A 144,179-nucleotide genomic window follows, 5' to 3' on the forward strand; every position below is an offset into this window, starting at 1 on the left:
GACTGACCCAAAACCTCCTGATCACAGGAAACATCCCATGGAATTCAGGATAGACCATTCAACCAAGAGATGAAGCAACCCCTACAATCCTCAGCTAGGCATTCAAGCCTCTCCTTAGTCTGCTTCCAACCTACCTTTCCTGTTGTATGTTACAGGACTTAGTCTGATTCCCAAGATTGTGTTCCTTCCACTATACCACCCTGCCTTGGAGAGTCACATGCCATCCCTGAAATGACACGATGTATGTGGTTCTCTGCTTCCAAAGATGCCACTCCTGACCCACCACTGGCTGGTCTGACCTGCACTCTGTACCCTGGTAATGGAGAAGGTCTATACCGAACTATCCACACACTGTTCCTTACCCCTTGTGAATAAGAGCCTGCATTTGTAAGGCTCCAGAGCAGGAAGTGAAGAGAGGGGCAGTCTGTGAACATCTGTGTGCAGCAGATCCAGTCTAGGGAGTGGGAAGGGGAGAACTATAGCCTAGTTGCCCCATTAGCTTCTTTGCTGCTTATTACCTTAAACATATACTGCCATTACAACCATTCCTAATACTGGACAGTCCAGGGGTGGGGGGAGTGTGGGAGCTGGAGCCAGCTGTACCAGCCCTCAAGAGGCACGTGTTAAACCTTCAGTGTGATCACTTAAAAGTCAGAAATCAGCAAATGCTACAAAGCAGGTCTTAGTTTTCTCTTTTGTTGGTAGTTAAGGAAGAGATGGAAAAAACTGTTAATAAGACATATTAAACTTAGAAGCATGTGGTGCTTTGGGGAGAGCCAACTGATAAACATTTGCCAGTACCCACCTGACCAGACCTCTCCTCACCTCGAGCCCTGCCACAATCACCTCCATCCTTTCCCATCCCTGATCCAGAGCTTGATGCAGGCTGGGGGCTTCTGCTCCAGCTGTCTGAGTCTCCTGACAATGAGCCTGTTCCTGACCCCACTCAGATAGGGCTTCCATGTGTTGGCACTCTACAAAGATCATCAGGATCCCATGTGGTTTTCATCACATTCACAGGACTGTCTATATTGCCTTCAACTCTCTGGGCCTTCTGATCTCACATCCTATTATTACTTTGGCCTAGGATTGGAGGATATTGTTAACAAGTTGTGGATTTCCTACTTTGGGCCTCAATTTTCTTATGTGGAGAAGGAGGGGGTTAAACCATCTTTAAATCACCTTCCAGCTCAAAATGTCTTCTGTTTTTTGCTGGTTGCTTCAAAAAGTTTCTTTCAGTGGTTCTCTATTGACTTCCCCTTTCCCTGACAGTGAGAGTCCTCCAGGGTTTCATAGACAGTTTGACTTTTTCTTTGATTTTTATCACTGTACACCATCCATAAGTGTTCATGGATTTAGCCATCTGGTATCAATCGATGACACACCAATACACCGGCCTTGCCTTTGGTTCACTTTTCTTTGTCCTGCTTAGCCTATAAGACACCTCTGATTAATGAACCCTAATCGATTCAAACTGAACATGGGTAGCATGGAACAGCTGCTCTCCATTCATCTTCCATTTAGCTATGACAAGGGAAGCTTTCATATCTGTCATATTTGGGAAACCTCTGGGCTAGGAAATGGGTCCAAGATCCCCACAGGACCCAATTCCCTTCAAGGAATCCCAGCATATCCAAACAACTGTCTTAGTCAAGTTAATTCCTCTCAGGGAGGCTTGTAACCCTCAGGTAAATCACTCTGGGAAGGCCCCTCAATTGGGACCTCACTCAGTGACCAAAAACAGACCCAGGAAATGACCATAGCTATTTCTGTGCCTAAAAAAGAGTTTGGAGATTCCTGGATCAGTTTTTGCTTATGTTTTCCCTCTTCTTTCTCTTTTGAAGAATTCTTATTTTGTAGGATGGCTCCCTGGGAGAGAAGGAAGGGAGGAATACAGGGGGAAATTAGGTATTATGACAACAAAAGATATCAATAATTTTTTAAAAAGAAATTCTTATGGAGGGGTAAGGTACCTGAAGGCTAATCCAAGAAAACAGTCTGCTCTTTCCTCGGATCCTATTAAATCACAGATTTTGAGTTGGAAGGGATCTTAGAGGTCATCTGTCTTGGATAAAGTCAAGCTGCTACAATAGAGAAACAGCCAGTGGCACATACGTCTGTAGCTGAAATGTTGGCTATGAGCCCCCAGACACAGCAGTTGGCTTTTGTGGGCCTGGGGGGACTTGAAGGAAGGGGGAAATTGTTCATTTTCTTATATATTACTTATCTCCTGGCACTCTGGGGTCCCTGACCTACTTGCTGTTTTTCACACACGATGCTCCATGTCCCATCTCCAAGTCTTTGCACTGGCTGTGCCCCCTACCTGGAATGTTCTCCCTCCTCACTTCTGCTGTTTGGAATCCCCATCTTCCTTTAAGATTCAGCTCTACTATCCACTTTCAAAGGGAGGAGGCCTTTCCTGTCTCCAACCCCATACCCTAGTCTATATGTATTCGTTACTTTGGATATAAATTAACTTCATCCCCACCTCCTTCCTGCTCCCAGTCACCCCCATCAAACCCTGCTTAACAGAGCCCCGGGAGTGAAGGGGACAATGAACCCAAAACATAGTCTCCGTTAGTATGATCGATCCCTTGCTTCTCTGGTATTTGGCCCCCCTGTGGAGTGACTGCAGCCTCTGCATTAGCAGCGCCTGAGTCGGGCTCTGCCAGCTGTCCACTGCTCTGACATACCAGACCAAGACAGAGGCCACTTGAACTGACCCTGAGGCTTGGGGATATGGGCTGACCTATCCCTGGCCCTCCTTGGTGGACAGAGTGCCAGGCCTGGAGTCAAGAAGACTCTTCTTCCTGAGTTCAAATCCAGCCTCAGAACCCGGGCAAGTCATTTAATGATGTTTGCTTCAGTTTCTTCATCTATTTAAAAAAAATGAGCTGGAGAAAAAAATGGCAAACCCTCCCAGAATCTTTGCCAAGAAAACCCCCAGTGGGGTCACAAAGAGTTGGACAGGACTAAAGCGACTCAACAACAATAATTCCTGGGTCTCCAGCCTCCTTCGTTCAGAGGCCATGGGGGTGGAAGGGTGGGGGGTCAACAGGAGAGAGTTATACTTCTTCGTGGGAATTAGTCCTAAGAATTAGGTGGTAATGGTGACTCTCACTTTATCTCACCCCTGTACTCCTGCAGGTGGCCAGCTTTGGCTTTACAGAAATCAGAGACCCAGACTTGTTTAAAAGTAGTCACAGAATGGGCTGGAGGGGCTCAGAGAGGCACTTGAGTCCAGAATTCTAGGGGCAGTACGGTACAACGGATAGTGCGCTGCTCTTGGGGTCAGGAAAAGCCTGGTTCAGATACTGCTCCTGACACTTACTAGGCGTTTGATTGCCATATTGAGCAAGAACCTGCTTCTCAGCCTTCTAGGGGCCGTCTAATCCTCTGAACAAGAAAGCTTTCCTGTAATACACCTGTATAGATGTTGTTTGAAGACCTTTAGTGAAGGAGGCTGTTCCATCTGGAGGCAGCTCTTTTTACTTTCTACAATTGTTAGGAAGCTTTTTTTTCTTTTCATCAAGCCTAAACCTGCTTTCTTCAAAGGGTGTGGGTTCTAAACCCTGACATCAGATGATGTAAAAATTCACTAATTCTAGTAAACACTCAGTGCTTACTAAATGCTCATCATTGACTGACTCTTCCTCTAGGTCCTCCACCTTGAAATCACACTGGATTGCTTGCTGTTCTTTCATCCAGCAGGCTCAAACACTCCATCCCCCCCTGCTGTAATTCTCTTATTCCTTCAAGCCTAGCACAGGTGCTACCTCCTAACGCACTAAATAAATGTCAGTTAACGTGACTATGTCATCCATACAGAGACAAGGTCAGAAAGCTAGACTTTGCCCCAAGCTCTGGGGACTCCATCCCTTGATCCCACCTGACCATTAGCCTCTTTTAAAGCTAGTCTTGATGCTACTGGACCTCTATCTCATCACTAGCAGGGCTGAAAAACTTGTCCACAGATAGCCTTCTTCCCCCTCCTCTTTTTCTCCCCTCAAAGTGGGACTGGGCTGGGCTTGGATTTTTGTTGGACAAAGCTGATGAGCAGGTTTAGCTGGTCTCATACTTCCAGGAAGTGACGGAAACCCATCTAGTGTGGAGGCAGAGAAGGAAACAGAATTCTATCTTAGCACCTTCCTTCTGAGATTGCATCATTTTTTTCAATCATGTCTGGCTTTTTGTGACCCCATTTGGAATTTTCTTTGCAGAGATACTGGGGTAGTTTGCCAGTTCCTTCTCCAGCTCATTTTACAGATAAGGAAACTGAGGCAAACCCGGGGCCAAATCTGAACTCAGGCCTTCCCGATTCCAGGCCCAGTACTCTACCCACTATGCCACCTAGCTGCTCCTCCTTCTATCTTGCCTCTCTGTTTGATAGTTTTTCACATGTTGTCTTCCCCATTAGACTATGAGCTCCTGCAAACAGGGACTGGCTTTTTGCTTTTCACTGTAGCTCCAATGCCTAGCACAGAGTAGGGCATTTAATAAACTTTATTAAACTTACTAAAATAAAAATAATAGCAAGACAGAGCATTCTTAAAAATTGCATTGGGTAATGGTCCACTCTGCTTGCTCTCTGAGCCCCTTAATAGTACTCAACCCTTGTCCCAAAGTATTATTATCTCCAGAGTTGCTCCAAGGAAGGCTCATCTTTCACAAGCTCAGCCCTAGCATGGGATCTTGCATATAATAGGCTCTTAATAGGTGTTTGCTAGAATTAGTGAATTTGTGCTACACTTGTAACAGATTAATTTAAAGTGGGAATAATGGAATTCCTTTATAACAGCTGGGGTCAGGATTTAGAACTGTGAAAGTGGATCTGCTAACTACCTTGACTTGTTTGAGCTCCCCAATTATCCAGGTAACTGAGAAGAGCTGTATGAGGGCTGGCTGTATAAGCTAAGATACAGGGCTGCTTGATATACCAACAATCCTTTGCAGTGACCAAGAATAAACCCAGATAGAGGTGCAGAAAATCAGCAACTCTGAAGCCAATTAAGCTCATACCAGCTTTGAAGAAGACCCTGAGCCATTTGGCGGTTTCAAGAGACATCCTTATCTTCAGACACTCCCCTAACTTTTGGTTATGGGCTTCTCGGTCACATGCCATTTTATGGTTTTTGGAGACATCCCCTTATCTTATTATTTATGCTTAAGCCTTGAACTGCCAAGACTGTTCATCACCAAGGCTGCTTTCTGATTTGTGTATCAAAGGGCCACAGCTCTCACACCTGGAATTCTTCACCATTTCTCAGATCTCTCCCTTCCCTGGGGATGGGGCTCCCTGACTCATTCCTTTCCAGGACCTGTGCAATTCCCACCTTTCTCTGAAGTTCCCTCCCTTCCTTTGTTTGAAAAATGTAAATACTTCACCCTTTCTAAATCGCATTCAAACAGATGAAAACACTATCTCACTGCTGCAGCTTGCAAGCTCCTTCTCAGGTAACAAATGCATTTATAATCTTTGTAATCTGTGATCAGACTCTGGCTCATTCCAGGTCCCCGTTTTTGGATCTGGGGTTTCTTCCACTTTAACAGTCCAGATGGTCTTTTTTTTTTTTTTAACAGAACCCACCCCCTTTCAAGAAAGCAGATTTAGACTTGATGAAAAGAAAGCCTCCTAACAATTAGAGCCATCCAAAAGTGAAAAGAGCTGCCTCCGGAAGGTACAGGTTCCTTCACTAAAGGTCTTCAAACAGCATCAGCTGCCTGTCAGAGGTACATTGTAGAGAGACTTTCTTGTTCCAAGAATATTTAGCTGGTTTCTAAAGTGACTTCCTTTGATGAGAGGTCAGGAGTATTATCATCAGAAACAGAGAACACAATTTCTTGTGTCATGTTCCAGGGATGGTATTTGACTCTCCAAGGTAGGGTGGGATAGTGGAAAGAGCTCTAGCTCATGAGTCACACCACCTGGGTCTCAACCCGGAATCCACCACTAACATAAAAGCTATGGGATCAAGTTAAGTTGCTTAACCTTCATGGGTCCCACAGAGCTGTCTACCCCACAGGGTTAAGGATTAAGGGAGATAATGCATATTGAAAATACTTTTAAGTGTATTACATGAGGACTCTTAAGACTATCCAGAACCACATAATAACAAATACATCCTTCTCAAGAGCATAAGCCTTCTTCTCTGATTCTGTGGCCAGGGGAGAATATTCTGGATGGGCAGGTAAGGACACCCCCAACATACTTGTTCTGGGGGTCCAATGTCTGAGCACCCTTCCCCAGGTTCAGAGTCCCCTGCTGCCAACCAACACAGGGGCAGCTGCATGGCTAGGAGATGGGTAGGGAAGAGCTTCTCGGTGGCTGCAACATAAGTGAATGCTGCACAATATTTTCCAGAAGGATTTGGCTTCTTCAGACATTGCAGAGGAGAAACAAGATTATAAAGAGGGGGGTGGGGGAATATTGTATGGGTTGAGAGGAATTTTATGTTTAAAACACTCTGGTCTCTCCCCCACAAACCAAGGAACACTATTTTTATGTTTTAGCAAGAGGGGAAAAAAATTCTCTCCAGGAAGATACGAAGTCAAAAATAGCCTTTGCTTTTGTTGTCTCCACAGATTTTAGAACCTTTGGGTGGATGGGTGGGGAGAAAGGGGTTGGAATTAAGCCACAGCAGTCCGTAACTGCTGCCAGCCCAGATCAGAGACTACACCCCTCTCCACCAAAGGTTTCATGGTGTCTCAGGTCTTGGTCCAGGTCCATGGTAACTTCTTCTCTAACCCTAATGACTCTTTTGGAGGTTCAGTGCTAATGACAGAGCATAGCATCAGTGGACCTACAGTTTATACCTATCTAAAACTTTAAGATTTGCAAAGCATTTTCCTCACAACCCTGTTAATGCACGTTCACCTCCAAGACGAAGAAACAGCCTCAGAAAGGTTAAATTACTTGCCTGGGTTTTCTGGTACAAGTCCAGCGTCCTTTCTACTCCATGATGGCTGCAGTGGAAAGGGAATGGCAGAAGAGTTGGGGAGGCAAAGAATGGGCAGGAACATAAAGAATCCTAAGCTATAATTTGGGAAGCCTAAAATTCTTCCCAACCAGGACTTCGGGGGGAGGGGCAGGGTGGGGAGAGAGGAATAGCAAAAGGGGCTCTTCATTCCATTGGTACAGATCTCGACCTCTTCTTACACTCTCCTCACCATTCACAAAGCCACTTCTCTAATTCAGGCCCTCAGAGAATCTTGCCTCAACTCTTGCAGTAGCTAATTGGTCTCCTTGCTCCTCTCATTGTCAAAATAGTCTTTGTAAAGCACCGGCATGTCACTGAAAAATATTGGGAGGGGGAGAGGTTTCTCAATTACTTCTATGATAAATACAGATGCCTCATTTCAACATTTAAAGCCCTTCATAATTGGGCTAGTTAACCTTTCCAGATAGAACTCACAGCATTCCTCTTTATGCACATGCAAGTCAAGCTGGCCTGGACTGTTCTCTGAACTCGGAGTGCTCCATCTTCTGCTTCCTTGGCTCAGGTTGCCCCTAGTGCCTGGACTGCACTCCCTTCTCTCCTCCCCTTGGTTTCCTTCCCCCTGAATTAATACTCTCTTTCTCTCTCTATTATCTTACACTTAGCCACTTGTGTAAATGCCAAATCCTCCCAGCAGAATATAAGGTCTTTGAAGGCAAGACCTTGCACTGCACTTTGCACATATTTGATTGCTGTCCTCCTATCCCCACCCATTCAATCAACTCTGGTGACTCCCCATTAATGCCAGGATCATTTGAGTCTCTGGCTTTTAAGACTCCATAAATGGGGTCCCTTCCTAACTTTCCAGGCTTCTTATAATTCAGTCACCTCCACGAGTGCTATGATTTGGTGACACTGGCCTCTGTGCTGTTCCTTGTCCAAGTTGCTCTCTCCCCACTCCATGCATTTTCGGCAGCTGTTCTCCATGCCTGGAATGCTTTCCCTCCTCTTCTCTACCTTCTGGCTTTCCTCAGGTCTCAGTTAAAATACCACCTCTGTAAGAGGCTTTTATCAGTCCCCTTTGGTGCTAGTTCTTTCCCTCTGAGATTACCTATCTAAAAAGCCCGATAGATATAGTGTTGTTTACAGGCAGTCTCCCCCATTAGACGGTCAGCTCCTCTAGGGCAGGGACCTTTTTTCAGGCCTTTCTTTGTAAACCCAGTGCTTAGCAACGTGCCTAGCACACAGTAGGCATTCAATACTTGTTTACTTGATCTGTAGAATGTAGGAAAAAAGGAGACAGGGCAAGGTGTGTTTGTATGGGGAGAGAGACTGCCAGGACCTACCTAGACCTAGAAGTTAAATGGTACTTCTTTCTGAGAAAGGTTGGTCCTCTTTATTCCCCACCCATCTATCCCCAATTCTCCTGGCAGGGCTCTTAGCCCCAAGAACCAAGAATCTAAAGACCAACCCAGTCCTATCTTCAGCAATGGGACAGGCTAGCTCCCAGCCAAGCACATTTCTGGCTGTCTCAGTCGATTCCTTAGCCTAGCCATTGCCCTCACCCCCAACCACTGAAAATGGGAGGAGAGAATGTTAGAAATTACAATATTGTCATTTACACCCAGATTGAAAGTTTGCAAAGTGTGACCTCATTTCTGGAAATTTTAGGTCCTCCAAGTCATCCTTTTCAGGCAATACAGCGCTGTGATTGCTATCCTGCCCATGGTCGTTAGCTAGGGAGCAGCAGCATAGCTACTTTATAGAAGGGGGAGAGAGAATAGCTAGTCTGAGATCAACCTGGGGCTAGGGGCAGAATTAAGAATCTTGTCCCAGCCCCAAAGTCGCTACCCACTTTACTGAAAGAAGACCCTCAGAACTGTATGATTTTACTTAGGAAGGGAAAAAAAAAAGGTGAGGGAGAGAAAATATTAGCTAGAATTTAGGTAATGTTTTAAGGTTTGCAAAGCATTTTATACATTATCCCGTTTGGTCCTCACAACAACCCTTCCAGGTGGGTGGTGGTATTATCCCCATTTTACAGATGAGGAAACGGAGGCAGACAACGTTTAAGAGACTTGCCCAGAGTCACACACCTAGTGTCTGTGGCTGACATTTGAACTTGGGTCTTCCTGACTCTGGGTCCAGCGCTCTATGCACTATGGCACCCGTGTTGAAATTCCCCAGATAGCTCCCAGTGGGAGTCAGAAGGGACTTGGAATTTAACGTTTCAGAAGCCTCAATGGCTGCCAAGACTAATACCCCTGCCAGCCTGAAATCTACCTACCCGCCTACCTATACATACACACACACAGACACACACACTCCCTTGTCCATGCTGGGAATGCTCTTCTCCTTTCAGTCTAGCCAAATCTTACCCCTCCTCCACGAAGTCATCCTGGATTGCTCCAGCACCTATTTATCCCCTCCTCTAAAATTTCACAGCCTTAAGCACGATGCACTGGAAATGGCAGGGGGTTTGGAAACACTCTGTCACTTACTACTTCTGATTTCCTTCCTCTGGACCTCATCGTCCTCATCTGCAAAGTGAGAAGATTAGTCTAATCTCTGAGGTTGCATCCGGCTCTAAATCCTATGATCTTACTCTGTTCATTCTACTCTCTCTGGTATTTAATCATGGCCTTGCATTGTTCTTAACCATTTAACGTAAGATGTCTTACCTCCCCAACTGCAAAGCTCTGTAAGACAACAGACAGTAGGGGTGAGGACCCTCAGTACCTTGCACAAGGCTGGGTAAACAGTGGGAACTCTACTATTTACTGAGTTGAATTTCAGAATTAAGCTCTGTCCTTATTTAAATGTAGGATCCTTTAAGGTACGGCTTGTTCTATTTTTGTCTTTGTCTTTCATATGGAGAACAGTGTCCCAAACATAAAGAGGCTTTAATAAATGCTTGTTAATCCACTAATTTTTCACCAAGTTAATAATCCAAGCATTTGTCATTTTTTTACGTCATGTTTCAAAAATTTGAAGGACTTGCCGAATGTCTACTTATTTGTTTTTGGCTTTAACCTGCTTGTGCAAATTTGCAAAGTACTGCACGCATCAGAAATATATCTATTTCATATACATCCCTATCTAGATGGAGTGTTTGAGGAGATTTCTTTAGAAAAGAGGTGGGGCAACGAAGACATAAGAGTTTACCTTCAACCCTACAATGGTTTCTCCTTGGCCATGTGGCTACATGGTATCTGTGTGGGTATCAGGAAATGCTTTCACCCTTTCTGAGCCCAGGTGTGACTTTTCTCTCAGAGGATGATGAATAGAAATCTACAGAACTCTTAAAAAAAAGGAGCAATAGATCTTGGATTGGTTTTTATTTGGGCATCTCACAGTGGTAGGAGCCACTCTGTCTTCAAAACAATCACATCACAGGAAAAGTGTCAGTAAGGCTGCCCAGAGAAGTCTGACCAGCTGAATCTTATTGCTTAAAATACACATATTCACAACACCCAACAAGTGGCAATTCGCCAAACACACTTATACACATGCAAACACACAGGAATGTGTCAGCATTTGGCTAATCTTCTAACTGTAGCACCAAACCCAACTCACACCCATTGTCCTCATTCACCAGGAAAACCAAGATCTCTACCTACGGGAGGTAAGAGGAAGCAGGTTAAGTTTACTAAGTCCAACCTACTCACCTCTTCCCTCCCAGCTCCCACTCTATCATCAACCAGCTCACCCTTCAGGATGGACATGGCTTTGAAGCCTTGACCATAATCTGGTTACTGTTGATTAATCAAGCCCAGTTTCACCATTCGATTTTTTTCTTACATCTGGGGTAGGAGACATCAACTGTAAACTCTTGCTCTAGCTCCCTACTCCAATCTGAGGAGAAAAACCCAAGGAGACCACAGTGCATCCCAATGTCCTGTTTGATTGAAACAGGATTCACTTTGGTAAAACTTGCTCGCTGTTCAGACATTTTAGTGAGTTGCTTTGGGGAAAAAAAGATGAAAAGGCAATCGAGGACCTGTCATGGCTCTTTCATCTATACACTTGCTCAATTGCGATCAAGCCTCATCCAAGGGTGACAGGAGCTCCACACAGGGGATTCTGCCAACTCTCCTGGCAGTTCCAGGTAAAGTCAGATGTCTGGGCAACAACCAGGCCAAGCTTGCTGCTGACAATCCAATTTTGACTTCAGCTTGTGACTCAAGGCCTGCTTTCTGTCCCTCGTAGTCATCAGCACCACACCCTGGGGCCTGTGAGCCGAGGACCAAGAGCAGCAGGGGGAGCACAGGGAGGTAACAGGAGCTCGGCAAACAATGCTCATGCAGACACATCTAGAGCAGGATTCCACTTACTGGAAACAGAACACAGACCTCCGGGGTTTAATGCAGTGATGTGCAAATTGCAACCGTGGGTAGAGTAAAACCTCTACATCCAGCAAAGTTTCTCTGGCAAAAACAGTGGGCTGCCATTGAGGGCTCTGCTGAACACCCCCAGGCATACAAGAATTGCCTAGGGCTTTTGCTCAGTAAACAGATAAATGCTTAAAGTAAGTTCCCTTGGGAGAGCCAAAATTTGCTCCAAACATTTTGGTTAAGATGCGCACAATGGCTGCTTCAAAGTATATTCACAGAAACACGGGGCTTTGGTACCCGTGGCTCACACACAATGAGACAGACACACACAGGTTATTCAAAAAGTCAGTGTATTTTGATTTTCACCTTGTTCAAGATGGATTTTGGTTTTATCAAATACAGTAAGGGGTGCTTGATCACCCCCACAGCCTTCCCCTCTTTTCTTCCCATAATGTCAGTGATCTAATCTGAACACCATTTGAGAGCTGGGGTGAAAAAAGGCAAACCTTCTTTATACGGACAGGACTGGGTCAGGGAATGTTAATTTCAGCTTTTGGTTTGCCTTCTCTGCTCAGACTATTCTTAACAAAACTCCTCAGTTTGCCTGATGCCAAACTTCAGCAGTCATGATCTGAGAGGGCAGTAGGCCCCCACTTGTTGAGAAGCCAACCACTCAGACCTGAGCGGGGCACCTGGCCATACATACATAGGTGATGCTAGCAAAGTACCACCATTTAATAAGGAAAGAGGGGAAAAACAAACCCAAACAATTCAGTTATTTCTTCCAAGTGGTCAATATAAAAAAAAAGTGGATCTTGGGATCCAAGGGAAAATACTGCCTAAGGAACAAGCTGAGGGGCTGGGGTTGACCCTTCCCAGGGCCCGCTCAGCCTGCTTTGTCCGTTTCTTCGGCATACTGGTGAAGTGTGAAGGCACAAAGGCCATGGGCTGGAGGAAAGTGAAGAAGATGCAAAGATGGGATTGGAGGGAGGGATATTAATCATCACTTTAGTAAGGGTGCTTACTAAAAATGAAGGCAAGGCCCTACTCTTCCTAGAGCAGAAGCATCCCCCCCCACCCCATCATAGCACCCTCCACATGTAACAGTTTGCAGCCCCCTCCACACCCTCCCCAATAATCCAGAAGTAACTTCTCCCTGCACGTTCCAATCTCCCTGATGGAACAGCTTCTCTCTAGCTCAGGTGCAGCCATGGTCCTCAGAGACGTGAACCAGAAAGGGCCTCCACCCAACCTGCCCCTAATTAAAAACTAACTCTTCTGCTGCCCACTCAGGTACATTCATATTTTTTAGCTTAGTTCATATGTGGTTTTGTTTTGAAGAAAGAACACTAGCAGAACCCTTTTAAGCTAATCTAGTTTGAGAACAGCAGAACCTCCTAGGAAAGAGGCTTCAACTTCTTGCCCCAAAAGAACACCTGGCACTGATCATTCATTTAAGAAAGTTTGATCAAACCCCACATACATCCCAGACAACTGTTTTCCCCATTCCACCCCCCAATAACACGACTTTTACAAGCAGGGATCAAATTCCAACTCTGTAACTACTGAGAACCCAGGCCTAGGGTCCACAGGGGACCCAGGCCAGGGTTTTTTTCTTTTTAATTTTCCCAGTGGTAGAACCCTGTTGCCTATTTACTAACTGGGACGTAGTGGGTCTCTATACCTAAATCAAAGAGCAGATCCCACTCCATTCAAAGAACAAGGGCAGGGTCCCATCCTGGCCCCTTGAACAAACTTTTCTAAATGCACACCACCTGACATGGACAGGCAGGTGAGATGTGATTAAAAAAAGAAGCTCAGAAGGGAGGAGGAGGGGGAAGTGGAGCAGGGAAGAATACAGTGAAAGGATCAACGCCTTCTCCCTCTATCCACACCTGGGCTTCTGCAGGAGAGGGGCAACCCTATCTCCAATTACATCTTGGGAAGGAAGGGCAGAAGTACAGACAGAAGAAAAAGCAGCAGCACTTTCTTTACCAATCAATGGAAGGCTCCCCTCTGGGCTCAGCCTCCCCTGCCCTCCCCCTGTTGCTTTTCTAAGAAGGCTGGCTTGCTCTAGCTGGGAGAGCTGTTGCTCTGGGAGTTAGGGGAGTCCTGCTCATTGATAGTATTCAACAAGATGCACGCCGGCTGGCGGGGCAGGTGGTGGTGGCCATGCTCCCGAGCTTGCTCCTCAGAAAGATGGTAGAGCCCCTCTTCCTCATCCCCAGGAGGCCTCGCTTGGCAACTATCACAGAAGTCCAGGGTGCTGTCCAGGGCATCATCAAGGAGCCCGCTGAGTTCTTTGAGGTCGTCCTCATGGTGGCCTCGGTTGCAGACACACACCTCGATGCCAGAGTCTCCAGTGAAGCGTCGGTGCCTTCCAGGTGTCTTGTCTTTGCTATCAGGAAAGGCGCTGCTGTGCTCCAAGCTCTCAGAGCTGTAATCTTTCAGCAGCTCCTCCTTACACTCTGAGTCTTTATCTAGGAAAGACCCCGGGTCACCCAGCTCCCCCAGACAGGCCCCAGAGCTGCCTGGCTCCATGCCTGAGGCTTTGGTAGCCTCTTGGTCCACCAGCAGTGTGGAGGGCTCAGGGTCCTCAGGGCTTGATCTGGTGCTATTCCTGCTGCTGCCAGGCACGGACAGTGGGCTGGTTTGTGCCTCCTGAAGGCTCCTGATGGGGTCAGGGCCTGAGGGGCTATTGCAGACAGGGACCACCTGCTGTTGCTGCTGCTGCTGTTGCTGCTGCTGCTGCTGCTGTAGCTGTAAGGCACTGTATGGTGGGGGAGGGGTTGGAGGTCGGTTCACCACTTCCTCATAAGGAGGTAGTAAATAGTTTGGCAAAAACCCTAAAACGGGGAGGCAGGGAGGAGAAATTACTGCATGGGCAATGGTTCCAGGACAGAGCTCAACACGCAAAGAGCATGTGTACCACTTCCCACCCCTAATTGATGTCTACAATGCTCAGCTGTGTGAGTGTGAGTGTGTGTGTGTGTGTGTGTGTGTGTGTGTGTGTCAGAGAAAATGAGAGTATGTATGTATATGTGTGAGAGAGAATGAGTGTGGGGGGGGGAGGGAAGCAGGAAGGGAGGTAGGAAGGGAGGTAGGGAGGGAGGGAGGGAGGGAGGGGGAGGGGGGGGGAGAGGGAGAGAGAGAGAGAGAGAGAGAGAGAGAGAGAGTGAGTGTGTGAGGGAGACGGGGAGAAAAGGGGAGAGAGGGAAGAGAAGGCCAAAGGCAGCCAGGTAAAGAGGGAGAAAATTGGAGGTGGAGGGTGGGAAGAGATTTGGTTTTTCAAGGTCTGAAAGGCCCTGCCTGACACAGCTCTGGGGGACTGAGAAGAGGATAAAAGAAATCCCTTCGCCCTTTCATTTGACCCACCCTACCCCAAATGTCCTCACGGTGATAAGAAGGAAGCATTCAGTAAGTGCACAATACCAGTGGATTTAAATGGAGCCATTTCCATGTAGGCATCAGTCAGGTGATCCTCAACCAGGTCTATGTCCTTGAGCCAAGACCCCTTTTAAGCCTGAAGCTTGGAGTAGGAACTCCAACATAAGGCTCTCAGACCACTCCCTTTCTATTCTCTGCCTTGTCCCTAAATATAGAAGGAGACCACGATCTGGGAAGAAGTCAGCCACAGGGGACACAGGGCTCAGAAATTCAAACTGTTCCCTTCTCTCTGATGCTGAGAGAAGTGGTTGGGAAACAGATAGTTATCTTTCAAGGATGGTAAGGGCAAGAGCCTGGACTAGATGAGCTTTATCCAAACTTGAGATTCAAACAATTATCTTTTGTTTCTTTTTTAAAGCACTGTAAGGTAGCTGGGAGCAAGCTGGTCAGCCATCCTCATTTGTCACAGGAGAAGCCTCAGCTAAATTAGGTGCATCCTCTTAGAAAAGAGTCACCAAATGTCTTTGTTCTAGGAGGCTCAAATGCCACCTAGTCCACAGTGTCCTGAACCCTGATTTACCCGTGGAACAAGGGCCACAGAGACATGATGATCCTTGGGGCTAGAGCAGAGGGCCAGGCTGATAACTGGACAAGATAGCATTGGGTTCTAAATTCCAGTTTACCCAAATCATGGTTCAGATGACCTCCTTTCTCAGTGAAAATTGCCCCCAAAATGTGGTAAAGGAGTAGAGGTCTAACGAGAAACCGCTCCTCAGCAGTATCAGTCACTGTTAGCTTTAGGATGACCCTGGGATTTCTGAGAGCTGTGTCCAAGGCACTTGCTCCTCTCTGTGGGGAAGGAACACGCCCCCCTCCCTGATGCAGATCCCTGCTGCTGTTGTGCATTGAGTCTTTCCCCACTACCCCCACAATCCCCTTGTTCCCAGACACCACATCCTTTGAGCTGGGCTCCTGGAGACCCCAGGCGGCGATGTGAAATCGATTTTCGGTGTACGTACTGAAATAAAATGGCAGCGCTGAGTAGTTATGGGCTTCCCGGTAGGCAATCAAGTTAATTTCATGTTGCCGCTGCTGTGCCTGCAGGCGATGCTTGGCCCGGCGGTGGTGGCAAACGCAGCAGCAGCTCAGGATGATTATAATAGTCCACACCAGCCAGAACCCTGGGAGCAAAGGTAGGAAAGAGAGAAAGAGGGAGAGAGAGGCAAACAGCCACACATACAATGAATATTGGCAAGAGGTAGGCAACTTTCAAAACAACATATGTCATAGCTACAAACCCCTTCTGGAAGGGAAAACAGAGCCCAAGATCAACCAGAAGAAAACTGACTCTATAGCCCACCTGGTGAATCTATAGTCAGAATACAAAGACATACCTCATAAACTCTTGCCATGTTGATCAGAGTAGCAGAGGGGCATAAAAACCCCCATTAGCTTTGGGGGACCAAAAAAACATCAGTCACTCCAAATAGTTTTTTGGGATAAGGAGGATTGGCCAAGTTCACCATGGCCTCTGGAATAAGGGAAGTATGTTAAGCTAGCTCATTTAATATTCCCACCCTTGATGCAATGCTTTGGAGCATTAACTCCATGAGCAGTTAACACTGGTCATCTTCTTAATTCTGTAGCCTATTATTCACTCTATCAAGACGGGTGGGGAGGATGGGGTGTTGGGAAAGTTCTTAAGACTTCTCCAAACCTCCTCATCCCTATTCTGAATTATGAAGAAAGCAAACCCACTCCCCTACAGCTAAAGTGAAGACCCAGGTTTTTAATTATTTTTGGTACCATAACTCCATTAGCAGTCTGATGAAGCTATGGACCCCTTCTAGAATAATGTTTTAAATGTACAAAATATGTAGGAACACAAAAGAAACCAATTATTTTGCAACACGTATCAAAATACAAGATGTACCAAAAGTCTTTGTGCAGTTTTAAGCTTTGATAGCTCAAAACGGCAACAGTTCATGGATATGTGATACAGAGGATGTTCATTAAAAATGAAAAATAAAACCTAAAACCCACAGCACAGCTAACCTTTCAGAGTCTTAGTTCCCTCCCAATTTAAGAACTCCACCTAGCTATTCCAAAGTCTCCAAAAATCAAGAGCTTTTCTTAATGATGTACCTCATCGAACCAGCATTCAGTACAACTCTTTCTTTCTTTATTTTCAGTACAATTCTTTCAATTTTTGAAATGAAAAAAAAAAAAAAACCAAGGTCCAGTGAGATTAAACACCCTGCCCAAGGTCACACAACTTGCTAGTGGCAAAAATGGAGCTGGAGAGTCTGATATTTCATCTGATCCACCAAGCATCTGTCAGTACCTTCCAGAGCAGACTCCCAAAAGTTAAAAACAAAAAGTTCTAACTTGCCTCAGGCCCAACTACTCCCCAGATATATCCTTTTTACTGATACATTCTAGTACAATAAAATTGTCCATGTCTTCCTCCTTTCTTGCCGATCCACCCAACATCCACCTTCTCTCTTCTCCCTCTCCACTTCAGAGAGAATTCTCACAGGAGACTGGGCTCTTGGAGCCTAGCAGCATGCCTACGACAGCCCTTCTGGGGCTTTCCTTAAAAATTCCTGGATGGGCAACTCATTTCCTGTTGTTGTTCCTATTTTCAGATTTTACCCAATAAAGTCTGAGCTACTCAAACAAAAATTCAGAGTGTCCTGGCTAAGACCCCAAATCAGAGGTGATTAACTATGTTTGCGTCATGAACCCTCCCTTAGTGCTCTGGTGAACCCTTCTCAGAACACTGTTTTTAAAGGTATCAAATACACAGGGTTATAAAGGAAATGAATTATATTGAAATAGTTATCAAAATATTTAAAAAACAAGTTCATGGATCCCAGGTTCAGAATCCTTGCCCTAAGTCAAGAAATACTATCTTATTTGTTTTGCTTGACAATACACATTTGTAACAGGTTTTGTTTTTCTTGCCTTCTCAACAGGTTGGGGACAGGAAGGTGGAAGAGAGAGAATTTGGAACTGAAAATAAAATATAATTGAATTTTTTTAAAAAAGAAAAATATCCTTAGTTTCCCCAAAAGAGGCAAACAGCCATTCTCTGAAGGAGAGACCCTAAAAAGGATCTGTCTCTGCCCTGTTACTAGATTATATCTCTCCAGAAAATGTCTATTCACACTAAAATACTTGCCAAAGCTCTTTAGGGAGGAGCTGCTGGCAGAGCCTTTTCTCTCTGTCTCCTCTGCAAGCCTCTTTCTGAAGCTGCCCATCTGCAAACCCAAAGATGACAGCTATGAATGGGTAGCTGTCAGCGGGCCCTGGGGAAGAAGCCTGTCTGGGCACTTGAATCATCAGCAGGTGTCAGTGTATGACCAAATTTTCTCTGCCTTGTATCACCAGAGTGGGGAGAGGGTTTCTACTCACAAACAGTTGGACTCCCTTCCTTGATATTGAAAAGGTAAGCCTAGGGATATTGCTTCAGTCTCCAGTCTTTGCCCAATGCAGCACCATGTGAGAGCTGGCATGGCAGCAAGGCCACTAGGGGGGAGTCAAAAGACCTGGGTTCCATTTCCAGTTCTAAAATTGACATGCTGGGTGACCAGGTAACTTCTCTCAGTCTCAGTCCCCTTCTTTGTTAGATGGAAATAATGTTAGCTAGCACCCAGGGTATTCTAGGGAAAAGCTTTTTGTAAACTTTCAAAGTGTTGCATGTATGTGAAATATAATTAGCTTCTACCTTTTGAGTCTTGGGAGAGGCTTAGCTAAAACATCCCTAAAGATTATTTCCTGCAGGTCAAAGTGCAGCCACAATTTTAAAGAGAAAAATATAAATCATTAATCATCATATGCTCAAATTATCCAATAATCAGAGAAATGCAGGTTAAGAAAAACTTAGGAAACCATCTTATACCTACTAGAATGGCAAAAATAGCCCATCCTCCTAAAAAAGAAAATTTAGGGTTGACAATTGTTAGTGGAACTATAAACTGGCATGACTATTTTGGGAACCAATATAGTAATATATAAGAAGGGTCACAAAACTGATCATACCTTTTGAAACAGCAATTCCATTGCTAAGACTTATGTGAAAGAAAGAACCTATCAGCATCAACATATTCCTAGCTCTACAAGAATATTAATAGAATCATAGGTCAAGGGCAGCTAGGTGGCACAGTGGATAGAGCACGAGCCCTGGAATCAAGAGGTCCTGAGTTCAAATCTAGCCTCAGACATTTGACACTCACTAGCTGTGTGACCCTGGGCAAGTCATTTAACTCTGATTACTTCACCAAAACAAAACATCGGTCCAGAGCTGGAAAGGACCTCAGAGGCCACCTGTTAAGTCACACAGATCATACTGTTTGTCCTGCTTATTTGTAATACCCCCAAAAACCCAAACCAAACCAAACAGAAAACATCCTCCATGTCTAATGACAAGACGTTGGCTGAAGAAATTATGGTGTCATAAAAAAACAAAGAAATATGAAAGGACCTTTATCATGTGGCCAAAGTGACATGTGAAGACCAGAGCTGACTACAACTACATACTAAAAAAAGGCTTCAGAGGGGCTAAGAAAGGGACACCAAGGGGCAGCTAGGTGGCAGAGTGAGTAGAGCACCAGCCCTGGAGTCAGAAGGATCTGAGTTCAAATCCAGCCCCAGACACTTGACACACTTACTAGCTGTGTGACCGTGGGCAAGTCACTTAACCCCAATTGCCCTGCCTTCCCACCTGGATAAAAAAAAAAAGAAAGGGACACCAGGTAAACACTCCTTTTTAACTTGCTAGGTTCTATTTTGTTAAATACTGGGGTTTTTACTCTGTTTTGTAGGATTTTGTACTCTGTTCTACATTTGTCTTTGTTGGTGGTTATTAAGTTTGTGAATAAAAACTTTAAACTTTTTTAAAAAATTGTTCCCTGTCAAATACTATCTGTGACTGTAATGAGGGGAGGGAAGGAGGGAATGCATGCTTACAAAGCACCTACTATGTGCCAGGCACTGTGCCAGGTGCTCCACAAATATTATCTCATTGGATCCTTTTAACAACCCTGAAGGTAGGTACTATAAATCATTATCCCAATTTTACAGCTGAGGAGAGTGAGGCAAACAAAGTTAAGTGACTGTCCAGAATCACAACAGTAGTAAATGTGTGAATTTGAACTCAGGTCTTCCTCACTTCAAACCCGGCACTTTATCCACTGTCTAGATGACTCAGTGAATGAAAGGGAATACCATCATCTCTCAGGTCCTGGAAAGGATTCCAAAGAATCCTGTAACACCATCTCCCTGCCTCGGTCCTGCCAGGTCACCCAGCCCCAACCAGTGGGGTTGGACTGGGAAATAAATAACACTGCTGCAGAACTTATGAGTGTCCCTAGAACAGGATTTTTTTTTTTTTTTGCAGGGGAGAAGGCAGGGCAATTGGGGTTAAGTGACTTGCCCAAGGTCACACAGCTAGTACACGTGTCAAGTGTCTGAGGCCGGATTTGAACTCACGTACTCCTGACTCCAGGGCCGGTGCTCTACTCACTGCACCACCTAGCTGCCCCCTAAAGTCTGTGAACTTGGCTCCCCCCGACCACTGTATTTTGATAATTGTTCTTCAACATTAGAGGTTTCCTTTGTAATCCTATGGATTTTACTTTTTATGCATTTGAATGGATTTTTCCGAGAAAGGGTCCATTAGCTTTGCCAAAATGACACAACCAAGGTGAAGAAGCCCTGGTCTCATAGAATCACAGAGTCTCCGAGTTGGAAGGCACCTCGGGGGTCATCTAGGCTAACCAATACCTAACCAAAAGAAGCCTCTACAATATCCCTGACAAGTAGTCATTCAGCCTTCCCATGGAGAGCTCTACTGAGGCAGCCCACATGACTTTTGAATAGCTACAGTTGTTAGGGTGTTCTCCTTTATATCAAGCCTATACATCTCTGAAAATTCTGCCTTGGCTCCTAGTTCTGCCCCACGGAGCCAAGCAGAACAAATCTGAAAGTCTAACCTCAATTCCATGTAGCAGCCCTCCTCAAGACAACCCTCATCCCTTCCTTCCCTCCCTCCCCACTCCCAGATCTTCTCCAGGCTAAATATCTACAGCTCCTTAATGGATTCTCATGTGGCATGAACTTGAGGCCTATCACCATCTTGGTCACCTTCCTTTAGCTTATCCATGTTCTTCCTAAAATGTGGTACTCAAAACTCAATGTGATCAGATCAGGGCAGAGCACAATGCCACTATCAGTTGGTGCTTTCTGGACATGAGGCTTCTCCTAATGCAGCCTAAGCTGCACTGGCCTGGAAGAAAATACAAAGGAGTCTGGGTTTTCGATAACTTGGTACAATCTCCATTTCTCCATATAAAATGAAATTAAGAGCCTACCCTCATTGAAAGACTTAATGCATACATGTAACTACATTAAATTTAAGAAGACATCACTGTTAGTAAGGGAGGAGGGATTAGTCAGGAGAAAAGCTACACAGACTTGACACTTGAGGACACTGACACAGATAGAGGTGGTTTTGATTTTGACTATGTTTGATCAAAGACACAGAGATAAAGGGAGGACCAAATGAAAATGATGAACACTGGGTAGTCCAGTCTGGCTAGAATGTAGAGTTCATGAAGGAGAGTAACTCAGAAGATGATAGCGCCATCAAAAGAAAAAGGCAGATTCAGGGAAGGGCAGTTTAATCGAGGCAAATCAGTTCAGTTTTGAACACGACAAAGTTGAAGTGCAGCAGAGCATCTGGATAGATTCTACAGAGGGCATACAGGAGTAGGGATACAGATTCAGAAGTCTCAAATGAACAGTGACAGCTGGATGGTATTTTAAGGGTCGAGAGGAAGATAGGGAGACGGAAGAGGGCTCTAAGAGACAGAACCACAAGTACAGACCTATATTTTCATCATCAAAGAATCAATGGTACAAATGGTATCATCTCCCAAGCCACACACTTCTATATCCTTTTATAACAAAATTTGACAAGTTGATCCTGAAGATAATTCTACCTCTCATTGTTAGCCTTACCATAAATACTAAGCATAATGGAGTCTAAGTCAGAAGACATGGGTTTGACTCTCCAATTTAACACTTCCTAGCTACGTAATATGGCCAAATCACTTAACCTGAGTCCATACTATCTACATCTATAATACATAAAATATATATTTGTAAAGATAATAATAAATACATTATGATGTCTATAATATAATAACCTGAGCCTACATTTTAACCTTATCTCTAAAATGGGGGTAATACTTCTTACCTACCGCATAAGGATTGAAGAAAATGCTTTAAAACCTTAAAGTACTACACAAATATAAGCTACTGGGCCAAAGCCTTAAATATATGCCCCATCCAAGCTGCAAGGCAGACTAGTGAAGAAAAGGAAAAAAAGATCCTTACCAGCCTGACGCTCTAGGGCAGAAACGAAGGAAGACGGTGCTTGAGGAAGACATGTCAGAGGAACTGGCAAAGTTAACCCAGCCTTGCTTGGTAAAACCGGTCGCCCAAGGTCATTTCCCTACAGGAATTGTTTTGAATTGATCTGTCTTCTTAGGAGGTAGCACTGGTAGTTAAAGCATGCAAGAAGCCAGCATCCCTCTCCAGTTACGTAACATATGTCACTGCTGGCCGTGAGTGAGCTAGCAGATGCCTGTTTGCAAGGATGAGTTAAGCCAACTAAAAATGTTTCTCAGAGACTTGGGGGGGAGGGGGAGAAACTTTGCCAAAAGTAAAGGCATGACTGGGCACTAATCTATGTGCAGAAACAGAACAGAAGAACAGGTTCTCCTTAACTAGAACCACGTGGGAAGTAGGGTAGAAGGCATTCTGATATTGCCTATATAAAACTAACTAGACCGACCCATCCAAGGCAAGTTGGCATCACTGTCCTTCCTACTGAAGGAGAAATGTCTGGACCGATTCCTGTGGAGTTGTGCAAACTTCTCACGACATTCCCTTTTCTAGTAGGATTTCACAAACAAGGGAAAAAAAAGAAAAGTTTAAAAAAGAAAACTAAAACTAAACAAACAAAAAACCCACTAAAAAGATCCAGAAACTACATTCTTCAAAGACTGCTTTAGAAGTTGTGACCTCATTGTGGGGAATACTGTCATCTTTGGGAAAATGGAAAACATATTTTTTTAAAGCATAATCCAACGTAAAGGACCAGGTCATGCACCTCAGAGTTCATCATAAGCTTGGGAAAACGTCACTGTTCTGTTGGTGGGAAATTCTCCAGCAATAAGCCGAAGTATGCCTCCTTGATAGCCTTGGGGGCTAACATCTGGCATCTAGAGAAGGCAATGGGTATGCAAAGGGCCACAGAGATGCAGCAGAAATGAAATGTTACCACTGACAGTAGGGGGACTTCCTGACAATGCTGACTGGGCAATGCACCTCAAACTGTCACAAAGGGTAGACAGCTGTAAGCCTCCACTACACCTTTTCCCCTCCAAAGGTTAGTTCTCGGGAAGTTTAGACTATTAGAGGAGGCTGATTACTTCCCTTAAATCATTAGACAACTTGCCAGTAGAAATGAAATTATAGAAATGACAACAGATCAAAGAGATAAAGTCTCTCTTAATGCTTTTAAACCTAAAACTCTAACACACAACTCATCACCTATGACAAAAAAATTAGGTCAAGAACAATTTCTAATTTCTGTCTATGTCTCTTGGAAAACCAATCAAATGTCTGTCACAGCTGAAATAGGCTACAGAATGATATACACGAGTGACCCAGAAAGAATATTCTAATTTTGAGGTAAACACTACTGACCTACTGACATACTTAAGACAAACTGATGATAAATATAATGGGGCTACAGTCATTAAATGAATGTAGTAATACCATGCTTCATGTAATCTTTTGAAAATTCCCTGGGAACATTCTCTCCTCTGCCCTCCCCCTACCATAAAGTGCAAATCAGGGTAAAATCATCTATAAGTAAGGTTTATCTGTGATTATTCAGGTAGAGTTCCTATCTACTTCTCCACAGATTTGAATCACTGGATCATAAGATCACAGATTTAGAAATGGAGCAGATCTCAGAAAGTCATCCAGTCTAACCTCATTTTACAGGAAACTGAGGCAGCAGAGAGAGGTTTAAGAGCCTTGCCCAAAGTCATGCAAGTAGTAAGTGACAGAATTTGCTTTTGAAAAACAAATCTTTAAAAGCAAATCTATGTGTGTCCTTGGGTAAAGTTTTCATCTTTGTATTCCCAGCACCTAGCCCAAAATAAGCACTTAAATATTTATGAGTTATTTCCTCTTCCTGGGTCTTGGTTTACTCACTTATGTAAGACTGGGCATAAGAAGACATATACCATCCCAACCAAAGACACGAGGGAGTCCTACCCCACACTGCCTAACACTGCTTTATTAGAGCCAGACCTATAGCTATCTCCAGGACTGATGATGCCCCCTTTTCTTGTTGTCAACAAGGAGAATTAAAAGAGCAAGAGAAAAGGATAATGGAATGAGGCCCCGGTCATGCCCTTTGGGAGGGGGCAAGGGAGGAAGGGAGTTAACTATTCCCAGTTAACACGAATGAACTGATGGCAGAAGATAGGAAGTAGCAAGATTTCTGGGGTTTACTGTTGTTCAAAATTTAATGGCAGTTATGAAGAATTAGAAATACACTCTAAGAGGAAATCTGCCAAGGACTTCCTGGCTGAATCTTCCTTATCCCCTCCCCCACCTTCATCAGAATGGAAAAAATCCTTACCACTTCTTTGATGTCTGTTAAAATCTAGAAGGTACTAGTGAAAGTAGGTTCAAGATGGCAAAGGTCATAAAGGGTTGATATGAGTACTAGGGGCTCTATTCCAAATTCAATGTTCCTTCCATGGGGTCGGGCTTGTGTACAAAATTTTCTTCATCAGGTGAAGCCAACAACATTAAAGAGGAAAAACACTGGAGGAGGTGAAATACCAGGAATCTGGTGATCGATGGAGAAATCATCTTTAGTAGAAAAGACTCACTTATGGAATCTCGCCACTGCTAGAGTTACAAATTATTTCTGCTTTTCCTGCCCTGGTTCTCTTCTTGTCCTGCTCTTTTGTTCGCCTCACAGACAACTTGTTGAAGAGAAGATTCAATTCAATAAACATTTATGTAACTCCTACTATGTGCAGAACAGGGCTGGGTAGGGATAGAATCTGTGACTTGATTAGTATAAGAACTACTTCTACTAACGCAAGTTGGCACCATCTCTGCAGCTTATAGTCTTAGAGAGTTGTTGAGGGCAGAGAGAGGTTAAAAGACTTTCCCAGCATCACAAAGCCATCCATGTTGGAGGGATGACTTGAACCCAGGTCTCCCTGGCTCCCTAGCCACTACATCATGCTCTGTTCTCTTGCTTGACCAATACAAAGATGAATGAGACATGGTCCTTGCCCTCAGGCTTACAGCCTAGCTGAGGAGAGATAGGACAGGTATACCTAAACATCATCTAAAACCAAATATAATAAGTACATAGGAGAGGTGCAAGCTGCTAAGGGATGTTAAAGGAAGGGGAAAGCACCACTGGCTGTGTGTGGAGAGAGTATACCAAGAAAAGCTTCTATCCTTAAATCTCCCCCAGAGCCGAAAACAAAATGCCAGACAGCTGTGACCCTCTGTTTCCATATTCTCCACCTACCTGGCTCTACTAGCTGAATTCTGGGCACAAGGGACTCCTTCTGCTTGGCAGCCAATGCTCCTGGAAGGTATGTCTATCTGAAAGGAAGCATCGGCTTCATTTGCTCCTTTCAGGGCCCACTATTCCCTGGGCATAGACACCCAGAAAACAAATCAAGCTGAAAAAAGGCCTCTGTTTTATGCCAGGATAGAAGAACATGAACCCAGAAAGGGAGCTGCACTTCAAACATCTAAATACAATTTGCCTAACCTACTTCATATATTACATTTACTAGTCCATAAGCCTTTCAAAATAATAGTTTCCTCCTTTCCAGCTTCCTATTTGTAAGATTAGTAGGGATTGTCCTGGCACCTGTCCCCTCTTGGCTTCTGGTGGTCCATTCACATACCTTATTAACTACCAAATTCTCCTGGAAATTCCAGGCATTCTCTCCCACCAATTCTTAAACGGGAAGAGGAAAAGGTCCTGCTGGCAGGAACCACTCCCATAGGCTACAAGATGAGGGTTGAGTGTCAGAGGGAGATACATCCCAGCCAAGAGCTTAATTTTTTTTCCATTCCAAACAACTGACCTTTCAAGCCACCCTGTCTCCAGCCCACTGAGAGGGAAAGAGAAAGGAAGAAGTGGGGAGTAATGCTTTTGTGTGCTAGGTACAGACAAACAAATCCCCCCAAAACAGCCTAGAGGATTGTTTCCAAGTGGAAGGAAGAAATGAAGGCACAGAGTTATCTAGGAAGGTGGTCTACAATTTCACTCCAAACAGCTAGCCACAATAACAGCCTAGAACACACCTCATTACTTGTAACCTCCCTGGGCAAAATGTTTTCTACCTCTCCCTCTGATCCCAAGAGGTTTTCTCTATTCTTTATGTGGGCTAATCTAAAGTAAAAATTAAAATTTCTATTTAAATACTAGCATCTGGAATTACTTCATCTAAGTTGTGAAAGGCCAGCATGTTAGAAACATTAAAGAATTTTTCAGTACTAATCCACCCCTGAAATACCATAGCAACTTGTCTCCCAGTAACTCTTAAGGACTCAAAACAGCTTGTTACCACCAAAAACACAGTGGCATGGTGAGGATTGATTTCTCATTACCTGCTTATTGGGATACCCTGATATTCATTCACCCACAGCTTAGGGATTTGCTGATAACCCAAGGGCAAAGCAAGGTATCACTTTGCTTTAAAAACTGAAGAGGAAAGAAGAGAACACTAAATTATATGAGCTTGCTGAATAAGCAATGGAAAAACCACTAAAAGTCCTGGAGAAGCAATAATGAAAGACAGCTCCCCATCTCCCAATCCAGACCCAGGGGAGGTTACCAGGTCAGAATATTTTATACACCAGTCACACTACACTGTAAGTCTGCTTAACAGTTTTCCCTTGTCACTAGGGTAGGTTCAATCTGGAAGGAATGAGTAGGAAAGGACTGCGAAATCTAGACAGAAGGTGTCAGTCAACAGCCAATCAGCATTTATTAAGCACTTACTGAGTGCAAGGGATAGAAAGAAGAAAAAAAAAGCCAAATAGCCCCTGCCCTCAAAGAGCTTACAATTTTAGTAAGGGAGACAACAAGTGGCTAGGCTTAATTAGTTCAAATAATGAATCCCCTGATGTGGTGGCATTATTCAAATTTGCAGGGAATATTTCCATTGGGCTAGAATCCCCATATTTTACATAATTACAATTTGGAATAGTATGAATTGGAATATATTCTTCTACTTTAAAGGAGTCCTCATCTATATTAATCAGCACCTAGCTGATACAAAGTAGGTAGGGCAACTAGATTCTCAATTAACTAAGACAACTACTCTTCTTTGATAAGATCACACAAGCAATTAACTTATGGCTAGCTAAGTGGAGAAGTAAATAAAGCACTGGGCTTGGAATCAGGAACACTCATCTTCTCGAGTTCAAATCTGGCCTCAGACACTTACTAGCTGTGTGACCCTGGGCAAGTCATTTCACCCTGTTTGCCTCGGTTTCCTCATCTCTAAAATGAGCTGGAGAAAGAAATGAGAAAGTATTTCAATATCTCTACCAAGAAAACTCCACATGGAGTCACAAAGTCTAGAACGACTGAACAAGGACAGAAAGTCACTCTGGAGGGGAGAGGGGGGTAGTGGCTCCGGTGATTGGGCAGGCGGAGGGGAAAAAACACTAAAAGCCTCCTATGGAATGTCCTTCAGCCAGACAGAACTCATTCTAATGAAGGAGACAAAATGTGTACTTACACACAAATAACTGTGTACTTACAAGATATAAATCATGTAAATGGGAGGTAATCTAAAAGGGAAGGCACTACCAGATACGACTGGGAAAGGCCTCCCACAGAAAGTGATATTTGAGCTGAGTCTTATAGGAAGCCAGTCAAGCCAGGAGCTGGAGGGGACAAGGGACAGCACGGGGGACAATTCATGCAAAGGCACAGAGTCAGGAGGTAGAGGGTCATGTGTGAGCAACAGCAAGAAGGGCAATGAAGCTGGACCAAGGAGAGCATGTGGAGAGGTGTCATGTGTACGAAGAATGGAATGGTAGAAGTGAGGAAGCCAGAAGAAAGATGGCCAATAAAGGAATCTGTTATGCTTGACTATACATATTTGCAATGGGTTTTGTTTTTCTTGCTTTCTTAATAGGTGAAGGTGAGCTGGGAGGGACAGAATGTTGACCTAAAATAAAATAAAATTGAACAGATTTTTGAAAAAACTGAGAATTTTTACATTTGATCCTGGAGGTAATAAGGAATTACTGGAGTTAATTGATCAAAGCAGGTGAATATGATCAGATTTACTTTAGGAAAATTACCGGCAGCTGTGTAAAGGATAGATTGAAATGGGTACAGGCCTGAAGCAGGGAGACCAATTAGAAAGCTATGGCTCTACAATCGAAGTCCAGTTGAAAGGTGAGGGCCTGAACCAGAGAGGTTATTGTGTGAGTGGAGAGATACTGCAGACATAGAAGTAACAAGATTCACCCACTGATTGGATGTGTAGGGTGAAAATGAGGAGTTGAGGATGACACTGAAATTGTGAGCCTGAGGACTGGAAGGATTGGGGTGTCCTTGACTGTAATGGGGAAGTTTGGGACAAGCATGAGTTTAAGGTAAAAGATAATGAGCTGTTTTGGACATGTTGAAACTGAGTTGCCTACAGGACATCCAGATCAGAATGTCCAACAGGCAGTTTATGGTACATGCCTAGAGGTCAGGAGACAGACTAGGGATGGATTTAAGATCTCTGAGTCATCTGCATCAAGATGGCATGTGGGACCGTGGGAGCTGATGAGGTCACCAAACAAGAGGGTGTAGAGGAAAAAAAAGAAGAGAAGAGCTTGGGCATACACCAACAATTAGAACATGGATAATGAACCAGAAAAGGAGCTGAAAAAGAAGGCAGAACAGCAGGAGGTAAACCAAGGAAGAAGGGTCACATAAACCTAAAGGGAGCATCTGGGAAGAAAGGGTGGTCAATAGTCATACAGACAAGTCAAGAAAGATAAGAATTGAGAAAAGGCCACTAAATTTGGCCTTTAAGAGACCAGTGGCAACTGGAAAGAGAAGGTCTGCTTGAGATATGAAGCTGCAAACCAGATTACAGAGGGTCTTGAGAATGAGAGGAGACAAAGCAGAGGCAGCAAATGTAGACAACTTTTTAAAGGAGACTATAGAGAAAATGGTTTCCCTAAGAAAGGGAGAGATATAGGAGAATCAATAGCAAGTATGATCAGATCAAGTGAGATTTTTGAAGATAGGGAAGACCTTGAAATATCTATAGGCATCAGGAAAAGAACCAGTAGATAGGAAGAGACTGAAGATTAGAGCATGGGGATGATAAAGGCAGGGGTTGGGGGTGGGATGGAATCTGATGGAGAAAATGGGAGGGTATGAAATCAAGGGTACACATAGAAGCACTGGCCTTGGGGAGAAAAGACCACCTCCTCATCAAAGACTAAAGGAGGAGATAATGGCATCAATAAAACATTGAATTAAAAAAAAAAACAACAAATGTGAGATTCCTGGGTAAGTGATGACAATCACCTTGAGATAAGGTCTCTGGGACAAGGGAAGCAAGGGAAGGGTTCCAACATGACATAGACATGAGACCTCTGGGCCACTGAAAGACTGTTGGGCATAGTGCTAATGCAGCCAGGTGATCCATCAGCTCCAAACTCAGCTGGGGTTCTTCACAGGCCTCTCTATTTCAGGGGATGGGAGAGTGAAATTACTCACCCTCTGAAGGAACATTCTGCAAAACCTATATAATGTTTCCAGTTCAAGCACTAGTAGAGTTCAGAGTCGAGTAGAATTTCAGGCTAGATACTCTTAGCAGATGGCCTTTCAAAATTAGGTAAGTGGTAAATATGGCACTGACGTAACCACCCCAAGGGTCAAGCCAACTCCTCTTCTTTCTACCTATCCACAACATACACAACCTCACAGATGGTCCTGGAGAAAAAAGCCTTAACTAGTACTGCCAAATGTATGTTTAAGCTAGTAATTCAAATTCTCAAGACCAAATGAATGTAACTCCCTTTAATTAAAATGTATGCAAATTTCTACTTACATATAAATTAGAACTGGAAAGAATCAAGATCATCTAGTCCAAGTCCTTCATTTTACAGATGAAAACAGTGATGCCAGCAAGGTGGTAATCAAGTAGAACCAGTGTCAGAAACAAGATTTTTCTGACTCCCAGGACTGTACTTACTTTTTCTACTGCACCAACTGAAAAAGGGCTGGAAACCACAGATGGCCATAACAATGACTGACAGTTATGTAGTTCTTTAAGGTTTGCAAAGCAGTTCACGTACATCACCCCATTAGATCCCCAAAGTGTAAGGCAGATGTTACTGTTACCCCCATTCTATAGATGAGGGAAATGAAGGCCAGAGAAGTTAAGTAATTTACCCATAGTCACGCAGTGAGTGTCAGAAAAGGAATTCCAAGCTAGGTCTCCCCTAACTCCTTGTCCAGCATTTTCCCCACTAAACATTGGTTCTACACTGATCTTATCTCTTTAGTAGAGGGAAGATCTCTACTAGTCACTATTTAAGATTTCAGATGTGTACACCAAAGCGTTAATACTCTTACCTGTTAGCAACATCTATTTAAAAGGGCCCCAAAATCTAAAGATTGCAACCAAGGTGTTCAATCAAGGTAGTCAAGACATTAGGAGACACCCTGTTTTCCAGCGCTAAGGCCCAGCAAGCAAGCTGTGCCCTGAGCTTGGCATAACAACAATCCTCTACACTTACCCTCTGGCAAAACCACACAATTACTGTATTGCTTTGACCAGCACCAGGTGCTCTCTGAGCTCAGAAAAGCTGGGGCAAGTTCTGATCATGAAGCCCTGCTAGGAATCAAACTTGTCACTTGTTGCTGTTAGCCCTCAATGTCAGGGCTACAACTCACTGCACAACCACTGATAAGTATTGAGACCAGCCCATGCTGCCTAGGGTCCTGCCACTAGAAGTGGGGCCCCAGCACATGTGTCTAGATCCTCTCCTTGCTTGAAAACTGTTTCCCTCACTTTGAAATTAAACTTCTGTTTGATTCCTGACTCTCCTGTCTTTAGCCTGCTGTTTGGCTCCAGCCATTCACAAATCAGAGGCCAGTTCAACCCCCAGTTGACAGGAGTAAGCTCTTTCCAACCTAACTCATGACACAGATGAATTCAGTGAACTATATAATACATTTTCTACTTTGCTAATCAGCCAAAATAGTATTATCAGCTATTGCACTAACAAAAACCTCAATTTTCACTTCTCAAGTAAGGTAGGGAAATCTTAGATGTATAGTCCACACGAGCCCTGAGGTTCCTTACCTGGAGCTGAGAGAAAGAGTAAGAGAGAGAAAGGGGTGTGGGGGTGTGGGGCAGGCCTCCCTTACTCAATGAGAGAAGGTGAAGGTGAGCACTTGGAGATGAAGACAGGGCAATTACAAGGAGGAAATTCTGCCTTTGGGCCTCTCCAGTCTTCTGTACACGTCAGTAGTTCCATTCTTCAGAACAGAAGCCATTAAACCATGACCACCCTCCATCCCACCTCAAGAGACTAGGAAGCTCAGGACATCAGACATAACTAACATAACATAACATAACATAACATAACATAACATAACATAACATAACATAACATAACATAACACAATATAACTAGCAGCAGTTCCCAGCCAGGTAGGGCTCTGGTCTGTGCAGCTCAAGCCAACAAGACATCAAAGTAAGATTCCAAGGCAAAGCACTGTCTCCTAAGACAAGCTTCCTCCTTTACTCCCTCAGCTTTCTGATCACAGTGTCAGGAAGTAGTCATGGTATCTTCTCAATGTGACAAAGGGATTCTACAACCCCTATTTACACAGCCTAAAGACACCCCCCCCCCCCAAGCTGTATGGAACACCCCACTGGGACTGTGCAGACAACCCCTCTCCCCTTCCACGCTCATCAAGAGCAATCTATAAAGAGCCCAGCAGCCCCCACAACATCGGAGCCAGTCTATACAGACTACAAGAAACCAAAGACCCCCAAAGCATGAACTTACACCAGAGTTCATAGTAGTAGTTGCAGCACTGAGACTGTCCACAGCAGTGTCCTGTGTCACATATGTAGCTCTGGTTGTTGATCCCCACACAGGTTTCCTTATCCTAAGATCAAAAATATTGGAATGTATTACATTACAGCTCTTAATAAGTTTCTCTTCTCATCTGAATCCTCCAGGTAACAAAAGCAGCACAACCCTCTTATCCCAACATGTGGTTCATCCCAGAAGTGAAATTACAGAAAATGAAGCACAGATTTGGCTTATTAAGGTAAGAAGCCTAGGGCACAAAGCACATCTGTAAACAGCAACATGGGGCAAGGGGAAGAGATAATATAATTAACTTAAGCATAAGTAAAAATCTCGCATTTTTCATTGTTAAACAGAATGGTAGTATAGGGATAGAATAAACAGGGCTTAAAACAAAACTTTTCCCCCTGTAAAACTTCCTGGAATATTCACTTAAGTGTTTATTCCAGGATTAAGGTCTAGTCAGACAGGAAGGATGCTAGGTATAAAACTTGATCACTTGGGTTACATTGCAGATTACATTGCAATCTGCTTCAAAAAAGGCCAAAAACCTTGCTGCCACTGGAATTCTTCACACTTAAGGACCTGGCCCAATTCCAATCTGAACTTTCCTCATCAAAATACCCCGTTAAGTCTATATTGGTCCCAGGATTCATGTCCGTCGATTGCCTGGAATTGTTGTGAAGGAAAGGTTGCTAAGCAGCAGTCCAACAGCTGCCATATTCCATTTCAATGCACTAGTGGGTGGAGGGAGGAAAAAAAAAATCACACCTCCATTAGGATGCAAGAGCTTTCTTAAACTGATCTTGACTGCAAAGTGTTTTGAGCATGATGCATTCCACAGAGTCATCTAATACCTCCAGCTCTGCCTACTTCACTAATCCTAAAGAAAATAGCTCTCTTTGGAAGGGAAAACAAAATGACAGCACTGGGTTTGCGACTCCTTCCCGAGCTGACCTTGCACTTAGCACACATCCACACAGAAGGCTGCCAATGGAAACTTAAGTCACATGATGGGTTTCTCAGCTCCAGCCCTTATTTTATTGTACTACACTTTTCCACCTGGCCAACAGTATATACAAAAACCATAAGAATTACTGTTTTTAGGGCTTGGGGCTATAGTGCAGGTGGTGACTCTACTTCCTCTGAAATTAAATGAAGAGGACTAGAGAACAAGCCCCATGTTAGGATTTGGACCAATAATTGTACCGTCTGCTGGATTCCCTGCCACCCTTACTGGTCCAGGACATTCCTCAGCTTGAGATCTCTCACAAGTCCAAGGATGGATGTGTTTGAAAAGGGGGGATAGAGATGAGAAGAATTTGTGAAAATTTGTAAAGCATTTGTACAAGAATAAACAATCAAAACAGTAACCATGACCACCACCTCCTCACATTTGTATGGCACTTCAAAGCACATTCCTTTACAACCCTGTGAAATAGACAACGTGAGGATTATCGTTGACCCCATTTTACTTAAGAGGATACTAAGACCACAAGAGCTTAAGTTCCCTCCTCACGATCACACAGCTAGTAACTGTGTCCAGTGAAATATTGCAAACACCATGACCAGAATGTTTTGGTATACTCAAACATAAACAACCATCAACAGCACACATAAGCAAGAGAAATAAATAGTCACTTCCACTAGACTTCCATCCAGGGAAACTGGGCTACAATAAGCCGTAACTAGGGAGTGGGAGGCACAGCTGGACTGAGAGAATACACCAAAGCTGAAGTATTAGGCTCAGGATCCTAAAACCCCAAATCCGAGATGAGAAGAATTGAAACTTGAAGGTCAGCCAGAAATTCTTGTGCCTATCACAGGTCCATAGACTTAAAGCTGGAAGGTTAAAAAGTCACAGTCTCCTCACAAAAGTCTCCTCATTTTGCTGATGAGGAAATCAAGGCCAAGAGGCATAATGAGAACTAGTAGACCCAACATTACACACAACACACAAGGTCTACCAAAGGTAACCTGGGGTTGTTGTCATTAGTTGGCCCCAAGCGTAAAAATCTGAAGCTCTTCCATGAGATGCCTCCTTTAAGGCTGAGTCACTTTCTTGTTATATTTAGGGAAAGCAAATCCATGATTGCTGGTTTTGCTAGGACACACAAACTCTAATTTCAGATCAAAACATTCAGGTTTCAAGGAGCATCAACATTCCTGTTAGGCCCAGCATCCTCTCCAAATGCCATCCTTTTGGCACCAATTCATAATAGCCCAGTTCAACGTGGCCAGACAAATTCTAATAGAGGTCACATCCTGTGACACATGAAAGAATCTTGTGACACTGCTTCCCCAGAAAAATTACATGAACAAAGATACAGGCTAGCCAACTGCTCCTGAGTGTGTGCAGACTAGCATGAACCAGAACAAACCTGAAATCTCAACAAATCACATCCTTCTAACAGCTCTGTCAGCTGCTCCCTTTGCCCTCCCTCCTTCTCCTAAGACAGTAGGGTCTTACTTTTCTCTGCTTTACCTCTTCCTTCTCAGAAATATCAGGATTATAATCATCAGGATCCTCTAAATCTAGCACTTTTCAAAACTTTCCAGTGGAGCAAAAGGAGAGTTAACCTACCAGTTTATCACTGTAGTATCTCTCTCTCTCTCTATCCACACACACACACACACACACACACACACACACACACTCTCCCCAAAATCCCCAAAGTGCCCAAGGAGCATGTGTCCTTCTCCACTTTTCTTCCTTCTCTGGCATTTACAGAGTACCTGCATCCAAAGAGAAAGAGGGCAAAGTATAACTACATTCTTTCATATTCAAGCTGTCAGCCACCGCAGTACGATAATTCTGTAAAAATGCTCTCAAACTGATTGGTGAGTTTCTAACAAAGTTACTCTGTGAATAGTCCCCTTCTGTCTAGTTTCCCTATGCTGGTGGGAACCTCACCCACACACCATTATATTCTACACTTGTACTGGGGCCAACTTGTAGATTATCTAAGACAGGACATAAGGACCACCAAGAGCCAGCAGTAGTCAAAGGTCCACTGCTGACCTTTTGATGAAACTAACAGCCCATGCAAACAGCACCTCATACCTCCAGTTAGAAGACACCTGCTCCTATTTAGTAACCCCTACGGGAGTGTGAACTGTTTAAGCACAGGGAGTGGTGAGAGAAAGACGCAGTAGGAATGGAAGGAGAGACTGTAGCTTAATAAAACAGAATATTTGGGTATTTATAGTTAGATATGCCCTTTAAATTACTCCCATGTCTTTTCCTTTTGTTTCTTAAACTTTCTTCTTGAAAACTTGAACACAAATATTCTAATATACAAAAGAACAAAAAAGAGGATTGCGCACATAATTTTGCTAGGAGGCTTGTTTTGAATAAGTGAATCTGTATTAGGGATATATTAGGGAACGTGCTGAGCATAATTCAAACTTTGGTTTGCTTATGCATTATTTCTTCTGCCACATCATAATATGGAGCTCACAATCTGCAACCCTTCCAATGCCCATTTCCACAGGCAAACTTCAGGTCTTTTTCAAGGCAAAATGCCGTATTCATTGTGTAGTTTCTGCAGAAGGAACTACAGGCAAAAGAGGGCTGCTATACCCTATCCCCATATACCTATCTTTTCTTTTTTAATGTGTCACTGACAGAATGTTTGAACATTGTGTCTGTCCCTCTTTTCCCCCAAAAGCCCTGTGGGTTTTGATGCACCATTTCGTGGTGCTTTTGGGGAATGCATATGTCAAGTTACAGCAGAACTGACTGTATATGAAATTGTGAACTTCTAGGTAGTTTGTTTTTAACCTTATGCATATAAAACTTTTTTTACATGTTACATTTAATAAAGTGGTAACAAAACTGCCTTTGGATGCATAATGCAGCTGGAAAGACAGAATGAGACCAGGTTGTAAAGGGCTTTAAAATGCAGACGGAAGAGTTTATCATGTATCATAGGGGCAAAAGGGCCATCCGACACGCAGGAGGCACACATTTAATCATTCGCAGCAGAAACGCAAATAGTTATTATGTCCCATTACAATTAATACCATTTCAAAGAAGCCACCCCCTAAAATAAAGCAATGTATAGGTCCCATAGTAACAGTAACTTGGGTGGATCTAGTTACAATGAATTCACTACATCCAAACAGTCCCATACAAGAGTTTTCTTGATCTCTAGCAAATTAACATTCACAGTCTTCAATAAAAGAACTTTTTAGTGTGCAATCTGAATTGAAGGTGGTAGAGCAGACGCAACCTGAAACAAATCAATTCCACAAACACTGAACATATATTGTGCAAGGCACTAATGCTAAGTGCTGAAGGTAAAGACCAAAAAAAAAGAGGAAAAAAAGAAATTCCTTGGCATCAGGGATCTTACTGGAAGAACACAACATGTACAGACAATTATAACGTAAACCAAGGAAAGAAAGAACACTAGTAAATGGAAGATTGAAAGAAGACCTCCAAGAATGGGCACCTGAACTGAGTCCTGAAGGAAGACAAGGCAAAGGTCACAAAGGAGTTTCTCTTCCCCAGCCGTGGGGATAGCTTGTTAATTTTTGGAGGAATGGATAGAGTTCAGGGAACAGCTTGTAGTCCAATTTGGCTTAAATACAGACTGTGTAAAAGGGAAGGGGATAGAGACTGGACCTATGTGATTTCAGTGGTAAAGGCCTCCTGATCCGAGTGAAAAATTCTCTTTACCAGTGCACAAAGGAGGCACTAAATAAATGCCAGCTGAACTGAAAATGAGATGTGCAGAAAGATCCAGAAGGCTGGAGGGGGTGGTGTGGACATGAGACCTAATTTCTTCTTTTCATGTGCTAATTTACCTAGAAAGCTTATACCTCAACTTTCTAGAAGCCAGAAGTATGGAAATATGATTGGTTTCTAGCAATGAATTTCAGTTTAATAAAATTCCATTACCAAAAAACATGTTAAGGACTTGTGGAATTTATTGTAAAGACAACATAGGACAGGTGAACAACTACTGGGTTTGGCGCCAGAAGACTTGGATTCAAATAGACTTTATGACACAGCTAATGTGTAAGGCTAGATATGAACTCAAGAAGATGGGTCTTCCTGAGCCCAGGCCTGGTACTCTACTGTGCGTGCACTATGTATGGCTGCTTTAGTTGTTAGCACTCTTTAGATTCATAGGATCATAAATTTAGAGCTACAAAGGACCTTAAAGATCAGGCCTCTCCAACTTTGGTTATTTCATGATACTTTATACTTCCTTTTGTATTTGTCACATCTGCACAGCAGAAGGTAAGTGCTTGGAGGGTAAACACGTTTCACTTGTGTCCTTGTAGTTCCAGCACCTGCAATACAGTACCTTGAATATTGTGGGGCACACTATACATGTTTCTTCAATCGTATGGAACTGGGTGAGGAGAAGGACTGAGAAACCAAGATGAGGGGCTTGTCTTAAAGGAAAACAGTTTTCCTTTTAAAGTTCCACAAATGTTTCCAAAGTGAACTCAAAGCTATTAAATATTTAAAAATTAATTTAGATTTCCTACTTAAATGTATGCTTTGAATTTTAAAACTGGGAAACTGGAGGCTGCCATTTTAGCCTAAGCATGTTTCTCTTACTTTTAATATCTCTTCTTACTTCCTACCCTAAGGGAGAACCAGAGATGTTTCTTTAAATATTAACTATATTAATCTACCAGGAAGCTGATCTCATGATTCTGCTTCCTTCTTCCCTTCCTCCCTTCCAATAAACAAAAAAACTCAAAAATCCAAACCCAGGAGTCAGGAGTCAGGAAGACTCATCTTTCTGAGTTCAAATCTAGCCTCAGACTCTAGCTGTTTGACCCCAGGCAAACCATTTAACTTTGTTTGCCTCAGTTTCCTCATCTGTGAAATGAGATGGACAAAGAAATGGCAAACCACTCCAGTTTCTTTGCCAAGAAAACCCCAAATGGGGTCACAAAGAGTTGGACATGACTGAAAAAAACAACTGAAGAACAACCAGGAAATCAGGAAAGGAATTTTTGCAGAAGATAGCACCTGAGTTGTGTTCTCGAGAAAGCTAGGGATTCTACAAGGGGAGGAAGTGTGGGATGGGGAAAACTTGTGCCAAGACACACAGGTGAGAGTTACAATGTCCTATATAGTAAATAGCTACCAGGCCAGTCTGACTGAAATGGAGAGTTCTGGGGAGGGAGGTGATAAGAAATAAAACTGGAAAGGTGGTTAGACCCAAGACTACAGAGGGCTTTAAATGCCAAGCTGAGTTTTTAAAAAATATATATTATTTTATCCTAGAGGCAAGGGGAAGAAATAAAAGGGAGGAAGAGGGACAAGAGAGAAGGCACTATTATCTTGGGACACAAGACCTTGAAAGTGAAGGAGTTGGCAAAGAAGAGAAGCAAGAGACTAAAGAAAGCTGCTGAGCAGAAATATTGATCAGGAAAGGTAGCATATAACAGTGGAAAGCACCATGACCTAGAAGTCAGGAGACAGGACTTTTAGTCTTGGTTCCACATTTAACTGGTCATGTGATCTTTGGAGAGTGCTAGTACGGTACATGGAGATAGCACTGGATTTGGAATCAGAGGACAAAGATTTTAACCCTGGCTCTGTCACTTACAACCTGGGCGATGCTGGGCAAATGAATTTTCCTCTCTAGCCCTTGGTTTCCTCACCTTTAAAATGAAGTGGCAGAACTAGATTATCTATAAGGTTGATTCTATATGGATTCTGCTTTTTCCCCTTCATCAACCTCTGACAACTCTATTGTTCTAGAACTCCACAACAACCAGTTTGTCTCTGGACTACTTGTGCCACTGTTACACTTTGGCAAATCAGAGTGCATCCCAATGTGGGACAAAGATGAGGAGGAGAAACAGAGACTGACATACCAAGACTGGCTGGAAGAAACGAGAAGGTTTAACCTAGAGAAGACTTAAAGAGTGGACATAATAGCAGTCTACTAAGTATTGATTAAAAAAAAAGTCTTAATCAATGCCTTATGACACAACAAATTCCAAATAGATCTAAATATAAAACATTATGCCATCTTAAAAAATCTAGGAAACTGAAAGATTATATCTTTCATAATTATGAATGGGGGAAAATTCATAACATGGAATAGAAGATCACAAAATCCAAGAGAATGTCATGATTATATAATATCAAAAACCTTTTACAAAATAGAATCAAAAGAAAAGATACAGATCGGGGAAAAATATCTCTGCTTTACTATGTCTTATAAAAGCCTTCTGTTCAAAATTTATAGAGAATTGATATGAATTGTAAGATTTAGAGCTCTTTCCCACTTAACAAATGGTCAAAAGATCAAAGAATATGAACAGCATGATAAGAATTTAAAAGCTTAACAACAGTAATAGAAATAACCAATAATTACTTTAAAGAATGTTCAGAATAAAATATCAGAGGAATGCAATTTAAAATCCTTGAATATTGGGGGCAGAGCCAAGATGGTAGCTGGAAAGCAGGGACTTGTGTGAGCTCCCCGACAAGGTCCCTCCAAAAACCTATAAAAAATGGCTCTGAACAAATTCTAGAGCGGAAGAACCCATGAAATAACAGAGGGAAGCAGGGCTCCAGCCCAGGAAAGCCTGGATGGCCTTGGGGAAGGGTCTACCACATGGAGCTGGGAGTGGAGCAGAGCAAAGCCCAGCATGGGCTGCGCCAGGAGGAACAGGCCCTAGCACCCTGAATCAGTGAGCTGTGGCAGTTACCCACAAACAACCCACAAACACCAAAGACAACAGAGAAGGTTAGAGGGAAAAGAAGCAGGGACAGAGTGAAAAAGAATTCTTGGTTTGGCCACCACCCCAGGGGCAGTGGAGGTGGTGCAGTTCTGAGGACACAACTACAACTGCAGTTGCTTCTGGCCCCAGGGCCACCTGGTGGGAGGAATTAAGTGGCAGATCAGAGCAGGAGTGCAGAGCCTGCTTAAGATCTGAGTGAGTCAGGTCCAGATTGGCAGTTCTTGGGGGAGGAGGAGAGCGGGTGTGGCAGAGCTTGCTGTGTAGGAATAGCTCTGAAAACAGCGCAGCCCCTCAAGCTTGGGACAAAGTACTCTATACTCTACAAACAGTCATACCCTGATAAAAAACTCAAGGGTCAAGTAGTTGGCTGGGAACATGGCCAGGCAGCAAAAACTGACTCAGATTCAGACTCCGACTTTGGAATCTTTCTTTGGTGACAAAGAAGACCAAAACATACAGCCAGAAGACGTCAACAAAATCAAAGAGCCTACATCAAAAGTCTCCAAGAAAAACATGAACTGGTCTCAGGCCATGGAAGAGCTCAAAAAGGATTTGGAAAAGCAAGTTAGAGAAGTAGAGGAAAAATTGGGAAGAGAAATGAGGGTGATGCAAGAAAACCATGAAAAACAAGTCAATGACTGGCTAAAGGAGACCCAAAAAAAGACTGAAGAAAATAACACCTTAAAAAATAGACTAACTCAAATGGCAAAAAAGCTCCAAAAAGCCAATGAGGAGAAGAATACCTTTAAAGGCAGAATTAGCCAAATGGAAAAGGAGGTCCAAAAGACCACTGAAGAAAATACTACCTTAAAAATTAGATTGGAGCAAGTGGAAATCAAGATATTATAAAACAGAACCAAAGGAAGGAAAAGTAGAAGATAGTGTGAAATATCTCATTGGGAAAACCAATGACCTGGAAAATAGATCCAGGATAATTTAAAAATTATTGGACTACCTGAAAGCCATGATCAAAAAAAGAGCCTAGATATCATCTTTCAAGAAATTATCAAGGAGAACTGTTCTGATATTCTAGAGCCAGAGGTTAAAATAGAAATTGAAATAATCCACCAATAGCCTCCTGAAAAAGATCCCCAAAAGAAAACTCCTAGGAATACTGTCGCCAAATTCCAGAGTTTCCAGATCAAGGAGAAAATACTGCAAGCAGTCAGAAAGAAACAATTTGAGTATTGTGGAAAAACAATCAGGATAACACAAGATCTAGTAGCTTCTACATTAAGGGATCGAAGGGCTTGGAATACGATATTCCAGAGGTCAATGGAGCTAGGATTAAAACCAAGAATCACCTACCTAGCAAAACTGAGTATCATGCTCCAAGGCAAAATATGGATTTTCAATAAAACAGAGGACTTTCAAGCTTTCTCAGTGAAAAGACCAGAGCTGAATAGAAAATTTGACTTTCAAACACAAGAATCAAGAGAAGCATGAAAAGGTAAACAAGAAAGAGAAAATCATAAGGACTTACTAAAGTTGAACTGTTTTGTTTACATTCCTACATGGAAAGATGATGTGTATAATTCATGAGACCTCAGTATTAGGGTAGCTGAAGTGAATATACATATATAGAGACAGAGGGCACAGGGTGAGTTGAATATGAAGGGATGATATCTAAAAAAATAAAAACAAATTAAGGGATGAGAAAGAAATATATTGAGAGAGGGAGAAAGGGAGAGATAGAATGGGGTAAATTATCTCGCATAAAAGTGGCAAGAAATAGCAGTTCTGTTGGGAGGGAAGAGGGGGCAGGTAAGGGGGAATGAGTAAATCTTGCTCTCATCGATTTGACCTGAGGAGGGAATACCATACACACTCAATTGGGTATCTTACCCCACAGGAAAGAAGGAGAAAGGAGATAAAAAAGGGGGGATGATAAAAGGAAGGGCAGATAGGGGAAGGAGGTAATCAAAAGCAAACACCTGTGAAAAGGGACAGGGTCAAGGGAGAAAATTGGATAAAGGGGGATAGGTGAGGAAGAAGCAAAATATAGTTAGTCTTTCACAATGTGAGTATTGTGGAAGGGTTATACATAATGATACGCATGTGGCCTATGTTGAATTGCTTGCCTTCTTAGGGAGGGTAGGTGGGGAGGGAAGAGAGGAGAGAATTTGGAACTCAAAGTTTTAAAAGCAGATGTTCAAATAAAAGTTGTTTTTGCATGCAACTGGGAAATAAGATATACAGGCAATGGGGCATAGAAATTTATCTTGCCCTACAAGAAAGTAAGGGAAAAGGGTATGGGGGGAGTGGGGTGACAGAGGGGAGGGCTGACTGGGGAACGGGGCCATCAGAATATATGCCATCTTGGAGTGGGGGGGAGGGTAGAAATGGGGAGAAAATTTGTAATTCAAACTCTTGTGAAAATTAGTGCTGAAAAATATTAAATAAATAAATGATTTAAAAATAATAATAATAATAATAAAAACCTTGAATATTACTTCACATCTAAACCAACAGAGATGCTAAGACATGGGAAAACTCATTGTTGGAGGGGAGGCTATAGGAAGGCAGGAAAACTAATCCATTGCTGAGAGTTGGTTTGATTGTCCAGGAAAATTATTTGTAATTCTGCAAAAAATTTTACTAAATTGTTCTACCTTTTTGACACAGGGATTTTAATACTAAGATGATATGCCAAAGAGATTACTGACAGCAAGAAAATACATACATACATGTATACATACACACATAATGTTCATAGCAGCATTATTTATAACAACAAAAAGATGAAAACAAAATATGTTGCCAATGACTGGAGAATGGTCAAATTGTAGCACATGAAGGTAAACTGAATATTACTACACTATAGATAGTGAATATGAGGATTCAGAAGAAACCTGGAAAGACTTGTCTGAATGTTGAGAGTCAAGAAAACAATACAGAACCAATCAACACACATTTATGGGGAAAGGATCCATAGATATAAAAATGTTTATAGTAGCCCTCTGTAATGGCAAACAACTAGAAACTAAAGAAGTGGCCATCACTTAGAGAATGACTGAACAAATTATGGTAGCTGAATGTAATGGAATACTGCTGTATTGGACAAAATGAAGAAATGGATGTGTCTAGGGAAAGTTGAGAACGTTTACATGAACTCATGCGGAGTTAAGTGAGCAAAATCAAGAGAACAATATATACAATAACAATGACATTATAAAGAAAACTGCTTTGAGAAACTTTAAAATTCTCATTAATGCAATGACCAAACATGGTTGCAGAGGACTAGTAATGATCTATACTACCCACCTCCCAACATAAACATGATAGATTCAAGATGCATAATGAGACATACATTTTTGGACACAGATAATGTGTGAATGTTTTGCTTAACTATGCATATTTGTTATGAGGGTTTTCTTCATCTTTTTTTTTTCGTCTAATTTAGGAAGCAAGAGGGAAAGAAAACTTGTATCTTAATTATAAAATATTTTTTTTAAAAAATAAGATTTTATTAAGCATATATTATGTACTAGGCATAAGGGATAAAAAAAAAACCAAAGTTAACATGGAAAAACAACAAAACTGATGTCAAATAAAAGGGCCAATGTTAGTATCAAACTGTTATTTTTTGTTTATTGGAAGGGAGAAAGGGAGGAAGGAAGCAGAATCAAGAGATCAACTGCCTGGTAGATTAATATAGATAACATTCAAAGAAACATCTCTGGTTCTCCCTTAAGGGAGGAAGCAATAAGAGACATCGAAAGTAAGACCACTGACCTCTCCATTACATATGATGACCCCATGAAAGCACTTAATTTTAACTTTTGTGTGATTGATTAGAAGAACCTTGTTAACAGCTGTTATGGAATCAGAGATTTAGAGCTAGAAGGGACCTGAAGACCTCATCCAGATTACAGAGAAGGAATCTGAAGCCAACATCACATAGGTAGTAAGTTACCTGAGGTGGTATTTGAAATCGGTTGAATTGTATTTCCTGTTGCCTTACATCATTGGTTAAGTGTTCACAGTTTCCTTTTGCCAAATTCAGCTTAACGAGAAAGGCTTCATGCTTGCTCTGCAGTTCAGCTTATTATGGTGGAGTTTTGGTTAATAATAATTCACATTTATAAAGCACATTAAAATTGACAGAGCATTTTCCTTACAACTTTGTGAGGCAGTACAAGTATTATTAGCTCCAGTTTTCTGCACCTTAGAAAACTTAGCTCCAGATGATAATCATTGACATATACAAAGGTTTAAGCTTTACAAATATTATCTTATCCCATGCAATTTAAATACTTCACTGCTCTACAATATTTCTGGGCTGCTAATTTTGCTTCTCCTCCATGACATAGGAGGCCAAATCATATGCTGCCTCTTCACTCTTACCCCCTGGACTGCCATGCGTTTCTCTACAACATTGCGAAGTATATATTATGTATATTATTAGCACATTTTAAAATGAGGATAGCATAAGAGCTAGGACTTGAATTCAGGTCTTCTGACTGGCAAGACTGCCCTCTTTCTACTATACTATGACTGTTGGCAGTATACTAAAAAAGTCTTACCACTTAGCAGAGAAGATGAAGTTAGAATTAGTCAATGAAGAAATATTTGAGGACCTACTTTGTGCCCAGCTCTCTACTAAGTATTCTAAGAGAGTAGGAATCCAGAAATGGACTCCCATTCTTGGAGGACAGGTAAAACACACAGGAAACACTTATAGAGCACTTAGGTATTCATGAGCACTTAGGCCAAAATGGCAGCCTCCAGTTTCCCAGTTTTAAAATTCAACGCATGGGGGCAGCTAGGTGGCATAGTGAACAGAGCACCAGCCCTGGAGTCAGGAGGACCTGAGTTCAAATCCAGTCTCAGACACCTGACACACTTCCTATCTATGTGACCTTGGGCAAGTCACTTAACCCCAATTGCCCTGCCTTCCCTCCTCCAAAAAAAATAAAATAAAATAAAATTCAAAGCATATATTTAAGTAGGAAATCTAAATTAATTTTTAAATACTTAGTAGTTTTCAATTCACCCTGGAAATATCTGTGGAACTTCAAAAGGAAAACTATTTTCCTTTAAGACAAGCCCCTCATCTTGGTTTCTCAGTCCTTCTCACCCAGTTCAATACAATTGGAAGAAACATGTATAGAGTGCCCCACAATATTCAAGGTACTATATGCACGTGCTGGAAATATAAGGACACAAGTGAAACATGTTTACCCTCAAAGCACTTACATTCTGCTGTGCAAATATGACAAGTACAAAAGGATGTACAAAGTAACATGAAATAACCAAAGTTGGAGTGGCCTGATCTTTAAGGTCCTTTCTTAATGAAAGCATTAATATTCTGTTAATGATCAATGAACTGTTTTTAGGAAATGAACTTTAAGACCAGTTTTGGGGGGATTCTTTTGTGTTAAAACAAAAAACATAAATTTTAACATCAAAGCTGGAAAAATTGAACTTAGTTTCTTCCCCCAACACATAAGTTTTATGTCTTCCTGACTTTTTAGATTTACGAAAAGAATGAGTGTTCACTGACTACCTACTAAGTGCTCAGCCTACTCAAAGTCCAGGATAGAGACTGTACCTGTGATTCCACTGGCTCCTGGTAAGGAACTTCCTTGACAGATGATGCATGTGGGTACCTACTTTACAACTTATAGTCTTAAAGAATTGCCTAGATCAGTGGTGTCAAACTCAAATAAAAACAGGGGTCATTAAACCCTGCAGTCTGCATCCTGACTCAGAAAACTACATATTAACATTATCTATAGTCCACTGTATTTTAATTTTAATTTTTTTTTGGAGGGGGGAAGGCAGGGCAACTGGGGTTAAGTGATTTGCCCAAGGTCACACAGATAGGAAGTATGTCAAGTGTCTGAGGCTGGATTTGAACTCAGGTCCTCCTGATTTCATGGCTGGTGCTCTACTCACTTTGCCACCTAGCTGCTGCATTTTTATTTTTTTCTGTTAAATATTTGCCAATTGCATTTTAATCTGGATAAGTAGTGTTGTGGCCTATGTATTTGATATCTCTGGGCTAGATCACTTGAGAGGTTAAGGGACTTACCCACTCACAAAGCCAATCTATCAAAGTGGAGGGGCTAGCTCTCCATCCACTGTATCAAGCAGTCTCTATGGTGCCAGACTCAAGTCATTAATCAGCATGTTTAAAATTAGACGCGACATCCATTAAGAAGCCCCTTTTCCGGTTCCCTCTGTAAGTCCTATTAATGAGTCTTTCTTTTACTCATCTACATGAAAGCTAAGCCTCTGAACTTACTAATCTTACTAATATAATAGACAGACCTTCCCAAAACATTAGTTTTATTTCACTCCCTTGTTCAAGAGTCTAAAATGGTTCCCTACTGCTGCCTGAATCAAGCTGAAACTTCTCTGTCTGGATTTCAAGGCCCTCCTTAGTTTGGCCCCACCTTATCCAACCTCATCTTCCAATCTTCTAAACAGACTTCATTTCTTTACTTTCCTCTCAAACATTTCTGATTTATTCCTTGTCTACAATGTCCTTCTCCCACTTTTCCAGCAATCTAAAGTGTACATAAAGTGCTTTACAAACCTTAAAGAGTAAGGTAAATGTCAATTATTAATGTCATTTCTCCTTCAAAGCCCAGAGTAAGTCTCACTGCCTCCATGAAGCATTCCTTATTATTCTAGGTATTCACCTTTCTTTAATTTGCACTTAACCTGTTTCATACAATTTGTTGTTTGACCTTTGTTCTCTAAGAGCCCTGCCATCACAAGGGTGATGTTTTGACCTGCTCATGAATACCAAGGCGCTCTATAAGTGTTTCCTGTGTGTTTTACCTGTCCTCCAAGAATGGGAGTCCATTTCTGGATTCCTACTCTCTTAGAATACTTAGTAGAGAGCTGGGCACAAAGTAGGTCCTCAAATATTTCTTCATTGACTAATTCGAACTTCATCTTCTCTGCTAAGTGGTTAGACTTTTTTAGTATACTGCCAACAGTCATAGTATAGTAGAAAGAGGGCAGTCTTGCCAGTCAGAAGACCTGAATTCAAGTCCTAGCTCTTATGCTATCCTCATTTTAAAATGTGCTAATAATATACATAATATATACTTCGCAATGTTGTAGAGAAACGCATGGCAGTCCAGGGGGTAAGAGTGAAGAGGCAGCATATGATTTGGCCTCCTATGTCATGGAGGAGAAGCAAAATTAGCAGCCCAGAAATATTGTAGAGCAGTGAAGTATTTAAATTGCATGGGATAAGATAATATTTGTAAAGCTTAAACCTTTGTATATGTCAATGATTATCATCTGGAGCTAAGTTTTCTAAGGTGCAGAAAACTGGAGCTAATAATACTTGTACTGCCTCACAAAGTTGTAAGGAAAATGCTCTGTCAATTTTAATGTGCTTTATAAATGTGAATTATTATTAACCAAAACTCCACCATAATAAGCTGAACTGCAGAGCAAGCATGAAGCCTTTCTCATTAAGCTGAATTTGGCAAAAGGAAACTGTGAACACTTAACCAATGATGTAAGGCAACAGGAAATACAATTCAACCGATTTCAAATACCACCTCAGGTAACTTACTACCTATGTGATGTTGGCTTCAGATTCCTTCTCTGTAATCTGGATGAGGTCTTCAGGTCCCTTCTAGCTCTAAATCTCTGATTCTATAACAGCTGTCAACAAGGTTCTTCTAATCAATTACACAAAAGTTAAAATTAAGTGCTTTCATGGGGTCGTCATATGTAATGGAGAGGTCAGTGGTCTAGGTGGAAACCTTTGGGCAAATCACAGCACCTCTCCAGGCATCAGGTTTCTTCTCTATAAAATGAGGATTAAAATAAGTTCTAGCTGATGAGTAAGTTCTCATTCGTATGTTCCTTGATCTTAGTAGCCTAACAAAATGTAGGCTTTTGCTAGGCCTGCAGGTCTGTCTTATATGCAGCTGCAAAGAGAGTGGCAGTTGGTGTCTGATCACATGCCTATGCTCTATGTGGGTTAACATTTCACTTTCATTGTTTTGGCTGCCAGTGAAAAAGCCCAACTTTCCTCATCTTTAGCCACTTCTGTCCCATAAGAAATCCACCAAGCAGACTGGCACATTTGGCAGGGGCTAATCACTTGAGGTGAGGCCTAAAAAAGTAGGTGGCATGTTGGGAGGGGCTGGCACTTCGGCACAGTAGAGAGCAGCAAGGAGCTGTTAACATGGCCATCAGTGTGTACTTTGCCCAATCCTATCCAGACCTACTCTTCTTCAGTTTTCACACACTCTGTCCCTCCCACACTCTAAAACTAAGTAGCATAGCTTATGGGTTTTTCCCCCTTACCTCCCAATTTCTAACACAAGAACTTAAAAAGGTAATGGTCAAATTTCATTTCAGTAGAAATCTATAATAGTCATTTAGCCTTTTTTCTCCACAGTAAAGATGAAATAAATATAATTTGTGAAGTGGAGAAAAAAATAGGAAAACTGCCTATAGGAACTCAAATAAGGGGCACAGATGAGGAATGCATTTTGGCAAATAATGTAACACTCCAATAATCACAATATTTAATGAAAAAAAACTTTGAGGAGTAAAAACAATCAAATATTCATTATACTACTATGCTCAATGCTGATCCTGTGAACAAGTTGCTTATAATCTAAGAAACTCATTTTTGTTCTTTTATTTTCTAAAGAGTGTTTTTGTGCTGTGGTTAGTACAAGACTACTGAATGCAATTCCCTCTTTCATTTGATGATTCAGGAAACAGCAGGATCTCTAGGTGACCATTCTGATTATGATGCAGAACATCATGCAGATGAAGGAAACTGGACTAAATGTATATATGATCTTCAGGACACATCTGGATCTTGATTTTGGTGTTTTGTTTTGAATAGGCTTATTATTTGCCTCTTTTTTCTAAGTCAAGAACAAAAAAACCATTCTCATTGAGAATCCCAGTTGAAAATGTTTGTAACATTATTCAGTACTTCACTGGCTTGGTAATCATCATTGTGGGGTTCTCCCTTGAACAATATAGATCACGATGTACAGGGTGTTCCTAAAGTCTGGACCCAACACATAGGCAACTGACGGCAATGTAGAGTTATTGCATCGAGTTCATGTGAATCTTGCAAAGTGCATCAACTGTTGCATCACAAATGAATTGGAAGACATTATTCATTAATATTCCAATTAAATAAAATGTTGTTGAAAATTTAATTCATTTCATTTCTTGAAAATGGGCATTTTTGCCTATGTATCCAGACTTTAGGAACACCCTGTATAAATACTCAATTCCAGTGACGCTGGCTTCCTTGCTGTTCTACAAAAAAGACTCTCCATCTCTCGGCTCTGGGCATTTTCATTGGCTGTCCTCCATGCCTGGAATGCTCTCCCTTTTCATCTGTCTACTGGCTTCCTTTAAGTGCCAACTAAAATCTCATCTTCTAAAGGATGGCTTTCTCAACCCCTCTCAATTCTAGTGCCTTCTAATAATTATTTCCAATTTATCTTGTACATAGCTTATTTGTACATATTTGTTTGCTTGCTGTCTCCCCCATTAGATTATAAATTCCTTGAAGGCAGGGACTGTCTTGACTCTTTGTATCCCCAGTGCTTAGCACAGTGCCTGACACATAGCAGATGCCTAATAAATGTTTAGTGTCTGACAATCCACCCCCAGTTTCTCATCCAGCATGTGTCTTTGTATGGTTCTTGAGTTCTCTAGGCTCCTCTAAAGGGGTATGTTTAGGGCCTTCTTCTTTTGTCACTGCGTGAATGTACTACATAGGCTATTTCTCATCCCTCACTCTTGTTCCACAATCTCAATTATTTTCTAGTCAACCATCTCTCTGATGTCAGCCTTTACATCGCAGCCCACTTGTGCCCATCATGTGCCTCTATACCACCCTTAGGTGACTCACAACTTTAATCCTTTGGAGATTAATGTTATACCACTTACAACTGGGCACACAGCATCAACAGAATGGTACTGTCATTAAAGGTGAGCTTTTGTTTCAGGAAGAAGTGCGGGGTCATTAAAATCACCCTTCAATTTCCAAAGGTAATTCAGTCCACTCTCCTCCCCTATTCATTTCTGGTCCCAGTTCATTGTCTATTCATGGTACCTGTCAAAGATATAGGTATTGATGGACTATTTTTTTAGTCCATCCATCCAGCTTAACATCCTATTCTGAACAATACACACATTCTTCATCCACTTGGTTTTTCCTACATGGATAAAATCTGGAATTCTATTAAGTGATTCTGAATCTCATCCACAGTATTTGAGGTAATAAGCACAATGTTATATACAAAGAGGAGCATCTGGGGGGGGCCTTACCATCGATCAGGAATGCTTCTACAATTGGATTCTGTACCAGAAATCCTCCGTAAGAGTGACAAACAACTTTATCGAGCATATATCTCCGTTTATGGCTTCTGATATTAGTAATCAGAGGATAGTTGAACAAAGTTATTTCTACTGTTAAAACTTTTAAGGAACCTTTATGAATCTGACATATATAAGTAAAAGAAATTGTTGGAAGACAGCCTTTAAGGGGGCATTCTGCTGTATCGAATCAAATATTCTTATAGTTCATGAATATAGGATTTTGTATTCTCTATATATTTCAGTCACCTGTGTGACTATAAGGCTATGGCCCACTATAAAGCAAAATTTGTGAAAACTTTCATGTTCTCATTCCATATCTTCAAAGATGCTCTCAATATGTGTGTAGATCATTCTAATAAAGATTTTGTAGAGATGGGAAAGTTAAGTGCATGGGTTGGTAATTACTGATACTTTTTTAGTCCCCTTTTTTTGGTACTAAGGTCTTCAATTTTTCCAAATATTAGGAATAGTTCCTTCTTTCTGATATCATGAGAAAAGATCTCTGCACTCCTTCAAAAGTGTGTCATCTCCAACATCTGTGTAACACTAGTTGCTTTTTGAAGTTTTCATAGAGATATCATCTGATCCTTAAAACAACCCTGTGAAATAGGTAGTCAAGATAATTATTACCTGATTTAACAGATGATGAAGCTGAAGTTCTAAGAAATTAAAAGATTTGCCTATAGTCAAACACTAAGTTAGTGAAAACATTAGGACTACAACTCAGGTCTTCTACATCCTAGTTACAATTCTTTCCTCTAAAGTATGGTACCTTGAGAAGCAGTGTAGTACAGTGGAAAGAGACTTGGGGTCAAGAAAACTGAATTCAAATTCCAGTTCTAATACAGAACCATGCTAGGTGCTGATTCTGAGCATATCACTTAAGTTATATCTCTCTTTTCCTTACTGGAAAATTGAGAGTAATTACTTTAACTCACGAGGCTATTCTGAGGGAAGTACTTTGTCACCCTTAAAACTCTACATAAGGGCAGCTAAGTGGTGCACTGGATAGAACCTGAGTTCAAATCTGGCCTCAAACACTTACTAGCTATGTGACTCTGGGCAAGTCATTTAACTCCAATTGCCTCCAAACAAAACAAACAAAAACCTTCTATGTAAGAATGAATCATTATCAACAGTATTTCAGTTAACTGAGATTTTATTGTACTTTTTAAAGGACACTTGGTAAAAAAAAAAAAAAAACAACATAGAAGCACATTTTAAGGAGCTAAGAAATACTAAGAAATAATGCAAGTTTATTTTAATAAAATTTTAAACAATACCATTTTACATACCACATTGTAATGAAGGTAGTATCCTCTAAGACCTTGCTTTTAAGGGTAATTTTTCATTTAAGCCTACTCCTTAGAAATACTATTCCACTTCAGCAGCTTTGTTTGGGGCCAAAAGATCAGTATTCAACATCCTTCTCTCTAGTGTATACTAGATGTCTGTCTGGAGACCAGCACCAGATTTATGGTCAATAAAAATTTCAGACCAGTTCAAGAAAGCAGTGCAGAGTAGTAGACAGCACTGGATTTATGGTTAATAAAAATTTCAGACTAATTCAAGAAAGCAGTATGAAATAATAGACAGAGTGTTAAACTTGAAGTCAGAAGGACCTGGGTTCAAATCCTGCCTTAAGACAGAAGCAAATCATTTAACCCCTCTGTGCCTCAGTTTCCCCATCTGTGAAATGAAAGGGTTTGATTCAATAGCCTCTAAGGTCCCTTCTAGCTCTAAACCTATGGTCCTATAAAACTGTTTACTTCTGTTTTATAGAGAGACAAGCACATTCAAAATGTCTTTCATGCAAGCTGGTAGAGGATAAATGGACAGACTTTAGAAACTAGAAGCTCTCTCTTCATCAGACACTAATGACATTAATCAAAGGGGGGAAAGTGCCTAACTATAAATCTTGGCACTTTGCAAGTCTAAAACAGATTTCAGATTATTTGGAGGAGGTATTTACTTCCCTTGCTAGAGAAGGTGAGTTACATTAAGCATGAAGTACAACAGAAACTTGGCACCATTGTCAAGAATTGCTGCTTAAGAGTTCCTAAGAGAAAGTCCAGTGAGAGGGAAATGACAATTTCTATTCCAGAAATGCTATGTCTGATCTACCTGCTGGCAAAGTGACTGCCCGCCAACTATTTCCAACAGGATAAGTCCTAAATTGATGGCCATTAGTTGAGGGAGCAGTTTAGGAGTTAAAATTCCAAACCACTGAGCTGCTTATAAATACAGAGGCAAGCAGACAAACACATTGCTTGGAATGACAGTAGAAAGCACACCCTGACTTCCATCAGAGACCTGTTTTCCACTTATGAAAGCACTTCAGCCCTTTTTCCTTCCAGCCCTTGACTCATTCTCCCCATATAGTACAGATTCCTGTTCATCCAACTTTCTGTTCTAGTCATCACTGACCAAGATCACTTTTCTCTGAACTTCAATAACACTTAAGTCAATACCACACATTTTAACATTTAATTATGTCTTGTCTTACACCATTCCTTAATTATTTTGTGTCTGTTTTGTGCCCTCCCCAACAGAATGGGAGCTCCTCAAGGACAAGGATAACCCCCTTCTCAGTTGCTGCCGCAGTGTTATCCAGCCCAGGGCTGCACATTTGAAAGGAACTCAGGATTATTGATTGATAATGAAGTAACACCACACAATAGGATCCAACAGTTTAATTCTCCTTAAAATAGCTCATGCTTCCTAACCACATATTACAAACTGAAGCAAGACTCGAATCTGGGCTGCATCTATTGTGATTTTAGTTTGGTTTATCAGTTGCTTTAGTTGCAACTGAGAATAACGTTTTGATTGAAGTGTAATGTCTTTCACAAGGCCTTCCCTGATTCTCCTAGGCTATGATTCCTTCCTTCCTATCTACAGTATTCCATTTGTACCTTGTTTTTATAGCAGTTAACTCTCTGACTGTAACATTAAATGTCCCAAACACTGCATGGCAAGCTTGTTAAGAACCAGGCAAATCACAAGCCTGTTTCCTAAAGCTTAGAACCTCCTAAGACAAAGCAGACAAATTCTGTTCGGAAATCTGCCTAGTTTTAGTGACAGTCCCTATTTTAGGCATACCCGTTAGTGGAAGTTCTAGAAGCTTTCAAAGTACTACAGGCTAGTGGCTAAACTATGATCTCCAAACTCTAACTGAGAACCACATGACAAACTGTTCAATGCTTAATAACAGGACTTTGAGCCTGGAGGCCCTGTTCTGGGGTAGGCTCATTTAAAGCACATGTAAATCTAATGACATCCAATAGGGAGAGGCTTGAATGGCAAAAGAGCTGTTTCTACTGTACTGAATCCTGAGGGAAGAAATTTATGTAAAATTCCCAGCCCAAGCAGGTCCTAGGCTATTTTTCTACAAAGGAATTGGCTTATTTCCTCAAAGTTACCTACAGTATTTTGTATCTTTTTTTTTTCTGCATCACACCTAACACATATTACTTATCTGTGCACATCAATGCTACCAGTGATGGGAGCATCCACATCGATGAAACTACTGATGCCTAAAACTAGCAAAGTATACATGTTGGCCCAGTGCCTCAAACCCAAAAAGCACTTGGTAAATGTTTGTTGAATTGAATTAAAGGTGCCCTATCCATATTTTCCCTCCACTTGATACTTCTGACATCCTTGAAAGTGTCTCTCTTTGGCTAGGGACAAATGTAAACAACTCCTATTGCAGCTCTACTTTGTTCCTATGGGGGGGGGAGGGGAGGATGGTTCAGGATTGGGAGACATTCAATTTCCGGGTTCAAATCACTAAATCAAGCCACAAGAAGCTAAGACACTTTATGGAATTCAGGGTTCCATGCTGGCTGGGCCCAACACAGCAAGCCACAAAGGCAGCTAGCAACACAGTAGGTCCCATTTTAATTTAATACTCCTAAATCTAAACAGAAAGTCAAGAAAGGCTGGGAACACACTGAGGAGGAAGAGCAGGAGGGTTGGTAACATTGTTATCTGTGAACCAAAGAATGAGGGAAAGAGTTTTTAATGTAGCATTAGTTTAAAAACTAGGGCAAAATTGTTATATTTTAGTGATAGGTATTTACCTCCCCAAGGAAAGGGAGAGGAGAGGGGTATGTATGGACTATTGCTGGAGGAAGTAATTGTTTTCTTTGGCTCCATCCAGGATTAAAGTTTCAAAATCAGCAGTTACATTCCTCCTATCCACTGAGTTACTCTTCAGTCAACTGAGTTCTCTTTACTCTGATAACAGGAATGTGATGAAAAACAAGACTTGGGCCTCTGAAATAACTTCTTTCAGCAGACATGGTTGGAGTTCAAGAACTCACATATATTATCCAAATGGACTTGGATCTGAATCTCTGTCTCTCCTTTTTATTTTTAAAAGAAGGAGGAAGAAAAGAATCTATATGTTTTCTAAAGTTGTGTTACTTACAGGACTTAAAAAAAAATTCAACCCAAGATTTGGGCTTTAATCTTTGGTAGAGCAAATAACATCCTCTTTGTTGTCTGTTTGCATTACAAGTCCTCTCCAAGCGAGGCTCTCATTTCCCTTGTGTCCTACCTGGAGGAAAGAATTGTGAAGGAAAACAGAATGCCCAACAGGGTCACAACATCCACAATCTGATGCTCGGCACTCCACATTGGCTCAGGGGAATAAAAAGGGGGTGGAGGGGGGGAAGCATGACAGAAGCCAGTTTATTCTCTTTTTTGGTTTTGAGACCATGTCTTATCTACCCCAGGCTGGAAGTATAGTGGCCATTCACTGTCCCAATCCCACTACTTATCTGGAGTTCTGGCCTGGACTGGTTTTGCCCTCCTTAGGCAACCTGGTGGGCCTCTGCTCCTAGGAGCTTCCTGTATTAGTACCAGACAGCACAGACACCTCATCCACTCAGCCTACTGTAGGTCAGAACCCTCAAGCTCAACATCTTCTGGCTCCCAATAGGAGAGATTACAGGCAAATGCCACCATGTTTGGTCCAGGGAATTCTCCTGGTGTAAAGGTTATAACATAGGCACTGAGATAACAGATATAGGAGAAAGTGATAGATGAAGTTAGGATACCTGATTCCATATCCATCTCCTCCTTGTGCAGTTCTGAAGAAGCAACTTTACCTAGTTTCACAGAAGCATAGTTTTAGAGTTGGAATGGACCTTAGAAGCTACCTAGTCCAATTCCTTCAATTTACAGACAAGAAAAGTAAGGCCCAAAAACTTCACTGACTTGTCCTAGGCAAAAAGACAGAATTCAAACTCTAGCCCTCTAACTCCAAATCTGGTGCTCTCCTTCTAATGTACCACTCTCCTGTCCTGTTTCCTCTTCCATAAAACAAGAATGTTTGTACAGCATACTTCATTTCTTCCTTTTATTCTTAGAAAGAAGATTGCCCCTTTCTGGACATGTGGACAACCATAGTTATTATCAGACTTTTCTGATGATCTAGAGTAGGGGTGTCTAACTCATATAGAAATGGATCTCTGAAGCCACATACTGACTTAGGAAACCACAAATTAATATTATCTGTGTTGTATCATGGTTTTATTTATTTTGATAAACACTTCCCAATTACTTTTTAATCTGGTTCAGGGCCACACTCAGTTTTGCAGGCCTCGGAATATGACTGACACCTCTGATGGAGAACAGGAATCAGCGAACTACACCCTGCCCAAAAGACTGGGCCCCTGTCAGTTTTTGACCAACAGGCAAGCTAAGAATGGTTTTTACTTTTTTAAATCAAATTTCTATTGCATTTAAAAATGTGAAAACATTTAAAAATTTTTTTAATTTAAAAATTTAAAAGGTATACACACACTCTAAGCCTGTAGTTTGCCCACTTATGATCTACAATGATCTGCTGCCCTGATCACCAATTAGCATCAGTCTGGTCATCAATGAGAAATAGACCAAAAGGGCAGCAAATCATAAGGAGACATCTTTTCAGACACAAAAAATGTCCCATGTCCTCTTTATGATAAAGGCATATAATAATATGTCTTCTCCTTGAGAAGGTTACTCCCCAGACAATGATAGCCAACCTTCCCTGGTTCTTCCTTGACTCTTAACTGCCTATTTGCCTCTAGCCTCAGAAAATCGGCTATTGTGAACAACCTGGGTACTTTGGCAGGGGAGGGGTAGTTTCACTGTGAAAGGAAACATTTCACAGGTGAGCTGTGTAAGATATTCTATCTTGCTGAACCAGTATTCTATCAACAGAAACTCACTTAACTGGGCCACTACACAACAAAAATACAAAAATAACTGATATAAATGTCATGATGCAAATCCCATCTCCTCCATAAGGACCTTCTTGATTCTCCCAGCTGGAAGTGATCTCTCCTTCCACTAAATCTCATAGTTGTTTGCCTCTGACTCTTTTGTCAAACAAGCATTTATTAAGCACCTACTATGTGCTAGTTGCAAGGGAAACAAGTACAAAGAGTGTCTTTTTCTGATTAGGGTGGATTTGAGGGTTAAGATAAGGAACTAAATGCCAAATAGGGGAAAGAAGGGAAGAGTGGGAATTGTTATGTGGGAACTGGCCTGTGACAAAATGAGAGATTTTCTAAAACGTTTCTTCTACCCAAACTGGTATGTGTCTTGTCTAGACAGTACAGGATGGTAAATTCCTTGAGGGCAAAAACCATGCCTTGATCATTTTTGCATATCCTACAGCACCTATCATAGGGCTCTACACATAGCAAACAATTAATAAATATTTACTGAATGAGGTTCATAGTGAAGAACCAGTCTTTAGCTAGCCTTATGGATTGCCAACCCAAGTCCCAGGAGGAGGCCTAGATTCAAATTTGATGGAATATCAGACTCTCTTTGAAGAAAAGTTTTGTGTCCATTCCTCCTTACACATTCTGAACCTACAGGACATATGTTAGATAGATTATCCTTAGTAATTTTCTATTTCTTTCAGTCCATAAAGTCTATTAACAGAGAGGAAGGCAAGGTACTGTCCTGCCCCTGAGAAATCTAATACTGATCTGACCTTTAACTACTTTGAATCATTAAGTGGCAGCTTTCCTTCACATTTATGTCAAAAATAAAACATTCTCAATAACAAGATGTGTGCTGAATTGAACCTGTTTCTCAATTTTGTTCTTCCAAAAAGCTAAGATCCTAGATTTTACATGGAGATAATCAAAGTCTCATCTGAAGCCAAGTTCACAAACTAGGAATAACTTCCATATATATACTGCCATTCCTAGAACTTATCATCAATTCCCTACTAGCCCCTGGCCACCAGGGCCGGCTGATATAAGTTAACTCTCTGTACAGTTATCTTGAACTTCAGAAGAAGTTATAAGACTTGATAGCAAATGGTTTTCATAAAAGTCACAAAACACAAGATCTCCCTGACCTGGCTGCAGGCTTTAGACCACTAGCCTCCCTGCTCTCTCTAAAGGAAGCAGCCCTTATCATGTTGTCTTTGTACACTTACTTGTGTCCTAAACACACTGGCTATCAGAAAAAGTACTCTGGGGTTTCATCTGCTGTGGACTGGACAAAGCTTGGGCCACCTATATTCTATTCTCAGCACTGCTCTCTGCTCTCCCTTGGAGATTTAAAAAAAGAGGCATCTTGGGGCAGCTAGGTGGCGCAGTGAATAGAGCACCGCCCCTGGAGTCAGGAGGACCTGAGTTCAAATTTGGCCTCAGACACTTGACACACATACTAGTTGTGTGACCTTGGGCAAGTCACTTAACCTCAATTGCCCTGCCTTCCCCCCTCCAAAATAAAAAATAAAAAAAAAAGAAGCATATTTTTATTTTGGAGAGTACAGAAGAGTGCCAACACCACCACTTGCCTGTTGGCTGCCACAGAGGGAACACTACCAAGAATTAAAAACAATATCAGCAGCATATTTCAAGCTTCTCAAAAATTTATTCTTTCTCATGAAAACCATAAAGAACTAAAGGTAATCCAATCAACACCTGTATGAACAACACTTTTTTTTTTAGAAAGATTAAACCCAACCAACCTTACTGCCTCACTCTGAAACTCATCTGGTTTGTTCCTACTGCTCTGCCTTTCTGTGGATATTCCTTATCTCAGGCAAGCGTAAGAACACAGCTCAAGTTGTAAGTCCAGTTCCGACCTGCCCTTCATAGTTCTGTGCATGGTTAGAGTTACGCATTCCTATAAGCCATGCTTCTCAGACTAAAGGGGAGTGAGGAGGGGAGGGGAGGTGGCCTGCACTGGATTCTAACTCTCAGAAAGCCCTTGGACAAATTTTTGGCAGCAGCAGCCAGTTAGTTGCTCATTCCCTGCTAGGTTACCAGCTACAACTTTGGGCTGCTTCTTCAGACAGCAACTCACAAAGCAATTCATTCCTGGTCTCTGCAACTGGGGACCACCTGCTTGGAAAGGCAGTGCTGGGAGTGTTCTGTGCCCACTTCCACATCACCCTTCCTGACACCTGTTTGTGTCCACTAAGCTCCAGTACCATCACTACAAGTTGTAAACAAGAACCAATACATAACCTAGGACTTCAAAAGAAGGACACTGTCACAGAGAACCTCCTCTAAAAATGCATACTGTGATTCTGTCTCTGGTAGCTAGTCAAATAAAAATGGAGAAAAGGCTTTCATTGTCAGCCTTGTTACCAATTTGTGTCCCTCAACCACACAAACTCCTTTCCCCATAAAGTGTCATAGTCTATTTTTTTTGGGTGGGATCTGCAGGACTACCATTATCAGAGCTATATCAAAAAGAGGTGGCACATGGCAGAGTTAAAAACAGCCTATAACTAGAGTGGATTTGAGAGTTACTATAAAGAAGTGAGTACCAAGTAGGGGAAAGAAGGGAAGATTGGGACTTGCTGTGTAGGAGCTGGCCTGTCACAAACTGGAAGACATTTTCTAAAACATTTCTTCCACCCAAAACAATAACAAGCTCCCTCCCTCACTATATTCCCAAACATAGAACACAAAACCAATTGAATTACCTGTCTAAGACCCCAAAGGAAAGGCATCCTGCAACAGCATCGTCCACACACTTAGGTTTAAGAACAAAAGGCTCTTAAAAATTAAAAGTCTTTAACAAACTATGTCTCATCTAATGCAGGCAGACTGTGGTTGCAATCCTATTTGAACTGGACTTCCTTAGCAAAGAATATTAAGTAAACAGTACTGGGACCAACCAAGCAGGCTCCCTCCCTCCCTCCTGCTCTCCTCACTCCCCCTTCCCTGCTGTCCCACCCCCCCACCTTCTCGTGACATCTCTCAGACACAGCAAAGCTTTCAAACCATTTGCCAAAGGGAAATGACATCAGTTCAAGTACATTAAAAAAAAAACACTTCAGACAGCTGCTGCAGAATACCACTGAGGATGTGCTGTAAACTGAAGATGCCCAGGTAGCTGCCAGCCCTCGTTCTGCTGGAGAATTTAAGTCTACAACATGACAAAAGTCAAGGGCTACTTCTAGTCTCAGTAGGTTTCCATAGTTTAGGAAAAATCAAGATATAACTTAAATAAAGTTTCCAAATCTACAAAAAGCTATGTCTCTGGAAAAGAATAACTTGAGTCATTGTTTCTCCTAAAAAAAAAAAAAAGTTAAGCAACAGTTTCACGAAAATTTCTCCCATCATATTTCTAAGAAAAATGCAACATTCTTATGATAACATAGCAAGTCCTTCACTGCTATCATCCCTACCCCAGCCTTCCAAAGGACTGGTACTGGTACAGGGATGGCCATGAGGAAATCAGAAAGTACATTATCTCCACCACAGTGTCTACACAACCCAGACCCTAAAAGCTGAGCTCCGTCTGTACACTGCCTTCTGAGGTCCTCTCTTCCCCAGGGAGCTCCTATTTCAAAAACAGACTGAGCGCATACAAGATGCCAATGTCTTTCTTCACTTGCCTTACAAGAGGTACAGCAAGTCCCACCATAGCTTCCAAGTGGCCAGAAAAACACAGACTAAATTTAAACTATGTGTTGCTTCTGAGATAGTAATTATCTTAAAGATTTCTGTGCTTTCTCTTCTGGATCCAATTTTTCTCATCCATGGAAAGAGAACAGCTATAAGCTCTACATGGCAACTACAAAATTTTGCCCTTTTATTTCCACCTCAGTTAAGGCTCAAGTCACATAAGCTTTGCCAAAACCCAGGCTCCCCACCAGTGGCAACGGTAGCATAAGACAAGGATTCCTATAGTTTGGCTTGGAATAGCAGACATGGCCCTTTCTGTAGGTATCAGCCAAATAAACTTTACAAAACCCAAATTTCTTTTCTTAAAATGTTTCAAGCTCCAAAAGTTGTCTTTTGCATTAATCATGGCACATGTCTTATCTTCCTTTATCATCTGTCATAAGTATTTATGTATTATAGTTTCATATATAATATATAAATAAATAAAATAATATATCAAGGAGTATATAAGAAGGATCTTCCTGATAGCAGCACTGTGCTATGGTCTCTGTAAGTAAAAGTAGGATGCTTGAATATTGCTATCCCAAGCTCTCCCTGGGGAAATGAATTATATCTAACAACTTGTGGAAAATTCATAGGCCTTAATACAGTATCATATTCCTTTGAGGTATAAAATGAATGATGATGATGATAATCTGAAGTATCATGAACTACTTCTCATTTTCCAAAAATAGAAATCAATTAATTGCTTTATGTACCACTCAAAACTTGATTCAGTCAATAAATTCTTTGTCCTTAAGGAAATGATGAAAAACTGAAAAGAAGGAGTTAATAGTCACTCTATACAAACTGTGAACTGGCTTGGCCTTTCAAGAAAGCAATCTGGAATCTTGCCCAAAAGGTTATTAAATTGTGCATACCTTCTGACTTAACAATACCACTATTATGTCATTTATATGCTAAAAAGGTCAAAGAAAGCTATGGAAACATGGATGTGAAAAAATACTTATAGCAATATTTTTGTGGCAGCGAAGAAGTAGAAACTGAGGGGGTCTCTATCAACTGAGGAATGGCCAAACAAGTTATGGTATAAGAATGTGATATCATACTGTTGTGCTATAAGAAATGATGAAGGGGATTGTTTCACAGAAACATGAGAAGACCTGTATGAATTGACACAGAACGAAGTAAGCAGAACAATGATAATAATTTATGAAATGAGAACAATAATCATTAAGACAAAGAACTTCAAAAGATTTAGGAATTCTGATCAACACAATGACCAACCATGATTCTAGAGGGCTCATGATGAAACAAGCTACTTACCTTCTGGCAGAGAAATGATGGACTCAAAGTACAGATACATATACACCGATATACACATATGTGTTATGTATATATACACACACATATACATATTTATGTGTGTATGTATTGGACATGAGAAATGTAGGGATTTGAGTTGCCTGACCCTGTTTGTAATAGGGTTTTGTTGTTTCTTCTTTCTCAGTGGGGTACGAAGCAGTGGAGAGAAAAGATTTTTGTTGGCTGATAAAAAATTAAATTTTATTTTTAAAAAATACTCTATACATACACAAAAGAAAAGAAAAAAGGGTTTGTTACAATGACAGTCTTATGACAGAAAAGGACTGGCTGACAGAAAACATACCTTGTTACAGCAAACAATGATTCACCTTTGCTATGCCCATCTAGTAACAGATGGAGTCAGCTTTGGAATTCACAAGACAGGATAAACATCAGCAATTTCTTATCTCCTGAAAAAAGGCTCCTTTATGTAAGAGATCTGGGCTCGTAACCATGATGTGCCAAAGGTAGGTCACATCTTTCCCCAAATAACTTTAGTCAGCAGTCTACCAAACTGCAACAATGCTAAATTCACTAACCTCTTTTTAAAGGAAAATATATTCAGGACTATCAAGCTGAATTGTTTTACCAAAATGTAGCAATTTTACAATTGCTCATCACCCCTAAAATATTTCATAGACTTACTCTTGTGATTCAGTTCAGCTTCCCTTCTCCCCCAGTTCATATCACCCTAAACAAAACAGTGATAGAAATGTTAACTAATTTTGCATTGTGATCAACTACCTATGAGAGGCAACACTTATCTTTTCATTATGGAATATATTCCTTTAAGGCTCTTTTGGTTAAAAACAACAATATCCGAGGGCAACTTACATATGCATTTATTTTCTCCAACTATGGGGAAAAATATAGTATTTGAGGAGAGAGAAGGTCACAACACTAAGAAAATTTAAAATCCCACAAAAATGGATTATGTTAATGAAGTAAGGAAAGAAAGAGTGGGAATGAACCTTCTTAACAGTCTAGAACCAGGATCCCAAAACTGTTAATCTGAAATTTTTGATGTTTTAGAGAACAGAATCAGCCAAGACCAGGGCCCTAAGCTTCCAAAATCCCCATCTTGACCCCATTCTTGAATCCAGATGACTGAGATTAATAGGTAAGAGTGTCAAGCTTTCAATCTGTTCCATACAGAAAACAGTTCCCCATCTGACCACCCAAAGAGTACTATGGAAGATCTGCTGTTCTTAAATATCTGGAACTTGGTATGTCCCCTTCCCCCGCCCCCTGAAACAGAGACACTGAGTTTTTTCCATCCACATACATTTGGCTTACACATTGTTTGAAGGAAGTAATAACTCAGTACCAGAGAGATTTACTTTGCAATCAAGGGTTTTGAATAGGAAAGATTGTTCATCCTGGCCTAAGTTTTTCAAGGGCTTTTCGAGGAGGCAAGGACAGAAAGAACATCTATGAAAAGTAGAAAACTCGCAAATTTAAAAATACCAACAAGTCTCTATCAAAACTTTCCAGAACCCTATCAATATTTTTTACTAAAAGCAAGCCTAAAACCATACTACAAAATTAAGCAAAAATGAATGAAAATGGCTAACAGCTTAGCTGTAGGTTCAAGCCACTCAGAAAATTTTCTCATTTGGGCCCACTCAAAAGCAAACACTAAAACCACCTGTGTGATAATAAGTGCAGACTAAGCCTTACTTGGGCACCAACAAACTCTTAAGTAATCATGTGGGAATGCCAAAGGGATTCTTCTAATCCCAGGAAGACTAGATTTGCAAAACTTAGCTCTGGTGACTGGAAAGGCATTTGATGCTGAGAATTCCTTGGCTGCAAGAAACTAAGAAAAACTGGCAGTATGTGTGTGCTGGAGTTGAGCCAATGCAGATGTGGGCCAGGCTTGCTGATGCAAGGATAAGCAAACTTCTCCCACTTGCAGGGCAGTATGGGGAAAGTGACACTCCCCAGAACACTTTCCTTCCAAAAGGAACCCCTAAATACCTACTGCTGTCATTTCACTATTTGCTCTACTGAAGAAGTGGAGACAGGTAAGCCCCCACCCCACTATAACTTTCCCATCATTACGCATAAACGGAAGCTTTTTGGAAAAGAATGAATGTACGCTAAGAAACAGTATTTCCACACAATTAGAGCTTTTCTTTTACAGCTAAAAAATGAGAAATAGTGGAAAGAGGGGAAATCTGGGATGGAATCTTGTTCAAAATCTCCTGAGATATTCCTTTTTCTACCTCCACATTACAGAGACAAAAGAAAAAGTAAAGGCAGATGGGGGGAGGGGGTCCCTTTAATTCAGATCAGCTACACACAGTTATTCATTCCTTTAATTCATCTAGGAAACATCTAAAATTATCACTCTATGAGCAAGCCCTCAGCTCAGTGCTATACGAGACATAAAGAAGTAGATCTGCCACTTTGCAGAAATGGAAGATCTGTAAGTGTCACTGCACACATTTTTAGACTTTTTCTATATACTGATCAGTTATAGTTTTTTTTGCCTCTTCTTTTGCTTCATCTTAAAAATTACTATTTGTTATATGGAATGGTTCTCTGGGAAGAGAAAGGGGAAGAATACTTGGGGAAACTATATGGTGATGTAAAAAAAAACCTAACAGATATCAATAAAAGAGACAATGATCCCATACCCTTCAAGGAGTTTACAACCTACCTGGGGAGACAAGTTAGATGCACATAAAATACAAATGTTCTGAAGCAATGTGATTAAATGCTAAGTGAGCAGTATGGACAAGAGTGTTAAATACAGGAAGTCAAAGAAGAAACTAATCATTATAGGCTGAAACAAGCAGAGAAAGCATCATAGCAAGACTTGAACTAGACCTCAAATAGGTAAGGTGTAGATAAGCTAAACTGTGGGAGAGGGCACTGTGGGTGGCGGACAAAGTATTAATCAAAGCACATGTATGGGGGACAGTGAAGACAGATCAGCCTGTCTAGAGCAGATAGTCCCTAAGACACTAGGGAGTGCTGAGAGATATGGTTTGAGAGGCAGACAGAAGCCAGAAGGTAGAAGAGCCTTGAAGGTAGGCAGAGGGCTAACTTGTCATTTCAGACATAGACATACATATATTCATATACATAACATACATATTTGGGGAGGGGCTGAATGATTTGTAATTTCACTGGTATGAGGAACTTCTTGGGAGGAAACTCCCTCTACTAATGCAGATAGGCTCCTGTTTTGTTTTGCAACTCAGTGTTAAGAGTTCCCTAGGCCACTGACAGGTTAAATGCCTTGCCTAGGGACCCATGAGTATGTGAAGAGTCTTTGAGGTCAAGTCATTCTGAGCCTCTACATAGTCTGCCATGCTGCCTCTCATTATATATTTAACCTGTTTGGCTTTATTTCCCCCTGACCAGAGTAAGGACCTTTCCCAAGAATAGCAGAGATCTAAGAACAGAAAGAACAGAAAAAGGACATACAAGAATTCCTGTTTGGTGAGGTGTCTTGCCACATCATTCTTCCCATTTGTTTAGTACATAAAAAAGTCTAGGATTGCTTTGTTTCTCTTTTTTGGGAGGCAGGGAAGGAGGGAGAGGAAGGCAGAATTTGTGAGGCCCCTAGTCAGTGACATACCCACAAAAGCCTAAACAAAGTAAGAGTAAAAGAGAGTAAAAACTGAAACAGGACAACTTCTTTGTTCTCTCTTCTGTTCTGTTTCATTCCTTTCCACTTTAACATGCCATGGAACTGAAAATCCTCCCGCTGCTGACAATTGATCGGTCCACAAAAATTTATAACTCTGACAACCACTTTTTGTTTCTATTCTCAGAGACAACACTGGACTGTAAAAGATGCCCCTGGGAGTTAGCTATCACAGATAATTAATGGGTTGTTCCCTAAAGTTACCACTTTGGCTGGAACAAAGGCTGCCTTGTTTCTATACCAAAATGCTTGGTTCATTTTCCCTGCCATGTAAATAATCCAACTCAAATCAAATGGGATAATGTGTCCAATAATACCCTAAGGATCAGCAAGCTTCAGGATCAGACCATCTCCAATGGTCTTGGGATGTTTTGGGTCTCCTAATGAAAAGTGCTATAGTCAAAAACTAGACTAACAACAGGATAAAGGCAAGTTTCATCAACACGCAGACACATTAATCAGAGCCAAGCACTACTTGGACAGCAGGCTCAATTAAGAAGGGCCGGTTCTCTGGGTCACTACAAAGGCTTGTTTCATCACACACATTTTTATTTTAACTTTGTACTACTGGGAATAATTAGAAGTAGGCTAACACTGTACCATGTAACTACAATATACTTGAATGTATGATCTCAATATTAAAGGTCATATGATAAAAAAAAATGAGAAGAGAACCACAAGAAATAGCTTTCATAGCTGTGACCAAAGGGTAAATTGTTGATAAGAGATAGAAGCAATCACAAAAGATAAAATACATAATTTGATTACATAAAATTGAAAACCTTTTGCACAAACAAAATAAACAAAACTGTAACAAGAAGAGAAGTGGTATATTAGGAGAAAAAAATGCTGGCATCAAGCAAATGATAAGGGTCTGATATCCAAGATACATTAGCATCTAATAGAAATATGGAACCAAATGGTATTCCCCAAAAGATTGGTGGTCAAAGTATATAAACCGACAGTTCTCAAAAAAGAACTGCAAACTCTTAATGATCATATGAAACATTGCTCCAAATCACTAAGAGAATTGCAAATCAAAACAACCCTTTAGGTTTCACTTCACACCCAGCAAATTAATATACATGATGAAAATGGAATAGTCAATGTTGGAATGACTGTGGAAAAAGACATACTAATACATTGTTGGTAGAGCAGTCAATTGGTCTAACAATTCTGAAAATCAATTCGGAATTATGCTAAGAAAGTAACTAAAATGTCGATACATTTAACCCAGAGATTTGGGGAGTGGGGGGGAGCTTTTACGTGCACTGTGCTGAGCACTTCATAAATACTATTTTCTTCAATGCTCACCACCCTGGGAGGTAGTTGTTATTATTATCCTCATTTTATAGTTGAGGAAACTGAGGCAGATAGTGGTCGTATGTACTTTATACATACATTGGGGTATATGCCCACTGGTAGACACACACTCCAAGGAGATCAATGACAAAAATGAAGGCACTGCATAAACCAAAACCAGAACAACATTTTTTTGTAGTAGCAAAAAACTGAAAATAGAGTAAACACCCTTTGTTTAGAGAATGGCTAAAGAAGATGTAGTACGTGAATGTAATAGAGTATTACTATACTAAAGGATATGATGAAGATGATATTAGAGAAGTAAGGAAGTCTCATATGACCTGATGTAAAGTAAAACAAAACCAGGCCACATAAATGAAAAGGGCTAAACAACAAAATAGAACAAAACAATATCAAAAAAATAACCAGGAAATGAAAATAAATCCTGTGAAATTATAATGACTAAATTTAGTCTCAAATAAGGAATGTGAGAAGGCACCCCCCTCCTACTTGCAGAGGTGGGAGACTAGGAGTGTAGAATGTCAGACTGTATATAATGTCTTTTTCAGTGTGTTGGTTATTTTTGTTGAACTGATTTTTTTCCTCTCTTTTTTGTTATAAGAGATGTCTCTCTGGGAGGGAAAAGGGAGAGATATATTAGGAAATTTAGTTGCTATAAAAACAAAAGATACCAACAAAATGTATTTTAAAATAAACTTTATGCTGGAGGAAGAGACAGGAAGTTACCTGTAAGCAGAAAAGCAGGACAGGGCTGCCCAGTGTTGTGGTGGCCTGCCACAAGACAGCTTACTGGCATAAAAGAGAGGCAAGAGAAGATGATGGGCAGCAATATCTAGTGACATTCCTGACACAGAGCAACTCATAGTCTGGCTTCCAAACAGCGGCACAGACTATACAGCCTGAAGGCAACTAATCTTCCCATATTCAGCCATTCCTACGACTAAGAGGTACATAGAGAGACAATATAAAGCAAATTAGCACCATAAATAAGTCAAGATGGGGCCTGGATCACAGAGGAAGTTGTGTTTGTCCGTTCTCAAAGACGACCATGAGATCAAGGAACGATGACAACATGACTTGAGGTTGACTTTGATTTGAGTGAGGGAAGGCTGTGCAAGATCACCTGCCTCACTTTCTCCTCCAGAGCCATTTGGGTCCAGTGGCCTGATACTCACCAGGATGACTGGAAATGGCCCAGGATGCATTGGGAGACCCTGGCCCTTTCTGGCTAAGGTCTTTTCAGGTTCTCACTTTGAGTGAGGTAACGCCCATTCAGTGAATAGGCCTCTTTAAGAAGTTAATCAAGGGATGGCCCCTTTAATCAAAACTCAGAAAAAAAAAATCAAACTGGGAGAGGAAGACCCTCAGGGTTTCTGGCCAAAAGAGAAACAGTTACTATTTAGTATTTACAGAGGAAGTAGCAGGACAAAGAGAAAACCACTTGTTATTACTGAGATTAAGAGGCAGCCACTTTCACCAGTATAAGAAATATAAGGGGGGGGGAGGGTTAATAATCGGCCTTCACCAATTATTAAGAATAAAAATTTTGTGTAGATGGTATCATGATCTGGTAACACCAAAGGAAATGAAACAAGTATAGGACCTCCCTATTTCAACACTACTCCAGAGAATAAGAAGAGCTAGGAAGTGAGTCATTATACACTTCCATACTTGAAGGATACGTTATTTCCCTCCTTTACACCTTAATCATCTCCAAGAGTTGGTGCTGCCAAGAAACCCTTCAGGACCTCATCTGCCAGTCTTCAGGTAACGAGCCCCTCCAAACTTAGCAAGGCTAGTACTTTGACAAGCTGTTCCTGGGCCTGTCCTTGGAACCTTTCCAGATTGGCAGGACAGGCTAGGGCTTGTAATTCTCTGGCCCAACCTTCCAGAACTCAGGATCACCCTTACCCCACAATGAACCATTGGAGAACTTTTGAGGAGAAAGTTCAATAATAATCATGGCTACTTGCGTAGCATATTCATTTTCAAAGCATTTTTTAATCCATTATCTCATTTGGTCTTCAAACAAAGCCTGTGATTAGACAGGGCAAGTATCCTTATCCCACTTTTACAGACGAAAGAACAAAATCTCTGAATGGTCAGGTCACACAGCCAGCAAGTGACGGAGCCAAGCCTAACTACAACCCAGAGCTAACTTGTAATTCAGAGCTCATTCGAAGGTACTACTGTAGCAGACTTTCCTTTAAACCAGAATATACTTCTGAGTTTTCCCTTCACTCTGGGAAGACTATTCCCCGAAGCTGTCTCAGCAGCTCAGCCCTTTGAATCGCATTTGCTTTGACATTTCAAACACCTTTAGGTCAGGCATCGGTCATCCTGGTGCACCAAAAGAAGGCTCAAGCTATCTGGATGCTTGACATGGAGAAGATGTGCTGACCAAGCCTTTCCTTTCTTTCATGTCTAATTGAAACATTGTACAACCCCTGATGAGCGCAGGTTTTGGTTGCTCTTCACACATCCACTTCTACCACTACCCTCCCCTCTCCCCAACCAAAAGCAATAAATGGTCTCTGCAGCAGATAAGGATGGATGTACAAAGTTACTCTTTCCCCTTCATTGTGATCAAAAGAAAGTGAATAGGCAAAAATATGTACTAAGTGCAAAGGAAGTTTAAGGATAAGGATCAATCAATAAGCATTTACTAAGCACATATGTGCTAAGCACTGTCATAAATAAGCAAAACTGTGTCATCTAAACTCATTTTTAAAATGAGAAAATTTCAGGGAACAGTAGTTACTACATAGTTTGAAGATTCTTACAGTGGAATTTTTATTAAATAACTTTAGGAGTCTAATCATTTATCAAAGCTGATAAACCAATTAGCTAGATGTTATAATGGCCATAAATAAAAATCTCCTCCAACATAATCTATATAAGCACTACAGAGTTTTGTCTTGACTGTTCAGCCTTGACCAGAATTCCCTAACAATGAAATGTCTTCAAACATGTGAAAGGTGACTATTTGCATGTGAATTCTAAAAGGGAATTCCTGTTCAGATATGGGATGGAGTAACTCTAAGAGTTACTACAATGGCTCTAAGAGCAATATTAATTTACAGAACCATAGACGATGTTCCAAACAGATGCCTCACAAACCTACCTACCCAACCCCAATTTAGTACAGAGTGCAACATGAGTGGAAATGACCTACTATGAAAATGCTGGTGGAAGGGGCAGCTAGGTGGTGTAGTGAGTAGAGCACCAGCCCTGGAGTCAGGAGGACCTAAGTTCAAATTTGGCCTTAGACACCTGACATACTTACTAAGCTGTGTGACCTTGGGTGAGTCACTTAACCCCAATTGCCCTGCCTTCCCCCCTCCAAAAAAAAAATGCTGGTAGAATAAGGATATAATCACATGTAGTAGAGAAAGCCATTAGCATACCCTCTAGTCTGTGGGACCCCAGAATAGCACCCCAAACTTTAGGTTAAACTGAAGTAGCAGAAGAACAGGTGACCTTTCTGAAGGCCTAAATATCTTTATTTGTATGACGACCACCAGTCCTGCTCCTCTCTGAGATTTTGCCCAAACCTATACTTCTCCAACAGCTGAAGGCCAGGGGCCTGACACATTGCTAAGTAGTTACAAACTACTTCCTTCAGCACCTTGGCCTATCAGAAGCTTGTCTAGTCAAAGGCCACATCTGACCTAAGTTGGCCCTACTTCTCTTAGGAGAATAAAGAGACTTTCAGATGAGGTGGCAAAGGCAGAGAGATGGCCCTTTCGTTCATAACTGGAGGCTAAGTAAGCTTCAAAGCAACAGATTTTTTTTTCTCTAAATTGAAGAGGGGTATATAAGGGAAAACTCTGGAGACAAAATTTTCACCCTAAAGTATATAATCTGTAGACTAAGAAATATGTTGAAGCAGCAAGAGCCCAAAGATAAAAAAAAAACAATGAGAAGGTCACGTTGTTCCTTGCACCAATTTTCACATAAGAAGCTATCTGTCAGTACACCCTATCCTGCCCAGCCAGGTGTGGTAAAAACAACTTCTAGGTCTGAAATCAAAAGGCTGAAGAGTGGGAAAAAAAAAAAAGTACCCAAAATGCATTTCACACTATATTTGCCTCTATAAGTAAGTTCTATAGGGTATTATATTTCTCTTTAACTTCTCATTAGGAATAACCAATCATGCAACTCTTCTCCCAACTGGACCACTAATAAAGAAAATTATAAATATATAAGCCTCACAAAACAGGTCTTCCTTTTTTTTTTGCCAATTAGAGTAGAAATGCCATGTAGAATCCTAAATAAGGGGAGCAGATAAGAAGACTGCGAATGAAAAAACGCAGTGCTGTCAAAACCATGAATAATTTTTATACTATACTAACACATGCTGCTGATATGGGAAAATGTGTAATAAACAGAATTACAACATAAGATCTATTAAGTTTAATAGTTAAAGATCAAAATAGACATAACTTCATTCTAGAAGCCACATTCTGAAACCACAAACATTCTTACGTTCTAACCTTTATTTTTATCTACTTTCAAAACAAACACCTGAGATTTTGAACCAACACCTGGCTTTAGACTGACAATGTCACCAACTTGTATAACTGCAAGAGAATCTAGTTTCCTACAAAATAAACTGTGGAAAGAGAAAAATCAAAGCAGGTAAGTCAAAGCTAGGCTATGTTCTTGAATAGTAAGTTCAATAATTACCATTCAAGCACCCATTAGGTGCTAAGTATCAGAGATACAGAGACTAAAGTCTCTGCCCTCAAGTACCTTTCATTCTACAGGAGGGGAACAACATGTACACAGGTAAATAAAAAATACAGATAAAATAAAGCCCAAAGTCACTTCAGAGAAGTAGGGAGCACTAACAATAGAGGGAAGTGGTAAAGGCCTCTTGCCGGAGGTGGCACTTGAACTGAGCTAGGGATTGTCACAGACAGAAGGAGGGAGAGCATTCCAGGCACAGGGGACAAATTTGACAAAGGAGACAGGAGACTCAATGTCATGCATTGGGATCATCAAGGAGGCTAGCTGGACTGAAATGTAAACTGCGTCACGTGGAATAATGTAAAGTCTGTCTAAGAAAGAGAGGTGGGCACCAGATTGTGAAGGGTTTGAAGTACCAAACAACGGAGTTTGCTTTTTGTCCTTGAGTCAACAGAAGTCACTGATGCTCCTTGAACAGGTGTTTGGTGTCATCATGGATATGTAGGATCATCAACTTGGTAGCTGTATGGAGGATGGATTCAAAGTGAGGGACTAGAAAGGAGACCAATTAGGAGAATACTAAAATAATCTAGGCAAATAATGATGAGAGACTTAACTAAATTGGTGATTGCTGTAGTGGGAAAAAGACAGACGGGAAATGTTGTAGAGGTAAGATCACTAAGACTTGGCAATTAATTGGCTATTTGGGGGTTGGGGTGGGGAAGGGGGGTGAGGGAGAGGAAAGAGTTCAATATGAACTGGATGAAATGGAAGGAGTATGGTACCCTTGACAAAACAGGAAAGTTAAGAGGAAGGGTGCATTCAGGAGGAAAGCCGATCAGTTCTGAATTTGGGTGTCTACGGGACATCTAGAAGATGTCAAAGAGGTAGTTTATAATGTGGGACTGGAGTTCATAAGAGAGGTGAGAGCTGAATATGCAGATTTGGGAGTCACCTGCAGAGATGACAGTTGAAACCTGATGATGAGATCACCAAGAAATGGCGTAGGGATAGAAAAAGGCCCCAGACAAAGCCTTGGGATACACTCATATCTAGAGGACTGGACATGGATGATGATCCTGCAAGACTGAGGAGAGTTCAGACAGGTAGGAGGAAAGAATAAGTAAAAAATAAACATTTATGAAGAGCTTACTATGTGACTGAGTGCTAAGCAATGAAAATACAAACACAAAAAATGAGAAAGTCCTTCTACTGGGAGTAAAGAGGACCATGAGAGAATAGGGTCAAAAACACATAAAAATATTTAGGAGTTTCCAAAAGGCAGTTTAATATCCATCACGTCTCATATTCCAAAGTTTTGTATGTGTATTTGTATGTCTCTTTGTCATTTCCATGTCTCTTAAGCCTGCTTCACAATATTAAAGCCAGTCTTTGCTCCACCTAGTGGAACTGCTGAAGATGGCCACAGTGAGAAGACCTCAGTTTTGGCAGGCTGAATGTCACTATTCAGACAAGTGACTGGGACCCAACTTCTCTATTCACTATCCCTTACAAGTCAGTGTCCCCTGGTACTTGTAGGAGATATAGAGAAGTGTTACGGGAAGGGGGTACAATGGGATCAGACTCCAAGTGGTACCCACAAACGGTGACTCAAGGACCCGAGAATCAGCCCAACATAGCATCACAACCTGGTCCAGGGGAAGAGTGGAGAAGGGAGACTACCTGGAAAGTACTTCCTGGGAAGCTCTAAGAAGCATGGAGAAGAGTCACTATTAGCTCCATGAAAGTTGAAGGACCTGAGATATGGGGATCTTAAAAAAATAATCAACACTAAATGCTTACAGTTGCTGAGGAACATCTACCCCCCCCCCCCAAGGTATGAGAAATGAGGATTCTCTGCTAAAAGCAGGTATTCCCCAAAATGGGACTTTGGGGGTCACAGACATCCAGGAGAGCCCAGCTCTCCCTGGGGTTGGAAAATCTGAAAACATCCAAAAGTGTCCTTGATTGAACCTAGTATGTATAAGCTAAGATTTATGATAGGCCAGTGTGACAGCGCAGAAAGAAATAACTAGATCATTCTCTAGTTAGTATAAACTAGTTCCCAACATCAAAGAGAATAGGGAGGAAGAGAGAATCATTAGCCAATAGGCTCACCAAGGTAAGGAAATAGAAAAAAGAAAAACCTTTTTCTTCTATTAAGAAAAAAATACCAATGGATTTTTCTGGAAATAAGGACATAAAAGAAAAATCAGACGAAATTCACTTAGAAGGGAGAAAATGAAAGATAACTTGCTAATCAAACTACAGATTAAAAGTAGGCTTTGTTCAGAGCTAAAATGGTCACTGTTAGCTGACAAAATGTTGACTGGTGGCAAATATCACCAAATCCAAGAGTAAACTAAATTCAGGATAACTAACGACATTTAACAATCACACAGGAAACCTGTTGGTCACAGTGGTTTGTTTGCCCTAAGACAAAAAATGGGGGAAAAAAATCAAGATGTCAGAAATCATTAAAGACAGCATAAAAGAAAGTTCTCTCTGAACTAGAATGAAGAAGGCAGTAAGCACACATCCCCCACACAAGGATACCCCATGAGAGATTACTAAATGGACAAATACTAGAGAAAAACTTGGCCTCTAGACTACAAAACACAATCAAATCAAGTGAATTAAGTCACTTTCATTGTCTCCGTTGTCAGTTTTTCTGAGCTGAGAATTGGAGATGCTACCAGTCTACCACATAGAAATACTGTAAAGGCAAATGAGCCAGATGGCTATTATTACTAGGCCCCTGTATGGAAAGGTTCATGCAAATACAAGGTGATGATCTGGGGTGACTACTAAGTAAGAGAGTAAAGGGAACAAACTAGAATTGAATGCTTCACAACTCAGCCCTTTGAAAGACCATTCCAAAGGGGAAGAGTTACCCAACTAACCACAAAATGCACAAGAAACAGAAATGGAATCACTATTTAGGAACTGTAAGACAAACAAGCACAGATTGTGTTGTGAGGCAGAAGAGAAGAAAGCATAGGAGGTGCTCTCATCACTCATCCAAATCAAAGGTCTGATTTCACAGAGTGAAAAATTAGAAGCAGTTACTCCAGAAATGAGGTCTCAGATACTTATTAGATCACTACTATGAAGCAATGGGAAGTACTACTAAAACATTCTTTAATTCACATTGGGGAAGCTAAGTGCACAATTTTAAATGACAGGAAAATGAAAACTATAAATATCCTAACAGCAATTGAACTGAAGAAGACAAAATGCCAAGGAGAAAATTCAACTGCTTATTCCTTATAGATTCAAAGAAATCATTTATCTCAGGCATAGGCAACTCTTGAGAGAGCTGGTCCTACAGTCACATGCAACCAGGCAGGTTATGCTATAATCACCAGTTTCTCCGAGGGTGGAACAGAGAAAATAACTTCTAGTGCAGAGCTGATGATGAGGAAACTAGTCTCCTAACACTGTTCATGTTTCTGATACTGAAAGTGCGAACAATGATTGTATCAGACAAGAACATATAAGGGAGGAGGCAATGAGATACCCATACCATTTAACAATGATGCAACCAGTACAGTGAGTCCTCAACTTGGACAGTCAGCTGGAGGTCACTTGTTAAAATGAGGACAAAGAGTACCTGAAATTTGTCTCTGCCAAAATGATCTTTGAGGCATTTTTTTCTAGTTTACTGATTTCTACAAAAAAACAACAACCCCAAAACCCAAACCAAAAAAAACCCCTCAAATTCAAAATCAACTAGATTGTGATATATTCAGTTAATAATTATTGAGCACCTTTCATTCCAAAGGTTACAACTAAAACCACAAAGTCTTGGATACAGATATCTAAAACTGGACTGCAGGGCTTCAGTGACACATATACATAGAGGGCCTTGGCTGGGGAGAAGGTGGAATTAAGACATTACCCATTACACAAACTCAATCTTTTCTAGGGTAGAACTGAAGCTACACAATAGTCACTGGACAGAAACCAAAATCCATCCATTTGAAACACAGTACAAGGGCTAGCCTATCCCCAAAACAATTTCTGAAACTGTCGAGAACATAAGACAGCTGCTTAGAGTCACCAAAACCAAGATGCAGATAGATATGAGACTAGTACTCTCGTTACCTAATCCATAATGGCATGATTACGGACTTTACCTCACCTTAAAGTTACAGCTAAAAAGTACAAAACCTACTCCAGATCCACTGGCTCCCATTATCAATTTGCAAACAAAAAGAAGACACCACCTAGAGAGACAACCAATGGGTAGTAACTGAGTTCCTGATACCTTAGAGCCTCAAAGAGACCCAAAGGTAGTCACCCCCAAGTCAACTCTCTGAAAACTTTAGCTAATATATTAAGTTATTAGGAACTAAATTTTAGAAAGCTGCAGAAAAACAAATCACAAAGTAAAAGCAAAATGCTTTGTTCTTCTTTTGTATTAGTATAGGCACCTTGATTCTCTCACAGATCTCAAAATTTTCTCATTCCTCCCTACCACTTAAATGAATTAAGATTTAACTTTTCTAGATGAAGTAAGGTATGGTACATAATGGAAACAACCAACCAATAATATTAAGACGGTCTAAAAGTTAACTGGACAAAAATCAAATTTGAATTGAGGGACTCAGTCAAAAAAATTGGCTTCTCTGATCTCTTCATCCATTTAACAATGTATTTCAAACATTTATTATGGACCTACTTCATGGAGAGTACTGTGGTCTACACTAGAGGAGACACCTAGACAGAAAATGAAGAGGAAGAGGGGAAAAAAAAAAAAAAGGAAAAGTCCAGTCCAAGTAAAGACTTTGTTTGAATTACCTAGAAGATGTAGGTAAAGAATTGGTATTGTTACTAGAAATCTATTCTATATTCTTGACTATTACACTTCATGGACGAGAGTTAAACTAAAGTTTGCCATTACGCTCTTTGTGTATAAGTTTCCAAAAAAGAAAGGGAAGCTCATAGAAAGTAAAGAAAGCAGCCTAGCACACACGGTAACAAATGTAAAGGAGAGAAAGTATGATTCCCCCTGTTGCTCCCCACCCAAGCTGGCACCAGTAGCACCCCTCCCATTAGAGTTTCGCAATGCCATCCTTGGCTGAAATCAGAACCAACAGCTTCTCTCCTAGGAAAGCAAAGAAGTCACCCAGCAAGAAAAGCTAGGGCACCCCACTCACTAGCTTTAGTAATTCCCTCGCCCCCCCAAAAACCCTGCAGCACCAGCAGCCCTGCCCTGAGAGCCCTATGCCAAATGGAAATGCATTTTTCATGACCCAAAGTTGCCACCCATGGTTCTTGTTACCTAAAGGGCCCAAACTGCCTACCCTCCAAGGATTCTTCACCTCCAAGGTAGCTCAAATGCCAGCCACAACCACTCATAGCCATGTACTGTATACTACTATACATGTACTACTACATACTGTAGTATACTATACCGCCTGTATAGAACAGGGCTTAAATCCCCCTCAGGGACCTCCTCTCACTTAATAAAGCACCAATGCGCCTTCAGGCTCTTTGCCACTGGGTGGTCTAGCACCAATACATCCTTGGGTAGGATCTCTTATGAACAGCATATGGAATGTTGGAGTCAGTGGAACCGGATTCAGATCCTGGCAGTGGCCCTTACTAACGGCGTGGTGACCTTGGCCAAGTCACTTAATCTCGCCAGGCCTCAGTTCCTCATCTGTTAAATGGGAAGAGGAGACGAGGTGAGATAGACTGGGGCATGACTTAGATGACTTCTAAGGAGGAATTCCCTTCCAACTCTAAACCTATGGCCCCCGGAACCCCTCCCCCACCCTAGCTGGGTGCTCCCTTTAGAATTCAAGCCTGGCATTAACATCCCAACCCAGTACATAAGCCCCCCAGGGTACCTTCCCCCTGTCTGGCGATGCCCTCTCCTCCAGCACCAGCTTCCTCAAAGGCTCCCTCCCCCTGCAACCACAGCTTCTTCAGGACCTCCCCGGGTCCTTGACGCCCACCCTCCAGACACACATAGCCGATACCCTCTTTGAGCCTCCTCCCCTAGTCGTGGAGCACCCCCTTAGGACGCCCTTTCTCTCGTCCTACTGCCCTCCCAAGCACCCCCAGCCCCCGCTCAGGACCCCTCTCCTCCCTCGTCACGGCGCCCATCTCCGCTCTCCCACTCTGGTCCAGTGGCCCCCTCCCTCTGGACCCCCTTCCCTTACCTGAGGGGGTTCAGCCCTGGCTGACAGGGGGGTGGGCAGCGCCTGGAGGAGCAGGAGCGCCATGCCGCCCAGGAACCTTCTCCTCTCCATCACCCTCCGGCTCCGGCTCCTGCTCCTCCACAGCCGCCACGGCCTCCCTCCTCCTCTTCCTCCTCTTCCTCCTCCCTCTCCTCCTCCTTTTCCCCCTTCTTCCTTCTTCCCTGCTCCTCTTCCTGTTTCGTTCTCATCCCCCGCCCCAACTTCCGGCTCCGCCCCACTTCGCTGTGAGTACCACCCCCAGGCCAGGCCCTCCCAGGCGTGTGGCCCCTTAGCCATTCCAACCTTAGGCTTGGGTCCCACACTCTTCCGTCATTGATCCCCACGCCTGTCAATCAAGGAGGAACTGCCTATAAGAACAGCCATCTGGAGACGATCGGCCAACGAAAAGTAGGGGCAAGCCAGGCTACGTCGAACGCAACGGGAGCAATTGAAAAGCCTCTCCCATTCCCAGAGGGTGGCGGAAGAAGGCAGGAAGAGGCGGGCCATTGTAAGAGGCGGCCCTATTGGGTGTGGCGGAAGTGATTGATTCCCTTCCCCCCATATTAGATGAGCATCAAAAAAAAAATTTAAATTTAAGGTAACTAATCCAACCATTCTGGAGAGCAATTTGGAACTATGCCCAAAGGGCAATAAAACTGCATTTAATCATTTGATCCAGCAATACCACTTATAGGTCTGTATCCCAAAGAAATCATAAAAAAGGGAAAAGGACCCACATGTACAAAAATATTTATAGCAGCTCTTCTTGTAGTGTCAAAAGAACTGGAAACTGAAGGAATGCCCATCAATTGGGAAATGGCTGAACAAGTTGTGGCATATGAATGTAATGGAATACTATTGTTCGGGCTTCAAAAAAACCTGGAAAGATGAACTAAAGCTGAGTGAAGTGAGCAGAACCAGGAGAACATTGTACACAGTAACAGGCACATTGTTCTATGATTAACTATGATAGACTTAGCTTTTCTCAGCAATACAATGATCTAAGACAGTTCCAAAAGACTCATGATGAAAAACACTACCCACATCCAGAAAAAGAACTATGGAGTCTAAATAAAGATCGAAGCATAATATTTTCCCTTTTTTTGTTTTTTTTTTTTCTTTCTCATGGTTTTTCCCTTTTGTTCTGATTCTTCTTTCAAAACACGACTAGTGTGGAAATATGTTTTACATGATTGTACGTGTATAACCGAAATCAGATTGCTTCCTGTCTTGGGGAAGAGGGAGGCAAGTGAGAGAGGGAGAAAAATTTGGAACTCAAAATCTTACAAAAATGAACGCTGGAAACTATCTTTAGATGTAATTGGAAAAAATAAAATACTATTAAGTGCAAGAGAAATTTTATAGTAACTTTAAATTTCCCTTCCTTTTATGAAGAAAATGAAGCCCTGAAAAAGGGAAGGACTTGCCTAAGGTCTCACAGTCATTAAAATGGCAGGGCCAGTACTAGAATTGAATGGTCCAGTCCAAGAACCTTTCCACTGCAAAGCATCGTCAAACATGCACAGGAGGGTCTCAGAGAGGATCCTGTTCCTAGATGATGTGAAAGGGGGTCAGGTTTTCCTCCTCATGGAATCTGAGTTGAAAAGACCTCAGAAGTCATCTACTCCAACTCTACCTCTGAAATCTGATTCCCTTCCATAATAAGTAATAGTTCAAATTTCTAACTGAGGACCTTAAGTGCAGGGAATTGACTACTACCTCGTTGTTGGGCTGGTCTGTTTGGAAGTTCTTTCTTAAACTCAATCAGAATCTATCTCCATGTAACCTCTGCTTCAGTCCTACTTCTGCCTTCTAGGTCCATATACAATAAGCCCAATCCCATATTTCCCATAAGCAGTTATGCCAAGGCAGAATAAACAGCTTTTTCCTCTGCAGCAACCAAGTTCTGCCCTAGGCTCAGGAATTTCCAGGCAGAGTTCAGCTCTAGAATATCCTGCTCTCCCAAGCCTAAAAGTACCAAGGGTGCCTCCCCAACTTCCAGTTTCTTAGAAATAAATTTACCAGCCCCACAAATCATGCTCTCTGGGAGTAGCGCCCAGCAAGCTGGGGCCTGGCTCATTTCACAACAGGGAGACCCTATTCTGTCCTGGTGGGGTTAATTAGTCCTCCGCACAAAGGACTAGCTGTAAACATCATTAGGAAGCCAGAAAATAAATAGCCAATTTAGCTAGGCAGTTTGATTTGGCAAACATTTTGCATTAATTGGATTTGGCAGGGATCCCACCCTCCCCCTCCCCCCACCCCCCAGAGGTCTTTTGGAAGGGAGTCTTATCCAGATGATCTAGGATAGGACAAGACCGGACAAGCATAAAAACAGTTTAATAGGTTTAGCCAGAACTTTTCTGGGGGAAAACTTCCTAGTGTACATAATACTTTATATGATATTTAGAAAACCTGGGTTCAAATCCCAGTTTTGCCACTTGGTGGTTTGTTTTTTTTTTAAGTAGGTCACTTTACTGCTTTAAGCAAGTTTTCTTAACTGTAAAGTCAAGGTAACAACTACCTACCCCGTTATTTTAAGAATCAAATGAAATGATGCCTATCAAGTGCTATGTGAATTTTATGTAGTCCCAGATCTTCCAACCACTGGATGAGCTTAAGCAAACTTTGTTTACGAATCTCAATTTCTGTCTGTAAAATGGAAACACCCACCTCATTTAATCTAACAAGGCTATAATGAGAAACAAATGAGAACGCAACCATGAAAATGCTGTGAAAACTTAAAATTGACATCTCTATGTAAGAGGGTTTATCGAAACATCTTGGGTGTCACCTTCGGTTGCTACAGCAAGGAGGGGAGGTCCGTTGATTCAGTCTGGGTGAAGGGAAGTGGAACCCCACTTCCCCCAGCGAGGTATTTGGAAAAGAACTATCCTCACCAATCTTGGCTCCATAGACATCTAGCAAAGACTCCCGCTACCTGAATTCTTTGAGGTAAGTCGGCTTATCTAAGCTTCATCTATAGTTTCATCTGTAAAATGGGGATAATAATGCTTGTCACTAACTACCTCACAGAGTTGTTACAGGATCAAACAAGGTAATTTATACAAAGGACTTTGTAAAGTTACAAAAGTGTTAAGTATTATTAACTCATCTTACCTTTTCACATCATAGATCACAGGAATTGGAGCTGGAGGGAATGTTAGGAGTCATTCAGTCCAATTCATTTATTTTACAAATAGGGCCCAGAGTGCTTGTGACTTGTCTAAGGTCACACAGTGAGTAGCAAAGCTGGAATTCAAGCCCACCTTTGTTGATTCCAAATACAGTGAACTGTCACTACATTACACACCTAATTTACCTCATTTTACAGATCAGACTGAGGCACAGAGAGGGAGAATAATTTGTCCAAGTTCTTACAGAAAATACACGGCAAAATCGGGACTAGAATTCAGGTCTCCAAATACGGGTCCAGTCTGCTTTGTACTAGCTCCTGAGCTTTCTTGGGACAGATGAAGAGGAAGCATGGGAATAGTTCACATATCCCAAGCTGTGCTAACTCTCTCCAGATCCTAGAGGTTGGATTTTTGAGAATGAAAATGCCTGTTCATATTACAAACTTTGATTACAGGAGCAAGAGTAATCTTGGAGTAACGAGCAGGGGCCAGAGCAGAAATAACTGCTGCTGGTAGAGAGTAGAGAGAACTGGGGAAATGGGAGATTGGGGAGGAGCTAAGGTTTAGGAAAGATTTCTGGAAATAAAGGATCACCTCCTGGGGTCGAAATTAATATGAAGCAAAGTGCTGGCCAGAGCCTGCTATGATGGCTTGAAGCTAAGGCCTATTGTTCTATTCCCACACCTGCTAAAAACCAAAACCCCAACTTGGTCTATGCTCCACACTCTGGGATACTGGGGGGTTGGGGGAAAGGGGAAAAGTAGGAGGCTTCAAGAACCCAATCAAGGCTTTTTCCCTTTACTCTTTCTAATGATGCCAGATGCAAAGGCTCTAGACTTCAGGCATATTTCCACACCACCCTAAGAGAAACCATAAACCGATAGAGGCCAGAGCAAGGTAAGAAGAGATGACTGGGGGCAGCTAGGTGGTGCAGTGAGTACAGCACCGACCCTGGAGTCAAGGGGACCTGAGTTCAAATCCAGCCCCTGACACTTCAACACACTAGCTGTGTGACCTTGGGCAAGTCACCCCAACTGCCCTGCCACAAAAAAAAAGAAGAGATGACTGGATCACCTTTAAAAAGGGGTTTTTAAGCCTTTTATTGAAGAGATTTTTAAACCTTTTAAAAAATTTATTCAATTCACAGTAAGATCTTCTCAAGAGACAGAAAAGCAGACAAAATTCTTGTCTGTGTTGGCCCTAGAGGATTAAGAACTGACCCCCAAAACCATACAAGGCATCTCAGCCTTTGGGGACACGAGGGTAGGCAAGGCTGAAAGAGGCCCAGCACTTCAGTGAAGGGTCTTTTTTGTTTCTATGAAAATCATTCTTGCCTTTCCTACTCAGCACCATTTTCTTGGCTGAGGCCAGGGACAGACAGGACTAGGAAATGGGTTTCAATTGAGACCTACCCAACTACACTGGCTCTTGTGGGAAGAGCTTTCATTCACAGGTGATAAATTTGATTAAAAAAAATAATAATCGGGTGAGTTTCCACCTCAAACAGCTATAATAAAATACCCAAGAGATTGTTCACAGCTACGGTCTAAATAACCAGCCTGCCTAGTGACCAAAGTCAATGGCCTCAGAGACCACCTATAAACCCTCAGCCATGGGAAGTCCAGCCTCAGCACCGGCATCTCTGGGGGATTTCAGCAAGCAAGGATTCGGCAGCCAGAGATCTGCACGAGACTCGGTCAGAGCAGCCCCTGCAGATTTAAGACAAAGTGGCCACCGTGGTAGGAATGGGAAAAGTGATACTAATCTGACATTTATGGAATGCTTTAAGGCTTTCAAAGCAATAAACCTTATTTCATTTGATCCTTGCAAGGTAGCTCCTTGTGAGGTAGATACTTTGAGTACTATTAACCTCATTTTAAAGATAGGAAACTGACACCAAAAGAAGTTAAATGACTTTTCAGGGTCACACAACTCCTAAGTGTCAGAGGTGGGGAAAAGGCACCCTTAAGTTTTTCAGCATATCTGTAGTTAGAACTAGGAAGGGTTGGCTTGGAGATTTCTCCACTGTCCCTCTTAGTCAAGTAAATGTCTCTGATCCAGACTGTGACCTGGAATGCCAAAGTACCAGCCCCCATTCTCTTGAAAACAACCTTGGAGAACTCCCTTGATCCCCTTTACCCACCCTTTCTCCAGAAGATCCTTTCTCCATCAGAGGCCCTAAGTATAAAGGCTGATGATGTGCCTGAGCGACAGGGAGACCATATGGCCTGAAGATTAGAATGGGGTCTGGGGGAACAGAGCCCATCTGTCCCTTCACTATTCCATGCTCTCTCCCCTACACGCTGACCTTAGCAGCCTGCAGTGGGAAGAGCAGGGCTTGAGCACAGATGGAATCTAGTCCACCCCCAAATTCAGCCTGGCTTTTATGCTTTGTTGGGAAGTGGGAGGGGAAAAAGGAAGTTCCGAGGGCCTGGGGTAGCCAGGAGGTGAAAAAGAGGTATTTCAGAGTCCTTTGTTGAAGTAAACGAACGATATGAGGTCCCCATGCTTAGCTTTGAGGGAGTCTTGGAGCTCAGGTTCCAGACGTGAGACCGCCATCTCACTGAGAAAAGAAGGGTGACACCTTTAATAATTCAGGTATGAAACAGAGCACTCCTGGGGGAGGGACGGACAGAAAAGGGGACTGTGGACAAAGAACACTTTTGAAGAATCATCCTGGCCATTGTTCAGTTGCAAATATGGTGTCCTCCACCTTATTTAGTTCAAGCCCAGGTCAAGCCAAAGTGACTGAGTAGTGACAAGGGGCTTCCTGTTATAACCTGGTGCCATGGGAATGAACACTACACCTAAGCAGCCTGCATACCATAAAGATAATTATCCTTCCCAAACCCAAGAGCTATGTGGTTTATCGGTCACACAATATAAAGGAGACAGGATTTTAAACTGATGGGCCTGTCTGAAGTGACCTCTGGTCATGCATGAGGCATTGTGGTGCTGTGGAAAGGGTATGGGGTTTGGAGTCGGAGAACCCAGGTTCAAATCTCAGTTCTGCTATTTGTTACCTGTGTGACCCTGGGCAAGTAATTTCCCTTTTCTAAGTCTTAGTCTTCTTATTTGATGGGATCGGACTACCTCCAGTGCCCTTTCCAACTCTAAATCTATGTTCCTAAGATTGTCTCTCCACCCCCAAGGCATCAAGCAAGAATGGAGAAGGGTCTAGTCACTAAAACAAAGGGAAAAATGAAGAGTTACCATCTCTGTGGAAAGATGGCACAGGCCACAGGTACCATGAAGATCAGACTGTGAGAGGAGAGAATATACAAAGTCACTCCTAACTCTGGCTCACAAGAGTCCAATGACCCTCCTAATCAACACCAAAGCCTTTCCTCCCCTTTCTTCCACTCAAGTGCCCAGGTATCCACCCTGACACCCAAGTGAAATCTGTCACTTTCAAGTCCCTAAAGGGCAAGGAAACCACAGCTCATAAGAAAGAAAGAACTCATGGATTTAATCTGTCATACAAGGCTTCCCTAGCTCAACACGGCTCTGGCTGAACCAGCACCAGGTCATTGCCAACCCCCCCTACCCAGCTCTGCTCAGAGCAAAGTTTTGTGGAAGCCCATGGAGCTAAAGGGCACTGTGAGAGTTAACAGTTGCCACTTATTTCTACAGACAGTCCAGAGAGACCCCTCCAGGTGGAAAACTTGCTCCCTTTACCCTTGAGGCCACCTCTGCCACCATTTGCTTTCCAAAAAGATTAAATGAGGGCATGTTACACAACTCAGCACACAGACACTTGTCTGTAATGTAGATTGAGTGTCCCTCCCAGGGTGCCTGAGAACACAAGCCAGAGAAAGCAATACTTACAACCCCCCCGCCAGCATCACCTGCAGAGGGGCATGCAGGAACTGAACTTTCTGAAAGAAAAACAGACATATAGATGGATGGAGCTTCTGTGACTTCCTGTCCAGTTATCAACAAGGAGACCCAGGTATCATTTTCTTTGCAGAAATAGAGGGACAGAGAGCCTGTGGGGAGGTGGGGGTGGTAAAGGGAGACCCTTCATTCTTACGAGAAGGCTGGAAACCATACTGTCTATTGTGAGCCTTGCCCTAGGATAGACTGCTAGGGGAGGGGAGAGGAAGAGAGGGATCAAGTGATAGTAGCTAGGGAAGAAGTAGGAGAGTTAAGAATCCCTAAGTGCAGGCTTGTTTGGGGTAATGGGGAGGAGGAAGAGGAGGAGGAAAGAGAAACAACGATGTGGTGGTATGGGTGAAGAGTAAATTTAGGAAGGTCTGTGTTCAAATCTTGCCTCAGACACTTATTAGCTATGTGACCCTAACCTCTTCCAGCCTCTGTTTCCTTGTCTGTAAAATAAAGTAACTGGACTTCATGGTCTCTATAATTCCTTCTAGCTTGAAATCCATGGTGCTGTGAGTCACTCACCTTCATGAAGGCCAACTTCTCCAACCTTTCCATGAGGATTGGGAGTAAGACTAGAGAAGGAACAGAATTAGGTAGGAGAGAGAAAGTCAAGAGGTACATCCCTAAACCTTCCCCAAATTCCCTTCTGAAATCGAACTAGTTAACTAACTATTCCTTTGCCTCCTTTCTTGGTGGCTCAAGGACAAAGTCTCAATGATATATTGGGGAAAGCTAGAAACTAGTTTGATTGTCACATTCCTCACCCAACTCCTATCCCAGGACATGTAGGGAAGAAGAGAGTAACAGGGCAAAGTCCTATATGAGAAGGGTTGAAAGAAGTTCTTAAGAACCTTCAACAACCTAACTGGCTTCAGTTTCTGCCACCAAAAAAAGCTTCCTATTTCCTCCGGATCCAATAAAACCAATATGACAATGTAAAACTCAGGTCCCACCCCCATTTGCAGTCCTCCCACCCTCCAAGGGGGTTTGTCCCAGGGAAGGGGTAGCTCTTAAGTTCTTACTCATTCCAGGAGCTGCCATGGTGATTCGGGAAATGACCACCTGGGAGATGCCAATGACTGCAGCTTTCTGAGAGCAGGAAGAACAGAGGGAAGGAACCATCAGAGATCCTCGATCCCAGTCCATTCCACACACATGCAGGAATCAAGCAGCAGCATAACAGCCCTGACAGAGCCAACGTGAAATGTGCGGGGGATAGCTTTACTAGAAGACCACCGCTACATCGTCGTGGTCATTGTTCAGACAGTCATTTTTCAGTTGTGTCCAACTCCTTGTGACACCACTTGGGGTGTTCTTGGCAAAGAGACTGGAGTGGTTTGCCATTTCCTTCTCCAGCTCATTTTACAGAAGAGAAAACTGAGGCAAACAGGGTGAAGTGACTTGCCCGGGGTCACATAGCTATTAAATGTCTAAGGCCAGATTTGAACTCGGGGAGATGATTCTTCTTGAGTCCAGGCCTGACATTCTATCTACTGCACCACCTAGCCACCCACAGCTAAATCTAACACTACTCAAAGGCCAGCTACACCCCCCCAATAAAAGGCCCTATGGATTGCCAAGCATGAGAGCAGAAAGAATTAAAGAGGATACATCATAAGCAAAGAAAAAAGCAGAAGAAAAGAGGGTATAAATTATTACCCAAATTACCCAATAAATTATTTCCCAAATATACCTAGAATGTGGAAGGAATTCTGGCTTCCTCCCTCCCCCACCTTCATCCCCAACACACAGATGCCTCCAGCTCACCCGTGATTGACCCAACTCCCGAGAGTTCCTGTCAGTCACACTGATGCCATGGATGAGCTCCCTAGAAATAGATGGACAGTCATTGTCTGCTTTCAATCATCAGAAACCAAAACTGCATCGTTCACTGCCTCTCTTTATTTAATTCAGCTGCCAGAAAACTGGGGACCAAACTACAACCCGAATGACATAGTCTGCTCAGTTCAGGTGGCCAGTAGTATCTCCTCCATCTACTTCCTTCAGATGGTATCTGTTTAGTTTTATCCATTATTGTCCTTTCTTAAGTTTTGTTTTGGTCTGTACACTTGCCTTAGGTCATCTGGGAAGAAGGGTCATACCTTAAACACGCACACAAAGTGGGGAGAACTATCTCTCTCACACACACACACCCCACAAGGTCGAATGCCTCCGCTGGGTCCAGCAATCCAATCCAATAAGTATTGACATTGGGAAAACAAAACAAAACCCAGTCCTTCCCCTCACGGAACTTGCTTACTGCTGGGAGAATACAACATATTGACAGAAAACTTGATGCGTGATCATTTGAGGAACCAAGAAAGGAAGCATGGAGGTGAATGCTACTCACTGTTGCCTCATCATAGGGATGTTCACACAGTTAGCAGCAGCAACGGCAGCAAAGGGCACCCATCGGGCCACCAAGGGTGGGGCTTTCTGTGGGGACAATGGGAGACGTCAGCCTATGCAAGAAGGGAGGAAGGTCTGAGGGTCTACAACTCCTAGGGGTCATATAAAAACGGAAGAAAAATCAAGCCCCAGACATTCCTTTTCTCCCCTATGGAGTTGGCTAAAGGGATGCCTGACCCTCTACCCCAATCCCTATCCCCTAGCCCTAGCTATATCTCATTTGTAGTAACCCCAAATCCACCCAAGACATTTCCCCAAGACATTGCTGCCCCCTGGTGGCAGCCCGTGGACCCATGGCATACCTTGGTGTACGCGTTAAGCCCCAGGGCAGTGGCCAGGGCTGCGGTGGTTGCTGTGAAGTAGGATACAGCCATCTGCCTAGAGGAGGAAAGAGAGGCTGTGCGCAGGACTAGGAGCAAAATGTGACGGAAGGGACTATCCAGCTGAACCCTGAGCCTTGAGTCTCCAAAGACAGGGAAACCAGGCTGTAGAGAAGGTTAGCCTTGAGAGAGGAATAAGATGCAGCCCTCAACACTGTTCTCCACAGTGGTGGAGGAAGAGCATTAGGCTGGGTACATTCCAACTGTCCCTGCTGGAACAGACTCTGGGGATCCTCTATCCCTGGAATCAAGGAGGGAGCTGTGAAGAAACCTCAGCAGCACCGAGCCCCAAAGGCTAGGAGGGAGTCAGTCACTACCTGACTGATATGGGGCTGGCTGCATTCCGGTTGGTGTAGTTGACCAACGCATTGAAGGACTGGTTCACCCACTGCCAGAAAACCACTGCAGGCATTGTTCTGTCAAGGGAAAAAAAGGGTGAAGAGGAGAAGTCAAGCATCTGATGATAAGAACACAGTACCCCATCCCGGGGCAAGGGAGGGGGGCAAACAGCTCTAAAGTTGCTAGGGATTAAAATGGAGCATATAGACTTTCCCCCGCTCTATCTAGAGTGGGGAAAATGTCCTGGAGTCCCTGCCAAGCCCTTCCTACCTACCCACCCCCAGCCAGTCCCACCTGTAGAACTGGAGCATACAGCCTGTGAGGGCCATGCCTCCTGGCACCTGGAATGACATCCGCCCAATCACGTTCATCTTTTCCCCAGTGTCTGGGTGGAAGGCTGAGTCGTATAGCTTCTTGGCATACAGCAGCTGCTCCCGGCTGGTGCCTGGGGGTACGGTACCATGCCTGCAACCCTCAGCCCCCAAGGTAGGGGAAGAGAAAAGTCAGCCTCCCAGAAAAAAGTCCCCAACCAGTCTGTTTTCTTTTACTTTCCCAAAGTACATAGACCCACACACCCCAGGCATCTCTAACTATCTAGGACAACAACTGAGCCCAATCCTTGCCACAAGTCTGGGGCTGCTGGGGATTGCTGGATACTCACCGGCTACTTTCAACCATAATTTTGGCCCAGTCCAGTGTCTGCTCTGAAACGAGAGCTGTACGAGGGTCCGTGATGTTGAAGAAATGCTTCAGTCGACCCATGAAGGTACCCTGGTCCCATCGGGGAGCATCAATATTGAAGCCAGCCAAATCTACCTCCATCTTCCTCTCTCACACAGAACTGGGAAATGGCGGAAATGAAGAGGGCACTGAGGATGTTTCTCAGGGGTGATGACCCAAACAAACATCAATCACTTCATGCTATTATGACCTGCCACCTGCACTAGCACTCCTACCATGCTGACAATCCATGAGGTTTTTCCTGATCTCCCATTGTCACTCTCAGCCCTGTTCCTGACCATTCTGAAGAAGAAACAGAGAAGACTCAACCTTGGCCCTAAAGGAATTCAGTCTAGCTCACAGAGAGGGAACACCTGGACAGCAATGGACTTCCCTCTCTTGGCCATTCTCTTAGTTTCCTTTTCTAGATCACTGTCCATGTGCTGCTCCTTAACCAGGGGTATTTCCCAAGGTTCTGCCCTGGTCCCTCTTCTCTCTACACCCTCTCTCTTAGTGACCTCATTAGCTCCCATGGATATGATCATTACCTCTGTTCAGCTGATTGCCCGATCTGTATGTCCAGCCCTGGTTTCTCTCCTGAGTTTCAGCCCTGCATCACCAACTGACTCTTGGGCATTTAAAGTGCATGTCCTTGTGACATCTCAAACTCAACCTTCCTGAAACAGAACTCGGTGTCTTTCCCCCTAAGCCTACCCCTTTTCCTAACTTCCCAATTTCTGTCAAGGGTACCACCATCTTTCTGGTCACCCAGGTTTACAGATTCAGGTTTGTCATGGTCCCCACAAGCATTTTAACGGTCTTGAGACAGGTATGAGGCACCAGCCCACAACACTCCTCTCACTAGCTCAGGGATTTCTCAACTGTACCCCTGCCCCAGGGCAGTAGGGAAAGATTCCAGGGGAGTTCCTGGGGAAGGCAGAAAGGGACTCACGTCTTCTCTCTACCTTGATCCTTATGTCATGTTGATTCTACTTCCACGACATCTCTTACATCTGATTCTTTTTTTTACTCACACAGCCACCACTCCAGTTCAAGCTCTCCCTGTTCTCCCCCTACCCCCACCCCAGTACCACCTTAGATTATTCCAATAGCCTCTTAGTCTCGAGTATCTCTCCTTCCTATGCATTCTTCACACAGATGCCAAATGAGAATCCTAAAAGGCCAGCTCTGACTATGTCACTCCCCTGCTCAATAAACTCCAGTGGTTCCTTATTATCTCCAGGATCAAATAAAAACCGTCTGACATCTAGTGTTTTAACATCTGGCTCCAACCTACCTTTCCAGGCTTATGACACAATCCCCTCCGTCCCTTCACATTTTCTCTGATCCAGTCAAACTGGCCTTTTTGTTTAGCTCAAATAATCTCCAGATGCTATCCCTCCCCCACACCAAAAAATTACCTAGATTATATGTATATTTCCCCTGAAAGAAGACAAGCTCCTTGAGGGCAAGAACTATGTAACTTTCGTCCTTTGCCCCAGCACAATGTCGGTCACACAATAAGTGTATGAAAATGTTTATTGTCTGACTGAATGTACTCTGAATGGTCTAGAAGGCTCTGGAGGTCCAGAATATATGCACTGTGGACTAAGTGCAGAAAAGGGAAACATCAGTGTGAGCTATATCAGTCAGGAAAAGCTTCACAAAGCTTGACCTGAAAGAACCAGGACGGTTTAGAGAAAGGGACTGAAAAAGTGACCTAAGAACGGCATTCAATCCAAGCTAACAAGCAGGCAAGGAAGGCACTGGGCTAAGCACCGAGGAGGCAAAGACAAAATGAAAAATAGTCCTCGCCTTCAAGGAGATTACTTTCTGAGTACCTCAAACATGCCTTCCCCCTTCAATAATGAGCCAAGCCTCCAGACTCCAAGCTGCTTTCACTGAAACAGTTACTGGTTATGTGCTCTGCTGGTTTCCATCTCTTGCTTAGAGACTGTCAATCAAATGAACATTACTAGTGCTTCTGGGAAGTGTGACAATCTACTGTCTTATACCTCTAATCCCCCAGAAATTACTGTGTGTATATTTCATATTTAATCTGTGCATGTGTTGTTTCTCCACACCAAAGCATAAGCATTTAGAGAGAGAGAAAGTGTGTGTGTGTGTGTGTGTGTACAGTCCCGCTGCCTAGCACAGTGTCTCATAGGAGTAGGGCTTAATAAACATTTGTTGGATTGAATTACATTTACATAAATGGAAGTAGGAATAAAGCAGTCAACTTAATGTTCCAACTGCCTGAGACATTTATGTTGTTGTCTAAATCTTAAAGGGCTAGTTGACTTTTCATATCTGGGTGTGCCTTGTCTCCTTAACCAGATTGTTGGCACAGTGAGGGTAGAGACCCTATATTCCTCCTCTTCCTGGTTCACCCATCCAAGATGTAGGCCTAACTATACTTTGCACTATTGGCAGAGACATTATAGTAGCTGATACTTATATTGTGCTTCAAAATTTCCAAAATACTTTCCTCACAATAACCCTGTGAGGCAGGCAGTCTAAGTATTACGCCCATTTTACACATGAGGGAACCTAAGCCCAGAAAAATAAACTGGCTTAGGACTCTAAGGTCGTGAAGTTCACTTCCAGTCTCCAAGTTCAGAGCTCTTTCCACTCTCTCATGCTGTACTTTATTATTATTCCCACTTTATAGAAGAGGAGACAGGTTTAGAGAGGTTAAATGATTGATCCAAGGTCATGCAGCTAGGAAGTGGCAAAGCCATGACTTATCACATCCAGGGATCTTCACCATACTATGTGGCCTCTGTATTTATTCCTGGGCAATAGGGGCTATCACTGTTTTCCTGTCAATGCACATGAGAACCACTCAAAATTTCAACTGGTGGTTAACAGCTAAATTTTCAACAGTTTCCCCAGGTCTGGTTTCCTAAGGTCTAGTGAAAGGAATACTAGGGCTGATACTCAGGAAATCTGGGCTCTAGTCGAAGTTCTGCCAATAAGTAACTAAGTGAAAGAGGACAAGTCAATTTGACAAATATTTACTAAGTACCTACTAATTGCAAAGCACTTTCCCTCTGAGTTTCTAGTTCTTCATTTGTAAAAACAGAGGGAATCCTGAAGGTCCCTTCCAGATTTGACATTCAAGTCTGTGTATCTCTAATCTCCACTCATCCAATGTGTTGTCCCAAGAACAAAAGCACTAGATGTAGGACTGGAGCTCAGGAAAGAACCGCCGGCTCAGGTGCTCAGGACCAGTACAGATTCGTGGTCTACAGGTCAACTTTGCCAACTACAGTCTGTAGCAGAGAATCTGTGACTTTTTCTGGGTCACGGATCCCTTTGGCAGTCTGATGAAGTCTACAGATCTCTTCTCATAAGATTTAAAAGTGATTGAGAAAAAAAATACATAAATTTACCCCCAAACCCCCAATCATGTGGAAATAAGGTTATCAAAAAAAATTTTTTTTAAAGTTCAGGGACTCCCAGTTAAGAAACTATAGTCTAAAGGGAGTACAGTTGCCTTTGAGAACAGTGTCTTCCTCGCTTCATTTTGAGAAAGGATTTGTGCCCTGGCAGAGGTAACCTACTTCCCCTGACTCTTTGACCTTTCACTTCTAAAACTAGATCAGATACTGGGCTGTGAGGGGGATGGCCAGAACTTTATGTTCCTTCCTCAGATCCTATTATCACCGAGCTGTGACCTTGAAGCAAGAACACTAATTTCCTGGAGCTCCACTTAAGAGAGAGATGTGGTTGGCCAAATGTCCATAGGGCTGATTCAAGGATCATAGGGCCACAGGGCTTGCTCAACCCAGGCCATCTCATTTATCTATGGCTAAAGTACTACTAATGCGAAGGACTATTATTTACTAGCAAGACCTTTTACATGCCTTACAGTGGTCAAAAGAGTAATAGCCTGTGCTGTTGCTGTGAAAGACAAGATAAGTGGAATCCAAATCTTTCTTTGGGAAGTTCAAAACCACTCCTGGCTTTAGTGAAGGTATTATTACTTAAATAGATTCTAATGCACAAATTTGTTAATTGTCCTTCCCCACTATCTGGTCTTCAACTGTCATATTCTGTTCAAATTTGATCTTCTACATGAGCCAATTAAAGTCTTTTGTAACCTGGCCCCAACCTATCTTTCCAGTCTCATTGTATATTACCCCCCACCTGGAACTCTGTGATCAAGCCAAATTGGCTTTCTCTCTGTCCCTCAAACAGGACACTTCATCTCCCAACTCTACTCCTTTATACTAGCCATCCCCATACTTGGAATGTACTCTTTCCTCACCTCCAACTCAAAGAATTCCTCTTCCTTAAATATATAATTCACACATTACCTTCTCCATGAAAAATGTATTGATGCTCCCAATTGTCTCTTCCCTCCCTCATAAATTACCTTGTATTATAATTATTTATATTTATTTGTGTTTATTCTCTAAGACTAAGTTGCAGAGAAGTTGCTTACCTGGCATTGATAAAGGGAATTTTCTATACCAATTAAATCATGGGTCTAGTTCCCCATCCTCTCTTTTTTATATTCTATATACTAATATAAGGCATTAATTAAGATATTATATTAATTCTACATACTAATGTAAGGTACTGCCCATCTAGCATGTGAAGAGTTCAAATGCTGAAAGGGGCAGAAAGGAGAGCAGTTTGGAACTATGCCCAAAGAGCTATAAAACTGTGCATATCATTTGACCCAGCAATATCCCAAAGAGATCAAAGAAAAAGGAAAAGGACCTATTTGTACAAAAATATTTAAAATAGCTCTTTTTGTTGTGGCAAAGAATTAGAAATTGAGGGGGCAGCTAGGTGGTGCAGTCAGTAGAGCACTGGCCCTGGAGTCAGAAGGACCTGAGTTCAAATCTGGCCTCAGACACTTGACATATGTACTGTGTGACCTTGGGCAAGTCACTTAACCCCAAATGCCCTGCCAAAAAGCAAAAAAAAAAAAAAAAAGAATTAGAAATTGAGAGGATGCCCACCAAGTGGGGAATGGCTGAACAAGTTGTGGCATGTGATTGTGATGGAATACTATTGTGCTGTTAGGTGGCATAGTGGATAGAGTGCTGGGCTTAGAGTCAGGAAGGCTCATCTTCATGAGTTCAAATCCAGCCTCAGACACTTAGTAGTTGTGTGATCCTTGCCTCAGTTTCCTCATCTGTAAAATGAGCTGGAGGAGGAAATGGCAAAACACTCTAATATCTTTGCCAAGAAAACTCAAATGAGGTCATGAAGAGTCTGACATGACTGAAACAACTGAACAACAACTACTGTGCTACAAGAAATGACAAGCAGGATAGTTTCAGAAAAGCCTGGGAAAACTTATATGAAATGATACAAAGGGAAGTGAGTAGAACTAGGAGAACACCGTACATAGTAACAGCATTATGGTAATGATGATCAACTGTGAAAGAATAGGTTACTTTGATCAACACAATGATCTAAGACAATTGCAAAAGACTCATGATGAAAAATGCTCTCTACCTCCGGAATGAGAACTAATGAACTCTAAATACATATTGAAGTATAATTTTTTCACTTTCTTTATTTTCCCTCCTTTTTTGCAACATGGCTAATATGGAAATATATTTTGCATGATTTCACATATGTAATTGCTATATTGCTTGCCTTCTCAACAGGTTGGGGAGGGACTTGGAAGGATGGAAAGAATTAGGAACTCAAAATTTTCTAAAAATAAATGTTAAAAATAGGTTTTTTTTTTAAAGAAAGAGGCTGAAACGAACTGTTGTATACAAAAAATTGGATAAACTTCACTTCTGAGGAAACATAGTTTCTCAGATAAAATGTGAAAAGACACAGACAATTAAAAGCCCAAAAAAGAGGACTGTCCCTCGGAAGAATGTACTGAGAGGACTTGTTTGAGTGCGGAGAAATGGCTGAGGTAATGATGGCTGCAAAGCATTGTGTTCCTTCAGCTCATTTATATGTGATTCTTTTGAGAGTATGAGAGATTGTAACTGAAAAAGTGGCAAATCCAGTAACAATTTGAGGTGTGACAAGATTAAGTAAGGACTATTAGCTTTATAACTGCCAGGAAAGTGAAATTAACAAGTTTTATCCTATAAGGGAAAGAAGAGTCACTGACCACTAGTAGTCTCTGATTTGAGACATTGAGTGGTGAAAAAAAAAAAAAACCTATGAAAAAGCCAGGGGGAAGGCTTTTCTTTGTTCTTGGAAGAAAGCCATTGCTTTGTGGAACTGTCTGAAAAAAAAAAAAACCAAAAACGCTGGAGAAGTTGCTGGGAAACTCACTGGAAAGGAGCTGAACTATGAACTATGCACTTTTCAAGTTAAATAATTTACCATCAGTGTGGTAGCTGATCTTGATGCTGTGTTCATTCTCAATAAAGGCATCTGACAACATTGCTGAAAGCATCTTCCTAAAAAGCATGTGAGCAAACACACAGCCTTGCTTCATTCTACTGGTGACTGGGAAAGCGCAAGAGCATCATCCATTATCCAGAACCTAGGCAAGCATGCCATCATGAAACTGATGTACAATACTGATGAAATTCTCTGGGCAACCAAATTTTTATGTAATTATCCATAAGCCCTCATGACTGACAGTATCAAAGGCCTTGGTCAGATCAATGAAATGTTGTGTACAGACCTCTGTCATGCTCCTGGCATTTCTCCCGAAGTTGTCAGGCAGCAAAGACCACGTTGACCATTTCCTTGGCCCTTTCTGAAGCCATAATGGCTCTCCAGTAGATGATCATCTTCCAGGTGAAGGATCAAAGTCCTTTCTAGAGCTAAAGTGCCAAGCATTCCAACTCTACTATAGAAAGTGCAACTCTGATGGGCTGGCCACATTGTTCAAATGCCAAAGGTCCCTTCACCTGAAAAACTATGTTACAGAGCACTCACACAAGGAAGGTGCTCACATGATGGTCAGAAGAATTGATACAAGGATACTCTCAAGGTCTCTCTGAAGAACTGTGGAATTAATTGCTTAACATGGGAGGCACTGTCAAAAGACCACCTAGTATGGCATGCCCGTATCAAAGAAGACACTGTATTCCATGAGCAAAGCAGAATTGCAGTAGCTCAAAAAAAAATTGTGAGATGCACACATTTAGAGACATCTCTACTTCAAATGTTCGTATGACCTATCCGTGACTGACCTATGATAGAGCCTTCTGAGCTCATATTGGTCTGATCAGCCACAGTCAGATACATTTTATCTTGACTACAACACAGTGATGTGATTTTGGTCCTCTTCAAGAATGAAAGACAACAACCAACCAACTAAGCACTCCATAGCTTTCTACAGCTTGAGAAAGGTAAAACCTCTCTGAGGTATACCTGGTTGCTCCCTACTTGCCCTCTCTTGTTTGAGAGGGAGAAAGAGAAGCGTGGAGCTGATTGGACAAAATAGAATCCTACTGAGTGAAGAGCTAGCTGGGATGTCTGCAATGCAAATGAGAACCAACATGAGTTTTGTTGTGCTTTACTGTAAGAAAAGGCAAGACAAAGTGGTGATCAGACAAAGCAGAATCCTGTTGAACGAAGAGCTGGCTGGGCTTGTTTGTCTACAGATCCCAAAAAGTGTTATACTTTCTCAGACCCCTATTAAAAATGACAGTGAGTTAAAAGAGCTTGTACAACAGTGCTTCACCAACTTGAGGGCAAGAGGGAAGCTGGTATGACCAGCAGGAGGTTGATGAGGACCAATCAAAAGAACAGAGAGGTAGCTTCACATGGTACAGGTGATTCCTAATGGGACCAAGGACACCAGAGCCTTAAGACATGTATTATAAGTTGTCCTCAAGAGCATGGGTTTTCCCATTCATGTGTCTCCCTCCTATTCCTATAAACCCTCCTATTCCATGACAGAAAAGGCTTTACTGAACATTTTCTCATCTTATGTACAAGTAAAACTAACCCACCAGACGGACTGTGTGACACTCAGTGGTTTGGTCACTGGGAGCTAGCCTTGGGGTGGAGGACCCACAGGCAGGCAGCTCAAACAGGCTGCTTTGAGACAGGGTAGGAGGCCCCAGTGTGCTGGGACCAGAAGTGGAGGGCAAGTAGTCACTCACAGGCTTGCAGTTCATTTCGAACTCTACAAAGGACAAGGGGCATAGCTATGGGCCAGAGCACTTCCTTGAGGAAGTTCTGATACCACTTAGGCTGGGTCTGAAGAGCTTGCTGGAGATGAGACTGACTCTCTCTATACAACTCTGACTGGAGAGGAGAGGTAGGGTGAGACACTGCCTACACTTAGCAGCCTGTTCTGATGGAGGGTAAATTATATTCATAATGCGCCTTTTCTACTGTATTTAACTATTAGAGGGAAAGCACACTATTGTAAATAAATCAACTCCTTTTTGCTAAAAAAAAAAAAAAAAAGGCGGGGGCAGGGGAAGGATTTTCTATGCATCCACTCTTCACCAAAAACATGGAGGTACATTAGTGGAAGACTATGACCCAGGTTTATGGGTGGACTATAAAGCTTTGATTATTCTTGCATTTACCTCATAACTGAATAACATGGATTTTATAATTATTCATGCTTTATCATTAAATATATATTTTATATTTAAGAATCAATAACGTGATACAGACTGATTTCCTATAAATAGGAAGCACTACAATGGGGACTCAGGACCTACAGTGGATAGTAGGAGGGCTACAGCAGCTCACAAAAGGTGATTCCTAGGACTTTGAGGGAGTTTTTGAGTCATAGCTGCAGCACCTCACTCTCTCTGAGAATCTCAGACCTGTCTGTGTGAGGACCGGTTGGAGTGAACAAGCCAGTCCAGGGAATAATGATGGGGCATTACCAAGGCCAGGTTCTACATTTATACACATAATATAGACCCCATTAAAATGTAAGCTCCTTGAAATCTGTTATTATTTCATTCTTTGTAACTGTATTCCTATTACCTAGCCAAATGCCGTGCCCATAACAGGCACTTAATAATGTTTGTTGATTGATTGACTGAGGGTGAAATCCTGGTCCCAAGCAAGACCTCAGTTGGGGTGGTGGGCAGAAAAGACAGTTTGACCCAAGCTTGCTGTCATCAACAATATTTATACAGATGGTAGTCAGGTGTCTAGCTTGGATAAAGAAAAAATGAGGCAAATGACTTACTAATTAACTCCTCCCACCTCACCTCCTGCACAGGCCCAACAGAATCACTCTTCCTCCCCTTAGAAATATAAAATGTTAGAATTGGAAGGAACCTTAGAGTTCAAGTCCCCTCGTTTCACAGAGGTAGGAAAGTGAGATCCACAGAAGAAAGTGATTTGTCCAAGGTCACACAGCCAGGTGATCTAGAACCCAGATCTCCAGGTCTCTAGTTCAGTGGTCTTTCCCACTATATTTCAATGCCACCTTCTTTAAAGCAGTATTTCTCCTTGAAAGAAAGTGCTGTTGTAGGGCTACAAACAGTACTGAGAGGTAGTGAGATCCTTCTGTTGGATGGAAAAAATATAGATAACTTTCTTTTCTCCTAAGAATTTTACCCTCACAGACTCCTCAAGGTCTAGGCAAGCAAGAAAGGAAGGCATTTAATCCTTGGCATTCCTACACCAAGGAAAGGGGAACAAAATGGTGACCAACGGCTTACCATAAATCCCTTGCTGGGCTCAATGACTACTAGTCCATACCTCTTTTTGAACAAAAAACATCTAGATGTTAGGGTTTGCCCAAACAATCTCAAAAATGGGGAGATAAGAAGCTATTACTTCAGCCTTATACTTACACCCACCAACTCTGGTAAACAAGATGTTAATGTCTCAGGTATTCTGAAGCAGAAATTTCCATGATCTCTTTAGCACAAGAGCCTGTAGTCTGGAGACCACCAGGCAGCAGTTGAGGATTGTGTGGAATTCTGGCTGACAAGCCAGTTAGCGTTTCAGCATATACTATAGGAAGAATATGTCCTGTCTCCCAACTAAAGGGTCTCACAAGGCAGAAACCAGTATTTGAAACCATTATGCACAGATAATATCACCTCTGCTGCTGTCAACCACCTGGCCAACCTCTACCTATAAGCCTCCTATTCCTACCTGTCCCTGGATTTCCAGTTTAACTGAAGAAGGTGCTACCCTCCCTTAGGCATCAAATTTTTCCAAACATGAGTTCACAAAGGACAAGTAGGTGTTAAGTGTTTTCTGCAATTACAGAAAGTGGGGAAGAGAGGGACATCCTCCTTCAATCTGTGTAGAAACCTGCCCAAGATGAGTGAGGCTATAGCCTGGATGCCATGAAAACTGTCCTGATCCTTACTACCCTGCACCTGCAAGTGGGCCTCCAGGCTGAGCTGAGTGAGTGCATGTTGGAGAGAGCCTGAAACATGACTAAAAGCTGGGCCTTCCTGCCAATTTGACTTGAGCTTCTCCTGATGCTTTGGAACTAGCCTGAACCCTGAAATTAAGTGCTGACAATAATGCTTTCTTGTAACAACAATAAAAACCGTTAATACGCCATAAAGCACAGAAGTCTAGTTCTATAATAAATATACCCAAAATAAATGATTAATTAAGGAGTTATCCTGTGGACAAAGTCCACTGACTCCAGCCAAACAGGAAAGCCTACTGCTGTCAAAATCTGACTCCTTCCTGCCCCCAAAATGGGAATTAGGAGGGTGACCACCTCTGCCATTTTTTGTAGAAATGAGGTGTAGGTATGGAACGCTGCATACGTTAGACTTTTACAACACGTTGGGTAGTTTTGCTGAACTGGTTTTTTTTTATTTGTTATAAAGGATGATTTTCTAAAAGGGAGTGGGAAGAAAGGAAGAATACACTGGAAAGTAGGTGATGTAAAAATAAAATATATCACTAATTTTTTTTTTAAAAAGGGTGACCCAGAAGATCCTACAACTACAAACTCTAAAGACACGTAACTTCCCAAAGCCTCCAAGCCCAAGCAAAGAGACAGCTATGTGGTTATAGAAAGGATGCTTATTTCGTGTTAGAAAACATGGGTTCAAATCCCTGCTTTGTCAGTAACTAACTCTGCTAGTGGAATCTGTATCTCAGTCACTAAAAGACTCTGTTGCTCAATTTCTTCATCTGAAAATTGGGGATAATAATACTTGTACTATGCACCTCAACAGGTTATATGAGCATCAAATAATGTAAGCAGTTTGTGAAGGAGGCAGTTAGGTGGCTCAGTGGATAAGTCTGGGCCTGGAGTCAGGAAGATCTGAGTTGAAATCCAGCCTTAGACACTTACTAGCTGTGTGATCCTGGGCAAGTCACTTAACCTCTGTTTACCTTAATCCAGCAGAGAAGGAAACGGCAAACCACTCCAGCGTCTTTGCCAAGAAAACCCCATGGACAAGTATGGCCCGTGGGGGTCAGGGAGAGTCTGACAACGCTGAACAATAGCAACAAAGCTCTTTGTGAACTAAAGGTGCATGCAGGTGTCATCAGTTATAATAAAGCTTCAGACTGCTTAGGAGCATTGCTGAAGTGGTCAGATCTTCACTATAGATCCAGTCCTCCTTTCCAAAGACACAAGAAGCAATATCTCGTTGTTCTGGCCCTCGAAGCTGACCACCTCAATCCCGGGTTGAGTATTCTAAGGAGGCATCCTGGCCGTCATTACCAGAGATGCGCAGCACCTACTGGCCTCCAGGGTAAGTGCTTGGGGACTTGTTGGAACTCTACAGAGGATCGTGGCTCCCAGGATCCAAGCTCAGGGCACAGTTGCCAGGTGTCGGTCCCTGCCCTCTAGGAACCTGCCTTTCCCCACTGAGAGCTCCAAAGCGGCGCCTTCTGCACCCCAACCTCTAGGGAGACTCAACCCTATGTGGGGGTGGGGGAGTGAATGTGCTTGGGAGGGGTCCTTCTCGACCCTTGCCAAGGTGTTCGCACTGAGAGGGTAACGGCTGTCCTTTCATTTCCAAGGGGCTGTCTGGAAGGGCAGTGCCACCCTTCTCAATGTGGACCGACCCACCCTCTTTTTTTTTTTGCCACGTTGACCCTGAGGCAGCCGCAGCACATGGGAACTGAGCCATAGGCACGACACCTGGAGTCTGCGCCCCCTGAACCTGTCCAGAAAGCAACTCCTCTCCCCTACTGAAAGCCAGGCCCCGGGGTCCGCAGGAAGAGTCAGGACAGTCAATGCCGCCCGTCCACCCTCGCCCCTAGGCTGCTCCCCAAAAGTCAAACCTGATGCCAGGCCAGAAGTCGAAACAGTCACTGGAAAGCAAAGCGCGCTCACACAGACAGCCACCCCTCCCAGGAGTGTTCTGCCTCCCTTCGGCTCCGCCCCCCACGCCTCTGCTTCCAGACCAATCATAGGAAGGGCTTTCCCTGGTTGGCCACGTGGGCAACTTTCTATCACCTACTTCCCCCGCCCTCTCGGGCTTAAAGCAGAAAAAGGAGTACGCCTGCGCGTAGAAGGGCTTGGCCGGGCGATCGGGAGGGACCGCGTCTCTGTGCGCTTGCGCTCTCTGGGGAAGAGACCCGCGGGGACCCCTTTCTTCCTCCCCTTCCTCTGTGTCTCCGCCCCAGCCTCCGCTGTGCGTGTGGCGGCGGAGGGACGTCGGGGGCGGTGCCCGCGCCGGGGACGGGCGGCGCCGCCGCAGTTGCCCCTGGTAACGGGGGAGGCAGGAGAAGGAGGAGGAGGAGGAGGAGGAGGAGGAGGAGGGAGTCGGCGGGAGGATGGTGAGTGTGTGTGTCTAGGCGGCTCTCGAGCCCCCCCCCCCCCTCCCAGCAACCCCGATCAACTCTCGGACCCTGGGGCTCGGGCAGGACCTGGCTGAAGGACCCGGACACCCTCAGACCCTTCCCATCGTGCCGGGGGTCCCTGAGGGTGGCAGGGAAAGCCTGAGACGGGCCGGGTGGGAGGCCTGGGCCTGAGGAAGGGGGAAGCTTGAAGATGGGGGCGGGGGGAAGGGGCTCCTGGGAGCTCCTCGAGCAGCCCGGGGTTGGGAGCAGCTGGATCCGAGCCCCGGAGGGATGAGGGCTGTAAAGAGCGGTTCTCAGCCTCCTGCCCCTCCTCATCCCCCAGCACCCCGGGGGTCCTGCATGCAGCCATTCGGGAGTGGCGGGAAGGGCCTGGCGCCCAGTGCCGGGCGCGCTCCCCGGGCTGGGCTCCGCATCCACAGGTGCGGACCCTGGGGAGTGGGGATGGCCCGCCGCGCTTGAGAGCCTTTCCCTGGAGAGAGGCGCCTATTCTAACTGGAGTCTCCCCCGTATGGTTTGGGGACATGCCCAGCCTAGGCTCCCGGATAGTTAGCCCAGAGCCCCAAGCTTTCCCGGGGCCATCATTTGCCCCATCCTTTCCTTCGAGACTGCCTCCCCCACTCCCCTTATTTTTTGAGTTGATCAAACTTGATCGAAGAGCCTAGCCTTGGGGAGAATGCCCTGGGCTTCCTCGGGCAAAGGAAAAGGGTAGGTGGACTGGTTATCAACTTAGGCTACGGTTTCTCAGTTATCAGCCCAAACTAGAACTTTCCCATATTTTGGACTTCTGATAGTTAGGTCTTTTCTACATTGGACCCTTTTGACTTCGGAATAGTTCATTTGGAGGTGGTTGAGAAGATGTCATTTAGATTTTGTTCGTATCACAAAAGGATTCTCAAGGGTGCTGGTCAGTTATGGACTTGAAAGGAAAATATTTAGGGTTTGTAGCCTTGAGTGATGGGTGATGCTGAAACTGGAGTTTGAGTTGCTCTCCACTGTCGATTCTTTTTAACTTTAAAAATATTGGAACATTTCAGTGGCTTAGAAAAAGCTGGATCAAAGTGAGAAAACATACGCAATATTTGATAAGAGATCAGTAAATAAATATAGGAGGAAAAAAACAATTGATTGCACATGATCAGATTGCTAAGTATAATAAGTAGAATTATTTTAGCTAGTGCTGCCAACCAGATTTTGCACATTCTATGTGACAGTTTTGTTAACCTCAGGCGAAACAGATTTGTGTAAATATTTTTGGTGTTATCTTTTTATTAATCATTTGTTTATGAGCTATTCATTAGAAAGCTTTCTCATTAAAGAACACAAATATTTACACAAAAAGTAACTAGAACTGAAGCTAAATAGGCATGTCAGACCAGCAGAAGATGAAGATTATCATCACAGATGACAAATGCATCATCATTGGCTAACTTTACCAATTTATCCATCAAATGAACTGAATAATTTGTTGTTGTTTTTTTTTTTTAATTCAAGAATATAAATGACAGTAACCACTAGATCTACTTCCAGGGTAAATTGACTTTCAAGGACTTTATTGAATTTTTTTTTCCATATGTGTGTGTATACAAATATGTATATATGAAACAAAGATTAGCACAGACATTCTATAGTATATGTTTGGTTTAAATTTTTTGTTTGTCTGTAAAAAGGTCTGATGTTGTTACAACTGAATTAAGTTCCTTAAGACAGGGCCTGCTTTTTGTTTTTGTGTTTGTGTCTCAGGGCCCTACAGTACTAGATGTCCGATAAAGGCTCACTTAATTGAGCGAAATGGAAAATAAAATGGCAAGTTTTTAGCAACTGTAAGGTGACTTAATGTGGCATACATATTCCTTGTGAATTTCCAGAATTCTGTGATTGGACTTTTAATTAACTCAGTATTTTCTGAGATAACTATCTGTATCTTAACTATAGCTGGTCTTTTATATACTCTTATAATTTTACTACTTTTGAATTTTTTCTAACATGATAGACATAGGTATTTGCAGTGCTATTATTATAGAAGCAAGTCTGATTTCACTTTAAGGGCAATAAAAGTGATGAAACAAACTATAGATACAAGTTGCTAACTTCCTGAAATAAAAAGTCCAGCAAACTCTAAAACCTTCGGTTAAGCCTAATAATTGATACTTGTTTGTTTTAAAAATTGGGCTACTGTAACAAAAAGCCTGTTCATTCAGTGATAGTTTATTCAAACATTTTAAGCTGGTTATATACGCATGTATGAAGTAACAAGATGAGAATTTATTTTAATCCTAATTTCACATTTTTAACCAGAATTCTTTTGTTCCATCACTCAGCAATTCAAAGCTCTGTAGAAGGTGTTGTATTACTGCATTGCTTTTTGATATGTTGGTAATCTTCAAGTGTATTTTGCATTTGAGGATTATTCTAAACCAGAAGTGTTCAAAGTATAATTTGGAAATATTTAACAAAATAAATAAAAGTAATTTAAAACATAGATGACATTTTGAAACTAAGCCAGTATGCTTTGGTAGAGATCCTTATGTATAGATAAGTGGCCCCAATTTCCATTTATGTTTGACACCACTGTTTTATACCTTTTTTATATAAAAAGTCCTCTGGACAGAGTACTGTTGATCTATTCTTTATGAGGAAAAGCCCATTCCATTGGCACTGACAAAAGGAACATGGACATCTTTGTCTCCAAGAAAAGCTCAAGACTTCCATGTATTTATTATAGAGATAACTAACCTCAGTTTGTTGCACTTAGTTGGTTCAGTAACTAGAGTTGCTTGGCCTAGAGTCAGGAAGACCTGAGTTCAAATCCAAACTCAACCATTTACTAGCTGTGTGACCCTGGGCAAGTCGCAACCTCTGTCTTCTTCCATTTCCTCTTCTGAGAATGAAGGACAAACAACAACCAAAAAATGGGGATAATGATAGCACCTACTTCCCAGGGTTATTCTGAGAATCAAATAGGATAATATTTGTAGAGTGCTTATCTCAGTGCTGGGAACGTTAGTAGGTACTTAATAAATGTGTGTTTACTTTCTTCCAATCATGGTGAGGTAGAGACTACTCTAGGTTCTTGAAGACCATGTATGCTAGCAATACACAGACTTTCAAGCAACCTTACCAAACCGGAAAAGCTTTGATTATAGGACTGCTAATGAACTGAATGGTTTGTTTCCTGAGGACTACTCTAGATAAGGTGGATGTCAAGACAATGAGATTTTATGCTACAACAACTCTTAAAGATTTCCTACTAAGATGGAGGGAGTAACAACAGCTATAGACTCACAGCTCTTTGAAGTAAGAGATGACCAGGCTGTAGATAAATCCTATATAAGGTCCAGTCACAAGATTCTGGAAATCAGGAAGGTCCCACTTAGCAACACTATGGTTGATTTTTTTTTTTTTAAGGGATGAGTAGTCATCTCCATTTTAAGCTCATTAAGGGGAATCTGTGTGAGCAATAGAAAACTGAAGGGTTTTACCCCATTTATAAGGTTCAGATATCCAAACAGATAAATTTTCATATATTCTTCTACATCTAAACTTGGAATGGCCTAGGCTGTGGACATTTAAGGTCAGTACCCCATGTGCCCCTGCCAGTAATTTAGCTAAATAGGTGTCTATAGCACTTCAGTCTTAGACATCTATTCACTGTAAAAGTTCATTTAAATATTTTGTATGTGAGTTAGACCTAATTTGTCCACCAGTTTGAGTATAACTGCTGTACACACCATATGGTGGTGACATACTATTAGATGAAGTTTTTTTTATAGTCCTTTATCAAGAAATATTAGGGCAAGATGCTAAAAATATACCTTAAATTCATATTCTAGCTATGAGTTTATTCACTGGTATGATTAGTTGTACTTTAAGGTATATTTAGAAAGTAGTAATGTTTTACAAAGTGCTAGGAATATTAATTTCTGTGAACTTCAGATCAAATAACATTTCAGATAAACGGATGGTGTTATACAAGCAGACATGGAGGTAGACTTATTTTGCTTTACCTTCAGGCTTTTAAATCAGCTTACTTTATTCACTTCAGGTAGAATACTGGTTTCTATAAATATCTTCCCTCTTTAGCTAACCCTTATAATCCTGTGATCCACTGACTAGGATTGTCAGTAGGTATGCTGTTACACTTTATTGCATGTGTCGTTCCTAATACCATTCATCATTCTGCCATGCAAAAGTAGAGAAAAAGATGCTGGATTTTTAGTCAGAACCAGGGTTAAAATCCCAGCCCTGCTACTTAGTAACCACATACCTGTCTTGAGCAAGTCACTCACCTCTCTGGGCCTCAATTTCCTCATCTGTAAAATAGAGGAGAGAGTGCGTTGGACTATAGTCACCACCAGCCCTACCTCTATGAACCTACTTTTTTTTTAGCATTGCTTTCTTTGAAAACAAATCTTCACATTTCAGTATTCTTTCCTAAGGAAAATTGCTATTAAAAATATAGAAAGTGTTCTTTTTTATATTCTCCATACTATCAATTTTTGTGTAGTTATTGCTAGAATTCTCATGGTTTCTTCCTGACCTATTTTTAGGATATACAGAAATTATCTTTGTCTGAGGAATTTAAAATGAAAAAATTCTGAGTATGCAAAAATGCAAATATCATATCTTTATTTAATGACTCTCACTTATGGAGATGTGGAGTTCAAGGAAACAAGCCAGAGCAGAACTGTAGTTAAAGTTTTGTTGGTTTGAAAATTTTAGAATATAAAGCTGTTTTGTGAAAAACAACTTTTTCCTCAAGATTTCCATGGGGACTGATTGCTCTGTTAACTTGCTCTGTCAGATAGATAATAGGTAATGTAGACTATGGTGATAAATTTCAACTGTTTTTAAAATTGATCTTAGAGGGTTTCTTGAATCATTTGATAATGGACTTACCTGTCTGTACTCATTTGTTTTCTAGAGGTTAACCATGATATGTATTAAACGCAATATACTCCATCTAATCAAGCACTAATGGGGTTTGGGGAGATGAGACCTGTGGTTTAATTGGGATGGGGAAATCCCATCCCTCCCCTGCCCAAGGCAGATCTGTACCTGCTCTGCAACTTGGAGTCTTACACAGTTGTTTGAATCACTGAGAGTGTTAAGTGACTTGTTGGAGGCTGGACTTGAATCTAGGTCTTGATGAGTCCAAGACCAGCTCCCTATCCACTATAACAAAGGTTTAAAAACTTATACAAACTCCCAAGTGCAGCCTGAACCAGATTAAAATGTAATTTTAAATGTTTCATAAAATAAATAAAAATATAGCATGTATAGTGTTAATTTTTGGTTTTCTAAGTCAATATGAGGCCCACAGGGATCCATTTCTATTCTTGACACTACTGTACTATAACCATGCTGATTCTTTGCCAAATATATATTTTTCTCATTTAAAGATGGGAAAATTGAGACAAGACTTAAGTTAATGTCCCTTAGTAAGTCAGAGGCATAATTTGGTCTAGAATTAGCATGCAAAGGAATCCAGTATCAGACTTGAGGAGTTGTGTTATTTTACAGAAGTGCTTTTGTCTTATTAAAGTTAACTGATGAATTTTAGTATTACCTAGCATATTATGCATATAACCATTTGTTATCCCCATATCATATTTTAACATGATAGTCATTTGCAGAAGGAAATAGTATTCTTTCTAAAATTCAGAGTAAGAGTCCATGGGACAAAAGTATTAGGGTAACTTTGGAAATATTCCTCTTTAATTCTGGGCTGTTTTGGGATCACTCACTGACTTTAAATAATCACCTAATTTTTATATGTAGTGTTTTGCTCATCAAAAAAAAAAGCCATAACTCTGAGCCTCTCAGAAAGGATGCCATGAGACTGAAATTGTAATGGGGCACTCTAGATTAATAAGGGTGAACTGAAATAGATGAAGATTAGGATAAACAGAGTACCTCTGTTACAATTTGCAAACTTTGAGACAACATCGGAGTCCGGCCTTAATTATAATAGGTAAGCAATGCTATTTATCAAAGTTACTTCTGCCAAAGCACATTAGTATACTCCTGATAAGATATGAAGGAAAGAAGCAGATGCAATAAATGGCACTTGTTTGAAAGACATTACTGGAAGCTATCCATAACCAAGAGCTACATTCAATGAGAATGAACCTACACTTTACTGGCCAGCACAATGAAATCCAGACATTTATGATAAAGTATCTAAAGTAACCTCTCTTCTTTGTGATTACCCAAGGGTTTACTCTCAATCCTTCGAAAATTGAAGAGCGCACCAGACCAGGAGGTGAGAATTCTTCTCCTGGGCTTGGATAATGCTGGCAAAACTACGCTTCTGAAGCAGCTTGCATCTGAAGACATCAGTCACATAACACCTACACAGGTAAACACATTCTGCTATGCAGTATTTTTGTTTCTTGGTACACCGTGCCCTTTAGAAAAAGGAAGACTAATGCATAAAGATATGATGGAGAAACAGAACTTTTGTGTTTTAGCTCTTGGTTCAATGCCCAACAACATATTCTACACCATCTAAAAGTAAACATTTACATTACTTGTATTCTAATCCAACATTCTACAGAATCCAACATTTTATTAAGTGCAAGGCACATAATATTTTTACTAAAAGGGAGGTGGGCCAGTAAAAAGATAATAGCCCAAACATTAAATCCATGAAATATTGAATGGGATCCATGAAATATTTAAAGAATCAGAGGAAAGCTTATAATGCTTTAGATGGATCTTTTATAGAGGATTTACAAAAAGACATAGACAAGAATTACACAAGATAAAAGGCTACGGCTAGGTTTTCATTGCACTGGTAGAAAGGACACTCAAGCTGTTTGGGAGCGTGTGTTTTTTGAAGTATGTGCAAGGCATTGTCAATACAAAAAAGAAGACTACCACAGGCCCTGCCCCCCAGTTTGTGTTCTAAAGCTAAGGCTAACCAAAATGAATCTAAAGATAGGGAAATAGTTGGTGCTTGAGTATTTGAGGATTCTGTGTACTGTTTTGCGTATCAAAAAAGTATTTTTAATATTGAGCCTCTCAGAAAGGATTCCATGAGAATAAAATTGTAATAGGGCTCTTTAAATTAGTAAGAGTGAACTGAAATAAGTGAAGATTAGGAGAGACAGAGTACCTAGACTACAATTTGCAAACCTGGTGAAGCTTGGAGACAGCATCCAAATCGAGCCATAACTATAATAACAGGTACAGGGCAGAAAAACTATAGTAAAGGTCTTTATGCCTTCTTCCCTGCAGGAGTGGAAGAGGGAGAAAAATTTTTAAGGAGAAAAATTACCTCCTCGCTAAATACCTGGATTTATTGACTAGCAATTGATCTGCTGTTCTCAGTAACCTTGCAGTATTAGCATATATGAGAAAAAGAGTTATAGACCTGAGGTTATTCATTGTTTCCTTTCTGGATAGTAAGACCTTGGAGTTGTGTTTGTACAACTGTTGATGTGTGTATACTTCATTACTAGTGAGCATTCTTGACTTGTAGCTTATTTCAGAAGAATCACTGAGCTGCTATCAGACAAGCAATTTTAGAGTTTCTGAACAAACTTTATAATTCAAGGAATAATAAATTACAGTAGTTTCTCCTGGAAAGTCTAAAAAACACACTCTAGTGTGTCAGGGCCCTTGCAAGAGAAGAAAAGATAGTTTTTATGAGTATTCAGAAAAAAAAAACAAAGCACAGACTCATACTATACAGCCTGACCTTCAGATTCCTATACATCTCAGTCTTTAGCTGATAGGTTTTGGCATTTATGGTCTATATTTGAAAGGAGCATTATTAAGGGAATAGTTTTAGATAGGTTTAGCAAGTTGACAGTTTTGGCAAGTGGTTAAAATGCATTCTCCATTTATTTACCCATTGTCTTCACACCTAAATTGATCAAACTGTTCCATTCAGTATTTTATAGAAAAGGCAGTCAATACCATAAGTTACACTCAAGTGACTCTCTCCTTAGTAGTGGGGAATCTGGTAGCACCCTGTCCCTGATGTGGTGTAACTTGGTCTCAAATCTTGAGTAATGGTAGTGGCATGTAGCCAAATCTGCCAGATGTTCATGAAGGAGCTCCATCTCCCTGTTCATTTTTATTAAGCAGGATGAAATTCTTCCCCACTAGTGGCAAGCCTACAGACTAAATTTTAAAGTCTTCATTTTGCTGTGTCACTTGTCAGAAAGATAATATATTCCTAATTATAAAATGTTATCCAAATCTTGATTTTTTGCTCATTTGTTCTTATAATTCCTCACTCATGAATCTGCTGATCCATGATTTACTCATCTTCCTTTTGGCTCTCCATTGCAGTAACTCTTGAAAATCAACACATATATCCAAGTTGACCAAAGACTTCTAAAAGAACAACACAAACTATTCTTTTGGGATAGGAAGGTTTCTTCCCAACCACTACCCACAGCATGACTTCTTACTTCAGGGTTTGTGTGCTATTTTAGCAGTACTCTAAATCTCCATGGTCCTAGAATATGATTCAAGTGCAAATTCATTCTCCCACATACATGGGGGCATAAGTTTAGCTCTTTCCATACCTCATTTAATCTACTATATAGAAATCTCTCACTTTGAACTATAATCAAAGAAATTGATCCTTCAGACACAGTGGTTGTTCCTTTTTAAATTTAGCATTCTGTTCTGTTGAGTCTTCAGATTTAACCACATTTCCATTACCCTTTACCACTCTGGGATCTTCAGATAGCACTCTCTATATTGCCTATCCAAATTGATCTCACTGTCCTGATTCTCCCACCCTTGTAAGCACTGTAGATATTCAGTTCACTTAGATAAATATTTATTAAACACCTACTGTGTGCCAGATTCAAATAAGAAAAAGAGCCAGTCCCTGCCCTCAAATACCTTACAGTCTAATGGGACAACACAACACAGAAAACAAAACTAAAAACCAAAGGGTGCCTGGCATGAGGCAAAGTTGTTCTGAGAGGTGGAAGCCAAGCAATGCTGCTGATGGAGAATGGAGTTACCAGAGAAAGGTTTGGGAGGAGTTTACTGTTCCACCCTCCAGTCAGAGGGGAATGACAGCTTTGAGTGAGTTGAGAATATGTAGAGTATCCAAATCTGAGTCACAGTGACGAGATTTCAGGTGATCAGCTTATCCTGGAATGTGGGGAGAGCATGTTGTTCCTCGGAGTGGAAGCCAAGCAGTGCTGCTGGTGGAGAATGGAGGGTATAACAGCATGTCAGTACTGGCCAATGCCATTGCTGTCAGCATTGGTGAGGTAAACTGTATGTGAGCTAACTTTCTTCTCCGTATCATTTTTGTAGCAGATAGTTTTCATTAGTACTGCGTTCATCTCTGTCAGTACCCCTCAGAAGTGGAAGATGACAAAGCTGTTAAATATGACCTTGTTAGCACACTATGATCTCATAGCACAATTTAACTAAGTGTTTTTGCCTTTTTCTGTTCCAGGGCTTTAACATCAAAAGTGTACAGTCACAAGGTTTTAAACTAAATGTGTGGGACATTGGCGGACAGAGGAAAATCAGGCCATATTGGAGGAATTATTTTGAAAATACTGATGTACTTGTAAGTACTGCTTACTCCTGCATTAATTCAAAGCTTTTCCTGCTGTGTGCTGGGAACATTAACACTCTAATGTCCTCATTGTCAGTATTTCCACTGCCATAACATTAATCATCATGAACTTATTAGCAGGGCCAGCAGAAGGCTGGAGATTGTGAAGCAAGCAATCTTGGAATAGCTTTTATAAGACACTTTATTGTTGCTTGGTAACAATATCATGCCCTTCCACACCTTGGCCAAGTAAACTATTTATAAACATACCCCTGTGATTTGAGCAGCAAAATGAAACTTAAAAGATCCCAGAATGTCACTAACTATAATCACCAAAATGAAGTTCAGAGACTCTTTTCGCCCTTCTCCAAAATGGCAGAAGCCTTGCTTCATATGATTACTCTGAGAATTAACAAGAATACTATGAGAATTAATTTTTCATTATCTTTGGATGTATATCAAAACATTAAATATTGGTATTGTCAAATCAAATCAACAAATTCTAATTGTGATCCCACTACATGTAAGGCACTGCTTTAAGAACCATGCCATAATCTGGCTTTTTGTGGAGAAAACTTATCTGGCCTAGATGCCAAATTGGATGTTTGAGTTGGTGTGGGGGAAAAAAAGGCTGACTAGGGGGGGAAAAACCTAGGAGGAAAAATAAAAACTTAACAAGAAAGAAAACTATGCTCTTAGCCTCAGGAAGTCGAGTAACTATCTACCCACAGTATACATACTTATATTTATTTTATTAAACATTTAAGTATTATTCTCAAATTGTACTACAAGTGCACAATAGATTAAAAAGAGAGAGGTTGTACAGAGAAACAAAGCTTACATCAGGTCCTTTGTAGGTAAGAGTGTAAGGAAAATTCTAGAAGGTGGGTAGTATAAGGGCACAGATATTCGTCAGACTCACAAAGAAGATCTCTGAAATTTCCTGATTCTTGGAAAAGAATTTAAGAGCTAAGTAGATCTAGCAGCTAGTAGGCAGGATGCAAAGATGATGTAATGTGATCACAGATGCAGCAATTGGTGTAAACCATATGTACCCAGCAAGCTATGTATATTTGAGCAAAAATCAGTTCGACACAGCAACATGAGGGAAGTCTTTCTCTGCAACATCAGGCAGCCAGCACAAGGGAGTATCTTGGATTTAAACTCAACCTTGTATTGTTCCAGTGCCTCTGAGACCATGGTTATCAGCCAAGTCCCCAGGGCCAAACTCTGCAGCACCACCTTGCCAGACTTATTGTAGCACTTGGGGGTGTCGTGTTTGGTTTGTTTGCTTCCAATTCTGTACTTCTTGAGTTAGGAAAACCTGGTTCCACATTGTTAACTAATTCAGACAGTTTCAAGAGTAATTTAACTATTTCCCACTAGGAGGACACCATAGGGAATTAGATAGCATCTTGGTATCCTGAAAGGGTTAACACAGCTCCTAAATGTAGCCCAAGTTATTCCCAAGGGAGGATCAAAAGCATGAAGCGCATCTGGTTCATGATTTTCTAATTCTAGAGAAAATGAGAGATAAAAGGTGTGATATTGAAGTCATGGGCAGATAGATACAGCTTTTCAAGCTGATTAGAAAGAATAGAAATACATACCACTGCAGTTTCTCAAGGCGTAGAGCCTTGTATGACAAAGCTCCATTGATTTTTACTTTCAAACATAAAGTGATTTTCTCACCATTCTATAACCAAATCAAACCATTTTCTACTCATCTCCTCTGAGAACTCTCAGATATGCCTGAAATTTTCTAAAACAAGGTGATTTCTACACTACAGCAAATAGTGGACTTGTGCGGGTGTGCAGTAGATAGGAAAATTATTAGAATTCTACAGATAATTCAGAAACCTCGTTTCAATCAATAGCTTCAGTATCCCTCTCCCAAACTTTTGCCCAGCTACTAACAAATGTGATTTTCATTTCTTCTTGATGTGCCCACCCACCCTCTGCCAGAGAGATGTTTGTGAGCAGCTAAATGGCCAAAAGGTGGCAGCAGTAGGGAGGAGGAGGAAAAACAAAAGAACCTTCAATTCAGTGACTAAATGATTAGTACTGGGCTAATGGAGTTGGATAGACTTAGGGGAGTCCATATCACATCAGACAAAAATCTTTTTCACCAATCCTTCTTCCCATGACCAAATAGAACTTCAAAGTCATTTCCGAGAAGGTATGTGTACTTAACTTTGCATACGGCAAAATTCCAAGTATCCTGAGCTAAATAAGGATTTTAGAATGCGGCTAACAATTGAGTTTATCCTGGTCTACACTACTTTTTTAAATTTATTTTTTATTTTTAGTTTACAACACTCAGTTCCACAAGTTTTTGGGCTCCAAATTTTCTCTTCCCTCCCACTCCTCCCTCCAGCCCCCCAAGATGGCATGTAATCCAATGTAGGTTCTACACATACCTTCACATTGAACTTATTTACATAATAGTCCAGTTGTAAAGAAGAATTATAACCAATGGAATGAATCATGAGAAAGGAGAAATGAAACCAAAAAAAAGGAAGAAAAAGAGAGCAAAAAGTTTGCCTTGATCTGCATTGATTCCATAATTCTTTCTCTGGATGTGCATAGCTTTTTCCATCCTGAGTCTTTTGGAACTATTTTTGAACCTTGCATTGATGAGAAGAGTCAAGTCTATCGAAGTTAGTCCTTACAGATACCACTGGTCTACACTACTTTAATATCAAGATTAGAAGAGTACTGAAGCTTCTATTTTCTCTGGTTCTTCGATTCTGAAAACAGGATGCTTTGTTTTAGTTGGTTATAGGTTTGTGTTTTACATACCTAGATTAACAGACAACAAAAAATAGAACATATCAGGAGTCAGTTGCATTTTCCTACAAGTGGCAGTGTTCCACAAGGAGATGGACATTTTTTAAAAGATGAAATCTGTGGGGAAGAAAAAAGCAAAATGCTGAAGAAAAGCAAAATGAACCCACCAGACAAGTGTGCCCATTGCTTTTCACTTGACTCATTTCTTAGTAAAAGGGGTAGCAATTTTATAGGTTTCTCCTTAGTATTATTGTACAATCATTTCCAAATGTTATTGAAAGTGATTTGAGAGATTAGCCAAACACTATGAAAAACATGTATAGATCAAAGGAAAATATGGCTACTTTTGAAAACATACTTGCCATAGCACAGAAGTGTTTTTATGGGACTATTTGTATAAAATACCAGCTAGTTGTAAATCACTGCCAAAGCTTTGCTCTTGTTTTCATTTGCCAGTCAGTTCTGTTTTACTTTGAGTCAGCATTCTGGACTTCTCTTGGGACCATATCTCTCCACTTTTTTAGAACCCTTCACCAACTCCACATAATATTTGAGGTGGACTATAAATATTTTGTCTTTGCCTTCATACACCTTCTAAGCAAGCACATCTTCCTCCTCTGTGATTTGGGGTGGGGGGTGTCAGTAGCTAATACCCTCAATATGAGTCATCAATATGATGTGACTGCCTAACATAATCTTGGGCTGCATTTGGAGATGTATACCATACTGGATTAAGAAGGTGATGGTCTCACCCTTTACTGTCTTCACCAGACCACATCTGGAATGCTGTTTTCAGTTGTGAGAGCCACATCTGAAGCAGGACATTGATAAACTAATGATAATTCAAAGGACATTTAGCCAGAAGAATAGAAGTCCTAAAGGGCACATGATGACTCTCTTCAAGTATTTGAATTACCGTCATGTGGAATAAAGATTGGATTTGTTCAGCTTGGTCCCAGAACCAGGAAAAATGGGTGAAAATTGCAAAGGGGAAAGTTTAACGAGAAACTTGATAACAATTAGAGCTGTCAGAAAGAGGGCTGGACTGCCTTGACAAATAGTAGATTCCCCTCATTAAAAGTCCTCAGGCAAAGGGTGGATGACCACTTGCTGAAGTGTGTTAATAGAGGGAATTCTTTCATTCATGGCTTAAGACTAGATGGCTATTGAGGACCCTTTTCAATTTTGAAATTCTTTGACTCTTATTTTTTCCTTCCTCTGTCACCTGCATAAGACTTCTAGGCAGCCTTTCCTACTGGGGACATCCTTCAAGTCGTTGATGTGATGTCTTCTCACTTTTCATATTCTTCTTTCTGGCACAGTGCTTAGATGAAGTCCATCTCAATCTAGTATAGACTCCCTCACCCAAAATAACAGTAAAACCAACTCCATGTTACATGGTTACTCATTTCTAACATAGAGATGGCTACCATCCCAATATGTTCACTTTATTTCTATATAAGATATTTATACCACTCCTATAACATAGAAATTAGGAACCTCTGAGTTAGAAATACCTCCAAATCTCATGTTCTAAATTAACTTGCCAGTCATTCAACATTTATGAGGTACTCACTATGAATAGAGTATTATATCTTATTAGAACTCTTTGGATATCTTATAATAATAATCAGACCTTAGATTTCTGAAGCCTGAACATTCTTTGTTCCATTCTTCTTTCTTTGTTTTTCCCTGAAAAAAAAAAAGGAAGGTATAAATGTTCTTGGGAGCAGGAATTATTTCTGCAGTAGTTTTAGACTGAATTTCATTTCTGATAGTTTTTAGCTGTGGGTGCCTGACTGACAGAGCATTCAGCAGAAGAATTTCACTTGCTTTTGCTTTAGAAGGGAGTCTGGTTTGAGTGCAAGACAGAATTTGATACACACACAGATTGCCTTGTGCAGGCATGTTTATTTAGTTTACCACTACTAAAGGTGTTAGTTTTGATATTAGTTTCTTTTGTTGAAGAGTACTTTTGTAGGAGATTTGTCTTTCTTGCATTATTTTAATTGTAATTTGTAATTATTTAAAAGATGTTCTAGATTTGTAATATATACTGAATTCTAAATCCTCTTTTACCAACAGCAGAATTTTTCCCCAAATTTTTCCACTTGTCTGCCCCTTATCCCTTGAGCTAGACAAGCTAGATTTTTAACATAAATGTGAAACATATGGCAACTTCCTTCATCATATACATTAATTCCAAGAATATTGCCTGTGTGATACAGGTAGGATATCTGTCTATATTCACTTTTACATTTCTCAAAACATACCACCATACTTACCCTAAGACTTCCCCTGGCTTTCACGAGTTCCTGGATATTGGTGTTTGGGAAGGCACATTTCCTAGACGTTTTCTGTTTTCTTTTTGCTTCTCTAAGTGAAGTAAGGGCTGCCACGCTGGATGTCTCAATGCAAGGCTGAACCTGATATCTACTGCTTACTTGTAGAAACAGCACTGTATTTTTCCGTCTTTGCTAACTAAAGTAACCCTGTTCCTATTTCTTTTATAGATATATGTTATCGACAGTGCAGACAGAAAACGATTTGAAGAGACGGGTCAGGTAAATAATTCCTCTGTCCAAATAGTTGCAAAATCACTGATTTTCCATTAATTTACCTTGTTAAATGTTTGAGGGTTAGGGAGCTATTTTTTTTGACATTTACAATTCAAACAAAATAAACCTTGTGACAGTTAGGCAAAAATAGAAGTCGATTCAAAGACTCTTACTTGAGGTCTTTACAATAAAAATGAATCAAATAAAACAGGTAGACATTAGTAAGTGGAATTTAACATGAAGACTAAAACCTCAGCAGGTTCTTTTCCAGGCCTGTTAAAAATGAGGCCAAAAAGGAACTTAATTTGTTTTTATTTACATTTTTCAACATTAACTTAACTGTCCTTGGAGTAACTCAAAAAAATTTTAAGGAATTATAAGAAATGTATAACTCAAGTGTGCTACCCTTGTCTCTAAGCCAAGTAACCATGGGTCTTGAACCCTATCTTGTTCCTAAATATATAATACACAGCACTTACATAGTACAATATATGTACACATTTTTTAAAGTAAAAGGACATATATAAATGGATGTAGACTGGGGTTTTTTTTTTTCCCTTTGTTAAATGAAACTGAAATACACTCTTCACTGGTCCTCCTTTTTAGAGAGGTAAAACTCAGACCTTAGTATAGGGCCACCAGCCTCTTTTATAGTCTCAACCTAGGTCTGGTGGGCTCCTGGGTACAGTTATTCCAGTGACTTTTAGTGGCTTTTCTTCTCTAGGAATTAAATCAAGAACTCTCCATATATTTTGAGACTGTCCACCATGCCACAGTGACTTAATATCATTGTTTGAGCCTCCTAAACAGGAGAACTATGTCTTACCTTGATTGAAGGTCCTTATGTTATCAACCTCATGAACCATCTAGCTCCTCCCAAATGATTTTTAAGTAGCTAAACTCTGTGTGAAATGTGGTTATTTGCAGTTAAGTTTATGCATGACTTCCTGACAAAGGTTTACTACAGATAGAACCAACCTGCAATTGGACCACCCTCCCAAATCTAAATACAGGAACTTTGCCAAGTAGGCTCATGAAACTTAGTGACAACATAGATGATATACATGACATGGGTATATGTCCATATTTTGCATAGGACAATGATTAAAACAGTCATAGCCCCTAAAGGAGGTACTTATTTTAGTCTAAATTCATGGTCTTCCCAGAATGACATGAAAAGTCAAGGCAACTTGTCAGTTTCAGACATGGTATAAAGCTGGATTCTTCAGCAGTACAATCTCAGTGGTTTGGGAAGGTTCAGGGTTATCTCTTGTTCTAAATTTTTTTTAAATTTAAAATAAAATTTATTTTAACCTCCTCTGACAACTATTCAAATGTAAAAAGAAAAAATCAAAAATGAACAAATAAAACATACACTATAGATGTAACCGTAAACATATCATCTTAGCAATAATTAAAAGAAACAAAAGCCATGTATATTAATCTTAATACAGTAATAATACAAAATAATCTCATTCAGTTTTGTGCCCTTTTTTGAATCTCTTTCCTGTATGTTTTTCTTATTAGAGGTGAGGTTAGGTTGGACAGAGTCAAGTGTGGATTTTCACCTCCTTTTCTAAAATGATACAGGAACTAGCTGAATTACTGGATGAAGAAAAGCTAAGTGGTGTCCCTGTGCTCATCTTTGCTAACAAGCAGGATTTGCTCACCGCAGCCCCTGCCTCAGAGATTGCAGAAGGACTGAACCTACACACAATCCGAGACAGGGTCTGGCAGATCCAGTCTTGCTCAGCCCTTACAGCAGAAGGAGTACAGGTGAGATGACTAGGAAGCATGGAACAGGAGAAGCACAGTGACTATCTGAACAGAGAAAGCTAGGAAATTAAGGTACCTTGGCAGATGGGTAATCTACTCCTCTATCTGAAGGTCACATTAAGAGTTTTTAAGACATTTCTGCTTTGCAACCAAAATGGTGTTATTGGTTTGATATACCAGAAGCACAACAACTTGAAGCAAGTGATTAAAGATTGTTAAAAATATATGTTGACATAATAGAGCTATCAAGAGTTGTATACATTGGTTGACCTGACAATCTTCATTCCTCTATTAGTTGCCTCCTCTGCTCTTCTCCTTGATATCTTTCCTGTTACTACTGATTGGTTTCCCCACTGGGAAGCCTCTAATAGCCTATGTTTTATACATAGGATTTGCATACATTATATTCATTCTGTTAATTTGAAGAATCAAACAACTGTCAACCAAGAATCTATATTCCCAAAGAGTAGTTAATTGTTCCAGCCTCTGATACTCCCCACAAGATAGCATTACAGTCAGTCAGTTAACAATATACACCGAGTGTTTCTGGGATTGTCCCTTTATCTTAAAGCCCTGAGACATCTCTCCCTCCCCGCCCTTTTCAACATTTGGTCTGCTAGACAGGGCCTATAGTTACTGCTTACCTGGTATATATCAGTGCTGTAGAAGTCTTGGACAGTGGTGCTCAAATATTGTGTTAGATTTCATTATCCTTAAAAAACTTAGAGCCTCTCTAATTGCCATATGACATTTGTCTCTAATGAGACAACCTGTTTGCTTTTCTCTGAACTTGACATGTTGGGATAAGAGGTGAAAATTCTGTAGTGTTGTGTACCTTCTTTCCATTTCCCTTCTGATGTTCTTCTTCCCTTTCACCAAAGACATTTAACATTGATTTGTCTTAAAACTGCCTGGCAGACTTTATCGTAAGCAAAATAGTCACTTCCTAGAATTGTCTCCATTCTTCCTTATGGTTTGCTACTTGCCTTTTTGTTGTGATAACCAGGCAGCATCTAACCACAGCTGCACCTCTTTCGGGCTTCTAAGTTTGAGGGGAAGCTCACTCTGCATGAGGCAAGTGACCACAGCGATCAATAAAGGCAAGTTAATCACTCCTGAATGCTGACCTCCTTTACCACGACAAAGTTGTTCTATCCTGCGCTACCAGCAGGGGATAGCACTAATTCTAGCCTCAGATTATTTAGGTCTCCTTCAGTCATTCAGGAGCTGTTTGGGCCTCCATCACTTTTTGAAAATCTGCACCTTAATTTTCAATAATTTTTTCAACACATTTTTTGAGCTATTGTGATGATTATAGTTGAATCTAAACAATGTGTGAGTAAGTGAAAGTATGATAATTTGGTTTAATAACCCATGGTTAGCTAAAAAAACACTAAGGTAAATGTTGGTAACTATCCATATTCATTAGTGTACATAAAGCATGGGAGATGATAGCAATCTTTCCTACATTTAAAATTATGGAATTTTTAGAACTGGAAAGAATATTGGTGATGATTTCATCTAATCTTCTCATTTTACAAAGGAAGAAATTGAAGTCAAGAAGGGGCTTACCCTAGCTCACACAGTTAGGTGATAATAGACCTGAGACTAAAACCTTGGTCTCTTGACTCTCAGCTAGAGTTCCTTCTACTATAACAGTTTTGATGAGCTGCTGTCTCTGCAGGGCTTCTTTTCTCACAGAATAGTCCACAATACTAGTTTACTGTATCCTAGAGTTTGAAGAACAAGAGGATGGAGTTAATAGAAATAGATATTAAGAAGCAAGTGATAAATAACATTGGCTGTAATTTCTTTTCATTTGGCTAGAATATAGGAGGAGGGGAGGAGCAAAAGAGGAGTTAAACAGTAAGGTTCTTGCTCCATGTGTCTGCCTTTAGAACCCAAGAAAGGAAAGGGAGAGATTTCTAGAAGTGCTCTGAGGAATAGAATTAGACTGGAAAGGTATAGCTTTAGAGCACCCTGAATCACTCTCTTGTTTATCTTTACCTCTCCTTCCTCCTTCCCATCATTGGCCAGATGTAAATTATAGAGTGTGCTCTCTTCCCTTGACTTTGAGATCATGACAGAGAAATTCAATGCTTTTTGGTGCACAGAGTATTTATTAGAAATGATAGGTGACTGAGCATACTAGATGGATGGAAAGATAGACCAATTTAAATGAAACACAAGAAGAGCCAGTGGTACTGTTTTGATAAGAGGAAACTTCTCAGAGCAGGACCTTCAGTAACCAAGTTCACAGGAAAAGACAGCACAAGAGACCCAAGAAAGAACTATGAACAAGAAAAATAATGACTTTATATGGAGAAGGAATAGTTTGAAGGTCACTTAATTAGTTTAGTAGATAGTACCATGGTGTATAGAATCAGGTAGTTAAGACTGGGATTTCAAGGTTAATGAGATTAGATTATGGTTAATAGAATGATATAAATTTAGAGAATTTAACCATTATTTGAAATGGGTTATTTAATAAAAATGTTAATTAAGAAGGGAATCTGATGTCTATTGTCCCTTAATGTTAACCTTTTGGGATTGAAGAAAGGTCATTGACAATTTTCTGTGAAAAGCATATTCATTGTGTCATACTAGGTCACCATGACCTTTCCCCGAGGTAATGCCCCTGACCCAAGCTTTTTGCCTATTCAGTCATTTTCTTGTTTTCCACTTTTTCAAGTCACTTAAGTCGTTTAATTCCCTTCTGGCTTTGCTCATTAAAATTGTGGGCCTTTAATGCTTTTGTTCATCAAGCCTGAAGGTTATTGTGTTTAAAAGTAAAACACTTTACTAGGAAAATATCTATAAAGTTTAGTAACAAAGTATTAGTTGGATACACTTTGAGACACTGTTATTGTGTAAAGTATCCTGTTTATTCTTCCTCTGAAAGCTAGCCTTTAATACTGGTTGCCTAATAACAGTCACAAAAGAGACCAGACTATAAGTGGGTCAGGTAGCATTGCCAACCACAGGTCTCATGACCCCAAACGCCTATATGAAGGCCAGAAAAAATGGTAACCTGCAATCTCTATCTTTTATAGCTCTTCGAAGACAGTATCTCTCTAATTGTATCCTTTGTGTCTTTTGTGTTATAATGTGCTTTAAAAGGACCTGTCTTATCCTGACAAATTATGGCCACACTGGAGTGGGAGGGACACTTAAACATGTTGGATTCTAAGGCACACTCCCTATTGGACTCAGTTGGAATTGGGCGGATCACGTCATTAGTTGTAATAGAAGAAAAGGTGAATGCTATGTTTTGGAATTTAAAAAGGGTGGGATGGTGAGATGGAATCCTGGGCCTTGCTCCCCTGATATTATCAAGGAGAGTGCATGCAGTGCTTCCCGAAAAAGGAGGTAAGGTATATTGTTCAACAGTACCTTTTCTGGGTGATGAAACTGACTTTTGAGGGCTTTGATCTAGGTCTGAACTGCTTTTGCTTTTCCAGATTTACAGTGACTGTGATCTAGGGCCATCATAGAATTAAGGCAGGTTTTTCTGGGAAACTGTCAAGAACAAAAAGGAGGTGGAGGAGGCAGGAAGTAGGGAGAGAACATTAGTCCTAAAAACACTGTTCTCACTGACAGTCCTGTGGCCCAGAGGAGAGGTCACAGGAGACCGAATTATGTCATGTGAGTGAGGGTTGAAAGAGAAGAAACTATTACTGAAGACACCAGATCTAGAACTACTTCTCGTCTCCTTTTTAAAGATGCCTAAGCCAGATGCTATGGAGACCTTTCCCAATTCATGATATTTAGCATAGGAACTTCTTTCTTTCTTTTCTTTTTCTTTGGGTGTTTTGGAAATAAATGATCTAAATTAGAGCCAGCCAGAAATGCAGTAAAGCAGCCCTTTGTCAAGTTTTCCCTTTCCACAAATTAGACTTGAATCTTAAACTAAAGCACCTCTGGCTGTTCATCCCTGTCTCTTCAGATTCAGCTGAAAGTTTTGGCCCAATCTGTGGTCAAATGGTTCTAGAAAGCAGTATCTGATAACATAGACCCACATCAGTCTCATTCACATTTAGAGCCTAAAGGTCCAAATAACTCTGAACTTTAGCATATGGCAAACCCCACCAAAATCAACTTTTCTTTTTAGAATTCATCCATTCCTGGTTCTTTTTTGCTAATTCTTATGACCAGAGCCTATGTAGATATCTATTTTTACTGAGATTATCATATGGTGGGGGGCAGCTAGGTGGCGCAGTGAGTAGAGCACAGGCCCTGAAGTCAGGAGGACCTGAGTTCAAATCCAGCCTCAGACACTTGACACATGTACTAGCTGTGTGACCTTGGTCAAGTCATTTAACCCCAATTGCCCTGCCCCCCCCCCAAAAAAAACAAAGGAAAATCAGAATTGGCTAAATGGAAAAAGAGGTACAAAAATCCATTGAAGAAAACTCCTTAAAATGTCGTATTGGCTAAATGGAAAAAGAAGTGCAAAAGCTCATTGGAGATTATCATGTGGATACTTTGGTATTAGGAAGGATCACTAGCACTCTTGACACATACTTTAAAATCAGCTTTTCAAATAGGCATAAAATATTCACTAGCTTATAGCTTTTCTTTTTCTTTAGGTGATTCTTTCTTTACTTTCCCAAGCATGAGCTAGTATTTAATTTTGAGTTTGAAATTCTCTCCTTTCCCTTCCCCCTCCTTGAGAAGACAAGCAATTTGCTATAGATTTTATACGTGCAGTTATGTAGAACATTTCCATATCAGCCATGTTTCAAAAGAAAACAGGCAAAAAAAAACCCAATAAAAATAAAGTTTAAAAAGTATGCTTCTGTCTGCATTCAAACTCCATCAGTTCTTTCTCTGGAGGTGGATAGCATTTTTCATCTTAAGTTCTCTGGAATTGTCTTGGATCATTATATTGCCGAGAATAGCAAAGTCATTCATAGTTGATTGTTGTATGATATTGCTGTTACTGTGTACGATGGTGTCCTGGTTCTCTTCAATTCACTTTGCATCAGTTCGTGTAAGTCTTCCCAAGGTTTTTCTGAAAGCATCCTGTTCAGGATTCCCCAATTGATGAATATCCCCTTAATTTCCAATACTTTGCCACCACAGAAGAACTGCTATAAATATTATTTGTGCAAATAGGTTATTTTCCCTTTTTTAAAAAAATCTCTTTGTGTACAGACCTAGTAGTGGTATTGCTGGAGCCACATTCTTTTCCTTCCACCTCCCCCTCCCTGCAATGGAAAAAGCAAGAAAAACGAAACTCCCTTTTTACAAACATATAAAGTCAAGCAAAACAAATTCCCAAATAGACCATGTCTTTTCCCCTATATCTTTCCCTATCCCCCCCCCCCAAAAGTCTCAGTCTACCCTCTATCAGGAGGTAGGTAGTATGTTTTATCATGAGTCCCTTGGGATTGTGGTTGATCATTGTGCCGAGCAGAGTCCTTAAGTCTTTCAAATTTGTTTTTACAATACTGTTGTAATTATATACATTGTTCTTTTAGTTCTGCTTGCTTCACTCTGCATCAGTGCACTCCATCTTTTTAGGTTTCTCTAAAACTATTGTTGTTCAGTTGTTTCAGTCACGTCTGACTCTTTGTTACCCCTTCATCATGTCTTAAAGCTAGCACAATATAGTATTCCATCACATTCACATACCATAGGTTGTTCCAAACATTCCCAATTGATAGGTAACCCCTATTTCTATTCCTTTGCCTCCATAAAAAGAGCTGCTGTACATGTTTTTGTATGTATACCTTCTTTTCTCTTTCTCTGATCTCTTTGAGGATATAGACCTTGTGGCAGTATTGTTGAGTCAGAGGGTATGTGCAGTTAATAGCTTTTTGAACATAGGTCCAAATTGCTTTCCAAAATGGATAAACTAGTTCAAAGTTCCAGCAATAATGTATTTAATGTATCCGTTTTCCCACAACTCCTCTAGCACTTATTTTCCCTTTCTGTCAGATTTTCTGATCTGATGGTATAAGGTGGAATCTCAAGAGTTGTTTTAATTTGCATTTCCCTAACTATTAGTGCTTTAAAGTATTTTTTCCATGGGGTTATTGATTGCCTGTATTTCTTCCTTTGAAAACTACCTATTCACATCTTAACCATTTATCTGTTGGGGAATGGCTTATTCTTATAAATTCTAAGCAGTTCCTAATATATCTTAGGAATGAGACCTTTCTTAATACAAATTGAAGCATACTTTTTTACTTTCTTTATTTTTCTTGAGGCTTTTTTTTGCCTATGTTTTCTTTCACAACATGGCTATTATGGAAATGTTTTGCATGACTACACATGTATAACTTATATCGAATTGCTTGCCTTCTCAGTGGAAGTGGGGGGGGTGGAGAGGGAGGAATGGAGAGAATTTGGAACTCAGAGTTTTAAAAACGAATGTTAAAAATTGTTTTTACATATAACTGGGGAGAAATAGAATACTAAATAAACAACAAAAACTTTTTTTTTAAAAGGAATGAGACCTTTAATAGAGAAACTTACTACAAAAATCCCTCCCCTTTACCTGCTTCTCTTGTAATTTTAGTTGTGTTGGTTTTGTTTGTGCAAAAACCTTTTTTATTTCATGTAATCAAAATTGTTCATTTTACCTCCTGTAATCCTTTCTAGCTCTTGTTTTTATCATATCTATTTCAAAAGTAAAGCCACACAACATGTGCCTGACAAGTAAACCCTTAATAAATGCTTTTTCACCTATTCATTAAAGGCTAATGTGAACTAATTCAGTTTTGACTTGACCATTTGCTTCCCAAATGGTTCAGAAGAATATTGGACAGGAAGAGCATTCTGGCTCATGAAACCTTTTCCTGTTGTTTCCTTGACTTTTTTTTACTGATAGTTTAGATTATGTTTGGTAAATGTGGCGTGCTTGTGCAGCCATGTAGATATATGGATACTTGGCAATTGGGAGGCTTGGTGATCAGTGGCTAGGCCCTGCCCTGAACCTAGGGGAACACCCTGGCACCCACACACTGGAGTACAGAAGAACTATCCATGGTTTAAAGTAGAAATTCTATTCAGTATTGACAGATAAAGGGAGGAAAGGATCTGGAAAAGGCCACTTTTGTAGTTGTGGCATGATACTATGTCCTCCTAGAGTTCTTACCCATCTTTTGGCCCTGGTTGGAATCCACTGTTACTATCCCTGACTAATGGTGTTCCTGACAAAGTTGGTGCCCTGTGTGTCTGTAAAGTGACCTCTTTCAGGTCTTTGAGTAGGAGTAGCAGTGGTCCTATGTGGGCTTTAGGAACAAAGGAACTTAATTGACTCCAAAGTTGTGCTGTACTTGGCATGATTTCCCTCTTTTACCACACACCTGAATAAGGAGTATAGAAGGCAGTGTGGAGGCTGCTGCTATCCTGGCTGCTATGCCACAAATAAGTATCAGGATCCAGGCTTCCTTCCCATCCTTGCTAGCCCAATTATCACAGCTTGGTGAGTGGCAGGGTTGTGTTTCCAGTAGCACTGGAATCATTCTAGAAGTTTCATGGCCACCTCAGCTCTGCTCTGTGTTGCCTTCCCCTTGTCCCTCTCCCCCACATGCATGTCCTGTAGCTGCTCACCAGCCTGCACCCTCCCCTTGGGCTTCTTGCAGCTGAATAAACATTTCACCAGCTCCTTGCCGACTTTATTAGTTCAGTTTCTGCATAGTCACATATAGTACAACAAAAACCATCCCAGTAATAATTTACCCAATTGGAAACCCAAAGTGTGGTGTTTGGGTGACCATCCTTCATCTCACCAGGGAGACATTTTGGTTAAAAAAAAAAAAAAGCACATGTGGAAACCAGTGCTGAGGCGCCCATTTTTCTTAGTGTTTGTACTGGTGTTTGAAAATGAAAAGTTTAATGTAAGTGCTGAGTTATTGAGCAGTGCCATCAGAGAAAAGATGGTTATCTTAATTCATTGTGCTTTGATTTGTAAAATCTTCCCTCTTGTCTCCTGGCAGGTAATCTTTTTTTTTTCCTCGGAAGCCAATTAGATACTAAGAGTATATGTGTTCTTTAAGTTCATTATTATCAGGAAATGGCCTTGAAATCAGCATTCAACTTTCAAAGAAAGTGAAGCTGCCCAGTTGTATGTTGGCAATCCATTAAGTTCACGTCTCCTTCCCTGAGCTTTGTCATTATCTCCCCTGCTCCCTGGATGCTGCTGCTGGGCTTCCAGCCATGGCAAAAGCCCATCAAAAACCCGTCTTGACTGTGGTCATCTAGACCATTCTCCAATGATCTGGTTCTCCTCTGGAGTTCTTTAAAGGCAGTGAGCATAGTTCTAATCACTGTAAATTCAGGTTATGGCCAGATTAGCAGAGAGATAGGATGGCTGCTTGTTGTTTTGCAGTGATGTATTGTTTATGGGATTAGTGTTCTGAAAGGCCCAGGGTGTCAGCTGATATTTATTACTTTAAGCTGTCTCAGCTGTTCTGGTTCAGCAAATAGACCTACAGTCACAATGAATGCAGAACTCTTCGTGTCATGTATGCCCCAATGTGTGCAAATGTGATTAGGGCTTTAGATAGTATGTACTGCAGATGCAGGGAGGAGGCATGGTAGGAACCTAGTTTGATTTTACTCTTTGCTACTGAGAATGTTCACCATCCCTTTGAAGTCTGGAGAGACTGAAAAAGAAGTCAAATGTGACTCTTACGGTAGTTGAAAAGGTCTGCAGCAGGCTGTGAGGGGTGAGCAGAGTCTCTGCTTCTGTGCTGAATTTGTAGTTGGCTTTCAGCATAACAATTTTTACTTATCTCTGCCGTCTTCCTGAAAAGGACACTTTCAAGGTTGCTGTACCTTTAAGTGAACCTTCCTCCACAGTTTTTCTGTCTGGTAGTGCTTAGAGCTATGATAATCTGGCCAATTCCTTTTAAACAGATCTGTACTGCACCACAAAAAGAAATAAATGTACAATGTACCAGTGTATGTGTAGTAACACATACTGCAGTTGGTTTGTTTTCTCAAAAAGAAATTTAATTTACCCCAAGTGTACACTGTCACACCAAACACACTGGGGCACCAGAGAAGGGGTTTTATTGCATCTAGTGCCATAGCAAAGGTCATCTTTAGAAAAAGCCAAAAAATAACTGGAATTCTTTCCTGATAGCTCCTCAATGGGACATGTATCTAGGCAGATGTGTTTATTTTTTCAGAGGGAGTTCCCAAAGACCCATCTCAAAGTTCATACAATGGGTACCCTCATTCAGTTCCCGAAGAAGGAGCTCATTCTCTCTTCTCTGTTCCTCTGGGCCCCTCCCTGCTTGACCAGAAGAGGTCACTATCACTTGCTGCCAGCCTTCCCTCCTCCTCCATCCCCAGGGAGACTCAGTTCCCAGCCATACTCAGGCCAGAAAAACCCAGGAGACCCCTATGAAAGGGAAGAGAGACTTGCCATGCTCATGGGCAGATGCCTCTGGGCTGGTGGTCAGGGAGGGGAGGGCACAAAAGACTTGGCTTTCTGACAGCACCGCTTTGGGGCATTCCATGCCTCTCTCAACTAACAAATTGCCTTTCTCTGTACATGTTTCCCTCAAAGGACGGCATGAACTGGGTCTGCAAAAACGTCAATGCTAAGAAGAAATAAAATCTAGATGAATGGAAACACAGGAGCCGCGGGAGCTGAGTTCTGTCCTGAAAACACTCATTTGCTGCTTTCTGACCATCTGTGTACAGCTACAGCTGTTTAAAGAGAGGGAACAGCACAGTCTAAAAAAGAATCCCCATTCCAGCAGTAGGTTTAACTGATCTCTGAGGTTCAGTATCATTTTTCAAATAAAGGAATTACATTATTTCCTCTGCATAATTGAAATAGTATTAAATGTCTCAAAGCACATGATTAGAAAATGAGATCTTTTAAATGAACAAGAGATTGCAGAGCAGTTTAGACCATTCCAGTGGGCTTTAAAAAAAGAGAAGAAAAAAAGCTTATGCCGAGTTCATTTATTCACTGACCTGTTCCCTGGATTCCCCTAGCGGTTTGGAAACCACACAGAACATTCTCTGGTGTTGGTCAGATTTTTCCCATCACCAATTGAGCTGGTGCTGCATTCTGCCTGTGTTGAAGCTGGGGGGAGGAGTGGCAGATGATTAAACCATCTTGTCATGCAGGTAGGAGAATGTGCATGTAATCCTCCCCCTTTGGGCATGGAAAAAAAAAACCCTTTATTGAAAACAAGTCACTACAGAATTGAACCTCCCCCTACCTCCAGCAGCAGAGAGACAAGCAACTTCTTAGGGCTCTGGCAGTACGACAACTGGAATGTAAGGAAAGGTGGGAGGTTTAATTCTAGAAAAATTAAAAAGTCCTTAAACAGCTCTCAGATTGAGGGCGAAGGCTAGCATAAACAGGCTTCTCCAGTTCAGTGGAGCACGGAGCAGCCGACTCAGCTTAGCTGGCCTCTCTGTGGTGCTCCTATAGAAGAGATTTCTAAAGCTCAAAGAATTCTGTGTTTAAATGATTACAATGGGCCCCTGGTATCAGATTTTAAAAACAAATGCCGCTTTACTGTGAACCCATTCCACAGAGAAAAGCTGCGCAGATCGATTTTTAAGAAGAGATCAATTTTTACAGAGCAGCCACTTTGTGGAGTGGGATGAGGGTGGAAAAGATTTGCTGTTAGAACACTGGTTCAGTGATTCCAGAGGTCACATCCAGGAAAACCAAGCTCCCAGCCCCACTCGAAAGGGCCTGCTGTGGTTGGTCATGAGACTGATGGGAGAATGGAAGGGAATCTGTGGCTCAGAGTGGGTAGGAGAGTTTGTTTTTTCTTGCCCTAAGAAATGTCCCCAATTTAGTAAGAAGGCCTATCACAGAGCTACCACACCTCCTTAATTAGACTGTACTCTGGTGCCTAGGGGCTCAGGCATAGAGAGAATGAATTTGAGATACTCTGTCCAGTTTCTAGTGGAAACAGTCTTCCTCACATTAACTCTCCCTGCAGTTGACCCTTAAGTCCCAGCAGGATAGTGGAAAGTTGAATGGGCTAAAGAGACCAGCTGTCTTCTCATCCCCAGAGGTGGCCTGTTCTGACCCAAACTGGCATAGCTGCTGACTTTCAGTACCAGCTTCACAATCCTGGGCCCATGGACTCCATCTATCTTTCTGGGAAAAAGCTTTGCATATGAAACTGAAACATCAATTTTTAAAAGGGTGAGGGTGGGGAGGATGTTGATAATTCTCATCCCCCACCAACCACAGAAGATGTCCTGCTGAGTCATGCACAAATTGACAAACATCACTCAATGTGGGACTCCTGGGATGTCATTTCACCCCTAATCTGTTCTGCAAAGTAATTACTGGGGTTACCAAGCCTTCATCTTGGGTGGGGGGATGAGGCACCAAATAAAGAGATTCTTTAAGCTCCTTTTTAAAGCCCCCATTATAGAAACAATTTTTTTTTTTTGCATTTCCCCCTCCCCGTAAAAGGATTACAAATTTTCCCATTCAAAGCAAGCCTAAAAACAGAGATGCTTAAGTAATATTTTATTTGATCATGGGGAAGGAGGGAGATATGATTAAATTGAATAAAGGTCCCTGTTGGGTTGACTGTCGCATATCCACCATACAGACCAATGGTGGCAAAAGCTAGAGTGCCCTTCTCCCCCACCCCCAGCTGCCAGTTACTTTGGGTTCATTTGCCCTGGCCTGTAGCAATGCACCCCCTCCCCTTTGCTATCCGATTGTTACTATGGAAACAAGGATGTCATTGATGTGGGCTGAGCAGGGGAACATGTCAGAGCACAGCTGAAAGTCAGTGATTACAACGGTTAGAAATGTTATGGCAGGGTTAGAGAAGTCAGAAGCTCCGGGCAGCTGCTGGGAGGACATGTTCCTAATCCATTCCCTCATTTCTCCACTTCTGTCTTCCCTTGATTTTGACAAATTTCTTTATTCCCTCAAGTGGAAGCTATTTCTTTGATACTCAGTCCTTTCCTCAATGGTTGGCTGTTCCTGATCAACCCAGATGGGGTTCTGAGGGGCAGCTGGGGACCCCCAGGAAATGCCATGTCACCAAGGCCAGCACACTTTGCTTTATTGTCATTGGAATCAGCTTTTATTTTTCTTTCCTTCTTTTTGAGACAAGCCTTTCTTTCCTTGTATTTTTAGCTGCTCCATTCCTTGTGGTTTCAGGGTTCAGTCTAAGCTATCTAAAGGCCCATTTTTATAGGCCCTTTGGAAAATGATAATCAAAGGGAGGGACAAGGGGTTTGGTCATGTGGAAAACTCAATGTATAATTTAGATGTCTGTCAAAAAAATAGCAAATAAATCTAGTAGAAATAAGGGCAGCTTGGAATGTGTTGTGCTCTTTAAGGAAACAGGAGGGAGGGGCCTGGAACATTGTCCTCTTTCACAAGCTCTATATGTCTGTCTTTTAAGGTGTTTTTTCTGAAGGCCAGTTGTCACCCATTTGGTGGCAGGCAACAATCCTCAACCTTTAGTATCCCTGTTGTGCTCAAGGCTGACAGACTCCAGGCATCCTCATAGCTCTCTACCACAAAAGGATTTTCTCCTGCTCCCTGGACCTCCCACCAGCCACAGGGAATTGCGCCTTAGAATCAGACACTGGGTTTTGCAGTCCAAACATGTCACTTTCCACTGGATCGCTAACTCCTCAGTTGCACTATAAGGTATTAGGTGCCAAATGTAGAGGAAGCCGCCTCCCAGCTTACCCTATAGACCAGAGAATAGGAAAGGAAAGGAGTCATAAAATTTTCTATTTGATTTGGGAGGAACCTCAGGGATTACTTAGTCTTACACCCTCATTTTATACAAGCAAGATTGAGGCACAAAGAGTAAGTAGATGGGTAAGGTCACATAGCCATAGTCAATGGCTGGCTAGAATTAGGACCCAGGTCTCCAGACTTGTAGATCATTCTACTAGGCCATTATGGTAGGAAAACAGGAAAAGTGGCCCCTCTGCCCCATGGGACTTAACTCTCCAACCTTCATCCATATTTCTCCACCACCCCCTCACAAATCTTTTTCCTCTTGGCAGCCTCACTCTCACATATTGGTCCCAGACCCACTCAGATCAATAGGACAGGTTCCCAGCCTTTAAAGAGCAGGGCATAAAAGGAATGAGAAAGGGAGAGAAGAGAAAGTTCCTTCTCTGGTTCCCATCCCTCTCCACCAAGGGCAGAGACTAAAGTATAGAGTCGCTAGCCCTGCTTCCACCTCTAAGGCCCACTAAGGCTTTGTATGTTTTGTCTTTCACACAACTTGTCCCCAGAGTGTGGGTCTGGTCCATAGCTTGGGTGAAACCAGCAGCCTCAGCTACATCATGGAATTAGCCCTATGTCTGAGGTGCCCTACTGGCTCTGGGGTAAAACACAGTTTACTACTCAGTCAAGCAGCATTTTAGGGCCTCTCTCTCTCCATCCCCCTTAATTGCAATCTGTTCAGCAATTTCCCTTTCTAACACTGCCAAACCCAGAGAAGCAGGCGGCTGGGAGGGGAGGAGAAAGAGCAGCTCCCAGCCCTGACAGAATCTGCTGCTCCAGCACTGCCTCCTACCCCCCCACACACACACGTGCGCGTAGGCAAACTGGAGCCTAGACACACACAAATACACACAGGCACAAGTTCATTTGTTCATAAGGCATTTGCTGGATATGAAAGGGAACACAAAAGACAGTCTGCCTTTGAGAACAATGTCGTAATGATAAATAAAACCTATGGAGATCATAGGCTTTTAGTATCGGGAGGGATAACAGAGACCTTTGGAGTTCAACCTCCTCATTTCAAAAATTAGGAGACAGGCCCAGAGCCTTACCCACAATCATGCAGCGAGTTAGTAGAAGAGGCAGGATTTGAACCCCAGGCTTTAGTCTCCAATTCCAGTGTTCTTTCTGTAATGTCAAGATAACTATATGTAAGGCAGAATGTGATGCATATCCAGAAAGGTACTAGATGCTATGGAATTTTAGCGGTGAGAGAAATCATTTTTGTTTGGAGGGGGGATCAGAAAAGGCAGAAGGTAGAATTTGAGGTGGGCCTTGAAGGACAGCAAAGAACAAATAGAGTGAGGGAGGGTGGCAAGGCACCTAGGCCAAGGGAATGGCATGAGCACAGATATACGGAGGAAAAGTTTGAGGGTATACTTAGTGCCTGATTGGCACAGAAGAGTTTAGTTTGGATTATAGGGTATCAGAAGTCTTATGACATAAGGCTAAGAAAGGCTGATAGTGGAGGGCTTTGAATGCCAGGCTAAAGTGTTTGAACTAGTCAACAAGAAACAATAGGAAGTCACTGAAGTTTTTGTTTTGTTTTGTTTTGTTTTGAGCAGGTGAGTAATGTAATCATGGAGGCCCATTAGAAAAATTACTCGAGTTGGAAGCAAGGCAGACCAGGCACACAGGGAGATCTCTTGAGAGGCTCTTGGAATAGTTATGTTAAAAAATCTGTAGGACTGGGTGGCTAATTGGACAGGGACCAGAGCAGGAAGAGAGAAGCAAGGCAAAGACTTCAAAGTTTTGAACTTTTAGTAACTGAGTGGCTGGTGAGATCTTTCATTAACGGAAATAGGGAATTCAGCCTGCCTTGGGAGGCAGACAGGTTGGTGGGGTCTCTTTTTGGTGGTGGTGGTGAGAATGATGAGTCGAGCTTTGGATATATTGATCTTAAACTTTCGGCAGAAAATCCAGGCAAAGATGGGCAGATAATTAGAAATGGGAGTCTGGAGCTCAAAGTAGGGTCAGAGCTAGAGATATAAACTTAGGAATGACCTACATAGAGCTGAAAGTTGAATCTTGGAAGTCACCAAGGAAGAGTGGCTAAGGAGAACAGTAATGATTGGCATTTATCTGGTACTTTAGGATTTGCAAAGCACTTTATGCAGGTCACTTCATGTGGATAACACCTCACTGAGGTTTTATACTAATACTGCAGATTTTTTTTTCCATTTTACAGTAGAAGAATCCGAGGCTGAGAAAAACTAAGTGAGTTAGCTGTGATCGCACTGATTTTGGAGTCAGGAAACCTGAGTTCAAATCTCACCTTAGACACTTTTACTAGTTCATTCAATTTCTCGGTGTGTAAAATTAGGGATTGGACTTAGTGAGCTTTAAGGTCCCTTCCAGCTTGAAATCCTATGATTTTGTGATTCCTCTTCCCTATCCCAAAACACCCACCCAAGGGGGAACGAGTGAAGGGGATGTTTTTGAAGGGGAGAGATCAGGGCTACACAGCAGAACCTCTGACCCCATGGAAGCTTTTCCTATGCCTGGACCTACCATCTCTGCAACTATCAGTCAACATTTATATTATATATGTATATATATTATATATATATCATATTATATATATTATAAGTACATGCCAGGCACTAGGCTAAGCACCGAGGATACAAAAAGAGGCAAAAGACAGTCTCTGTGCTCAAAGAGCTTAAGATCTAATTTAAGGGAGGGAGACAATATGTAGATAGATACATAGATAGATACATGGATATGTAGGAAGATACATAAATCCATACATAGATACATAGAGATACAAAGCAAGCTATACACATACTCACACAATATACATACACACACATACATACAGTGCTCCCTAAAACAGTTGGCCCTAATGAACAGAAGGCCCGGCAGCTGTGCACAGTGATGTATATGCATGGAAGGGGTATATTTATCCACAGCTGCTGCAGCCCTCTTCCCCCAGCAGCTCCTTGCTGCTTTCCCGCTCTTCCCAGCCTTGCCTTGACCTATTTTGGGGGCAGAAATTTTCGTGCGTGTGCGTGTGCGTGTGTGTGTGCGTGTGCGTGTGTGTGTGTGTGTGTGTGTGTGTGTGTGTGTGTGTGTGTGAGAGCACTCAGGAGCTCCAGCTTCTGGGGGAGGCGGAGGGAGCCCATCTCTGCCTTTGATTTCCTCTGAAACATCTTGATTGGAGACTTATAATGGCAGCTCCTGCTGCAAAGTCTCCCTGGAACTCGTGGCCACAGCTGACGCTGCCAGGATTTCTGCTGACTCGAGCCTGCACAGCTGGGCGGGGCAGGAGGAGACCAGCTCTGGCCTCACAGTTCGGGGCTGGGATGTGGGGTGGGGCTCAGCATCCTCACTTCCCCAGGGGCTCTTGGAATCATGCCTGGGGCAGGGCCTGAACCTGGCTATTCTGACTGCTCCTGAGGTCCTCTAGCCTGAAGGCAGCAAGAAAGCTTGATATTAGGGAAAGAAAGGGCATTCAGATTTAACTCTTCCTACTTTCCCGTCCCACCAAGATGCCTAACGGAGATATGGCTAACTTTCCAGGTTCCTCCAAAGAAGGCCCCCTCCTAGACTCCAAACCCTCCCCTCAGACCCACTACCTTCCATCACCTAACACAAACCCATAAGGATCAAAGCCTGGGAGGTTTGTGGTAGGCCACACTTGCATGTAAATAGGCAGGAATTTAGAACAAAGGATCGGAGGTGGACAGTGATGGCCTCTTTGTTTCTGCCCTTCCCCCATCCCCCAACACTTTCATTTGTTTGACCAACCCTGAGGATTTGAGGTATTTAGGGAAATCATCCCCAAACCTGAGATCCACAGAGATCTGCTTTGGCTTTCTTTGGCAGAGGCCCCTAAAAAGGGTTTTGGAAGCATGAGAGATTAGGCAGTAGGTACAAGACCTGTTCAGAGAGACCTCCATTCCCTCTCACTCATTTCTTCCTCAGGCCATCACTCCCCCTCCTCACTTCCCTAACTCAACCCCTTGATCAGTCAGTTCAAATCTATACTATCCTCTCTATCCTACAATCCTCTGTTCCCTTGTCTTATAGATACTGAAAAGAACTGGAGAAAATCACAAAAGTATGCAGATTGGGTCCACACCAAATTTGTTATTTAATTTTAACTGGGCCCTCTCTGCAGCAAACATCATTTTACTCTTCTCTAATCAATTTCTTGTCCCATTTCCCCACAATTGCTGTTCTAAGCTTCTACTTCTCTCCTCCAAACTCCCACAGTACTTCCCACCTCCCCTTCTTGGCTAAGGACTTCAGTTCATACTTTATTAAAAACTGAGGTCTTTGGGGAGGGCTATCTTTTGTCCTTTACGCCTCCTTTACCTCCACAACAGATATCTACATGGCCTTTCTCCTGGACAAGGCCAGCCCTTCCAGGGTATTTTGTCCGAGACCATAACCATTTTCCTATCTTCAATCTCTCCTTCTCTACAGGCTCCTTCAGGAACATCTAACCCTCTCCTAGCTATAGTATAGTTCTATGTGTCTCCTCCTCTTCTCCCCTCCTCTAGAAAGCCCTCTAATGCTAAGTGCCTCCACTTTCTCCTCTCACTCTCCTCTTAAACCTCTACAATCCAGCTTCTGACCTCATTATTCACCTGAAACTGTCATCTCCAAAAAGTCATTAATGATCTCTTAAATGACTATCTAGTGGCCTTTTCTCAATCACCTTCCTTCTTCACCTCGTCCAGCACTGGATGCTGTTGATCACCTCTTCCTGAGTACTTTCTCCACTCTAGGTTTTCATACTGCTACTCTCTCCTGATTTTCCTCCCTATTCCACCAATTCTGCTTAATCGTCTTTGCTAGATCTTCATATCAGGCCCAGCAATCCTAGGTGTCCCCCTATGCCTGGGCCCTCTTTTCTCCTTGTACTATTTAATTTAGCAATCTCGTCTGCTTCCGCAGTGTCAATTATCATCACTCTATAAGTAGTTCTCAGATGTACGTATCCAGCCCTGGTCCCACATCACCAGCTGTCTTTTGAACATCTTGAGCTAGAATGTCCCATAGGCACTTCAAACTCAACATTTCCAAAACAGAGCTCATCATCTTTCTCCCCAAACCCAACCCTCTTCTGAACTTCCCTGTTACTTTTGAGGGCATCATTATCCTTCCACTCACCTAATCGCTCAACTTTGGTGTCATCAATTACTCACCTCATATCTGATCAGTTTCCAAATCTTACAGTTTCTACCTTCACAACACCTTTTATACGCATCCCTTTCTCTCCACTCATAGAGCTACTACCCTAGTTCAGGCACTTATCACCTCTTCACTAGACTATTAAAACAACCTTCTAAATTGGTTTCTTCATCTTGCGTCTCTCCTGACTCCAACTCGTCCTCCACTCAGCTGCCAGATGGATTTACCTAAAGCTGAGGTCTAGCCATGTCACAGATACATCCCCTATGCAATAAATTCCAGTGGCTCCCTCTTATTTCCAGGATCAGGGATCAAGTCCTCTGTTTGGCATTTATGGCTATTCACGATCTGTGTCTTTTCCAATCTTCCATCTCCTTTTTCTGTGCCTGTCCCATTCCTGTCTCCCCTCTACTTCTTAGTTCTCCTAACTTCCTTTAAGGCTAAACTTCTACAGGAAGCCTTTCCTGGTTTCCCCAGATGCTAATCTCTCTAGGATTACCTTCTATACTCTGTAAATACCTTGTTTGGACCTAATCGTCTTTATGTTCATCCATTAGAATGTGAGTTCCTAGAGGGCAGATACCCTTGGTTTGTTTTTTTTTTTTAACTTTCTTTGTATCCCTGGTGTTCCCTGGCACATAAAATGTATCTAACAAAAGCTTGTTAGCTGTCTGACCCTAAGTCAGATAGTTAATCAGGACAGCGGACTGCAATCAACTCCAGATTCTGGGAGTGAAAAAGAGACTCATTCTTAGCCCAGGGGTACTCAATAGACTATAGCCTAGTAACAAATTGCTTCCCATACATACCCTAGAATTTAGCCAGATCAATCCTTTCACTATTCCCTGTACCCTACAGGTATAATTCCACCTTCCTGCCTTTGTACATCCTGTTCCCCCTACCTAGATTGTCCTCCCCCTCTCTTTTATATGTCTAACCTCCCAAGTCATCAACTCTTCTCAACTGAACGCTCCACCTCAAAACAGATCTCAACCTTCCCTTGTCTCTGCTTCTGTGACTTGTCCTAGACTCTTGTGTTCCTTAGGCATGTGTGTCCCCTCACATGTGTTGTTTCCTAGATGATCCTCTTCCCACTAAGGATATGTATATTTGTGAGACAGTATGGCCAGGTTTATGGTAGTAATTTGCTACTTGCTTTGATTTGTGTCTTCTGATTGACTGGTAAAAATAAGCACATCGCTGGGGGCTTGTGATTTATGGTTTTGAGTGAATGTAAACCCACAGAATACTTTTAACCTAGGCTAACTTATTCTGGAGTCTGAGAATGTTATGGGAGGGGGTGCTCCACAAGCTACACCTAGCAGATTTTTAGACCTTAAATGCTATCTAGTCCAATCCATGAAATGCACACTCATATACAAACATGGAAGATGACAGGCTTAGAGTTATAGGGTTATAGAGTGAGATATGCAGAATGAAACATATTTTGGGATATAACCAATAGGGGGATTTATTTTGCTTGACTACTTATTTATTGCAGGAGTTTTTTTCTTTTTCTTTTTGAAGAGGGAGAGGGAATGGGAAGGAAGAAAAAAGATGTTTGATAACTGACAGAAGGGAAAAAAATGTAAAGCAAGAAATAGGGTTGTGTAGTGATTGTGTTGTGTAGTGAATTAGGTTAAAGAATTGGGCACTGGAATTTGGAGCCTAGGAGAAGGAGGTTGGGAAGAAAGAAAGATTTCTTTAGTTCCAAATAGGACTAGGCAACAGATTGCAAATGCTTTAGTGCAGACCACCCAGATTGCTGGAGATAATGGTATCTGCCATCTTGATGGTGGGTCAGTGATGTTTTCCATGAATCAAACAAGTGGCATAAAGGTGTAAGCATAACATGCCCAACCCAGGTCTACTCTGTTTTGAGTTTTTACCAACATGTTTTCTGAGTTACACAAACAGCAGGTGGAATCCAATTGCTTGCTTTACTGCAGGGGAAGGACTATCTGTTTGAAGACTACATGTAGAAATGAAGGTTTCTAGGAGCTGTTTCTGACTCTGCCTAAATTGAAGCCTGCTGTTCCCTTAGATTTCCCTGTTTTTGTCACTGGCATCTTTATTCTCCTAGATAACCGTTCACCAAATCCCAGAATTGTATTTCCTTCTCCCTCCCATGTCCCACATGTCCAAGGCACTAAGTCCTTTTGATTCTGCCTCCACAATCTCTCTCAAATCCATACACTGCTCCTCTTCCCCTATCCTATCTATTCCCAATGCTACCACCCTAGTCCAAGTTCTCTTTACCTCTGACCTACAAAATTTCAGTAGCCTACTAATTCTTGTCCCTGCCTTTAATTTCTATCCCCAACCCTGGCCATAAACACACATATCTCTAATCCATCATATATACCTCTTGTCAAAATGTTTTTCTTCACTCAAAAATCTTCAGTGGCAATCCAGTCCCTATGGCATCAAGTCCAAACTCTATAACCTGGCATTCAAAGCTCCTCACAATATGTCCCAAATCTACCTTATAGTCAATTACTTCCATAAAACTACCCTCCTGTTCAGCCAGACCAGTCCCCTGACTGTTCCCTGTACCCTACAAATATAGTTCTACCTTCATACCTTTGCTTACCCTGTTCCCTCTCTCTAGAATGTCCTATTTCTCTAATATGTCTGACCTCCCAATTTGTCAACCTTCTCAACTCCTATGACTTGTACCTTCAATAAACACACAGAGGACCATACCCCTGATCCCATTATCATATTTAAACCTTCACTGTGGAAGTAGAATACTACTTCCATGATCCAGAACACTTTGATTCCCTCTCTGTAACTACAACCTCCCATCCTTCCATCTCTTTCTCTGCATTACATGAACCTAATCTCTATCCTCACTTTGACATCCATTTACCTCACCCCTTCCTGTTCTTCTAGTCTATTATCCCAACCCATTTTTACTCCAGTTTCACTTTCTTCCCTTCAAGATCTTGCCATTATAGTTATGTAGTTCAACTATATGTTTTCCTCTGCTTTGGAATCATATGGCCCCTTGTTCTACTGCCTCTTTGCCTTGCCAAACCCCAACCTTAGCAACTTCCACCATTTGCTTTCTGAACTTCTAATCCCTTTCCACTGAACAGTGCTAAAGGAAGTCACAACTGAAGTGCTTTTGTTCTCTCCCGAAGTCTTCTACAACAATGCCTTCTCCATCATAACAGGCTTAGCCTCTCACTTAACTAAGAAAATAAAAGGCCACCCCTCATGAGTATATTCTTTTCCCCTATTCTGTACCTGCAAACCCCCTGACACCAAACCTCATTCTTTCTTCTTTTGTTCTAGTTCCTGGAGATGACCTTTCATGCCAAGCTCAAACCTTTCTCTTATGCCCTTGACTTCATTCCTTCCTTTCTCTTCCTGGAGGTTACTCTTTCAATCATATCCTTACCTTCTTCCATGCTGCCTGTGAAAATGCCAGGTCTCCACTATCTTTAAAATAAAACCTTCCCTTGGATCTTTAGTCACTTCAAACTCTCATCCAATATCTCTTCTCCCTTCCACAATTGAACTAGCAAAAGTCATCTAAATTCATGGCTTCACTTTCTTCCTTTCCACTCATTTTTCAGCCCCTTGCAATCTGGTTTCCAATCTGATCACAACTGAAACTGCTCTCTCTGAAGTAACCAATAGTCTCTTGCAAAATCCAATATCCTTTCCTTTGGTTCTCATCCTTCTTGACCTCTCTGCAGCATTTGACTACAATCTTCTCCCAACTCTCTCCTCCTCCAATTTTTATGACACTACTCTCCCCTTGTTCTCTGCTATCTCTCTGATCAATCTTTAATCTTCATGGCTGGTTGGTCTTCCACGTGCTGCCCCTTAACCTTGCTCTGTCCTTGTGGCCCTTTCTTCTCTTTTTTGATAGCCTCTCTTGGTGATTTCAATAGCTCCTATAAGTTAAACTGTCTATACATCTAGATTAAGTCTGTCTCCTGAACTTCAGTCCCACATCACCAAACTCTGTTAGACATCTCCAACTGGATGTCCCATAAGCATATCAAACTCAAACAGCTCAAAACAGAACCCATTGTCTTCCTCCCTCAATCAACCCCATTTGCATACTCCTCTATTTCTGTAAACATAAGTCACTACCATCCTTTTGTTCAGACTGGTTTACAGTATCATGCATCCTTTACTCTTCCCTCTCTTGCACCTCAGAGGAAGAGGGTGGCTCAGTTTAGAATGCTGAATCTGGAGTTGGGAAGACTTGAGTTCAAATATGACCTCAGACACCTACTAGTTGTGGGACCCTGAGCAAGTCACTTAACCTCTGTTTGCCTAATTTCCTCAAATGTAAAATAAGGCTAATAATAGTAGCTACTTCTGAGGCTTAAATGAGATGAGTACAAAGTAGAAACTATATAAGCACTTATTCTCTTCCCCTCACCTCCCTCCATACCAAGTCAGTTGCCAAACCTTACCAGTTTTATCTTCCCCTTCTCTCCACTTACATGGCCACCAACACTAGTTCCTGCATTTATCACCTTTTGCCTGGACTATTGAAAAAAAAATCAAATCAATAAACATTTATTATGTGCCTACTATGTGTTAGTACTGTGCTAAACCCTGGAAATACAAATATGAAAAAAAGACAATCCCTGCCCTCAAGGAGCTTACAATCTAATAGAGTTTATAGTCTAATACAACACACAAAAGGAAGTTGAATAGGAGGGAGGGAAGAGAAGGCACTGAAGTGGGGGCATAGTGGAGAAGTCATGCAAAGAAGTTTCAGAGTAGTACAGCCAGATGCGAATTGGGGAGATGCCTGAGCTGAGCTTTCTCCTTAAATGCAGTTCGTTGGAGCTATTGCAACACCCTCCTAATCAGACTCCTGTCTTCCCATCTCTTCTCTCCCTAATTCATCCTCTATACAACTGTAATCTTCCTAAAGCAAAAATCTGACTGTATCATTGCCCTCATGAACCTTTAGTGCTTCCCTATTGAATCTAAAATAAAATACTAAATTCTTCAGGTTGGCATTTGAAGACCTCCATAATCTGGCTTGAGCTTACCTTTCCAGGATTATTTCACATTGCTTGCCATCAGCCAGCCAAGATGGCCCTCCTTGCTATTCCCAGAATTCTGCTCTCCTTCCCCACCCTGTCCCCAACTTTGAGCTTTTGCATGGATTGTCCCCATTATTATAATGTGCTTCCTCCCTGCAGCCTTTTAGGATCCTTGGTTCCATTCAAGGTTCAGCTCAAATGCTATCTCCTAAGTGAAGCCTTCCTTTAATTTCCACCTCCCTTCCCCCAAGTCTCTTTTGATCCTCCTAATAGTTAGTGCTCTTTTCCTTTTTCAAATTATAGTTTATAAATTTGTCTATTTATAAAATCATGTCTTCCAATTGACAGGAAACTTCAGAAGGGCAGACTTTTGTTTTGTTTGGGGGGAGGGGTTGGTTTTCTTTTGTTTTTTGGTTTGGCACCTCCCAGCACCAAGAACATTGCCTTGAATATAGTTAATACCAAAAATTCTAGTTAGAGTCCTTCCTAGAATTAATGAATAATAAAAAAGCATTTATTAAGCATTTGCTTTTGTGATCAGCAAAGTGCTAAGCCCTGGAGATACAAATATAAAAGCTTTAAAAATAGTCCTGGCCCTCCCTTGCTCCTCAAGGAAGAGGCAGAAACTATATCCATTGGGGAGCAGTGACCAGTGGTGAACAGAGACCAGTGGTCTCTAAAGTTACTAGAGTAGAGATGGTGCCCTAGGAGAGTAGATTAATCCAAACCCTTCCACATGAAACCCTGAGGGTTTTCCCCTCCCAGACTTAAAAAGGCCAAGGTCTCCTACTTCTTCCAGGGCCATCTCCAGTTGTCCTGATCTATATCTTGTCACTGGACCCAGATGGCTCTGGAGGAGAGAGTGAGGCTGGTGACTTTGCACAGATCTCCCTCACTTAAATCCAATTCACTTGCATGTCACAGTCCTCTTTGAGAATGAAGGACAAACAACAACAACACTTCCATATGACCTATGTAAGTAGACTGACCAACTCCTCTCATGGGTAGATGGGGGTGAGTGGACTGAGTAAATCAATCAATACGTCAAGCATTTGTTAAACTCTTACTAAATGCTGAGAAAACAAATATAAACAGCGAGAGACATGCTCCTTGACCTCAAGGGATTTACTTTCTAATGGGAGAAGAGCAGGCCTAGAAGGAAGCTGAAAAGGGTCCAGAGGTGGGAAGAGGAAAGAGAAGAGAGGTCCAACTAGAAGCTGGATGAGAAAGGAAGGGATGGTTGGTCTTAAATGGAGATTCTAGGAGGAACTATACAATCAGAGGGAGGGACCACAGGGGCAGAGAGTACCTCCAACATATGAATTCCAGGAGTAGGTTTCTTGGGCATTGTGGGGAAGTCCAGAAGGCAACTTGAATCTTGACTCTCCAGAACCCAAAAGACCTTCTCTCCTCATCTTCTATAGTGCTATCTTGGGGAAGAATAACTGTATCAGGAGGCCAAGCATCAGGGCCAAAGTCACCCCTCCTCATTGACTGTTGACTGACTGATGTTCCTACTGCTGCTTCTGTGAACTCTATCCATACCTATCCTTTGCACTGAGCACAGCTTCTATGTCTCTGTATGTATATGTCCTGTGACCTCAGGGACAAGGATTAGGTTTCCCTTACTCACAGCTCTGGTGACAATATAATAATTTACTCTCCTTGTATGCAGTGGGTGCTCAGGTAATGCTTGTCAATGATAATTCATCCCAATAAATAAAAACTCAATTGCAACTGTAACATGAGGAAAAACAACAAAGAAGAAGTCAGAGGACATCATGCTTACTTTGTGTGACCTGAGGCAAGTCACTTGGCCCAACTAAAAATGAAGAGGTCTTAGATTGCCTCTAACATTCTCTCCAGTTAGTCAGTAGTCAGCATTTATTAAGTGCCTACTAAGTGCCAGGCCCTGTGCTAAGTGCCGGGGATACAAAGAAAGGCAAAAGACGGCCTCAGTTCTCAAGGAACTCACAGTCTAATGGGGGAGACAATATGCAAACCATGTGCAAACAAGATGTATACAGAATAAATTAGGGGTAGTTTCAAAGGAGAGACTCTGGATTTAAGTATCAGGACCAATTCATTGGCCACCTCCTGCCCCCAAAAAGATTTTAGAAGCAGCATGGTGTATTTGAAAGATTACTGGACTTGGAGTCAAAAGAGATCTGGGTTCACCACACCAGTTCTCTGAAGGAGTCTGGGGGTGGGGCAACTAGGTGAACAGAGCAGTGGATAAGAACAACTGGCCCTGCAGTCAGGAGGACCTGAATTCAAATCCAGTCTCAGACACTTAGTAGCTATGTGACCCTGGGCAAGTTGCTTAATCCCAATTGCCTCAAATAAATAAATAAAAAGGCAAGGGGTAGGGTAAGGTGGGGTGTGGGTGTGGGTGTGGGGAGATAGGTGGTGGTAGAGAAGAAGAAGGGCTTCAATGTGGGGCCAAAGAAGAAAAAGGAGCTGAGGAGATGAAGAAAGAATCCTGAGTGGAAGAATGTCACACAGAAATGAAAAGGGACGAAGAAGAATCACTGAACATGCAGAGCTAAAAAATAGATATAAGGCTATTTCTGAAAAGAGGGTGCTATATGTTCTGATGGGGAAGCTGTTGCTTATCCTCCAAGGAATAACATCATGGATCCCAGATAAGGAATAACATCATGGATCCCCGATACTGTCAGGTAAGAGATGGGTCAAAAGAAGGTTCATGCTGGTTGGTGAACTGCCAAATAACTTCTACCAGGGCAACTGGATGGCGAAGTGGACAGATCACTGGGCTTGGAATCAGAAATCATCTTTCTGAGTTCAAATCCGGCCTCAGATATTTTACTAGCTGTATGACCCTGGGAAAGTCACTGAACCTTGTTTGACTCAGTTGTCATCTTTAAAATGAGCTGAAGGGGCAGTTAGGTAGCACACTGAGTAGAGCACTTTCCCTGGAGTCAGGAGGACCTGAGTTCAAAATCCAGCCTCAGATACTTGACACACTTACTAGCTGTGTGACCTTGGGCAAATCACTTCACCCCAATTTCCCTGCCTTCCACCTTCCAAAAAAAATTTTTTTTAAATAAAATGAGCTGGAGAAGAAAGTGTCAAACTACTCCAGTATTTTCACCAAGAGAACTCCAAATGAGGTCACCAAAAATCAGATGTGACTGAAATGACCAAACAACAAATCCTATTTCCAATGATTCATGTGACCATGAATGATCCTTCAAAAAGAATGCTAAAGATTATGGAGTCCTGGGCAAGAAACCCAAGACCTTAGAGGCGGGCACAGGTCCATCATTGCTGTCCATGAAGAGCAAGGGATTCAGAAGAGAGATAAGTTTCAGAAGTCAACAACAGCTGATTAAGATGGTGTTGGAGAACAGGATTTGGATCTCTGGACCATGGCCTAAAATATAGGAGTGATGGGCTTCTGGCTAAGTAGAGAATGCCTCTAACATGGACTGGTAAGAATGTTTCCTCTTGTAGCCTTTGGAAGTCTAATCGAAAGGGTTTAAAGCCAACCAAAGGAGGAGGAGGAGAGAGAAAATGTCTCTGTATGTCATCTCCCAAGCTACTGTAGCTACTATAGCTACAATGTAGAAAAGAGAGTAGCGGCAGTATAGACATTTACAGGAGACCAAAACTGAGAAAGTACTGGGTTAAAAAAAAAAGACAAAACAAAACAAAACATCACTTCAAATATCTACGCAAAAATACAAACTATGGACAATAAAGAGGATGAACTCGAGATCCTCACACAAGAAAGCAAGCTCGACTTCATAGGTAACGATTGATTGATGATGATGATAGCAGCTAACATTTATATTGCACTCATGTGCCAGGCATTGTACTAAGTGCTTTAGGTAGCGCAGGGACCAGGTGGGATGAGAGCTGTCACTAGAATATAGTTCTGGAAGGTTTTACTTTATTCAAAAGAAATTGGTTGCAGAGCACCTAGACGGTGCAGTGAGTAGAGCACCGGCCCTGGAGTCAGGAGGACCTGAGTTCAAATCCTGCCTCAGACACATGACATGCTTACTAGCTGTGTGACCTTGGGCAA

General features: G+C 41.7%; 3 protein-coding genes and 1 pseudogene across 8 annotated transcripts; 1 reads left to right on the forward strand and 3 right to left on the reverse strand.

Annotated features, from left to right (window-relative positions):
* Window positions 1–10,256: 10,256 nt before the first annotated feature.
* Window positions 10,257–77,247, reverse strand: WBP1L (WW domain binding protein 1 like). 2 transcript variants are annotated; one of them, XM_036735074.1, is made up of 4 exons: window positions 77,029–77,247; window positions 31,835–31,937; window positions 15,676–15,837; window positions 10,257–14,115 (listed from the first exon to the last, which is right to left on the reverse strand). In XM_036735074.1, exons 1-4 carry the CDS (start codon window positions 77,116–77,118, stop codon window positions 13,343–13,345), a joined length of 1,128 nt encoding a protein of 375 aa, XP_036590969.1. In that variant the 5' UTR covers window positions 77,119–77,247; the 3' UTR covers window positions 10,257–13,342. The 2 variants fall into 2 exon arrangements, with proteins under 2 accessions (XP_036590969.1, XP_036590970.1); XM_036735075.1 differs by lacking the exon at window positions 77,029–77,247 and adding an exon at window positions 58,887–59,115.
* Window positions 77,248–81,253: 4,006 nt separating this feature from the next.
* On the reverse strand, window positions 81,254–115,471 carry SFXN2 (sideroflexin 2). Of its 4 annotated transcripts, XM_036736257.1 has the most exons (15): window positions 115,199–115,471; window positions 114,550–114,605; window positions 112,926–113,030; window positions 104,869–104,892; window positions 87,858–88,037; window positions 87,491–87,661; window positions 87,175–87,273; window positions 86,780–86,855; window positions 86,419–86,504; window positions 85,836–85,896; window positions 85,091–85,157; window positions 84,591–84,640; window positions 84,012–84,061; window positions 83,397–83,444; window positions 81,254–82,746 (listed from the first exon to the last, which is right to left on the reverse strand). In XM_036736257.1, exons 5-15 carry the CDS (start codon window positions 88,016–88,018, stop codon window positions 82,647–82,649), a joined length of 969 nt encoding a protein of 322 aa, XP_036592152.1. In that variant the 5' UTR covers window positions 88,019–88,037; window positions 104,869–104,892; window positions 112,926–113,030; window positions 114,550–114,605; window positions 115,199–115,471; the 3' UTR covers window positions 81,254–82,646. The 4 variants fall into 4 exon arrangements, with proteins under 4 accessions (XP_036592152.1, XP_036592155.1, XP_036592154.1 ...); XM_036736260.1 differs by lacking the exon at window positions 112,926–113,030; XM_036736259.1 differs by lacking the exon at window positions 104,869–104,892.
* Window positions 100,288–127,043, forward strand: ARL3 (ADP ribosylation factor like GTPase 3). 2 transcript variants are annotated; one of them, XM_036736261.1, is made up of 6 exons: window positions 100,288–100,558; window positions 106,797–106,940; window positions 110,019–110,135; window positions 115,427–115,477; window positions 117,062–117,247; window positions 126,777–127,043. In XM_036736261.1, exons 1-6 carry the CDS (start codon window positions 100,556–100,558, stop codon window positions 126,822–126,824), a joined length of 549 nt encoding a protein of 182 aa, XP_036592156.1. In that variant the 5' UTR covers window positions 100,288–100,555; the 3' UTR covers window positions 126,825–127,043. The 2 variants fall into 2 exon arrangements, with proteins under 2 accessions (XP_036592156.1, XP_036592157.1); XM_036736262.1 differs by lacking the exons at window positions 100,288–100,558; window positions 106,797–106,940 and adding an exon at window positions 109,673–109,827.
* Window positions 127,044–133,314: 6,271 nt separating this feature from the next.
* The window catches only part of LOC118829604, an 18,333-nt pseudogene continuing 7,468 nt past the window's right edge, over window positions 133,315–144,179 (reverse strand).

The sequence above is a fragment of the Trichosurus vulpecula genome, chromosome 8 (genome assembly GCF_011100635.1).
Source record: "Trichosurus vulpecula isolate mTriVul1 chromosome 8, mTriVul1.pri, whole genome shotgun sequence".
NCBI lineage: Eukaryota > Metazoa > Chordata > Mammalia > Diprotodontia > Phalangeridae > Trichosurus > Trichosurus vulpecula.

What these genes read in the sequence shown, in the direction of transcription:
- WBP1L (XM_036735074.1), bottom strand. Translation starts at nt 77,118, where the DNA reads ATGGAGAGGAGAAGGTTCCTGGGCGGCATGGCGCTCCTGCTCCTCCAG. An exon ending in CCAGGGCTGAACCCCCTCAG is followed by an intron (nt 31,938 to 77,028) that starts GTAAGGGAAGGG and finishes TTTTGATCTTAG; the next exon opens with GATAAGGAAACCTGTGTGGG. An exon ending in AGCGCTGCCATTTTATTTCA is followed by an intron (nt 14,116 to 15,675) that starts GTACGTACACCG and finishes TCCCCGTTTTAG; the next exon opens with GGTTTTTGCCAAACTATTTA.
- ARL3 (XM_036736261.1), top strand. An exon ending in GTCACATAACACCTACACAG is followed by an intron (nt 106,941 to 110,018) that starts GTAAACACATTC and finishes TTTCTGTTCCAG; the next exon opens with GGCTTTAACATCAAAAGTGT. An exon ending in TTACAGCAGAAGGAGTACAG is followed by an intron (nt 117,248 to 126,776) that starts GTGAGATGACTA and finishes TTTCCCTCAAAG; the next exon opens with GACGGCATGAACTGGGTCTG.
- SFXN2 (XM_036736260.1), bottom strand. Translation starts at nt 88,018, where the DNA reads ATGGAGGTAGATTTGGCTGGCTTCAATATTGATGCTCCCCGATGGGAC. An exon ending in GCCAGCCCCATATCAGTCAG is followed by an intron (nt 86,856 to 87,174) that starts GTAGTGACTGAC and finishes TTCCTCCTCTAG; the next exon opens with GCAGATGGCTGTATCCTACT. An exon ending in ATCCCTATGATGAGGCAACA is followed by an intron (nt 85,897 to 86,418) that starts GTGAGTAGCATT and finishes ATCTATTTCTAG; the next exon opens with GGAGCTCATCCATGGCATCA.